The sequence below is a fragment of the Carassius carassius genome, chromosome 43, assembly GCF_963082965.1.
Source record: "Carassius carassius chromosome 43, fCarCar2.1, whole genome shotgun sequence".
Taxonomy (NCBI): Eukaryota; Metazoa; Chordata; class Actinopteri; order Cypriniformes; family Cyprinidae; genus Carassius; species Carassius carassius.
This window is the reverse complement of record NC_081797.1, coordinates 17,719,138-17,863,316: the sequence shown is the minus strand read 5'-3', so window position 1 is coordinate 17,863,316 and position 144,179 is coordinate 17,719,138. Positions and strand designations below refer to the sequence as shown.

The 144,179-nt window shown below is 36.5% G+C and overlaps 7 protein-coding genes across 10 annotated transcripts in view; 2 read left to right on the top strand and 5 right to left on the bottom strand.

Annotated features, from left to right (window-relative positions):
• Window positions 1–62,744: 62,744 nt before the first annotated feature.
• LOC132125176 (myoblast determination protein 1 homolog) lies at window positions 62,745–64,920 on the top strand. The gene is made up of 3 exons (XM_059536446.1): window positions 62,745–63,446; window positions 63,814–63,892; window positions 64,053–64,920. The coding sequence occupies exons 1-3, from the start codon at window positions 62,940–62,942 to the stop codon at window positions 64,289–64,291; spliced, it is 825 nt and encodes a 274-aa protein (XP_059392429.1). The 5' UTR covers window positions 62,745–62,939; the 3' UTR covers window positions 64,292–64,920.
• A 3,658-nt stretch (window positions 64,921–68,578) lies between these two features.
• On the bottom strand, window positions 68,579–73,935 carry tnnt3a (troponin T type 3a (skeletal, fast)). Its single transcript, XM_059536471.1, has 12 exons — window positions 73,880–73,935; window positions 72,732–72,771; window positions 72,581–72,594; window positions 71,155–71,173; window positions 71,032–71,077; window positions 70,819–70,935; window positions 70,660–70,737; window positions 69,757–69,870; window positions 69,556–69,668; window positions 69,389–69,479; window positions 69,214–69,254; window positions 68,579–68,792 (listed from the first exon to the last, which is right to left on the bottom strand). The coding sequence occupies exons 2-12, from the start codon at window positions 72,749–72,751 to the stop codon at window positions 68,756–68,758; spliced, it is 690 nt and encodes a 229-aa protein (XP_059392454.1). The 5' UTR covers window positions 72,752–72,771; window positions 73,880–73,935; the 3' UTR covers window positions 68,579–68,755.
• A 1,275-nt stretch (window positions 73,936–75,210) lies between these two features.
• LOC132125457 (mucin-2-like) lies at window positions 75,211–81,230 on the top strand. Its single transcript, XM_059536896.1, has 3 exons — window positions 75,211–75,419; window positions 75,715–75,765; window positions 77,959–81,230. The coding sequence occupies exon 3, from the start codon at window positions 77,974–77,976 to the stop codon at window positions 80,923–80,925; it is 2,952 nt and encodes a 983-aa protein (XP_059392879.1). The 5' UTR covers window positions 75,211–75,419; window positions 75,715–75,765; window positions 77,959–77,973; the 3' UTR covers window positions 80,926–81,230.
• Window positions 76,976–103,735, bottom strand: LOC132125458 (non-muscle caldesmon-like). 3 transcript variants are annotated; one of them, XM_059536897.1, is made up of 13 exons: window positions 103,533–103,735; window positions 96,923–97,069; window positions 91,113–91,467; window positions 90,886–91,025; window positions 89,534–89,795; window positions 88,881–89,009; window positions 86,226–86,269; window positions 85,280–85,361; window positions 84,861–85,001; window positions 84,132–84,230; window positions 83,106–83,198; window positions 82,871–82,979; window positions 76,976–77,777 (listed from the first exon to the last, which is right to left on the bottom strand). In XM_059536897.1, exons 1-13 carry the CDS (start codon window positions 103,589–103,591, stop codon window positions 77,752–77,754), a joined length of 1,686 nt encoding a protein of 561 aa, XP_059392880.1. In that variant the 5' UTR covers window positions 103,592–103,735; the 3' UTR covers window positions 76,976–77,751. The 3 variants fall into 3 exon arrangements, with proteins under 3 accessions (XP_059392880.1, XP_059392881.1, XP_059392882.1); XM_059536898.1 differs by having other exon boundaries at window positions 89,534–89,792; XM_059536899.1 differs by lacking the exon at window positions 84,132–84,230 and having other exon boundaries at window positions 103,533–103,734.
• A 21,570-nt stretch (window positions 103,736–125,305) lies between these two features.
• Window positions 125,306–127,763, bottom strand: LOC132125180 (troponin I, fast skeletal muscle-like). Of its 2 annotated transcripts, XM_059536449.1 has the most exons (7): window positions 127,641–127,763; window positions 127,138–127,170; window positions 127,020–127,056; window positions 126,742–126,870; window positions 125,942–126,031; window positions 125,670–125,846; window positions 125,306–125,558 (listed from the first exon to the last, which is right to left on the bottom strand). In XM_059536449.1, the coding sequence occupies exons 2-7, from the start codon at window positions 127,143–127,145 to the stop codon at window positions 125,469–125,471; spliced, it is 531 nt and encodes a 176-aa protein (XP_059392432.1). In that variant the 5' UTR covers window positions 127,146–127,170; window positions 127,641–127,763; the 3' UTR covers window positions 125,306–125,468. The 2 variants fall into 2 exon arrangements, with proteins under 2 accessions (XP_059392432.1, XP_059392433.1); XM_059536450.1 differs by lacking the exons at window positions 127,138–127,170; window positions 127,641–127,763 and having other exon boundaries at window positions 127,020–127,064.
• Window positions 127,764–128,930: 1,167 nt separating this feature from the next.
• LOC132125233 (troponin I, fast skeletal muscle-like) lies at window positions 128,931–134,697 on the bottom strand. Its single transcript, XM_059536529.1, has 7 exons — window positions 134,588–134,697; window positions 133,878–133,909; window positions 133,741–133,777; window positions 130,721–130,849; window positions 130,314–130,403; window positions 130,026–130,202; window positions 128,931–129,218 (listed from the first exon to the last, which is right to left on the bottom strand). Exons 2-7 carry the CDS (start codon window positions 133,883–133,885, stop codon window positions 129,132–129,134), a joined length of 528 nt encoding a protein of 175 aa, XP_059392512.1. The 5' UTR covers window positions 133,886–133,909; window positions 134,588–134,697; the 3' UTR covers window positions 128,931–129,131.
• Window positions 134,698–141,638: 6,941 nt separating this feature from the next.
• Window positions 141,639–144,179, bottom strand: part of LOC132124885 (troponin I, fast skeletal muscle-like) — a 5,507-nt gene continuing 2,966 nt past the window's right edge. The window contains exons 2-7 of the mRNA XM_059536032.1: window positions 143,059–143,086; window positions 142,661–142,697; window positions 142,437–142,565; window positions 142,265–142,354; window positions 142,011–142,187; window positions 141,639–141,918 (exon numbers count right to left, since the gene is read on the bottom strand). Coding sequence (XP_059392015.1) covers window positions 141,823–141,918; window positions 142,011–142,187; window positions 142,265–142,354; window positions 142,437–142,565; window positions 142,661–142,697; window positions 143,059–143,066 — 537 coding nt within the window. The 5' untranslated portion in view covers window positions 143,067–143,086 and the 3' untranslated portion in view covers window positions 141,639–141,822. The remainder of the gene's footprint in view (window positions 141,919–142,010; window positions 142,188–142,264; window positions 142,355–142,436; window positions 142,566–142,660; window positions 142,698–143,058; window positions 143,087–144,179) is intronic.

The window sequence follows — 144,179 nt, the reverse complement described above, 5'->3', positions numbered from 1 at the left end:
ATTTTCATTTTGGGGTGGAGTAACCCATAAAGTGAACAGTCTTTCACCTTTGTCTTTTTGCCTAACACTTTTCTTTGTTGCTTTAAATCAAAGTTTGTAATGTTGTGATGCATCTTGTAGCTGGTTGATTTTGTTCTTGGCCTTATCACTCAATCTGAATGAAAACAATACTTCAAAAGCCATCTTCACTGAAAAAGTAGGAAGGCACTAATATGCTCTTCTGCAATTCACTTCCTGTCATTCAAGTTTAACTTCCTGTGGGATGCAGCCAGTTTAAATTCCAACCCATGAACTGAAAACTGTAACATTTCCTATGATGTTTGAAGATAAAAAATCCTTTGGATAAAAAGATAATAATGTGACAAAAGACAAAATGATGCAATTTCCTGTATCACAGGCGTTCAATATACACAAGCTAAATTCTTTGCTATTATGAATGTGTTTTCAAACGACAAGCCAATTAGCCTGTCGAAAACTCTGCTTCTCTGCTTAATGGTCAGTCCGTGACTCATGGCCGACTTCTAAGTTCACCTCAAAAGAAAGTACCGGGGATGCGTGAGGACTTTTGGTTGTGCAGGGTTAATATGACCCATGGGGGAACTTGAACCCCCTGCATCCACTCCACACACACTGTACCAGCCTAATCCTCCCAAAGCAAATGGATTAAGTATAATTTGCACCACAGCTGTCCGGCCTGGAAGAAACAAGAAATTGTACTGCACATGTTCAGCTGCAAGAACAAATGTCACGGAGCGAATGAAAAAACAAGATGGCCCCCATGAAAAAAGCGAGATGAACAGAAAATCCCCTGCAGCCTGCTCGGCCCGTCCATCTGAACACGTGGGTGTCATGGTCATATAGTTGGGGGTTTTGCTGGCACATCGTCCCACTTGATGCATTTACTGTGAAGGATTATTGAGGGGCTATGCGGGTTCGCGATTTCGCGCATAGAAGCTGCGTCGATCTCCCGTGAGACATATGATTAACTACTTTCATAATTACGCCCTTAGTCAAAGACAGCTCATTGCTGGAGCTGCCAGAGGTCGAGGTCGTCTAATCTAATGCATGGCTGCTGGCACACACACGGCCCACTCAGGCATCATGGGAAATCTGATGCTTGTTTATAAGCAAGAAAATGATTCTTAGACTATGTCCAATTTTATCACAATCTCACATATGTGAAGAAAAAAAGGTCTCACTTTATATTAGGTGGCTATAACTACTGTGTTCTTTAATAATAATAAAAAGGAATAATAAGTACAGTGTACTTATTGTGTTCATATCATATTGCAAAACACTTTTACTGTTATCGGGGTGAGATACGGGTAAGGTTGGGTTAAGTGTGGTTTAAGGTTTAAGGGATGGGTCAACAGTATAATTATAAATGTAATTAGGATTTAAATACAGATGCAATTACATGCAGGTATTAAAAAAAAGTACAATGTAAAAACATGTATGTATAAGTGCATTGTAGCAGATTATTTATTTACATGTAAGTACATAATAGTTAAAGCCACCTTATGTAAAGTGGGACCATGCAGTTCATATATAAAATGACATTAAATCAAAATGCCAGGGCAATATATGTATATATCTCTAAGTAGTTTGGCATAATCTTTTATAATTTTTTCTTAGAAATGTGTATAGATTGTATATATAGATATTGTGTATATTGGAGAAACCTCTTAATTATTAAATTCATGTGTTGCAGTCATCAGACCCATTGACATAGGTGTGTAAAATCAATCATCTAGCCATACAGTTTGCGTTTACAAACATTTGTGAAAAAAAATTATCATTCTGTACTATAACTCAATAGTCGGTTTCTGAAATTTCATTCCTTCTAGATATTCCATGGTCAACTGTAAGTGGTTTTATTGGAAAGTGGAAGCATTTAGGAAAAGCAGCAACTCATCCATGAATGTTGCCAGTGCTCTGCTGAAGAGTTACAAACTACAACTGGCATTAAAATGAACAAAAACACTGTGTGGTGGGAGCTTCATGGAATGGGTTTCCACGCTGAGCAGCTGCATGCAATCCTTAAATCAACAAGTACAAAGCGAAGCATCGAATGAAGTGGTGTAAAGCATGATGCCACTGGACTCTGGAGCAGTGGAAACCTGTTCTGTGGAGTGAATCACACTTTTCTGTTTGGCAGTCTGATGGGCGAGTCTGGATTTGGAGGATGCTGAGAAAATGTTACCTACCTGACTGAGTTTGGTTGATGAGGGGTAATGGTATGGGGCTGTTTTTTGGGGAGGTAGAGAAGCTAGATCTTAATGCATACCAAGATATTTTACCAATATATATTTTTAACACTATGCTTCCAGCTTTGTAGGAACATAATTATAGTTTTTGTTCTATTCTGTGTCCCAGTGCACTAAGTAAGCTCAATAAAGTTAAAGGTCATTAAAGCTCAATAAAGACATGGTTGGATGCGTTTGGTGTGAAAAAACACACTGGGCCCTGAGACTGCAAGCCAGGCCTTCTTTATGTGTGTTCCCTGGGAATTGACCCTTCAACCTTATGCACTGCTAACACAATACCACTGAGCCACAGGAGCTATGCGACATCAGTGCCTGACTTCACAAATACTCAAAAGTAAAGCAAAAATTCCCACAGAAACACTTTGAATTTTTTTTTTGGAAAGCCTTCCAGAAGAGTAGAAGCTGTTATAACTGCAAAGGGAGATGAACTCCATAATAATGTATTAGAATGTGTAGTCATTAAAGTACAGTGTTGCTGTAATGGTCTATATCTGACAGACAGACAGTTGCAAAGGCTTAAGCCTCAAATCCAAAGAGATATTCCTTATAAAAGTTGAGACTCGTCCACGCCCCCCTTAATCGGCTCATTCAAACACGAAGAAGAACACAAGAAGGCATACCTTTTATTCTCGTTGTAGTATTGTTGTTGCCGCCGCTGCCATGTCGTATAGACGCAGTGTGTTTCACTGTGAAAGTGAAATTACTTTGTTTGGCCTTCCAAAAGAGGACACGAGTAGAAATCATGTTTATATAACGTTTATAATGGGTTTTATGTTAATGTCTTGTCGCTCCGGCCAGACAGGGCATCACAACATGGTAAGGGGAGTAACATTTCTGTCACTCGCTTGAGGTATTCGGCCACTCACAATGCACTAGATAGCTGGCCAATCACAGCACACCTCACTTTTCAGATCGATGAGCTTTGTAAAAATCTATGCGTTTCAGAAGGCAGGGTATAGAGGAGAAATAATAATGTACAGTATGTGGAAGATAATGTGTTTTTTGAACCGTAGACCACATAAACACATTTCACTACACCAAATAATGTTCTTTTAAGCAGCATCATATGACCTCTTTAAAAAAAATGCCAAAGTGTAGTACTGCAGGACAATTTCCTTGAGAGTTCCAGACCTCTATGCATTTCTTTTGTTCTTCAGCATCGGGCAGCTGCAGCAGGAGTGTGCTCATTGCCCAGATCTGCTGCTGCGTGGGTTCATCCCCCCTCAGTGAGGCTCTAATGCTGAATTTAGCTGCCTGGCATGGGCACAGAGAACTAAAAAGCACGCAGCTAGCACACCGTGAACATCCAGACCCTCTGAAATCTTACGGCAGACAAAAAGCATGAAGCCGTAGGTATTGCGATCAGCGTGGGGCCAAATCCTGGAGCACTGACAGACAGCGCTACTCTACCACTGCCCATGTGAGAGGGACTGATCATTTGGGTATAAACTGAGCATGTGAAAAAGCTTACATTGACTGTATACTCCATATTGCAGCTTATCATAGCTATACTAGACTTGCATCAGACAGGAAGACTGCAGAGTCTGCCAGTGGCATTTACCCATGAATGCCAGGAATGGCTTTGGTCTCAGCGAGCATTATCAGCTTCTGAGACAGACATGCCAGCCGACAACAGGACACAATATCATGCAATCCATAGGCATGTGTCTGGGAGTTAATGACCTTTGACCTTTGCTTGATTTAGCACAGGCTTTTAAAATATATAAACATTTGGGTGGATGTAGGTGTGTGAATCATTACACCAATTGTTTTCAATGGATTAAATGTCATTAAAGCTCATATAAAAACTACAGCTAGATTTTCTTGTAGTAGTTCATATGTAAAATGTGGTTGCAGCATCAAGAGCTTTTCACATTTCTGATCATGCACTTACATGTATATTATTAGAATTAACAATATCTATGATTTCCACAAAATATTAAGCAGCACAAGTGTTTTCAACATTGATAATAATCAGAAATGTTTCTAAAGAATCAATTCAGCATATTACTCTAGAATGATTTCTATGAGATCATGTGAAACTGAAGACTGGAGTGAGGAGGCTAAAAATTCAGCTTTGATCACAGGAATAAATTTCATTTTACAGTATATTGACATAGTAAACTGTTATTTGAAATTGTAATAATATGTCACGATAACAATATTTTTGAATGTACTTTTGATGAAATAAATGCAGGCTTCTGAGACTTATTTTTAAAACATAATAATACTAATACTAATACTAATAATAATAATAATAATAATGAACCGATCCCAACAGTGCCCGTTTTTAAAAGGGACTGTATATTACTTGGCTGTAGCCTTTAATACAATCTAAAACATTATACAGTGAAATTAATCTTAATTTAATTTTATTTATTTTTTTACTTTTTATTTTCAATAAAGCAAATCATATAAATTTTAGATGGCTAAAATGATTCAGACCCTATAATATGTAATGAGTCATTCATAACAAAACGCCCCCTTGTGGGCAATTCTTTAACTGTGACTCTGTAGCTTTAATAGGTGTTTCTACAAAATTAATGAGAGATTTAAGATTTTCCTGTTAATAATAATAATAGAATAGGGCCTAAGATCCAAACTGGTGAAAACCATAGAGAGAAGCCAATATTAACATCAGGACTTGATTTCTGAACTTCTGATCAGCTTCTTATGTAGCCCTACTTACATGAGGAATAAGATGTAAGTGACAGACAGAGAGAGGAACTGATAAAGCAGAGAGAGAGAGAGAGAGAGAGAGAGAGAGAGGGGGGGGGGGAGGGGGGGGTCACGTGCTCAGCTCTGATTGGCTAGTGTCCCACTGACGCTGAGGACAAGAATAAAGTCATAAAGACATCCAAACACAAATTTAATATAGCCCACTCTATAAGTCCTTATTACATAAATGATACATTCAAAGAGGCTAGAATATTCAGTGAGAGCCAACTTTTATGTTCATTTGATAGGATTAGGAAATGAATGAGAGGAACGGCTGTGCGGTGTGAGAAAGCTACTCAAATTTAATTTGTTTAATCCTGCCTAAATCTTAGACACAGAGTGCATGGCTGTTGCTTTTCTTTCAGCTTAAAGAGTCTGGTCTCAGAGACACCTCGACATTTCCTCCCAGCCGTCCCACACATGAATGAAAGCAAAACAGATCAGCGCTCACGTTCATATTCCATTCATAAAGAATAACAAACCAATTAAGATTGTTGATCAACTATAAATATCAAACAATCGCTGGCCCCAGATGCAAGGGATTATCTGCTTTAAAGTCATTACGTTCACATCCTTCGCCTAATCTCTCAATTCCCTTTGTAATTCCAGCCCAGGATCACTTTTCCATGTTAGACGGCCTGCTTGCCAACAGGATTTATTGATGCTTTTGTTTCAGAGGCTGGAAACGAAGGACCTCACCGTGAGATAAAAACAAAGCGTGATTTAATCGATTAAATGCTAAGGACAATAATATCAAGAGAATAGGTGGAACGGAGAACTACGGAGGACGATCTTCTGACGCGCTTTGAAGTAGAACTGCTTCAGACATGCAGAAAATCCCTAGACTTTTTGGAACTAGAGAAACCCGAGTGCTAGCGCTGGGATTAGCACCTTATCGTATTTTTTATAGCGTTTTGATATTGATTAGATTAACGTCCATCTAATACTGGTTGAATAACAACTGCATTGTTGTGATGTGCTGGTCTAGTCTATCTGTCCTGCAGCGTGTTAAAGACTGCAAGCCGTCAATCTTTTCCCCACATGCTAACAAGCTAAAAATGAAATGTGATGGCAATGGGTTAAATAATGTGATATACTAGAAGATTAGAAGGCTTCTGAGGCTTTTGACAAACTTGTCAAGGTAGTTAGATCAATATACATCTTAAAAGACTCTTTTAGCTCTGCTACTTAGCAAACTTGTTTAAATATGCTAATCTGAGTTAGCAAGCTATAATAAAAAATAAAGAGGTAGAACCCACTAATATTTTTTACTTCAAACTGCAGCGAAATCAGATAAGACAAAATAAATTAACATTTGAATGACTAATTTTGGAAATATACCTGCATTGGTGTCAAAAAAAATTAAAAATTGTGAATCCAGGTCTGAATCCTAAACTGTATGTCTATGGATGACAACTCAATATTAAAGGGTTAGTTCATCCAAAAATGAAAATTCTGTCTTTACTCACTCTCATGTCATTCCAAACCCTGTAAGACCATCATTCATCTTCGGAACACAAATCAAGATATTTTTGATGAATTCCGAGAGCTCTGGGACCCTCCATAGACAGCAAGGTTACTAACACGATCAAGGTCCAGAAACATAGTAAGGACATGGATAAAATAGTCCACGTGACATCAAGGGTTCAACCTGTAACGACTGGGTGAAGGAGTGGCAGGAAGCAAGTGCGAGATTAATGATATTTAATGAAGACAATGATACAGACAGTACTGACACAAACAACTCTGGGAGGAATGCACAGTCCAAAATGGTGGTGATGAGTGATGAATCCGGAAGGCGGAGGTGAGTTGGCAGCAGGAGAGGGTGACACAGGAACTGCAGGGAAGTGAGCCGAAGGTAAGTGGTGTTGCTTGGTGGTGGGTTGCGTAGAGTGGACGGGGTTCCGGGGAGACACGGACATCCAACGCAAAAACACACAAGAAAGCAAAGCATAGGTCATAAACATGAAACAACGCTCTCATGAACAAAAGATGCTAGACAAGCCAATATATAGGGATGAGTAATGAGTGACAGCTGTTGCTGATGAAAATTAACGGAGACGCCCACAAACTAATCAGTGCTGACGCGTAACACACAGACTTCACCCACAAAGTGCAAAACCCAGAGATCACGGTATACCAACCGTGAAACAACCATACATTTACGAAGTTTCAAGAAAACCTTTTGTGCGCAAATAAAAATATAGTCAGCCGCAACATGTGGATACATTGTATTCATTCAGATCAAAGCATAAACAATGTAGAAAACATATCTACATGGCGCGGCTGACACAGAACAGCATGCGCTGTTTACGTTCAGTGGATAACCCTCCAAAATGGCGCAAGGGTGACGCAGAGGAGACAAATTGTTGAATAAAGTCATTGTTTTTGTTTTCTTTGCACACAAAAAAGTATTCTTGTGGCTTTGTAAACTTACGTTTGAACCCTTGATGTCACATGGATTATTTTATCGATCTACTTGCTGCGTTCCTGGACCTTGATCGTGTTATTTACATTGCTCTCTATGGAGGCTCAGAGAGCTGTCAGAATGCATCAAAAATATCTTAATTTGGTCTTACAGGTTTGGAACGGCATGAGGGTGAGTAATAAATGACAGAACTTTCATTTTGGGGGGAACTCTCTTTAAGTATGTTGTATGATCTAAATTTTATATTTTGAATCTAAAAAAAATAAATAAATAAATTAAATACTCAAACATTTCTGATTTTTTACTAAGATTTATTAAATATTACCACAGTTGTAAGGAAAACTCCAACATCTTAGCAGTGAGTTTTGCACAGATGAGCATTAGCATCACCCCCTTTTTTTCTCTTTCCAAATTTATACATTAAGATAAATACTAGATATGCTTTACTTAAAAATGTGTTAATCTATTTATTCATTCTTTAAACTGCTGATCAGTTCATTGTTCCCGTCCTGGACTTAGGTTCTTCTAAACCGTGAGATGGGCTGAATCGGGAGGTCTGTTGATAAACCAGCGCAATCCTGTCTGTTAATTAACGTGGTCTCTTGAACCCACTCACTGCTTACAAGCGGTATGCAAACATCTCCACGGCCGGCTCTGATTTCAAAGTCAAGTCCAGAGGACCAGCTGTAGACCATGGGACAATTTCATCAGCTTTTTGAAACACAAGCTGGGTAGGCCTGTTTGAGCGGTATTGGGCAAGAGAGACAGAGAGAGAAAGAGAGAGTGAAATGGGAACAAAAACAACAACAGCGATGTCTGAGACATTGCAGATGTCGAGTTGAATCCGCTAGTGGCTGTTGACAGTATTTTGAGGAAAGACAGCTTGAAGGGTTCAGTGTGTGTAGTGTGCTTGTACGCACACGTGTGTTTGTTCGTATATATACTCACATGCACATGCGTGCACTCAACACTTGCTTGCTGCTAATGCTTTGATTTGCGGCTCGTCGTGCAGCATGCAATTCTAAATGCTGTGATGCAATGAAAGATGTTTGCTTGAATTGAGACGTTCCCTCGCTTTTCTCTTCACTTTAACACCTTCATTCCACGTCAAGAGCTAATCAGAGGAAACATTCCTTTGCAATCCTTTAATCCCATTTCCTGATCAAAACAGTGTTGTTGATAGTTTCACTAAGGCCAAATACAACCGCAATTAGCCCTGGCTTTACACCACAAAAACTGAGGGGTGACAATTTCACAAATTTCAGGCTAATTGTGACACAAAGTCTGGCAATAATGTTTCTCTGTGATTTAGGCACTATTCAGGATGGTATTTTTCTAATTGAAACATCCGAAAAGGTGCTAGTTGCAAGTGAAACTACTCGCAGTTGCAAGTTTTTATACCACAATTGGGACTTTTTCTCCCTTAAAGTTTTATCTTTATATCTTGAGATTCTGACTTTTCTCTCAATTTCTCACAACTCAGAATTATGAGATAGTAACTCAGAACTGCAATAAAAAGTTTAGAATTGAACTTTTATTTTTTTTATTCCAGCAAAAACAAAAAGTCAATATTGTAAACATGTAAATTCAGAATTACAATTTTATATATATATATATATATATATATATATATATATATATAGAGAGAGAGAGAGAGAGAGAGAGAGAGAGAGAGAGAGAGAGTCATGGGTGGAAGGAACAAACGACAAGGAAAGCTCAAAATAAATACCCTGGAGGGTTGATTTATTTATAACAGTGGTGCCCAAGGTGAGTAAACTGTTCCTGAGGTGAGTATGTGCTCTTCGACGTCGTGTCCAGTGTCTTTGTGTGGTTCCGAGATGGCGCTCATGGCGGGGCTGATCGGCTATCCAATTGTCTCTGGAAAAGGAGAGGAGAAGGCACATTAGTCTCTAGCGTGAAGGAGTCTCACCCTGGATGCAATGCCTTGAGCGGCTTATGTGGTCATTGGCCGATAAGCTGCAGCTGGGGCCAATCAGCCCATGATGAGCACATGCAGGTATTCCTCGTCCGTTTCCAGGGCAATACTGATAGTCGGTCGGGGCGCTCGTTACTTTCGGCCTAGCAGGTAGTATCGCAGCTCCACGACAGCCCACTTCACGACCAGCGCTTCCTTCTCCACCGCGGCATAATTTTTCTCGGCCCTGTTCAACTTCCTGCTAATGAACAATACGGGATGTTCCTCACCCACCTGGACTTGGGACAGGATGGCTCCCAATCCCGTATCCGAGGCGTCCGTTTGTAGCAGGAAGAGGCAGCTGAAATCCGGGGCACATAGTATCAGCTCCGCGGTGAGTGCCTGCTTGATCCGCCAGAATGCTTCTTCTGCCACAGGGCTCCAAACCACGCTCTCAGGCTGCCCCTTACTGGTCAGGTCTGTCAAGGGGGCGACTAAAGCAGAGAAGCTAGGGATGAAGCAGCGATAATACCCCGCCAACACTAGGAATGCTCGTACCTGTGTTTTCGTGCCAGGTCTTGTGGCGGCACGTACGACATCCACCTTTTTTTCCTGGGGCTTGATAAGGCCCCGCCCTACCTGAAACCCCAGGTACTTTGCCTCAGAGAGTGTCAGATGACATTTGCGAGGGTTGGCGGTGAGCCCAGCCCGTCGAAGCTCCATCAGAACCCTGCGCAGTTGATCCAGGTGGTCTTCCCAATGCTCCGAGTGGATGACCCCATCATCGATATAGGCCACGGCGTACTGCTGGTGCGGCCGTAGTAGCACATCCATCAAGCGTTGAAACTTGGCCGGGGCCCTGTGTACCCTGAAGGGGAGGGTCCGATACTGCCAGTGGCCACTTGGGGTCGAGAAAGCCGTCTTGGGTTTGGCATCCTCTGACAGGGGTACTTGCCAATATCCCTTCGTAAGGTCAAGCGTGGAGATGTACCGGGCCCTTCCTAGCCGATCTAATAACTCGTCCACTCTGGGCATTGGGTACCCATCAAACTCTGAAACCTCGTTAAGCCGGCGGAAGTCATTGCAGAAAAGGAGGGTGCCATCTGGTTTGGATTTGTTGCTGGTTTGGATTTGCATTTGTTGGACTTCTGCTTCAATAGCCTGCTGACAAGCCTCTGGGACCCGGTAAGGCCGTTGCTTAACGATGACCCCTGGTGGCATCTTGATCTCATGCTGTAGGACCTGGGTTTTCCTTGGGACTTTGGAGAACACATCTGAGAACTGACCGATCAGGTGTTGTAGCTCAGCTTTTTGCCCCTGGGATAGTTCAGCATTCATATTGACCAGTACGGGCTCGAGGGCAGCGAGTGTGGTGGCCTGGTGCCTGGTCCCCCACCCATCTCTTCAGTAAGTTTACGAGGTATAGTTGCTCTGGGTTCTGCCGCCCAGGCTGGTGTTCTCGATAAGTCACTGACCTGCTCTTCTCCACCACCGTGTAGGGCCCCTGCCAGGTAGCCAGATACTTCGATGCCACGGTAGGGACCAGTATCATCACTCGATCCCCCGTCTGGAATTCCCGGGGCTGGGTCCCCCGTCATACTGCTGTCGCTTGGTCTGCTGAGCTTTTGTCAGGTGTTCCCGGACAAATGGCACTAATACGTTGGGTGGTGTTAGCTGCGCTGAGATGTCATGCCAAGGGATGGGTATGTGCCAGCTGCAGTACAGTTTCCGTCTTGTCAGGTCATTCTCTACTATAAAGTGGGGCACTGGATGGGGTTTTGGCCGCATATCCTTGCCATCCACAGTACAAACCAATGCCCAGCGGTGCTTGAGTCAATCATCCTCCCGCTGGGCTTGGACAAACGAGCCCCCTCCTGTGACCTGTTGGTAGACATCATAAAAGACGCATGGCGGCGGCCAAGAGACTCTCAAACCCCGGCCAGTCTCTCCCTAGCAGAACCGGCACGGGTAGCTCCTTTACCACCCCGACTTCTGTGGGCCAGGTTCCAGGGGACGCTGAGATAGTTACACACAGGGCCGGCACCTGTCGTGTATCCCCATGGATTCAAGTTATCGGCAGTAGAGTCTTGGCTTCTCTACAGGGAGGTAAGATGTGCGCTTGGACAAGGCTGACGTCACTACCTGAGTCCAGCAGTGTCCTGAATGTCCGGCCGTTGACTTTTATCTTCGCCCTGGCAGCTTTAGGGGGGAGATCTTTGTGAAGCACGCAGCCTACCAGCCATGTCTGTGTGGGATTGGATGAAAGTGCTGTGTGCATCGGCTCATCCTGCGGGCTGGGGACCGCTGGCTTGTCTACTGGCCGCTTGATGCCCTCTGGTGCTCGTTGCTCCTGGACCACCCTCCGGGACCACGCGGTGGGCTCTCCATCCATGAGCCAATGTTGGGCGAGCCGTGAGAGCTCAGCGGCCTGGGCGCGCGCTGGCACCCCTGGCCGATAGGTCCAGTCGTGGAAGCACTGGGCCGCACACACTGGTGACAGCCACACCCGAGCCAGGATTTCCCTCTTGATGTCATCATAGTGCTCGGCGGTTGCTGTGGGTAGGCTGAAAAAGTCTGCTGGGCTCGCGCTCGCGCCCAGTTGTCACGGCCCCATCCCTCCATCGTGGCCGTGTTCTGACATTTGGAGATACATTCCGATGTTGTCGTGGGTGGGTCATTTTGGGCAGCAGCTGGGTAGCCTGCACCCTTGGGCTAGGTAACGGAATGCGCTAGCGGGCGGCCGTACGGAGGGCGGCGTGCTCCTGCTCTGTCTCACCCTAATGGGTGGTGAGGTGTTTCACAATTTGATGTTGGCGGATGCTGACCTCGGCCAGACGCTGCAAGAGTTCGTCCATTGTGAGGGGAGGAGCAGCCGCCGATCTAGAAAGGAAAAAATACAGGGGTAGGTGAGTGAACGGAGATCACTTGCCGGTGTAACTTCCACTAATGTCCCCGCATTCTCCAACAGTCTGTCTCGGGTGGTAGGAACACACGACAAGGAGAGCTCAAAATAAATACCCCGGAGGGTTGATTTATTTATAACAGTGGTGCCCAAGGTGAGTAAACTGGTGCTGTGGTTCCGAGTTGCGCTCTTGGCGGGGCACATTAGTCTCTAGCGTGGAGGAGTCGCATCCCAGATGCCATGCCTCGAGTGGCTTATGTGGCCATCGGCCGATTAGCCGCAGCTGGGGCCGATCAGCCTGTGACGAGCACGTGCAGGTGCTCCTCATCCGTTTCCAGGGCAACCCTGATAGTCAGTCGGGACGCTCATCACAATATATATAAATATATATATATTGCATAATTATTTTTTTTCTATAGCAGAAATAAGTTTACATAGATATCACTTTCTCACAACATTCTTCACATTAGAAATAGATATGAAATGGAGCGCACTGCATTATGTACAATTTTGTATACTGCACATTTTGGTAAAAGTAATAGGTTGTGCTGGTATTCCAAGCATACAGAATATTACTTTAATATTATTTTAGCTAGATGCTAATGTTTAAATGCACAGTAAACCGTTTCAGGATTTTATGACATGAAAAATATCCCAATACTGCCGTTGTCTTTTGCTACTTTCACATCAACAACAAAGTATGTACTCTAGTGTGTAGTAGCCTATTTATAGACACATTACTTAGTCTTCTTTGTCAACAGGCCAGTTAGAAAAGTTAGGTAATCACTTCAAATCAAAGGCTGGACATGCTTAACTATCTTTGTTCTTTCAAGAACTGATTGACTTAAACAATTCCAAATATGCACAAATATAACAATAGGCTATAAAGGAGTTGCAAATATAAAAGAGTCGGTAACACTTTAAAATAGGTACAAAATCTCACTATTAGCTAGTTGTTTATTAGCATGCCTATTATTAACATATTGGCTGTTTATTAGCACTTATAAAACACACATTCTGCATGACCATATTCTACATCCCTAATCTCACCCAATACCCAAACTTTAACAACTACCTTACTAACTCTTGATAAGCAGTAAATTAGTAGTTTATTAAGGCAAAAGTCATAGTTAATTGTTTGTTAATAGTGAGAATTGAACCTTAAAATAAAGTGTGACCAAAGAGTCAATCAAACAATGTTCATTTTATTCATCATTTATTTTGGATCTCGCTTCATCCATTTAGAACAAAATGTTTCTGAATCATAGCAACACAAGCCGTCAGAATACTGCTGTAAACACATCTATGACACTGGCCTTCACGCAACAAGAACAAGTATCCATTTACAAGGTACTTCTATATTAAGAACACACACATACACACAGGTTATTTTCATGTATGCCATGACTTCACACAATGTTTTGTGAAAGGATGGTTAATCCTAGAGTGTTTGTCGCTGGAAGAACAGAATGTTTGTATGGCTGACTCAGAGACCAAACACAGGCTGACGACCAACACACTGTTGAATGATTTCTATATAGTCTATTTCGTTCCATTCTCAATTATTATGGCCATTTTTCTATCCTTAGTGAGAATTAAATGAATTAAAAGTACAAAGAAACACCACTACCCGAGTTTAGTAACGGCTACTTTGTGTAAGCCACCAAAATCCTGTTTTCCTCTCATGTAGTAGTCATGACTATCCTCATACTTCAGGCATAGAGTCATATCTAATGAAATTGTGGATTACCTCACTTGATTTTGCATGGTGAGCAGAGTAGCGCTTGATGGAGACATTCTTTCCAGTTTAGTCTTCAAAAGATATTGAGCCCACCATCAAATGGAACATCTATGCCTCAACCTGCTATTATTCGCTTCATGTTGGCTTATGTCATTTATGATTGTCTATCCCTTATTAGGGACACAACATACATTTGCTCGGTGTAATGATAGCACGCTAGAAATAATGTGAAATCTGCTACAAACATATTAGAATTGGTGCTAGTCTCAAAACTGCTAATACTAATTTTAAACACAAAATGATTGACTATTAGTCCATATTTTTTATGTATCTCTAATGGGTAACAAAATCTCAAAATAAAACATTGCTGTGCGCAAAAAAAGCATCAGTCTGTGACAAGGTGTGCCTTATTTTGGAGAGTTTAATAAGCTTTGTTTATTTTTTACTTAAATTAGGATGATTTGGTTATCTTTTAATGTTTTTATCAAGGTTAGTTGTTTGAGAAAATGGGCTGATTAGTGACAAAGTAATTGCTTCCCACGAGTGATGCAATCCGTGAGAGATAAAACTGCACCCAATGGATTTAGACTGTTATTACTATACTATTACATATTAATTACTGTATCTCATAATTCAAACTATTGAGAAAAACAATGAAATGAGCTAAACGAGTGAGAAACGAGCTAAGCGGTCAGAAGTGGATAGATAATTGTGCTGGTGGGCTCACGCAGAGAACTGTCTGTTTAGATCGGCGATTATTTATGAAAGCCATCCGGCTCCTGGGCCACAGTTGCCACTGGGCTGAAGGGGGATAAAAAGTTGGTCATCAGGTCAAGGGCCATGGGGAGCATGCAGTGAACAGGTGGGGCATACAGAGGCTTCTGGGACGGACTCAGGATGGTCCACACCTGCCCTGACTGTCAATCAATTGCAGCTGAAAGAAAAGAGACAATGAAGTATACTGTACTCGTACATGGTGTCCTCTAGAGTTTAGAAAGACCTTCTCTGGATTTAACCTTTCTGCTGGTAAGGCTGCCAGACTGAGAAAATGGATCCTTCTTAGACATCCAGAGACTTAAAATGAAGGTAATACTTGGGTAATATTGAAATACTGTGTTAAAAATGGCTTCCAAAACTTGGAAGCTGCCAACATTGCAGGCTGCAGTTAGTTTCCAAAACTTGGCAATATTAAAACAAAGATTTTTGGAGATTGCCTTTGAGGAAAAAACTAGTGGTCAGAGAATATAACCTTGTGTTTTGACCAGCAATGATATATGTACTAACAAATCTACTAAAAACAATAAACTCTAAAAAAAAATATTTTAAAAATACTTGACAAAAATGCTCCAGTAGGCAAATGTGTCCTAAAAAGGCTATTTAGAAATTATTATTGTGACAAAATAAGACATTAGACTGAAGAAATGAATCAAGAAAAAAACACCAAAAAATAAATCCTAAAATTATGTTCAAGTGCCATTTTCATACAAGCATATTTTTAAAAACACTTTCAGATCAAATCCCTCATGGCTCCCTTGGGATACAAAGATGTTATCACTTCATTAGTTGATTTTCCTCTCATCTGCCTTCATTCTGCATCCTGTAAATCATTTAAACATCCATGTATCATCCATCCATCAATGTGGGACATCCAGTCCGGACTACAGTAGCAGTTCCCATTGGTTTCGGACAGCTAATGGCCCTTGTGAAATGGCACCAGCTCTTATAGAGTTGCGCTAGCAGCCGGCCGGACCCGTGTGTGCTGGGTGGGCAGCAGGTGTGAGCATGAAGGACAGCTCAACTGCTCCACTGTACAACACATATACATAGTGTACACACAACACACATACTGACTCTCAGACAAACCAGAATTTCTAAGAATCTTACAATAACTGGTCAATTCTATTGTCTGTGAGACACACAATTTAGAAGGAAATCAGACTGGAATCAAGAAAACACTAATATGTTGGTATTCATATCATCACTGGCTAATATATATTGTTGTTGCACATTTTAAGATAACTGAATTTATTCGCATCAGCAGTAAACTTAGAGTTCATTCATTCATTCATTCATTCATTCATACATACTGTGGTGAGTGGGGTGGGGCCGAGGGACGTGGGAACAAGGAGTGAGGCCGGCAATGATTGGGCAAATCAGTGGCACCTGCGGCCCACCGCCGGTCTCGAGTCCCACGTAGGAGATGGAAGAATATAAAACTGGAGCGACGACAGTGAAGGACGAGAGAGGACCAGGCCTGGGCTTTTAGTTGTGTTTTGGTTTTTATTTTGTGCGCATCAGTCATCCGTGAGGGGCTGGTGTGCTGTTTTGTGTTTATTTTGTGATTATTAAAGTTTCAATTGATTGTCCGCCGGTTTTTAATGCATTACAGTGGTGCCGAAACCCGGGAGAAGGAGGGACGCGCTGCTGAAGATCCCTCGCCACTGTGGGGAATCCGCGGTGCCACAGAGCAGGCGAGGAGGATGCCGCCATGGACGCTCGAGGCGGTGGACTGGAGCGAGTTGTCGGGGACGGGCGAGCTCGCTGCCGACCGCCCGCTATCTGGAGGGGCGGCTGCTGTCCGTGAGGGAGCGGAGGAGTCGGCGCCGTTCGCCAGAGAGCCGGAGCCTGCTGCCGTCCGCCTGAATGGGGAGGAGCAGGGAACGGGGGACTCCTGCCGGCTGCCCAAAACCGGAAGAGGCGTCGCCGTCCACCGGGCGGCGGATGAGTGTCGTGTCATCCGCCAATGGCCCTTCCAGTGCCACCGCCAGGCACCGCGGAGGAGATCGCCCAGCCGGTGGAGGGCCGAGCAGCAGTGCGTCTGGGAACCGGAATTTTGATGATTCGATTTGATTTGATGGCAATGATTGGGCAAATCAGTGGCACCTGCAGCCCACCCGCCACACATACATACATACATACATACAGTACATACCAGATCTTGGTTTGCAAGTGGAAAATCACAAGTGGAAAAGCTCATATTTGTATACTTATTGTACATATACTTTATATTTTATTAATATTACATTGATATTGATGTTTTAATTAGTATATACAAATTATGTACAGTTATATATATCATTGTATTAACTGAACATAATTAGCATACATACATGTTAATATTAATAAAAATATTAAATCTAAATGCAGTTTTAAACGTAAATACAGTAAGATTGTTATTCATGCCGGCGCTAATGATGTTCGACTTCGCCAGTCGGAGATCACTAAAAATAACATTAAAGAGGTGTGTGAACTTGCAAGCACGATGTCAGACACTGTAATATGCTCTGGTCCCCTCCCTGCTTACCGTGGTGATGAGATGCATAGCAGATTGTCATCACTCAATGGCTGGATGTCTAAGTGGTGCCCACAGAATAACATAGGTTTCATAGACAATTGGACGAGCTTTTGGGGCAGACCTGACCTGTTTAAAAGAGATGGTCTTCATCCCTCCTGGGGTGGCGCCACTCTTCTCTCTAGAAATATGGCAAATAGTCTTAGTGTTTATACTTGACTAACTGGGGCCCAGGTCAGGAAGCAGACAGACTGGCTAAACCGACCGTCTGCTAGCTGCCTCCTGTCACAGAGGTCAGTTAATTCTCAGCACATAGAGACTTTTTCACCTAGATATCACACTATAGAGACTGTGTCTGTTCCCCGAACTAGAAAAAACAAAAAACGTCCAAACCAGGTTAAGATTAACAATTTAATTGAGGTTCAACAAATAAAAAACAGAAGCAATATGGATAAACAAATGATAAAGCTTGGCTTATTGAATATCAGATCCCTTTCTACGAAAACACTTTTTGTAAATAATATGATCACTGGTCATAATATAGATGTACTCTGTTTGACAGAAACCTGGCTAAAACCTGATGATTACATTATTTTAAATGAGTCCACCCCCCAAGATTACTGTTATAAACATGAGCCACGTCTAAAAGGCAAAGGTGGAGGTGTTGCTTCAATTTATAACAACGTTTTCAGGATTTCTCAGAGGGCAGGCTACAAGTTTAACTCGTTTGAAGTAATGGTACTTCATATAACATTATCCAAAGAAACAAATGTTAATGATAAATCCCCTGTTATGTTTGTAGTGGCTACTGTATACAGGCCACCAGGGCACCATACAGACTTTATTAAAGAGTTTGGTGATTTTACATCTGAGTTAGTTCTGGCTGCAGATAAAGTTTTAATAGTTGGTGATTTTAATATCCATGTTGATAATGAAAACGATGCATTGGGATCAGCATTTATAGACATTCTGAACTCTATTGGTGTTAGACAACACGTTTTAGGACCTACTCATTGTCGAAATCATACTCTAGATTTAATACTGTCACATGGAATTGATGTTGATGGTGTTGAAATTGTTCAGCCAAGTGATGATATCTCAGATCATTATTTAGTTCTTTGCAAAATTCATATAGCCAAAATTGTAAATTCTACTTCTTATTACAAGTATGGAAGAACCATCACTTCTAACACAAAAGACTGCTTTTTAAGTTATCTTCCTGATGTATCCAAATTCCTTAGCATATCCAAAACCTCAGAACGACTTGATGATGTAACAGAAACTATGGACTCTCTCTTTTCTAGCACTTTAAATAAAGTTGCTCCTTTACGCTTAAGGAAGGTTAAGGAAAACAGTTTGACACCATGGTATAATGAGCATACTCGCACCCTAAAGAGAGCAGCCCGAAAAATGGAGCGCAGCTGGAGGAAACCAAAACTAGAGGTATTTCGTATTGCTTGGCGGGAAAGTAACATATCCTACAGAAAAGCATTAAAAACTGCTAGATCCGATTACTTTTCTTCTCTTTTAGAAGAAAACAAACATAACCCCAGGTATTTATTCAATACAGTGGCTAAATTAACGAAAAATAAAGCCTCAACAAGTGTTGACATTTCCCAACACCACAGCAGTAATGAGTTTATGAACTACTTTACTTCTAAAATCGATACTATTAGAGATAAAATTGCAACCATTCAGCCGTCAGCTACAGTATCACATCAGACAGTGCACTATAGACCCCCTGAGGAACAGTTCCACTCATTCTCTACCATAGGAGAGGAAGAATTGTATAAACTTCTTAAATCATCTAAACCAACAACATGTATGTTAGACCCTATACCATCTAAGCTCCTGAAAGAGGTGCTTCCAGAAGTCATAGATCCTCTTCTGACTATTATTAATTCCTCATTGTCATTAGGACATGTCCCCAAAACCTTCAAACTGGCTGTTATTAAGCCTCTCATCAAAAAACCACAACTTGACCCCAAAGAACTAGTTAATTATAGACCAATCTCGAATCTCCCTTTTCTGTCCAAGATACTAGAAAAGGTGGTATCCACACAATTATATTCCTTCTTAGAGAAAAATGGTATATGTGAGGATTTCCAGTCAGGATTTAGACCGTATCATAGTACTGAGACTGCTCTTCTTAGAGTTACAAATGATCTGCTCTTATCATCTGATCGTGGGTGTATCTCTCTATTAGTTTTATTGGATCTTAGTGCTGCGTTTGACACAATTGACCACAACATTCTTTTGCATAGACTTGAATACTTTGTTGGCATCAGTGGAAGTGCATTAGCATGGTTTAAATCGTACTTATATGACCGCCATCAGTTCGTAGCAGTGAATGAAGATGTATCCTATCGATCACAAGTGCAGTATGGAGTACCTCAAGGCTCAGTACTAGGGCCGCTACTCTTCACGCTTTATATGTTACCCTTGGGAGATATCATCAGGAAACATGCTAAATTCTGAAAAAACAGAGGTGTTAATTATAGGACCTAAAAACTCTGCTTGTAATAACCTAGAACACTGTCTAAGACTTGATGGTTGCTCTGTCAATTCTTCGTCATCAGTTAGGAACCTAGGTGTGCTACTTGATCGCAATCTTTCCTTAGAAAGCCACGTTTCTAGCATTTGTAAAACTGCATTTTTCCATCTCAAAAATATATCTAAATTACGGCCTATGCTCTCAATGTCAAATGCAGAAATGTTAATCCATGCATTTATGACCTCAAGGTTAGATTATTGTAATGCTTTATTGGGTGGTTGTTCTGCACGCTTAGTAAACAAACTACAGCTAGTCCAAAATGCAGCAGCAAGAGTTCTTACTAGAACCAGGAAGTATGACCATATTAGCCCGGTCCTGTCAACACTGCACTGGCTCCCTATCAAGCATCGCATAGATTTTAAAATATTGCTTATTACTTATAAAGCCCTGAATGGTTTAGCACCTCAGTATTTGAATGAGCTCCTTTTACATTATAATCCTCTACGTCCGCTACGTTCTCAAAACTCAGGCAATTTGATAATACCTAGAATATCAAAATCAACTGCAGGCAGCAGATCCTTTTCCTATTTGGCGCCCAAACTCTGGAATAACCTACCTAACATTGTTCGGGAGGCAGACACACTCTTGCAGTTTAAATCTAGATTAAAGACCCATCTCTTTAACCTGGCATACACATAACATACTAATATGCTTTTATTATCCAAATCCGTTAAAGGATTTTTAGGCTGCATTAATTAGGTAAACCGGAACCGGAAACACTTCCCATAACAACCTATGTACTTGCTACATCATTAGAAGAATGGCATCTACGCTAATATTTGTCTGTTTCTCTCTTGTTCCGAGGTCACCGTGGCCACCAGATCCAGTCTGTGTCCAGATCAGAGGGTCACTGCAGTCACCCGGATCCAGTACGTATCCAGACCAGATGCTGGATCAGCACCTAGAAAGGACATCTACATCCCTGAAAGACAGCGGAGACCAGGACAACTAGAGCCCCAGATACAGATCCCCTGTAAAGACCTTGTCTCAGAGGAGCACCAGGATAAGACCACAGGAAACAGATGATTCTTCTGCACAATCTGACTTTGCTGCAGCCTGGAATTGAACTACTGGTTTCGTCTGGTCAGAGGAGAACTGGCCCCCCAACTGAGCCTGGTTTCTCCCAAGGTTTTTTTTCTCCATTCTGTCACCGATGGAGTTTCGGTTCCTTGCCGCTGTCGCCTCTGGCTTGCTTAGTTGGGGACACTTCATCTACAGCGATATCGTTGACTTGATTGCAAATAAATGCACAGACACTAGTTAACTGAACAGAGATGACATAACTGAATCCAATGATGAACTGCCTTTAACTATCATTTTTGCATTATTGACACTGTTTTCCTAATGAATGTTGTTCAGTTGCTTTGACGCAATGTATTTTGTTTAAAGCGCTATATAAATAAAGGTGACATTTTAAAAGTGAAATATTAGCATGTATACACAGTATATTGTTGTAATAATTATTATTATTTTAAAGTTATTGTTCTAAAGATTTGTAGATTATTAAATTGTACAGAATAACTAATTATTGATGTTAAAATATGAAAAAGATAATTCTAGATAGATATAGGTATCTAGATAGATAGAAAGTCACATGTGTCATGTGACTTTCATATTTTAAAATATGAAATAGTTAATTCTAGATAGAAATTATAATTATAGATAATTCATATTTTGAAATATGAATTATTTTTAACCTGTTAACCAGACCCCCCCATTATGAGACTCACAGCTAAAAGTGCCCTCCCTTATTTAAAATTGCAACAGTTTTTTCACTTATATGAACTCAGTCCTGGAGCAGTCTACAAAAGTAATGGGTTGAAAGTCACATGTGTCATGAGTTTCTATTTCAAATCTGAAGAAGATCCCATTAAAAATTAGACTCCTGCAACCATTTTTCTGAGAGTATGTTTAGCACCCCCCGCCCCCTAAATATAACAAATATTTACCAACTGTATTGAAGGGTTCTACAAACTATTTTAGTCATTAAACTTACCACTGCATAGTTTTTCAGTCACAAAAGAATAGACATAATCTTAGACCTCATATAAGTGATTTATTTGAGCACTAGAAAAATACTATACTAATACTAATAATTTGAGTAATAAAAATGAATAAGAAAAATAACAAATATTTAACTATGTATGCCACTTACAGTACATCCTGAGATTGCTAGAAATGCAGCATTTACGATGAATTCTGGTTATATAGTGAATTATCACGTGCTGACATGCTGATGGCCAGTTATAGAGATGGTTATCATAGAGATGCGCCATAAAGTCAATATAAATACTCTATTCATATAGACAGCGTTCACATTGATAGCTGTGATTACAAAGTAATAGCGTGCTGATTTGCGCTCAAACAAGCCATCACGAGAGAGCACCAGAATTCAAATAAACAATCTTGAATGGAACAAAGGAGCTGTGGATGAACGAAACTGTCATTTATTAAATCCAACAAGTAGGGTAAATCCACACTTGGTAGGGAAGGAAGACACATATACACAACCATTAGACCCGAGAAGTGGAATAGAGTTCTGAGGCGATGGATGGTCGACGACAGACCAAGGTGGAGCCTGATGGATGAGGGAACCCAGTGGAGCCAGTGCACTGATGAACCACGGCAGAGAAGAGGGAGCTAAGAGCCATGGTGGAGCCGCTGGGTCAATGGGCAGAAGTGGAGTCTGGGTTTCAGAGGTTGGAGGCGGAGACCAGGGATCCTGCAGCCACTGTGACGATGGAAGATGGCAGATCTACGGAGCTCGCACTCACTGTATTGATAGTGGGCTGAGGGCAAGCAGAGGGGCTGCCAGGCAGGAGAGGGTGAGTGGGTGGGCATTTATGAGCCTCCAGGCTTAACTTGGGACCAGGAGCCCTCTCAGGGCTGGATCTGGGAACAGGAGCCTTCTCTGGGCTATACATGGTAACAGGAGCCTTCACTGGTCTAGACTTGGGAACAGGAACTTTCTCAGGACTAGACATGGGAACTGGAAATTTCTCTGAGCTAGACTTGGGAACAGGAACTTTCTTTGGGTTAAACTAAGAAACGGGAGAGACATAGTTCACAGACGGAGGAGGAAGGAAAGGGGGCAGGTTGGTAAGATTTCCTCTGCTTTGCATTCTCCCAAATCCCTTTATAGCTCACCTTCAGACAGCGCAGGGGCTGGGGCTCCTCTCCGCACTCTCTCTGTCCATGGCTTTCTTCTTAGTGGTGGGCATTGTAGCCGTCTCTCGCACCTGGTCTCGCACCAGGGTCTGGCTCCGTGGCGATCCTCAGCTCTGTCTCACTCCTATGTGATAGCTCATCGGTTGCGACGGGCTCTGGCTCTCCGTCAGTAGTGGGCTCTGGCTTGAGTGCTCCACACTGAATGGAAAACAGAAAACAAACAGAGGAGAAAAACGCAGAATTAACTGTTTGTTTCAGCTCTTCTGTTATGATACGCTGCCGGAAGGAACAAAGGAGCCATGGATAAGTGAAACTGTCATTTATTAAATCCAACACACAGGGTAAAACCACACTTGGAAGGGAAGGAAGACACACGTACAAAACTGGCAGACCCAACAAACACAGACTGAACAGACTTAAATACACAGAATAACGAGGGAATTGGGAGGAACACAGGTGAACAGAATGACTAATTAGATGGGAGAAACTGGGTCATGGAGAACATTGGGAGGGAAAAAACAACAAAGACAGTTCAGGGCGTGACAAAAACATTACAAATAAAAATATATTAACATTAAAATATTTGTGTACATACACACACACCAGTTACCATTATCTGCCTATTATCAACATAATATTTGTTATTATTATTATTAAAAGTTAAACTAAAAATGATCAGATTACTGCAGAACTATTTTTTTAGTGTTAAATTATTTATGTACATTTTATTAATTTTCTGTTAAATTTTTTTTAGATTAATAGGTCAATTTAGGTTACTAATACTTTATATTTCTTATTTATGTCTTTTTTTTTATCTCCGGAAACAGAAGTTTTGAGGCCTCTGTGAGTGTATATAATACACACACCCTTAGAGGGCGCTGTTCCTTATTTGTGTTGGCTGGTTTGAAGTCAGTGTGTGGTGTGGAGGCCATGAGGGACTTTGGGATTCTCCAATTGCAGGCAGGCAGACTGGCTGGCACCCCAAATGTAGCTTCTTCATCCTGGAGACAGCTGTTGTCTCTGTGACGAAACTAGCGGCCAATGAGGTTTGGGTCTGATCTGGGGGTGGTGGGCTGGAGAGGAGGCTTATGGGTCTGAACACGATCAACTGCTGCAGAATCGGAGGGGGCAGTTGGCCGTGGACAGTAAACACCATTCCAAACCTTGCCGCACACTGGAGCGCAGCTTCACCCGACGCAAATATACATCTTGACACTTCCTCCTATGAGAATACACTCTATATTTTATCTGTTCTCATCTTGTCAACGGGTGGTCCGGGAAGTTCCTGTCAACTCCTTACACTCTAAAGGCATACTTTGCTATATTTGTGAGTTACTTAGATGGGACTTCACATCGACTGACTAATAATACCATTGAGGGATGAAATTAATACAGATGGATATTTTCAATGTGAAAATGTATACGTCTTCATAAATGAATAGTATTTTTAATAAATGTGTTTAAAATGATGCATACATAAGATCATATTTGCATCCCAAAAAAGCTAGTTTATTTCTACATAAAGTGGGTAGCATACTCATGGCAGCGGCCATTTTGAGATCACATGACCAGGCATGTCTTGAATGATTCCTGGCGTCTTAAGTTTAGGTTTTATTACTGTATAATGCTGTCATGTTATGCTCAATAACCGATAAATGCAGCACTAAAACTTGCAATCTATCAACCTTACATTTCAAATGCTATGAAGTGAATTCAGGCATGTATGAACAATCGATTTTAATTAACATCCAATTAAATATCCAACATCAGCACACACTGATTAACTTACTGTATTTGTGCACACTTTAAATGCACACAGATACAACTCTTACACTACGACGGTTGGAAAAGCTTTAAATTTATATTTATCATGATGTCAACATTTTGACCCAAAGGTGCTTAAATGCATGAAATCACAATATAAATTGCCCATGCATCTTAATTTAATTACAAAAGTAAACGTTTTTTGAAACAGGATCCATTTTAAAAATTTAAAGTAGTTGGAGTGGAAAAAGGTCTTAATCTGATTTAATATGCACTATGTAATGCATTAAATTCATTCACTACATAACATCTACAGCTAGCGTGCCCTCTAGAAGCTTGCGTTCTGCAAGTGAATGTCGCTTGATTGTGCCATCCCAAAGAATCACAAAGTTACTTTTACGGACTTTTAAATTAAATGTTCCCTCCTGGTGGAATGACCTCCCCAACTCAATCCGGACAGCTGAGTCCTTAGCCATCTTCAAGAATCGGCTTAAAACACATCTCTTCCATCTTTATTTGACCCTCTAACTTTAACACTCAGTATTCTAATTCTATTCTTTAAAAAAATCTAACTACCTTTCTAATCTTTTTATATTCTATTTTCTTTTCATTAATTATGCAATTGTATGTGTGTGTCTGTATGTGTAAAGACCTCTAACACTAGCTTGCTCTATTCTTTTTTTATTCTATATGTTTTCTTTATATGATATTATTTAAAATCCCATGCTACGTGTACTGTGTTAACCTAACTGAGACTTGTTATAGCACTTATATATCATTGCTCTTTTTGTTGCTTTTGATTGCTTCCACTGTCCTCATCTGTAAGTCGCTTTGGATAAAAGCGTCTGCTAAATGAATAATGTAAATGTAACATCTAATTGTTGAAAAAAAAATTTTTGTGACTAGCATTATTTTAAAATATAATGCTGGGTGTGTTCAACTCTTTGACTGGTAAAGTGTCAAAAATCCTGCATCAGTGTGCAAAACTAAATAAAAATATGAGTGCATGTTTATGTGATTATTTGGACACAAATATGTACAGTATAATGACATGTTTACTTCACTGGTATATCAACATTACCGTGTTTTATGAAGATAGAGTTCTCATAATTAAAATAGCTTTATAAACATACTAAATAAAGTTTTATTAACAATGTAAAAATGCAGGAAGTTTTATTTGAGGGGTAAGTTTAGGGGGGATAAAAGATACAGTCTTTGAGGAAAAGTGTGATCACCCAAGCAGCAGGTCCTGAGCTGCACCTGCCTAAACGACGAGGGCCGCGCTCTCCCGCACTCACTCACGACTGATGCAGTCCACAGACGCTCACTGCTCTCACTGGGACTAGAACAGCAGCTGCCTTGAAAACATCAGAAATCTCATCACTGCTGGCTTCACTGCACACTAAAACAGCTATATTTGTGATGGTCATCATCTGAGGTGTTCAGTAACAACCCAGCATTCAACAGTTTACTCTCAAACCATCTTTACATAAATAGCTAAACATTATTATTACATGTAAATCTGTACTATAGAAAATGATTTATTGTACATCTGTCATTATTAAAGGTATTTGTGTTATATCTCACAAATATTAAGCACATAAAGTTGAACAAGGATGCTCTCCAACTCAAGCCTATAAGAAATTATTCAGTTAATGAGAGAAAGCATTATAGTTCTGTATGTGACCAGTTTATTGCCCTTTAGGTAACTTCCTGTAATTTAATAAAACACATGCCACAATATATATTTTTGTTTATATATTTCTGCATGTACTTTTGTATCATTTTGTTTTATGTATATTGTTATTATTGTTGTTATTATTATTCCACCAGCATTAACAAACAGAATTAAATGAATAATAAAATAATATATAAAAATAATAAGGAATACAATTCATTATAATTTAATCATAATTATGTTATTCACATTTAAATAAGTATTATTAAAATAATTTAATAAAAAATATATTTTATTTATTTCTGAAGACGAACAAAGCTTTTACGGGTTTGAACGACATGGGGGTGATTAATGACAAGTCATTAATGACAACATTTTCATTTTGGGGTGGAGTATCCCTTTAAGCCAGCATGTCTTTTTAGTCAATTTTTTTTTATGATTAAATAAAAACTGGACATAAAAGGACACAGATATGATAATAAGTTAAGGGTTTTGATCTCTCAAAAGAGAGAACACATCCTGTTTATTATATTATAAGGCATATTTTATATTACATTTAAACTTTGACTAGCCGAGACATGTTGTATATTAATTGTACTGTTTATTAACCTCAAAACATATGTTTGTGTATTTTGTGTTACTCCATAATGATGTTCTATTTGAGACTTTTTGTAGTGTAGGTATAGGGCCCAAACAAAACCTCAAGTCCTGCCCTGGCTGTTATATATTTTTGTGAAAACAGTCATACATTTTTCCTTGATACAATGAATAGAACAGCATTTATTGGAAACAGAAAAGTTTAATAACATTTTAAATGTCTTTTCTCTGGTTTATTGGACTAACCAAAATGAATATTCAAACTGCATAATTACTGTAAATACCACAGCACATGCATGAACGTTTGTGAATTTTAGTTCACTGTTGTAAAGCCAACAAGTGAAAAATCCCCTCAATGACAAGTCACTTATCAGAGACTGCTTTCACAGACCCTAAAAGTGCGTGATTGGGGTCGTTTCCAGACGGGGGAGGAGGGCTCAAGCGTGGGAACACATGCTAATGTTAGAATCAGGTGTAGCAGCTACTTTAATGAGCTGAGCACGGACAGGCCTGCTCCTGTCAGCCCAGAGAAATGAAGTGACCATGTGACAGGAAGGAGAGAGCACGACATCTGTCCCCCGTACACCTCTGAGGAAGTGACCTGCCACCTCTCACACACCCACAGGACAAGCTCCTTTTTGTGGAGGTCGTCTTTAACGCACTATTTTGACAGCAGGAGAGGCAATGATGATCTGTGAGGACGGCCGTGGGCTTTTGATCTCCACGAGCTTTGTTTGAAGGCAAGTGGAAATCTGAAGGCCGCTGGAATGCTAGCCGCTATGCTAAAGTGGATATGACATAAAAAAAAAAGCTTGCAGATATGAGACAAGCTGCAGGACTGCTAACAACTTAATTTGCATAGTGACGATTAAATGTAACAATTGAAGATTAGCATCTTTTATCCTATTGTAGTTTTTACTCTTATGAAAACAAGTCTATTGAAGCTCACTTTAACCACTGTAACACACAACCTTTTAGCAAATTGCTTCAGCAAAGAAAACTGGCAAGTCTCAACTTTTAGCTTAGCATGAAACATTGTACATTCTCACTGAGGTAAAAATGTTGCTTCTGATAAAGTTCGATTTGGCATTTGAGAAGGCCACACGGACTAAAATGCTACAAATGTATCCTTTCATCTGGCAGAAACATATTTGTTGATATTCCAGAGGGCAAATCCCAGATCCATTTGCAGGAGGTCAGGGCGTCCTGCTGTATGTGTTTCTGATGATTTGTGCAGTTAGCTGACTGTCAGTGTTGACAGGCCTGTGACAGACTCTGTCACTATACGCCCCGTACAGAGCTTTTCAAGAGCAGAGTGGGACAGGAGCACTTTAGCCGCCCCATCTGGTCCATATCCAACATCACAAGGGGTGTTTGCTTAAATTGTTAGTCCATTAAGGGAACAGAAGAGAGAAATTTGAAACTAATGATGGCACTATGAAACGCTGGAGGCCACCGGGCAATATTTACAAATAATAAACAGAAAATCATGGATTTGATTAGCTGTATTAGGCATATTGAGCACTGAATTTGCTCTTAGGCAATGAATGTCCTCTATAAAGAAAAAAGTTTAAATATATATATATTTAAATATCATTCTTAGAAATGTATAATTTGTATTTAGCTTTAGAATTATTTTAAGCAATGCATAAAAAATAAAATTAATCATTCAATCAATTTACTGACTCTAAAAACAAGTCAGAAATGTCAAAATAAGATGGATTATTAATTTATAATTTTTTTGAAAGTCACACCACATGACATCTGAAATATTACAACACAAATTATAATAAGCCTTGAAGCCTTTTTCCTAAGAAAAACTACATAATCACAATAATTAAAATCTTGTTATGAGTATTGTTTATAATAAAAAAAAAAGGATGAAAAATAAGGGTGAAAAATATCAACGTGATAATTTTAGAATATTATATAGGCCTACTATAATAGTATGTATTAATATTTTGAATTAGCTTTTATTAAAAAATATATTTTTTGTATGTTTTGTGTTTTATGTTTTGAATAAGTTTTCTATTTCTATTTTATTTTATTTTTATTTCATCTGATATTTTTATTTCATTACATTTCAGTTTAATTTCAATTTTAGCAGTGGTTAAAAATTGCATTTTTCATGTATTTATAAAAAAATATACAGAAAGAAAGAAAGAAAGAAAGAACGAAAGAAAGAAAGAAGGAAGGAAGGATGAAGCAAGGAAAGAAAGAAAGAAACAAGGAAAGAAGGAAGGATGAAGCAATGAAAGAAAGAAAGAAAGAAAGAAAGAAAGAAAGAAGGATGAAACATAGAAAGAAAGAAAGAAAGAAAGATGAAGCAAGGAAAGAAAGAAAGAAGGATGAAGCAATGAAAGAAAGAAAGAAAGAAAGAAGGATGAAACATAGAAAGAAAGAAAGAAAGAAAGAAAGAAAGAAAGAAAGAAAGAAAGAAAGAAAGAAAGAAAGATGAAGCAAGGAAAGAAAAATGAAGAAAGGAAAGAAGGAAGGAAAGAAAGAAAGATGAAGAAAGGAAAGAAGGAAGGAAAGACGTACGATAGGAATGAAGGAAGGAAGCCAGGAAGGATGAAGGAAGGAAAGAAAGAAGGACAAGGAAGAAAGAAAAGAAAGAAAGAAAGAAAGAAAGAAAGAAAGAAAGAAAGAAAGAAAGAAAGAAAGAAAGAAAGAAAGAAGGAAAAAAGAACGAAAGGAATGAAGAAAGGAAGGAAGGCAGGAAGGAAAGAAAGAAAGAAAGAAAGAAAGAAATAAGGACAAAGGAAGGAAGAAAAGAAAGAAAGAAAGAAGTATGAAAGGAAGGAAGAAAAGAAGGATGAAAGAAAGAAAGAAAGAAAGAAAGAAAGAAAGAAAGAAAGAAAGTCAAGTCAAGTCAAGTCAAGTCTGCTTTATTGTCAATTCTTCCACATGTACAGTAAATACATACATGTATGTATTTACTGTACATGTGGAAGAATTGACAATAAATTCAAATTCAATTTGTATACAATTCCTTCCTGTATGTATAATTCCTGTATACATACAGGAAGGACGAAAGAAAGAAAGAAAGAAAGAAAGAAAGAAAGAAAGAAAGAAAGAAAGAAAGAAAGAAAGAGAAACATGAAATAAGTATGGACGAAGTATGATTTTTTTTAAATGTAAAACTTAACATTGACTATTAAAAGTACTGAACTTGTACAGTGAATAATGTAAGTTAAACAGTGAGTAATCTATGGGAGGCCGTTTGAGACAAAACCCATTGAAACACTTGCAATACACATTGAAAACTTGGGATACACATTGAAACACTTGCGCATACATGTGAAACATGTGCACGTACATGTGAATCACTTGCGCACACATGGGAAACATTATATATCTGTGCATATATTTGAAAGTACAGAGCCCCGCACATGACATGCAAGAAAAAATAAATAAATTCTGCACACGATTTACTAATTCGTTCCCTCAATTTACTAAAACGTGCACAAGATTACTATTGCATTCCCTCGATTTACTATTGCGTTCTGTAGGGGAATTTACAGTTAAAACCCAAGGACCAGATATGTCGCAATGAAGACCAGGAGTCAGAGATGAGTTCAATTAATAATAATAATTTTACTTGAAGAAAATAATTTGCAATTTCATCAGCAGAGGATACTAATTGCGTCAATACATAAGTCAACAAAATTCTGATTGGTTCCAAAACCTAGATAAACTCTCCAAAGACGTATATCTGATACGCTGGACACAGGCAGTTGATCGTTTGTCCTGGGACTGTCTGAGCTTCTCCCTGTACAGACAGATACTAACACATACACAGAGAACTTATCTAAAATTCAAGGCTTTCTAGCACTGGCAAGTGTCTTATCATTATGGTTGGATACACACACATAATATGAGGACATTAATCTTGAGGAAAAGAAATACAGGCTAGAACAGGATTCTTTAATATCTCATAAGAGCACATAAGGTTACACATTTCACTCTTGCCATAACTTGATTAATAGTCAAACAAAAAATCATGTAATAATATAATTAATATCAGTATGAAGGATATGGCAACTCTGCATCCACTCCTTCAGTTCGCTTGATTTGCTAAATCGTGTACACGCTTTAGCAAATCGATGGATGGAATTAGTAAATCATGCACATGATTTAGCCTTATATTTTTTCCTGCGTGTCATGTGCGGGGCTCCGTATGAAAGACATGTGGTTACATAGAAACTCTTTGCATATACCCTGTAATCTTGACTGCACTTTCAAACATTCTCGCCTGTGAGAGAGCATAAACATTTTCAGTGTGTCCAGTAGTCGTTTGGTTGCAAACAGAAGTTTAGTTCATTTGGAAACAGAAGCATGGTTTATGCAAAGAGTTTCTATGTAACCGCATCTCTTTCATATATATGCACAGATATATAGTGTTTCACATGTATGCGCAAGTGATTCACATATATATGCAAGTGTATCGCAAGTTTTCATGCGTATTGCAAGTGTTTCAATGGGTTTCGTCTCACCTCAGCCTCCCATAGTAATAAGTGTAAAGTTCTTTTTTTTTAATCCAGCTTTCTCCCTCATGGCCCTCTGCACCCACAGCCACACTGATCTCAGGTCAGTATAATGGTTTAATTCCCAGAGCAAGTAAGTGTTTGATGCTCCGCACTTTTAAGCATGTAATGCATGCATCATGCAGAGATGCTAAACAGACTGTAGTGTTGGCTTTGGACCATCTACACCACACTGGATGTGATCTTACCTTAATCAGCATGACAAGATCTGAGGCCCTAAACCAGAACAAACTCTAGCTTTAATGTATTTCACAGCAGTTTTCAATCAGGCTTTACAGTTACACACCTCACAGTGCTATTCCTAAACATCAAAGAATATATCAGAGGGTGCAAAGAGAGCATTAAATCATATGGGGTTTTATTAACAAAGTTCGGGAGGAGCACGATCAGATAATCATCCAATTTGGCACAGGTACATCTCGTTTAGCTAACCATCTTAACTAGCAAAACAAGTATATATATATATATCCAGCCTTCCTACCTCCTGTCCTACGAAAGTTTTTCGGCATCCCTCCTCCACCCCAACTCCTCACTTCTAATCTATTTTATCCAAAATTAGGGATAGGGAGAGTTCTTTGAGTTCGGGCTAAGCTCGGGGCCCGGACCACTCCCCCAGGACAGCACGCCAAAATATGCTTACTATTCACTTTCAGATTAGATGTAAGGGTGAACTCGTGAACTGTATAAAATCTGTGATGAATGTACTTGCTATTAAAGACTTTAATTGGAGTTTTAATTTTAGGCAGAGAAAAGTCTTAATGAAATCCACGACAGCTGAAATAATACCGTGACTGACCCAGATCAGATTCAGATCTAATAGGTTCATTAACAGTTTCCCCATTACTAATAAACAGGATAAAACCATAATGAATTTCAGCTTGTTTCTAAACAAAATAACTGTTATGGAAAGTGTGGCCTAAGTGATGGCTTAAAGGGACAGTTCACTCGAAAATTACAGTTGAGGTCAAAAGTTTTCATCCCCCCATAGAATATATATTAGTATATATATTATTGTGCCTTTAGATGTCAGAATCAGAACTTATTTTCATGTGTTTAGGAGACATTTGTAGAATTTAGAACTACCAACGTACAATTATTTCTTGCGAAAAAAAAAAAAAAAAAAAAGTTAATTTACAATTTACGCAAGGAATCGCAGTCTTCTGAATTTTGGTCAAAAGGCAACATTTTAAAATATTTCATATTTCCTGCCCAGTGGGTCCTGCAGGGCTGAAATTGTGTATGTACATTCAGAACACGCTTGTGACTACCAATTCTGATCTGAATACGCTAAAGTGGAACATTTCTCTTAAACAGTGTGTATTTTGGTGTGTTCTTGGTTAAATTTGTTTGTGCATTATTCAAAAATGGTTTGACTAATAACTTTTAATTTCTTAAATTTTTGTCATTATGATCTGTGCCAATTTTGGTGAAAATCGGACAAACAGCTTAGAAGGAGTTGGAAAAGGAATAATGTAAAGATGCAAAAATGCAATGTAAAGATGCTTTTTCATATTTTTTTGCAAGTTTAATATGTGCAGAAATCCCACACGTCAGCGTTTCTCCGTCTTTCTGGTCCAAGGGTCATTTGTCAGCATTAACATGGATCATGTCAAGAATCAGACATTAGGGTTAGGACACAGCAGTTGAGTAAACAGTGGCTGGAATCATCACGACGTATCCATTTCCACACCTAAATCATGGAACGACTAGGTCTACCTAAAGATAAACAGAAAAGTCAAAAAGAAAAGAAAATATATGTGGTCAGAATTTAATATACAAAATTACAATTTTAAAGTTGTGTAACATTGACAATTAAAAGCTCTACCAATAGCAATAGTTTGGGGTGGGACTACCTGTTTAATTGACCAATGGAAGACAAAGGGAGTGTACATTAAATAAAAAAAAACTTTCTATTTCTTAGAACTTAAAAGTTCTATTTAGTTTTTTTTTGCCATTAAAACAATAATTGCCATGACTCGAATTAACATAAAATAAGACATTAGTATAATCAAGTTTCCCTAAACTCAAATCATTAATACAAATACACAATTTTTCTTGATGAAGGCGTTTTCTGTCCTTGGACTTGTTGAGCTTGTTGATTCCAGTGTATTTACTAGAAGATTAGACTGATTATAAAGCTTCATCCGTGTCTGGTTCTTCCCAGACGTCTGACCAAGCTTTCTCAGCTGCTGATATGCGTGTTATGTGAGTATGACTTGGCTGTTCTTATTTTGGTACATCACTATCAATCAAACTTCTGGATGGGATGGCCAACTTGACCCCGACGCCCTGAGAAACCTGAGGCGAGTAGAACAAGAAACTCCGCATTTTTTTAAAAGCCAACTGGACCAATGAGAGTCTTGAAATAAACCAGAATTGACTGGTTATGAAAGGTTCTGCTGGAAATGAACATTTCAGTAAACATGTACTGGGGTGTTTCTACATCTTTGGGCATTTTTGTCCCTGAGGACTAAAGGAACTAAATAAACTCCTTAAAATAAAGGTTCTTTATTGGAATTGATGGTTCCATGAAGAACCTTTCACATTCATGGAACCTTTCTTGAGATTTTAAAAATGTTCTTCACACTAAATCTTTTATGTTGAGAACTGTTCACTAATGAGTTCTTTGTGAAAGCAAAATATGGTTATTCTATAGTATTGTTATTTCTTACCATTTTTCCATTGGAAGTAATGAAAATTCCCGCTACAGTGACATTTCCACGACATCAAAAATTATATTTTGTGGTGGAAATGACAAAAATGGAAATAAGATTTTAAAAGCTTTTTGAATAAAATGGCAGACTACTTTGTCTAGTTAAGGCTATTTTCATAAATACATTTTATTCTATTTTCTTTTTTCATAATCTCAGTTGCACAATAAACAATTTGCACATATGGATTGTGATATCAATTTACAGTACCTATTTTCAAACATCAAATGTCTAAATTTTATCTAAAACATCTTTATTAACAATCTCATCTCCTTGGTAAACAATTACACTAATTTTCTGATACCAGAATTGTAAAACAGCCTTAAAAAAAAAAACTACATAATATTTTACACAATAAATAAAACAAATGTTTATGATTGTTTTTGATGATCATAGTTCTAAACATTTTATAATTTACATTTATATTATAGAATGTATGCATACTGATTTTATGGTTTATATGGATTATATTTGTGGTGAATGATGGTGAAAGCATTTTAAAAAGTTTCCAAGTCCAAGTTTTAATGTGATTATTTAAAAATAAAATACAAGCTTTTATTAAATTAATTCAACTAAATTATTATTATTTAAAAAGTATTTTAATTTAAATTATTTTAATAACCTCAGGGACATGAAAGTTCCCCCTTTTTTGTGGATTCACCACTTGCATATTCAATTTCATAGACAAATGTACAGAGTTTGTCGAAATATTCACAGTTGCTTGGGTTTCTGTCTTGCTCTAAGCAAAAGCTGAATCATGTTGCTCACACACTGGCCTAGATTATCACCATACCAGAATCTCAAGCACAAGCAATAAGGGTTTGGGCTACATCACACAATAACACACTCATGGGACTATTTATAATGTGTCTTGTGCCACAGAAGGTAAAATTTTTTTCACACTTTCCTTGCAAGTGTTGAAAATGTCCTGCTTCAAATGGAGTAGCCAGATGGAGCATTTAAATGCTGTTTTCATCAGGTTCCACTGCGTTTTCACCTCTCGGGTCCTCGCTGTTGATAGCTAAGAGGATCTTTAGCTTTTTGTTTGGAGCTAGACTGACTCGGATTGATGTCTTGGAAAAAGTCACTGGTTAATTAGAGAGAAAGCTGTGTAATGTCACAGTTCACTTTATCCCGAGGGATTTAAAGTTGAAGGAGAGACAGCAGAAAAAGAAATACCATGGATATGACCATGACTTTGTCGCGTTCATGCTTTAAAATCCATTTAGACACCAATTGCTCAAAAAAGTTTCAATGAAAGTTTGCAATTAGAATGTGTTGTGCCTATTGAAATTTGATTATGTTTACATGTGTTAGTCAGATTCATTGCTCAATTGGACTGAATATCCTTTGTGGAAACACCTCAATTGATCCAACTGAGCTTCAACCAAGTACAATTTAGTTCAGAATGAAAAAGGTGGTGTAGATCTGAAATCATTCAAATGTAACTGAATTATCTGCCGGATATGATGTCAAGGCTTTGCATAACATTATATCTCATGAACAGAAGAATGTTTCTTATCATATGCTTCTATACATGCCATCCATCTCCATCTAATCATTCTTTTGTTTTCGCTCTTCTGATAGTTTTCAGGTTTCTCTTTCAGCAAAATGTATAGTTGTATGGTGTAGAGGTCTTCACGGGTCCAAAAATTCGTGCCCGAACCCGAAAGAGACCCGTAATGTACCCGTAATGACCCGGACCCGTCTATTATTTCAAAAGCTGGACCCAGACCCGTGTAGATCCGAGAAATGCCTACCCGGACCCGACCCAGACCCGTCTATTATTTGAAAGCTTAATCCAATCATTATTTCAGCTTCAAAAGTCCAGTTGATTTCACGGTGACGGATGACAAATGCAACTGTGCACATGTACATTCTGACTCGAGTTAACTCGCATATGACGTTTTTTATTTGCTTTCATCTGATCTCTGTGCTCTCTGCTCTGCGTCGAGTCTGAATCTGACCACAAAAACTTTAATATTAAACGGTTCATTTATATTATTATAAAAATGAGAGAAAATGTAAAGTGCGGTTTTGCGGTCGAAGTGTCCCTCACTGGTTGCCATAGAAACATGAAATGTGCTCGAGACTGCACATGCGTGCTAGCTGGATCAACCTAAAATATGCTTTTTAATGCAATTTGATCATCATAGAAAACATTCATGTGACAGTTCACCTCAGATTTTGATTTGAAATATATTAAATATGAGTGTGTCAAGTCTGCAAGCATTATTACCGTGCTTAACTTGAATTAACTCTGAGTCTGCGCGCTCTGCTTCTGACAGCGGAGAGAGAGATAGAGATCGTTTTTCTTTTTTTTTTTTTGCTCACACTTTTCTTTTCCTAATTTTACAAGTTGCAAGTTACAAAAACCACAAGCAGTGTTTGATCACGGCCGGGTGTTCTCAGATTCCGATGACTCTGATCGCACGGGTATTACACACAATGTTAAACAGACCCGGGACCTCAGGTAATAGATTCGGACCCGGCTGATCATTTAAAATATAGACCCGAACCCGTACGGGTCCTGGGTCGGGTCCCGGGTCGACGGGTCTCGGGTGCACTGTGAAGACCTCTAGTATGGTGTATAGCGATATGACCCAGCACCCAAAATACAAACAAAACACTCCAACACAGCCTCCATTCTTCACGAAAGATAAATAAAAAGACGCAGAGGTAACAAAAATCATACGGAGATCTGGATTAAATAATAACAATAATAATAAATAACTGTTCAATTAAAAATTATAAAATGGATAGTTCTGGTCCTTGATTCTGAATTGGTTGAGCCATGTTCGAAGCTGTTGTAAATTAAGGCCTGTTCACACCACGAAAGATTACTATAAAGATCACTATAAAGATAATGGTATTATCGTCCACACCAGCGAACGATATTGTCTGTTTACCCTTAGCACAGGCGCGTCTGCCGCTTTAAATTCTCAAGCTTGTGATAGCGGTATGGATTCTGATTGGCTGTCAATATTTTTATCGTTCATCAGCAGGGAAACAAAAAGTACTGAAAGTGATTCCGACGATATTGTTTCTCTGTGCATTTATCGTTAAAGTTGTGGTGTGGACTCTGCTATTCTTTAATATTGAAATTAATTTTTATAACTATATCTTTATCGTTATCTTTATAGTTATAGTTATGGCTTGAACGGGCCCTTTGTTTACATTTGTGTCTTGCTTTGCAACCGCTTTATTTCAACCATAACTTTTTCTCAGGAACTACATTGTTTGGTGGAATACTCTTTTTATTAACATCATTACACTTTATTTGCTCTGTTTTATTTTGTGAAACCTTACTACGTATATGAAATAACCATTTTGTAAAAGCAATAAGCCCCGTGAAGCCGTGGTTTACAGTGAATTTATAACAGCTAAAGAGGTTTTAGGCACTCCGCTTCGTCTAAGCCACAACTTCTTGGGGCTTATTGCTTCAAAACAAAATGAAATGAAATGAATAAAATAAAATGAAAATGAAAATAAAATAAAATAAAATAAAATAAAATAAAATAAAATAAAATAAAATAAAATAAAATAAAATAAAATAAAATAAAATAAAATAAAATAAAATAAAATAATAATAAATAAAATAAAATAAATGTAGTGTTCTCATTTTCAAAACTCATTAATTCAATGCTCATTCTTGAAAATAAACATTCCAAAAGGAATCGCTCCAAAGCCATATAGAAAAAAAAAAATGTTGGCTCCCCAAAGACATTTTTAATGAACAAAAGCCCAGTGCAGAAGCCCACCTTAAACCTCTCATCCCCAGTCAGGGGCCACAGACTCCTGGTAACTGAAACTACAGCACAGTTGGACAACACAGCATGATAATTGGAGAATTACAGCTGTTAGTCACACGAAATACACGGCAGTTGTAGGTCGGAGACCTGGAGGTCGAGGCACAGGAAGCTGAAGTGTAATTTAGAGGCAGCCAGTGCCAATTTCATGCCCACAACCCCCTCCACGAAGTCCACCTGTTAACTAGAGCCTTGTCAGGCAAAGACTAAACATAATCAATGAATAATTCATAACAATTCATTTTCGCTATGCTGGCATGTCTCTCGTCATTTCTATTGAGATTAATGAGTAAGGCTTGTCTGATGTGTGCTATGAAAGAAACGTTTAATGTGCCGATATAGCTGCTCTCTGAGCACTTTAGCCACAAAGAATCTGATCTAAGTCGATGTCTGTTTAGATGATGTGTAGTTACTGTTGACCAGACACACTCTAAAAGCCAAAATATATAAGAATGTTATGTATAATATTTGATCTATTTTATGAAATGAGGATTTCCCTCCATGAATGCTCAGAGAATTTGAGATCGACAGACTAAAACAGAACGCATTGCTATCAAGGGGTCTTTTTTAGGGGTAGACTTGCTTATGCACCTTTTAATAAAAGTGTAGTAAGTAAAGTGTTACCAATATTTGTACGTTTTTTCTATACATTTGTGTAATTCGTTTATTTTATTATTTTACGATGATTTGATTTTTATTAGTAGTTTAATAGATAGATAGATAGATAGATAGATAGATAGATAGATAGATAGATAGATAGATAGATAGATAGATAGATAGATAGATAGATAGATAGGTAGGTTGTGATAAAGCATGCCTATTTTTCAACACTTTTTAAATGATAAATCGTACTAAATGAACACGTTAAACTGACAGGCCTCTCTGTGCAGTGTTTCTTTTGAATATTTCTGGTTTATGTGTTTTGCAGATGTTCAGTCAGAGTTCAGACCACCTGTTTGGATTTCCTGTTTCAGAGTAACCTGTCCAGGAAGGTCATTGTGCTTTCCAGTGAACAACAAAGCACAATAGTGCTCAGGTCAAGGGTGAGGACAGGATCTGTAGACACAGAGCACGATAACATCAATACAATTCCATTTAAGAAGATCATCAATACATAAATCATAGAGTCATCTGTGCATTAAAACAGTGGTAATAACAGAGAAGACAAAAACAAAACAAAACAAAGCAGTACTTGGGAAAAAATCCCAGTGCTCATATGGAAAGTTCATCTGAAGTCACCTCAGTAAAGACCCCTCATTCAGACGCCCCTCTAAAGACCCCCTGCAGGGGCAGGGCAGGTTGGGGACAGTCCAGCGTGATTAACACCCAGGCGGGAACAGCATGTTGGAACATGTCCCTTCCAGGGATCCCTCCCTTTGAGGGAAACGCTGATCTGGGATCAGCTTCTAGTCTGTTTGCTAAAGCGTGTGACAGAAGACGCTGAGCTCAGGTCAGAGAGGAAGGGAGCGTTGTGACAAGCACTTCTCAAGTCAGTGCTCCAGCGATTGGGAAGAAGCTGGAAGTGTTGGTCCCACAGAACCCAACCTGTCAAAGCTACCGAGGACGCCCTAATTAGGGTCAAAGATTTGTTTGCAGAGGAACGCAATGTGGTGGACTAATTCAGAGCAAACTCATGAGAAAGCACCGAATCAGAAGCTCTGAGAGTTGAGAAGTGGGACAACTCATCTGACAGTTAAATCCTCAGATCTGGAGATTTTCAAAGCTGATACAACGCCAAAATATATCATGGATCATCAGATTTTGCTCTAATGCGTGTAGATCATGTTAGCTTGCGTGCTGCTGCCAAGACAGTGTAGTTTTTAAATTCAACCTTTTACTCAAATTGTTCATAATACGATTGTGCTATTAACATGATTTGTAAGATTTGTCCAAAGTAGATTCATTTTTCTAGGGGTCTCAAACTTTTTTCAAATCCTTCAATGCCAAAACGTCTTTGACACTTTTAACTTAAAATGCATAAAACCAAGTTTAATTTAAATCTTTAGAGAGTGTAAATAGTTCTTAAGTTTAATTTTTAATTTTTTTTTTCGTCAGGTAGTTCTTAAAATTACAAAATGTGGTGGGGAAAAAAGTGCTATGAAAGTACGGCAAAGTGATGTACACAACTAATGCACTGCAATCTCAATAATCCACAAGTAATCCACAATACTCCAACAAATACATTAAGGAGGTTTTTTTTTCTTTTTTTTTCTTCTTTTTTTTCCCTTCAAATCATTGCTTTTGACTGAAATACAATTTCCCTATCCATAATATTGTTTTCTCCAGTAAAAAAAGAAAAGAAAAAAAAAGAAAAATGAATCATCCTGTCTGAATCAGGAGAGAAATATGCACAGATCAAACACTGTTTACCAGAAAAAAACAGTCCAAAACAGCTCTTAACAAATATGTCTGGTGGGTTTTGATGTGAGAGGACAAGAGATGGACTTTCTCACAAGAAGAAGTGTTTTAATGGATTATAGATGTTTTGTCCAGAAGTGATGATTTAAATTTATAAAATACTTAAAAATATTTGAGTGATGGATTTGTTTCTCACAAACATGCAGCTTTTGGCTTCACAAGATGTTAACTGATGCTCTGAAGTGGTGTGGGTTACTTGAGGATTATTGTGATGTTTTTATCGGCTGTTTGGACTCTTTTTCTTACGGCACCCATTCACTGCAGAGGATCCATTGGTGAGCAAATGATGAAATGCTAAACTTCTCCAAATCTGTTCTGATGAAGAAACAAACATCCTAGATGGCCTGAGTGTGGTTAATTTTCACCAGTTTTTTAATTTTTATTTTTGGGGTGAACTGTTCTTTTACAAACATCACTAGTGCTAATTTAGTATATTTTGTGTGTATTCAAAGATGTAATATTGAGCCTAGAACATTTCTAAAGCCTTGAAAGAATCCTCTCAAATGATAAACCTGCCAGAAAGACCCAAACTGAAGAGATGAGCGAATCAGAATTTGTATACAGTCAAAAGAGAGAAAACTCTCTACTAACGACAATGTTTCCCACAGGCCTTGAGTGTCAAAACATGTCACATCTGGATTTTTAAATGGATTACAGCAACACAACTATATCCAAAAGTCCAGACCAACCAATTTACAACCCTGTCTGCCACCCAGACTAAATACACCTGGATGTGGCGTGATTATTCACACTCGCTCACATTCCAGCATACATGGGGCACAAGCACTTTACCATGCTCTTTAGGAGCCCAGAGCATACAGACATACAGGTTGATATTAAATCTGATACCCAATGGTGTTTATCCTGCCAGACAGGGCAATCCAAAGCGGTAAAACACATTGGGGTTTAACTACACACAGTACGAGACTGTGAGAAAGGCAAGGTTCAGCCTGTTTAGTCCTGAGCTTGAGAACGGGTTGTGTTTCAACTTAATTAACTCTGTAATGGCACCGATCACAATAAATCTGTGAAGTAATGAAGCTGACATGAAACTCACTTAGGATTCTGAAATGAATTTTCCCTTTTAATTACATGTATTAATAGTATATTATATAGCATTATATATTTTAATTTATTCATATATTTTAATATTTTAACATATCTTTTATTTTATTTTTAATTTAAGTCTATTTAAACATTTTAAAATTCATATATTTATTTATTTATTTTAATATATATTTTAAGTGTTACCAAAAAAATAAAAATAAATAAATCCTACTAAACAAAACTGGACCACAAGACATTCTACACTAGGATCCGACCATGAGAATTTTCCCAAGACATACATGCATGAAAATTTATTGCTGTGAGAGATTAAGTAAATCAGAATGTATGGCAGTGGGATTTCTGTGTCTCTTCCTTCAAGTCTGCAGGAGCGGACGTTCAGGAGGTGATCGCATGTTAATGGGCCGTGTGAATGCAGCGTGGACGATGGGATTGGGCATGGAAAGGACCCTAGCAGAACGTCCACTGTCAACACCTCGCAGAGCCTTTCCATGCCACCCCACAAGAGCAGTTAAAGAGTTAAGCCATTGAGACGCATTGTGCCCAGAATTGCGGACTAGATCAACTATCAGAGCTGTTTTCCTTTTGCTGAAAACAAAAAAAATCACATGTTGGATTTTACACTTTTAAATTAAGTTAAAATAAAAGCGTTTTAATGGAACAGAAAATTAATAAAGAATTTAAATTCAGTTGATATACTCACCCTCATTTAGTTCCATATGCACAATTTAATATAAAAATCATTTCATTTAAAATTTTTCAAATTGAATTTCAATTTAAACGTATCAATTAACTAAAACAACCATAAAAAAAATGACAATCACATTTTAACTTGTGTTCCACAGAAACAGCATTGAGAAAATAATTCTCATTTATGGGTGAACTATTTCATTAAAGTGGATCAAGCTTTTGGTCTCTGTGTAAACAAATATGAACACAGCCGTATCTCTTCCGTGGCATCAAAGCTTTTTTCTTTGTGTCAGGCCCTACTGGGACAGGGGTTGGTGGAGGGCCATGACCACAGCCCCTCGACATCTCTCATCGTTTGGACCCGATTGCCACTTCGTTGACATTCCTCTCTCTCCCGGCAAAACACGTTCCCATTTTCCAAGCTCAGTGCCAGCAGCACAGACCCCCCACCCTGAGGCTGGCATGGTGCCCGCATTAAGTGCAGAACAGGCTGGACGGCGCCACTGGCGCTTAAAGAAACATTTAATGTTTCACAAGGCTGTAGGAGTCAGGATTACACTCCGCATACTTTAAAGCCTACAGTCCGGGAAACAATCAGCATGCTGCTTTTTTGCCTCAGTACACAAGGGCACGGTTGGGGAAAGGATCCAGATCTGGAGGGCTACACCTGCACCTGGCATGGGCATGAAATGACCAATAAAAGCCTTTCCCAGTGCCGCCTGACATTTGATCTATGCGAATGCGGCCCATTGCATTTACATTTTCAAAACCACTTCAGAAATGGTAATAAAACCTTGTTTGGAAAGGAAGGGGGATTTGAGAGTCTGGAGTGCCCCTTTGAGACAACTGGTTTGGCATTCAATGAGAAATGATAGGAGCACTATAGAATCTTTGGTTAATCTTTAAAACACACATTTCAATCTGTTCATCATATGAGGCAATCATATCTCTGCACAAGACTTGGATTAAATAGTTCATTTCATATGGTTCAGTTTTATGATGCCTTAATGAGGCATTCAGTCCTGCTCCTGGAGAGACATTGTCCTTCAGAAACAAGGAATCAAGGTCTTCAGACTCACTAGAACTTCCAAGGAAGTGTGTTGGAGATGCTATAATCTGCAGGATACTGGCCCTCCAGGAGCAGGATTTTGGATCTCTCGTAAACACAAGTATGACAGTTAGTGGAAGCTAGAGATTACTTACTTACTTTAGAAAGTTTAAGGATAAGGATATTTTTCTTACACAAATGCATTGATTTGCTTCAGAAGGCCTTTATTTACCCCACAGAGCTGTGCGGAGTACTTTTTTATGATGGATGGATGCTCTTTTATTGGGCCTCAAAATGTCAAGACCCATTCACAGTAATGATAAAGCTTGGAAGAGCCACAACATTATTTAATACAGCGGTCCCCAACCACCGTGTCGCTACCCACTACCGGGTCATGGAAGAATTGCTACCGGGTCGCAAGAGCATTCTGGGAAAAATGTGTATAGATATGACACTCTGTTATTTATTATGTTTTAATGATTGCTGTTATTGTTCAGTATTTTCGTTGTATGCGATTGATATGGAGTAGCAATTTGATGATTTCATGTTAAATAAGTAAATGAAAGATTGCTCTGATGTGTCAGATATTAGGGGTCAAACAGATTGCAGTTGATCCTTAATAAGTAAAAAAGGTTGGAGCCACCTGCTTTAATATAACTCCAATCATATTTGTCTGAATAAAATGTCATATACAACTAGGATGGCTTGAGGGTGAGTAAATCATAGGGGAATTTCCCCTTTATAAAATGCTCCTGGTTCTACCAGACCTTCATCTAACCGAATGTGGCCCATTGGCCACAATGGCCGTGCATGAAATGATAATAAAACTTCTCTGGGAAGGAACGGGGGATTCGAAAGTCTGGATTGGGTCGGGAAGCTCCTTAGATGAGACACTCGGCATGGCATTTAATGAGAAACTTGGTATGGCAATCTTTCGGTCCAATTAAAATCACAGCTTGCTCGTCTTGTAAAAATTGCAATGAAAGTTATGGGTGTAAGAGAGTACTCATCACTTCAATCAAATTACGAATCGTTGATTTTTAAAAATGCACAGACAATAGTGAGTGATTCAAGCCATGTTTTATTCTCAATGTATCAGCTTCTGCCATCAGGGAGACGGTATAGAGTCCCATTGTGTAAGAGCAACCGTTACAAAAAGTCATTTATTGCTGTATCAATTAATATGTTAAATGGCAAGATGTAGTAATGTAGTCATGTTGAATCGGATCCATTTTTTATTTTTTATTGCCTATATGGTGGAAAGAGGTGACTGTTGCTGCTGTTAATATTTTAGCTTTTTATTGGTTGTGTGTGTATATGTGTATGTATGTATATGTTGTGAATCAATGCAGCTTGAGTCCAAGACAAATTTCCTTAAAAAGGACAATAAAGTATATAAACAAACAAACAAACAAACAAACAATGGAAGCGTTACAGAATCCAAATGGCACTGTCAGAAATGCAGTAGTTTTGCCAAAGCACTCAAAATCCCCTAAAGTGATGTCCACCCATTGCATGTTCTACTCAGGACATTAATCACATCATTTCCATTCCCATTTTGTCTGTACGCTTTTGTTTTGAAAAAGCGAAAAGCTCCTGTTTCACTTCTTGGAACCTTAGTAGGGCCTCCAGAGTTCAGCTCTGTGCTTTAATGTGCAACTTGGTTTCAGACACTTTTGCTCCGTTTGACCGAGGCCAGTTGGGGAGATTTGGCAGAGGGCGCAAGTGCTGATAGGACAAAGTCCATAATGTTGCACACGCACGCCAAAGTTTTCAGTAATGGCAGCACTGACAAAAAAGAGAATTATGAGGGGATGGCGTAGCTGAGAGTTTGCCAGAGGGGAACTAGCATTTTGGACATGGGGGATATTAGATCTCAGCATACCAAAGGTACTGAATTCAAGCTGTAGTGTAATATATGACCTATACATTTAAAGGGACAGTTCATACAAAAATGAAAATTCTGTCATTGTTTACTCACATTCACATTGTTCCAAACCCATAAAGCTTTGGTTAATTTTTTAAACACAAATTATGATATTTTTAATTCAACTTGAGAGGGCACGACCTATGTCATCTGCTGGAACACCAGTCTCTCATGAACGTGCATACGGTAATTAACGAAAGGTAAAGATTATAGTTTATAAAGTTTTTAATATGGATGTTTGTCTTACAAAAATGCATCGATTTGCATCAGGAGGCCTTTACTAACTCTCTGGAGCTGTGTGGAGTACTTTTTACGATGGATGGATGCACTTCATTCTGCAAAATCTCAACACCCATTCACTGCCATTATAAAGCTTGGAAGAAGAAAAAATTTGCATTTTCAAGACCCCAAAACACAGTTGTCATGTAAATGAACAGCCAAAACACACACAAAGTTTGACATTTTTAGTTGAAAAGGGTGCAAAGTAAATGCCCCCTTAATTTTGGTCGCTTTGACTTTAAATGGGGAGACAGAAACTCAATTTGGGTTTCGAAGGTTAACCAATTTTACAGATCTGTACAGATGAAGGTGAGTAAATGATGAAAGAAGTTTAATTTTTGGTTGAACTGGCCCTTTACGGTGAACTGCATTTCAGAGATGGTGTTGATCTTGAATTCAGGTCTCATTTAAGAGTTTTTCTTCCACTATCTGCACTTTTGTTCCTGTATAAAACTTAAAATTTAGACTAGACTTAAAACTTTGTCTTCCAATATTGTCCAGCAGTCAATAGTCATAGGTCACAGATGGATTATGCCATTTTCTGAATCAACAAATCTCATTTCCACAACAGTGTCATGTATTGTGTTTAATAGCATTTTATGATACAACATGTTTTTAGCAAAATGATATAGCTTATTTCATAGTTAGCATTTGATGTCTGCGAAATACAAACAATTACAAATTTCATACCGACTAAGAATTAGACTTCAGTCAAAATATAACTGTAATAATGAGCAATGTCAAACACTTTAGATTTTTAGGCTTTAGGCCCCAAAACCTGGACGCGCCCACTGGCTATTGTGAAGTTCACCCTCATGCTCGTGTAACCTAAGATAGCAGTATTACAGGGGTCCCGACACCTCGCATTAGGAGGGGAACTGCATCTCTCTGGCTGTAAACACCAAGGTGGACTCATAACTGTCCACACCAAGCACATTCCAGAGCTTTTGTCACAGCCACGCTTCAGATTAGCATTAAATTATTTTTGCAGTAACTAAGTCCCTTGAATGCTGAGAGAGTAATAACAGGAACTTGGGGAATTAAGACGTAAAAAGTTCATTATTTATGTGATTGTGAATTGAGAGAAAATTAGATTTGCAATCTTTATGCATTGCCTATTAAAAATGCCAGCCAGATGCAATGCATTTATCATTGATAATGATAATTATTATTGTCAGTTATCATTAAGAAATTTGTAAATTTTATTTTATTTTAAAATATTTAAACAAAAATTATTTTTGTATATAATATTATTTACTGACACAAAATCTGCTAAATTGTACATTTTTATTGTCATATTTGCAATAAAATGTCAAGAAGATGTATCGGTAAAATTAAACTAAAGAAAAACAAATCTGATGCAACTAAACAAAAGAACAGAAAAGTTGACTAAAAATTTTCAACAAATGCAAATCATTTTACAATAGCTGAATTTATTTCATTACTTGAAAAAAAGTTTGAGTATCTGAAAGTCTGAGATTTATTTCTTCACATCAAAATGAAAATATAATTAACGATTTTTTAGAATGTGACATTTTGTGTGAATTGTTAACACACCACCAAATAAGAAATTATTATTTTAAAAACAATAATAATAAATTAGTTTAGAACTTATTTAGATTCAACTAACAATGTTAAACATTTAAGTCTGATTTCCTTTCAGAAAAAAAAGCCACCAAAATAATTTATGTAAAGTTCAAACTCTATGGTGCTTGTCTCTTTAAGGACACACCCAGAGTTATCAGGTTGAACCAAATGTTAACAAAGACCAGGTCTTTCAAACAGTAGGTGACATATTTAAGATATTCTCTTCCATCCATGCGATTAGTGACACTCAGTAAATAAGCCAGGGGGAAGAGAGATATGCCCACCTCACTAATTACTGTAAATTAGAGTAATTAGCAAGAAGCACCTTCTGTTTCACACAATCTCTTCCCAGTATGCATGTGGCATCCATTTAGCATCAGACTGTTAATACTTAAATTAGCCTTTTAAAGCTTAAGGTGCAAACCATTTTTGAGAAGGATACTGTACATTTTCAGTTTTTGTCTAATTGACTTGACAAGCATTCCTTGGCATTCTATTTTTTAAAAAGACCAAGCAAAAGTTTTCATTTAAAAATACAGTAAATTACTCATTCGACACCATTCGTTGCATTCCATTCCATCTACAAACAATTAAGACACTCAAAGGTGTGAATCTCGCTATGTGAAATTGCCACTGGTAGCAGTACACATTCCTCATATCACCTAAAGCCTACATTTGGGCCACCATGCATCTCAAACCCTTCCACCATTTGCATGTGACAAAAAATGTTGCAAAATGGACCACCAAGACAAAAGCAACAAAGCCATGGAGGTGACAGCAGCTAACTACAACAGAGACATCACTCTGGGCCATCACCTCCTTATTCTTGGCCTCCAGTAGCTAAATTTGGCAAAAGTCGGTGTGTCTTCAGACTGGTTTTCACACCTGTCACCCCGTCACCATCCATGTCCCAAACCCTGAGCTTACGTTTTAATGTCCTGTTGTCGCAGGGCAAAGTCACTGTGTGTGTTCCCCAGGACCCTCACCATGGGATGCAAGCTAACACAGGGAGATCAAAGAGAGGACACTATGAAAATATTGAATTTCTCTGATCTTGGTCAGACTGTTGAAGGATACACAGTGGCCCCAGCAGAGGACCATTACTTCTAGAAACATCTTACGAGAGAATCGAAAGATGGAAATTTCGAGCAGTTCTTTTCCTGCTTTTCTTTTGTATTCTTGTTCATGCAGATATCTCAAACTTAAACCACATTTTTCAATATGTTAGCAAGGATATATGAAGGTGAACATGAAAACAAGAATACACCATCCTGCTTTGTGATTTGTATCTCCATAATGTACTGATATTAAAGGTAAAATTAAGAAGATGTGCCTCATCACTGTTCTTAAAATATTTCTAAGAGCACTTTGGAACCACTGAGAGGTGAAAGACCTCACAGAAAGCCCCCTGTCTCTTTCACACATAGCACACTTTGGAATGACTTCATGCCTAACCTATAATGTAACATAACTCTCATTAAAATATTCTGGATTATTTGGAGTGACATGAGGGTGTATATAGAACAAAGTCCCTCTAGCCTTGTCCACTCCACTGGTCAAGATTGGCATGACTGACATAGCTCATTACAGAGGACATCATGAAGTTATTCTCTCTGGCCAGATAAGTGAACCCGAGACTAGACCACTGATGTAATAGATGTACATTAACAATCATCTGATGCACATGATGTTTGTGTCAACAACTTGGACTCATTTATCTAAACTCGATGAACAGGAACACAGCAACAAAAATAACCCATGAAAGTTCCCAGCAGAACTTGTCTTTGGGTGGGCCATACTGAAGGTTTACCTTGATGACCACTAGTGTTGTTTTTATAGGACTCCTCTTCAAAGCACATGTTTACAGGGGTGCCAAAAATTGGGCACAGAACACCAGGGATTCTGACACCAGGGACACACACACAGAGAGAGAGTTAAGTAGGGCTGCTATGGACCCCATTCCAAATCCACGTTTCTAGCTATTCAAGTATTCAATCCCCAAGTATTCAGTTTCATCCCTGTATCTCATAGAGTTGAGTTTAGATTTAAAGCCCTACTGAGTTCCCCTTCCCCCACCTAGTTCAAGTCCTCGGCCATCTGAAAAACAAACATCCACACCATGACACTTTATACACCTTTAATCCATTAATTATCATGTGTCATCCCCATTGCCCAACTACTTTAGTGGCTAATAGACATAAGAAACAAGTTTTGGGCACTGACAAATTATTGATGCCAGAGGGAAAACATTTATTGAAGTATGTTGTACTCTTGTTCAGCTGTATGACTGGATGTTGGTTACAAAATCAATGAGTAACTGAAAGCGCAATCACTAAGAAATTTCCTTAAAATTTAGAGGGGTCTCAATTTTGAAAAGGCATATCTCATTTTAAGCTAGTGCCTATATGGTCACTAATAGGCAAGGTATAATTAAACTTTTGAGTAGGAAGTAGCCAGCCCCACAATACGATGTCGATGGAACAGTTATGAGGCCAAGATGACTTTCATATGGTACAGGCATCATCATCACTATTCACAGAATCTCCTGAAACATGAGATCAGAGAATCAGAGAAAACAACGTGATCAGAGCAGCAGTGCCAGAGCTCTACCTTCCCAAATATTTCCCCCGGACCAACTCTTGCCATCACAACCTTCGACATTACTCACTTTCTACTCAACGCCAGAGAGCTGGAGCCTCCAACCAACTTTACAGCCAAGAGAACATCCAAGTCTAATATGCAAACTTGGATGTCTAACATCAGTGATTCTTGATTATCAAATTTAACTCTTCATTTGCATAATCAGCATACACTTACGCCACTGGTGGTTCCTATAGAACTGTTTAAGTCCCTACTCTGAATTAAAAGCTAATTTAGTTTCCCCATGCATCAAAACAGGTTGGAAGGTTAGGATGATTTCAAGGGCCCTGATCAGAGAGGGAGCCCGACGCAGACACCCACCAAGCGGGCCCGAGTCAATACGCTGTTCAGGGGGCCCAGAAATTAGAACAGCACCACTGCCCTAAACTGCCAGAAAAAGTAGTGTAATATTGTACATTCAGAGGTACAACAGCTTGTCACAAGGTAAGCACCATCAGAAGTACATCTTTGTACTTTATCTACCACTAAAGGGTGGATGCTGTTACATTGGGGAAAGTTGTGGCCTAATGGTTAGAGAGTCGAACTTATAACTCAAAGGTTGCGGGTTCGAGCCTCGTACTGACAGGGATTGAATTTGGGGGAGTGAATGTACAGCGCTTTCTCCCACCTTCAGTACCACAATTGCCACAATTGAGGTGCCCTTGAGAAAGGCACTGATCCCCTAACTGCTCCCTGAGCGCCTCCAAAAAAGATGGCTGCCCACTGCTCCAGGTGTGTGTTCACTGTGTGTGTGTGTTCACTACTGTGTGTGTGTGCACTTTGGACGGGATAAATGCAGAGCACTAATTCCGGGTATGGGTCACCATACTGGGCCACATGTCACATCAAAACATTAAGGATAGATAAGAGGAAAGATAACAAGCAAAAGGTACACGTCTTGCACATATTAAAGGCATTGTATCATGTGACAGAGAGTTTTATATAAAGTGTTTACTTAGTTGTAACAGATAATGCTGAAAACAACCAGGCATCTGATGACCGGAGCTCTCCTGCAGATCTACCGTCAGCATTTATCATTTCTTCATTCATGGCACATAACGTGGAGGATTTCATTACATGCAGCAAAATGCACTACTCTATATTTATCTCTTTAATGAGGGCCCAGCATTCCGCAGAGCTTTCATCCTAATCATTGTGTCTAGGGCAACTATGCCTGGACACCCCCTCACTTGAACCCATATCATATCCGCATAACACACGCTGATCATCAACAATACGGCATGCATCTGACTCACAGTGCTTTTAACTACACCTTTACCAGCGCTACAAACGACAGCCACGAGTTGGTTACACACACTCTGAAACCCCCTTACACAACCGTAAAGGATCCCATAACAAGAGTCTTTCCAACAGGGATGACTTTAGGGACGGTGTCAAATGCCAGCTATGAAAGCACATGCCGCCCGAAGGATTAGCTTTCGAGTGTTATGATCCACCATTGTACTTTTCTTTGCCCTTCTTTCCACCCTGTTTAGATGGCAATTAGTGAGCTGCCAGCTTGGTTAGAGTTGTGCTGGTGACGTTACTGAGTATTGTTTATAGACAGCTGCTGGCCCCGATAAAAGCTAAGGTCCATTGATGTATTTACCAGCTGTGCTAGTAAGCTACAGGCTGCCTCCAATACTCTGTCAAGAGCTGTCCAATCTGAAGAGTGACCCCTCGTATAGCTCGCACTGACAGTTCGTCTGTTCGTTTTGAGTACAAAATGGACACAGTATGTATCATGGTGTGCGTAGGCTGATTAAAAACAGTCACAGGGCAGTACGCGGTACATTTTCAAATGATACACCTTTGTACTTTATTTATCACAATAGGGTGCATATAAGAAGCTTAAAGGTATAAATTAGTACCTAAATGATACATATTAGTACAATTTGAAAGGGTACCGCTCCAGTTACAGTTCTTGTACGTGTTTTCCGAGAGTGTATTAGTTGTGCGCTGCTATGCAAAGCTAGCAGACAAGATATTGAAATGTTATGGGTGGTTTCCAGGGAATGCTAGCTGCTTGCTAGCAGTGCAAATTTAGTAGACAAGATTTTAATTGACAAAATATTGACCAAATTTAAGTTACAAATAAAAACTTGAATGAATGAATGAATGAATGAATAGTCCACAAAATTGGAATACTTAATACAAAATTGGAATGTACATAATCAGTAGGCAATTTTAAAAGGAAAATTTAAAAGGTGAAAATAAATAATTGTAGAGATTAAGTAAATAAGGATTAATTTATTGCTAATGTGTGAATAATATGTTATCATATAATCCATAAAAAAGTAGTTGGATTACGAGTATATTAAAATGTGCTCGATTTTTGGAATCTGATGACATAATCCAGATTACGTGTAATCAGTTGCCACAGTTTTATTGATATTTTGGTTACTGGATATAGGTGGACCTTCCTTTAATGTTAATCTATGATTATATATATATATATATATATATATATATATATATATATATATATATGCATATGCAGATGAAGTGTTTTGCAATTTAACATGAACACAATACCTAATATAAACTGGGACCAGAAAGGTTTAAATAAAGCCAATAATGTAACAACAAATCTGCATTTCCACACTTCCACATTATGAATGCAGCCCGTAACAAAATATACCTATAAATAGGTCGCTTTCAAAGTGTTAATGCGTCTTCTCTGTTAAAAACAAGTGCCAAGGCACTGTGATAAATTCCTAAATCTCAGATGAGTGCGAGTTACTTCTTATATTTTGAGTTGTGTGATGAGAGACGGGCATTAAAAGCAAAAGGCCAAATTCCAGTGCTGATGGTATGAATTTACGCACACACTCCCTGATGTCCAGGATCAACAACCACAAAAATAGCTCCACAAATGAGATGGTAAACTATAAAGGAGAAGACACCCTCATTAATCTGAAAGAAAACACTTGGGTGACTTTTTAAGAATGTATTAGAAATATGAGACAATATCCTTTAACAATTTAGACTGTAATTGATAAATGGGGTCGGATTTACATAGCTGGTGTAATGACCCAACTTGGCAGTCCTTCCAGACATCTAAAGAGGAATACTTCGGAAAGGACATCCCTTTATTACTGTGGGATGGTAGAACAAAACTAGTTGTATTTTTCAAGCTAAGTAAGGCTTGGTGCATAATAATATACACTAGTATGTTTATGCATAATATATATATATATATATATATATATATATATATATATATATATATATATATATATATATATATAAGTTTGGAATAAAATCAGATTTTTAAAAGTATTAATGTTTTAAAAAGAAGACTCTTATGCTCACCAAGGCTTATTTTATTTGATGAAAAATACAGGAAAATTGTGAAATATTATTATAATATAAATTAACTGTTTACTATGTAAATATATGTTAAAGTGTCGTTTATACCTGTGATAAAAAGCAGAATTTTCAGCATTATTACTCCAGACTTCAGTGTTGCATGATCTTTCAAAAATCATTCTAAAATGCTGATTAGCTGCTCAGTTATTAATTAAGGTTCTTCTTATTATCATCAATGATTAAAACAGTTTTTGCTGTCTAATATTTAGGAAAGTGTGACTTGTTTGGCTTCTTTGATGAATAGAAAGTTCATAAACTATTTACTATTGTAACTTTTGTAACATTATAAATATCTTTACTGTTACTTTTGACTAATTTAATGCATCCTCATTGAATGGAAGAATTTTTTTTATTTTTTTATGATAGTGTATTACTGTTTTCACATTGACATTGATAGTAAATATGCTTTGTGAGCACCAAATCAGCACACACACACACACACACACACACACATAATACAATAAAAACACAACACATATTTCCTTGGTTATAAATAAAACTAAATGCTCACAACTGGAAGATAACTGACATCACAAGCCCCACAAAAGAAGCTTTAAAATAATTTAGCTCTACAAACGTTCATTTAAGGGTGTGTGTATCTTTTGCTCAGGCAGAAAATGATATCTCTTTGGGTTAAACAGCTAAGCCTCTCCTGCGTTTGGGTAATATGAAGGGGGAGACGTCTAGCCAGCATGAGCCACCCAAGACTATCAATAAGTAAAGACAATACTACTGGTCTTTAATAAAGAACCTCGTCCCTTTAAGCCTATACAGAGCTGAAGACAAACAGCGACTATGACTGGCTCCTAAATGTCATATTCATAAATCTGTTTTTGGGGCTATTACCCCCTTAATCCTGCAACACTGTCGAGCCCACATGTCCAGCAGAAGCCTCTGTCCACTCATTGTCCATTGTGTAATCCATTGGAAATGTAATCTAGCACTGGGCCTGTCCAAACACAGAGTGAGGGTTGTTGTAAAAATGTCTCGTCAGGGCAGTTCACCATCTTTACAGCTCAGAGCAGGTGTGAGAAACGCTCGTCCCTTCACCAACATGCATCAGAGCAGATTTTGTATGCCTATACATGGAAATATGTGAAATAAGCACTGAGAAAACACAGTATAGAGCAAACATAAACCATAACTTAATATGTCACAAAAAATATCAAGAACCGTTCACATTTCACCTAAAAAAAGCAAAAGAAAAAAATGTAAATCACTTTAAAAATAAATATATGCAAATAGCATAAAGTACGTGAACTACTGTACCAATTCTTCAATAAAAAGAAAAGTATTTACAAATGAAGGTAGTATTTATTAAAGGTACTTCTTGAAATAAATAAATAATGAAACACCTAATGGGAATCGAATAATCTAATTAAGAATAATAAAACTTTTTTTTTTTTTTTACAAAATTGCTACTTTTATATAGCAATAAAGCTTTAAATTGATCAAAGGTGGTACTAAAGACGTTTACCATCTTGTACGAGATTCAATATCTGTTCCAATTCTATTCTAACATTCTAATTCTATTTGATTTCTGTTCTATTTCAAATAAAGTGTCATTTTGAACTTTGTATACATGAAACCAAAAAAGTGTACAAATTCCCAAAAGTTGCTATCACAGGAATAAATTACATTTTAAAATAGAAAACAAAATTGGTAATCATATTTCACAATATTACTGTTTTTATAGAAATATTTCAGTTTTAATAATATTTCACAATATTACTGTTTTTCTTTTTAATGTAGAAAAGAGAAAGCCATATACTCAAAGTGCCTATTATATATATCACTATACCCCCCCCTCTCTCTCTCTCTCTCTCTTTCTCTCTCTCTCTCTCTATATATATATATATATATATATATATATATATATATATATATATATATATATCAAGTCAGACATTGTTGCCACTGGATTTAGAAGTGTATTAAGAGTAGTCAACACAAACAACATTTGAAGAATGTTTGGAGAACATTTCAGGTGAGACGAGAAACAAAACCAGGAACAAGACTGAAAGTCTTGAATGTTTTTGAACAGCTGCACTAAGAAACTCATAGACAAAGACAAAACATGGACAAAAGGCAGGTGGTATTCTTGAAGGAGGTCTACAGCAAGCTGCCCAAATGTATGACATCTCTGTTGCATCGTTATCTCAGGGCACATACCCACCACGATGTACAAGAGCCTCAGGCTGTGACCTGAAATGTGGGTCACGCTCGCAACCTCAAATCCGAATTCAAACTGAAATTTAACCAGATCGGGGTCTGTTTCTCCAGAGTGTGTGTGTGTAATTTGTTACACTTTAGTTCGGCTCAGGTCATCGTATATGTGTCTGAGAGGTGCAGAGGTCAAGTCAAGAGTGCAGGTCCTGTTGACCCGATGCTGGACGTACACTGAGTGTTCCCCTTTCTTCCATCCAGACCCAACAGGCCCCTGGGGATCTCCCAGTCCCTCGTGTCAGTCATCCGCACTGAGGAGGGCACACTGATGAAACAAGAGACGGGTCCACCAGGGAAGAGGACGGGGGGGCACAGTGAAGACCAAAAGACAACCGAAAAGGAGCATGTTATCACATATACATGACTCTTTATGCCGACTTCTATGTGCCAGTGTTTGCACAAGTATTAAAGAGTGACCTGCAGGCCTGTCTATAAAAATATGTCTTTCATGCAAATCACTTCACATACAAGTCCATTTTTTTATTTATTTTTTTCACAAATGGCCAAAGAGAGACAATTTCTTTAAATGCATTTAAATCTGTTGTTATCAGAGAAGACTGATGTTTGCTTGCTTTTAGACAGTTTAGAAGAAGAAAAAAATACATCTGACATTGCCAACTAATAAGAAGAAAGTTAAAGTGGCAAAATAAAAATAATACTATTAAAAAAAACTTAATGATTGGATGCATGGCCAACGATTTGAATGGATGAATGAGTAAAGGATGATAACTATAACAGTAACTAAGTTGTAATTCTTCATAATGAGCAGATCATAGTCCAATCATAGTCCACCCTTGAGCATTTAAAGCAGCTTGTCTACTTAATAGTAATCAAGTATGCAAGCCAGTCAAACCTAATGAAGTGAACATCTGCAGAAAGCATGAGATGAAACGTCACTGGAATATATTCTTTTTAGAATACATTTAGTCATTTAGCACTTCTTTTCTTTTCTGTTCTTTTTTTATTTAGATAATACCAAAACACACAGTGTAGAGCTAGTCTTTTGGCAGGTTTTCCAAGAGTGTGGGCACTTTTGAGCAGCTGAGCATCAGCTTGGCCGGGCAATGGAGACGATCTTAAACCAGCCTTAGAAAATTATTTTTATACAGTTTTAAAAAGAGGACTTGTTATGGAAATACTGAATGTGTATTGGGACACTTTATTGCATATTATTCACACTTAAATTCGTAAATTTAAAGGTTTTTTTTGATCCACTTAAACTGAACTTTTAATGTACACCCCACTTGTGCATCCACCTACATAATACCGGATGAACTTGACCGAATGAACGGGAAACGTTTGCAGGTCTCGTCCTCTTGCTGCAGCAGTTGACTTTGAGTTTTAGTTCATCGCTGTTTCATCATTAGTTCGTTGATTTCTTCACAATACGGAAATACGACGTACGGAGTCATGTGAGGACATCTCCTACGAAACGCGTGAAATCACAAGAGGACAGACTATTGATGTCCGTTACAGCAAACATGTCGGAACCGAGAGTAAAGCGAATAAAAACTTGCCTTCCCCTCTGTAAAACTCATATATCTCCTGATGGGAGTCTAGCGAGGCAAAGCTTCCCGACTGTCGTGGAGGAAAGTCTGTGTGGGGTTTGCACTTTGCTTCTGGAGGTCTCTTACAGACTGGAAGCGCTGGTAAGACCTTTACTGTAAATTATCACACACCCCAAATCATCAGTCAGCTGCTTTTATTTGCCACACTGTTTTATAAAGATCTATATTTATAGAGATGTATGCCAAACTGCGTTGTATTGGAAGGTTTATCAGATTTCTGTCAGCTTTCTGTATTAACCCCCACCCAACCCGAACCATCCAAAGACGCCCTCTAGCCCATAAAAACACTGGATTTGATCACTGTATCGCTGTTTTATTAAAACTTCACAGGGTAAAAGAAAAACAAAGTACGTCTGAGATGATAAACATAGCTACTGTAAGGAATCTTTTAAAAATGTACTTTTAGGAAAAAGTCCTTAGAAATGTCACATTTTTATTCAAGTTGAATTGAGTTTAAAATAATAATAATATAATATGTTTTTACCATTTTCAACAAAATGTTGATACAATGACACAATTATAAAATGGAATATCCAAAGTTGGCCAACTAAAACACTTTGCTTGCATCATAACGGAATGTACTCAGATGATTATATATATATATATATATATATATATATATATATATATTTTAATATATATTAAATGTAAATATATTAAGTATCAACATTTACGTTTTGTTGTTGTTGTTACAAAGATAACAAATCATGAATATCGAAAACTTCCTGATCTCAACACAGTCGAGGGGGTCTAAAGTGGTCCTCACTGTTAGTTCTTGTCACATGGCATCCAAATGTCTTCTTATCACATGACCTGACACTTTTAAAAAAAAGATTATTATCAATGATAAAGTATTTTGCCACTTCTTTTGCCAAATTTCAGTGTGACCGTAACATATTTATTGTTTATTTATAAAGCACATTTAAACATTTAAAAAGCACAGAGTGCTGTACAATATAACATTATAAGATTATAATAATTATTAGAATAAGTAGTGAAAACAGTAAAAATGGAAACTTAAGCTGAAATTAAAATAATAATAATAATAAAATGATATGCATTTAGAGAAGGCTGAAATAGAAGGGGCTAATATTATTATTATTATTATTATTATTATTATTATGTTTAATATAAATAATAAATAGTAAAAACAATCTTATAAACAAAACAAAAATAAAAAACATCCAGGAAACTGTGGTTAGCGAAGTCATTTTTGACTTGGTTTCTTTCCGCTCTGTTTCAGGCCAGAGTCTTTGAGCAGAGTGATCTGGCTCTTCCCAGAGTGTCTGTGTACTTTCATCAGGAGTCAGTGAAGGAGCTAGAGTGGGCCGAGGCAATGCTGCAGTATCTGTCCCAGCGCGGAGGAAAATACTGCAGGAAGAACATCCAGGGAACTCACCCGTCTAACCAGTTAACCAGAGCTCCAGCACAAGACTTGTCCCAAGTGCCCTCTATTTCTTCTTAAAAGAAATAGCGCCTAGATATGGAACAAAGAAGGTATATCTCATTCGTTTAAACTCACGTTTACTCAAAGTGCCTATTTTTTCTTCATACTCTTGTCTGTATGGGGCAGCATCAGCTCTAAAGGGAGGGAACGAGAGCAATGGGGTAAACCAGCGGGAGGTTTAGCAGAGATCTCCCCTTTAATGCCTGTTAGGGTAAACGTTTCCCCCGAGTTCCGGGAAATTGCTGAGATTAATGTGAAGGCGGAAGGACAGTGCATTAATTGTAGGTCCAGATGATTCTGTGGCACTCGCACTGCTGTCACTTTACACTGCGTCCTCTCTTCTCCTTTCTCTTCTTTCTATTTTTTTTTTTACTTTCCAGCCTTCTCTGATTTTATGACTCGTGTAAAATTGATCCGGACTGGGACTGGTGAGCGTCCATCAGCAGCGATTTTGAACACCTTGTTATCCGCTCATCCGTGCTGGGTGATGGCTGACCAGACTCGGAAACTTAGTTCAGAATTTGACCTATACATGGACTGGTCCATGTAGATGGTTTTTGAGTTGTTTAATTTGCAGCATTTTTACAGCATAGAAGAGTTATTTATATTATTTCAACGATTATTTATTCAAAAATACAGATTTGTTATTTATGTTCACTAAGACTGCATATACAGTAAATATTTGTGAAATATTATTGCAATTTACAATAACGGTTTCCTATGTGAATATATTGTTAGTTATTCCTGTGATCAAAGCTGAAGCTTTCCAGCATCCTTCCTCCAGTCTTCAGTGTCACATGATCCTTCAGAAATCATTCTAATATGCCGATTATGCTGAAATTCCTTATTAATATCAGTTTTGAAAACTGCTTAATGTTTTTGTGAAAAATTCGGACATGAACTGAAAGTTCAAAAGAACCGCTTTTATTTTGTCTTCTGTAACATTATAAATGTTTTTACTGTCACTTTTGATCGGTTTAATACATCCTTACAGAATAAAAAGTTTTTACATTTCTGAATTAAAGTTTGATATCTTTTGGAACATAGTGCTACAGCTGTCCTGTTATATTATGAAATAAAGACGCGATTAAAAGACTTAAATTCTTAAAAAAATAAAAATAAACTTTTTAAGTAGTTTGGCATAATATTTTATTAGGAAAAAATGTTTAACAAAATATTTATTATTATTATTATTATTAGAAGTAGTAGTAGTAATAGTAGTAGTAGTATTGAAAAAAAATCTTTATATTATATATTTTTTCCAATTTGTGGAATGTCATGTGGTGCGACTCCCCAAAAACTCAGTGATATTTTGAATAAATAATCTGTGATATTTGTAAAACCTTTTAACCTTAAAAAAATCTATATTTAAAAATGTTCTAAACATAATGATTAAGCACACTCACATGTTTCCAAAGTGTCAGGAAAATGTTACTATTTACTTGATGGTAACACCGCATGACATTCTTATAGTGATTCAAGTGACATTTTTCTTTAAAACGTTACGTTTTTTTAAAACCATATGAAACCAACATAAAAACAAAAGGTACATTTCAAATTACTTTGTGTAAAAGTTTTAATTTATGATTTATTTTTATTTTTTAATCATGGACACTTTTATTTGCCTGCAGTGATTCTACCATGATGAATACCTAACCATTTATTTTAGAAAAGCATGTGTAACTTCAATAGCACTCAAGGCCAAGCTACATCAGCCCCGGCCCAAATGGCACACTTGACACAGACTTCCTCACAAGCGTTTGTGAAGTCCAAGCGACTGTAAGGGACTATTAGGTTTCGGAAGGGTGCTGGAACGCTGCATTCACCAATCAGCACCCAGAACCGATTCCTTTTATCTCTAACCTACAATATGTAACACCTACAGAGGCCAGGCACTGAAGAGGTGTGTGCCGTCCTCCCAGCTCTGGAGATCATGCTTGCCCAGTGGAAGGAGGAGATGAGCGTCATGCTGGAGCTGAATCAGCTGGCGCATGAGTACGGAGACCCACACACCGCCAGCGTAGTCAAGAGTCAGTTCATTCAGCCCCTCGTCCCAAAGGTCAAACTCATCGGTGACCTCTTGACCAGCGCTCACAGAGTGGGCTGCACCGGTGACCGCACGGGTGGCTTTGGCGAGTACCTCATCGACCGGCTGCAAGAGACCGCTTAGACTTCCTCTTTGTTAATCATTTAGGAACCATGGTTGCACTGTAAAAAGTGATTATTCAAAGTAGTAAAGTAAAAAAAACGAAGTGCCTTTTACAAGAATAGCCTATTTCATCTTAATATTTCACCTTATTTCATTTCAACTTAATAATTTAGTGTATAATTCAATGTTACTTGCCATTTCTTTGTGATTATTTGTGAAATTAACTAGCCTAATAATGTAAATCCAACACCTGATTTTTTTTAGTGTGTGTCTTTGGCTCTTAATAAGATTACATATTACATATGTCTGAGACAGATTACATATCTGTCCAAAAACTAAAGTGCATAAATGCACTCACAATAATGCCAGTTTTGTATGTAACAAGTCTCTCCAGTTGTAGGTATTTTAACGTCATTCCAGTAAAATCAGTGTATTCTCTCTCTCTTTCTCATTTTATTTGATCATTTGTATTATTTTGTAGTGCAAAATAAGTTTTTTTAAGTTAAATATATATTTAACATTTGCATGTCTTTGTTTGGTAAGCATTATTTCAAGTGAAAATGTAATTTGTATTTTTTGAAAAATTAAATATTTTAGTTTATTTTAGAATATTTTACCTTGTGAATGTTGTCCTGCACTGTTTTTAATAAACACAACATATATATGCATATGTGTGTGGTTTTTTGTTGTTGTTGTTGTTGTTTTTTATTTATAGTGTAAAAAGTGCTGGTAAAAGAAATACAGTAAAATATGATTGTGTCACACAGTTGTCAGGTTTTATGACAAATGAGTTTAACATAAAACATTTTTTACATAAAATCTAAGGATATATGTACAAAGTGTTTACAATAGACTTTTAACTCCAGCGGACTGTATTCAGGTGAAACCTACTAATAGGAGAGACAGATGAACTCTCTCTCTCTCTCTCTCTCACACACACACACACATGCAGGTTTGTTTTTGTGAAAAGTGGGGACATCCCATAGGCGTAATGGTTTTTATACTGTACAAACTGTATAAAATATTGCCCTACACATAACCCTAGCCCTAACAGGAAACTTTGTGCTATTGCAGATTTTGAGTACACTCCATTCTGTGTGATTTATATGCATTTTGAAAGTGGGGACATGGGGTAATGTCCTGAAAAGTCACCTTCTCCTTGTAATACCTATGTCATACCCTTGTCATTATACAAATCTGTGTCCTGATATGTCACAAAAACGCTCTCTCTCTCTCTCTCTGTGTCACACACACACAGACACGGGGCTTTTCAAACAAAAGTATTTTTTAACTCTCATCTGGCTCTTTAACGCCCTCTATTGTTGGACTGTTGTACGTCTGGCAGCTATTGTAAGAAAGTAAACTTGGCAACATCATAAACAGATCATGAAATTAATTAGCGTTACCTTGTAGATTAAAAAAATAATACAAATAAAAATAAAGTGCACCTTGGAGAAAAGCATCTGTAATCTATTGTACTGGTGTGTGTGTGTGTTATTTTATTTTTTAAAGCATGTTTACTATATAAGTGTATTAATACAGGAGTGTAGTTGTGCTACAGTGTTTCATTAAACAATTGATCCAAACCAAAAACGATTCAGAGTAGGTCTAGTTTATTATTATTATTATTATTATTATTATTATTATTATTATTATTAGTTATTAAACACTGGTAAGGATCCATAACATTCTTAACTGACATGTGCATGTATTTCGATGTATTTTAATATTTTGAGTTATTCATCACTCGTTTTTTGAATAAGCATACTATGGAAATACATCTTTATACATGGAGCACTGGAAACCCAAAACAAAATGTTAACAGCTTCTTTTTTGTTCTGTCCTGTTCTGTTATAACTGAATTGTTTGTATTCTTATCTAATGCAATAGTAGCCTAGGCTACAAACATATATTTACTAAGCAACAAATGATGGCTGAACGATTCCCTTAGAAAAGATAAAAGGGAAGTTCTGCCTCGAATGTTTCCTGGGAAAATTCGGGAAATTGTAAGCTTAGATCTGTGACTTGAGGACAAATAAACAAATCAAGAACTTTTAGGATTATTTATAAATGAATTCATCATTTTAACAATTTTATGGCCCCGTCGTTAGCTGAAGTGCCAGGCCTTCAAAACCACGCCCTCTTTCTAAACGCACGTTCATTGGTCCATCTGTCTTCTGCAGGACACGCCCCTGACCGGCTGGGCTGTATATAAACAGGCCCTGCTCTCTCACCAGCAACAAGTACCTGAGGGGTACAAGCAAAGAAACCTTTGTAGGATCTGCGATTTTTAAAGGTTGTCTTGAGCAACACGTTATTTCAGGATCGGAAGGAATTTGTCTTAATATTCCTAAATCTTCAAAAACTTCACCACTTGGGAAGCATTCAAGTATATGCCTATACATTTATTATTTTTACCTTAACAACTAAAGATGGAGTTGTCGGATATTCCTTTCCCCATCCCGTCAGCTGATGATTTCTACGACGACCCTTGTTTCAACACCAACGACATGCACTTCTTTGAAGACCTGGACCCGAGGCTCGTCCACGTGAGCCTGCTGAAGCCCGACGAGCATCACCTCGAGGACGAGCACGTTAGGGCGCCCAGCGGGCATCACCAGGCCGGCAGGTGCCTGCTGTGGGCATGCAAAGCCTGCAAGAGAAAAACCACCAACGCGGACCGCCGCAAAGCCGCCACCATGAGGGAGAGGAGAAGACTGAGCAAAGTCAACGACGCCTTCGAGACCCTCAAGAGATGCACGTCCACCAACCCCAACCAGAGGCTGCCCAAAGTAGAGATCCTGAGAAATGCCATCAGTTACATCGAGTCTCTGCAGGCGCTGCTCAGAGGTCAAGAGGAAAACTACTACCCCGTCCTGGAACATTACAGCGGAGACTCCGACGCCTCCAGCCCGAGATCCAACTGCTCGGATGGCATGGTGAGAGAGAGGCTCATTTTATAGACCTATAGCAGACAGAGATTAATATCGTAATTATATTCCTTGATTTAGTTTGGGCTATATTTATTTGCTCGTTCATTCATTCGTTCGTTCATTCAATAACGCTTTACTTGTTTTTAAAAGGTTTCATTAAAACTTGGTTTATTTGGGTAAATAAGAATTATTATTATTATAGACTACCGGGTTATAACTTTGAAGTAGGCCTATTCTATCTTTCTAGAATGATAATGTCACATAAAAAAAAATTAAGCTGAACAATATTAAGCATTAATAGCATTTTTAATAGTTATTTGTAAAATAGGCTAAATGCGCGTCCTTTAACTAATTTTCTTCTTGTATTTTCCAGATGGATTTCATGGGTCCTACATGTCAGTCGAGAAGACGCAGCAGATATGACAGCTCATACTTCAGCGATGCTTCAAACGGTATGGTCACGCGTCATCGCTCTAAATAAACAAACAAACATCGAGTCACAGTTCAAATGATCTTACACAGTTCTACAGACATGTGCGTTAAAGTTCAAATCGCAAGTGAGTTCAAATGAAATCTTTCTAAAATTGCATCCCTTTTTTTATTATTTTCCAGCTGACGCACGGAATACTAAAAGCTCGGTGGTGTCGAGTTTGGATTGTCTGTCCAGCATCGTGGAGCGCATCTCCACAGAGACCCCCGCGTGCCCCGTGCTGTCGGTACCGGAGGGGCACGAGGGGAGCCCGTGTTCTCCGCAGGAGGGGTCTGTCCTGAGTGAGACCGGGGCCCCCGCACCGTCCCCGACCAACTGCCCTCAACAGCAGGCTCAGGACCCCATCTATCAAGTGCTTTAAAGACCCGCAACACAGCAAAACGAATTGAAAAAGACTATTGGGAAACATTCAGCAGAAGAAGAAAAAACCCGGCAAATCCGATCTTAACGACAAAAGAAAGACTATTTCGATCCACTGCTGGAAACTATAGGAACGAATGTTCTTTCTTTCTTTCTTTCTTTTTTTTCTTTTTTCTTTTCTTTCTTTCTTTCTTTCTTTCTTTCTTTCTTTCTTTCTTTCTTTCTTTCTTTCTTTCATTCATTCATGCTGTGGGAAATGAATTCCATTCTGAAAATGGCTCAGCAGATCAGCAGAAGTGAGTTTCTTAACTACGCTTATTTATATTATTGCATCCACGTGAAAATGTGACCATATTTTTCCCCCCTTTGTGAATATATTTTCTGTCACCGTCAGCTTTTATTGCCTAATTATTTACGAGAGAGTCGTAATCCAGATAGGAAAAGTAGGACCACTTTTGTACATGTGTAAATAAGATGTGTTTTGTTAAAGCGATGGAAACGAACAAACATATTATTGTATTTAATGATGCCTGTTTGAAACACTTGCTTGTTGTGTCTTGTGTTAAACTTTATATTTATACTTCTTAAACGAGTGAATGTCGGATTAATAAAAAAAGATATGACTATTTATACTCGAATGTTTTGATTTAGCTGTTCCATGAATTGGCCTAAATAATGACACAATGGAATATTAATCGAAGACAAGACGGTTTTAGCGGGACTGAAAACAATGATTAAAGTCAAGGTTGCTGTTCTTAAAATGTAATCATGGTAAAACTCGTTCAACACAAAGTTCTCAAAACAAATTACCAATTTAGTCTATGAAATAATATTTTAGGTGTTTACATTTTGTCCATTGCCAACGAACTCTGGCAGCTTACGAAAACAATGAACGATGAAACAATGTTTTTCTCGAAGCTTCCCCAAATTATTTGGTTCTAGTCTAGTGGACCATCTCAATCAAAATAGCTAAACGCAAATAGCGGTTTATGAAATGGAGTAAAACGCTACACATTATCGCGATTCGATGACACTTTGGTCCATAATCTATAAACTTTCATTCATGTAGGCTACATTATGAATGCATCCAAATATCGAATGATTTAGTCTGCATGGCTTTAATGAAAATTTTCCAATTTAATCTACAGGAAAATGTTCGGTGATGTTAATGAAAACACGAGTGATACTATCTTTTTTTATTTTTTTTTTATAATAGATAGGCTATTATTTAGCATCGAATATTCCAGGGATGATCATTTTATTTGTATTTATTATTAATAAATTAATTTATTTTATTATTTTATTTTTGCTTTTAAAAAAGGAGCTCTATTAGAAGACAGACATGATATAGGCTAGCAACAGTAGCTGGGCAATTCTTAGACTACGGGCACTTTCATGTCCTTTGATCATATTTTATAAAAAACATTTAATTTTGAAAAATTCACACTTTCATAGTTAAATTTACAATGAAAGTACTTTAGGAACTTTTTACCAGTAGTCTATAATTATTTTTTTCACCTTTTTAAACATCAGTATACATGCAAATGTTGCTGTTTTGTGCTTGCCCTACGCCCAGACTTCTGATCTTCAATAATGAAAAAGAAGTGTAAAAAAATGATTCATCCATTTTTTTTATATGATTGAATAAAGTATCAGTAAAAGAATCAAACCATAATTGAGGATTTTAAGGTCAGACAACTATTAATGTGATTTTATATACAAAGTGTAGTTGTCCCACAGTATTGCCGTCATTTCCACCACAACGCTGTAATGTCCTTTTAAAAAGTTTTTTTGAAAGATTGTTTGGGTAGTTTCTATGGATATTAACAATGACATCACAGCACATGTCTGACATGGAGGAGATTTTAAATTTCTTCAGCAACTTGGAGAAGAAAACTCAAGGTAAATATTGCTTGAAATGAAAATATTTTTATTGTATGTCATTTCCAAACATGGCGTAACATCAAATGAGTCTCTGCAGGACATTCTACCCTGGCTAAGGGGTAGAATTGGGATTGGGCCTAAGACGGAAGTTTGGAAAGAAATATGCAAGATTTGGCCTTGAATCACATCTCTCTCTCTCTCTCTCTCTCTCTCTCTCTCACACACACACACACACACACACACACTCCCTCTCTCTCTCATAAACTCTTTAACACACACTACCTCACTTTCAAGCACATTATCTCTCACACATATACCGTCTGGTCACCATAATGGCCCTCTGGACAAGCCTCCATGTTACTCTCTCTCTCTCTCTCTCTCTCTCTCTCTCATACACGCACAGCCCTCGTGATCTAGGTGCTTTAGAGTTCATGTTATATGATAATTTATATGTTATAGTTTAAGGTGTCTTTTAAATGTTCTCTTCAGAACAGTGTTCATAAGAGAACGGTTAGAATTGTACAATACCAAACTAACTCACATACAATGTGTGCATGCTCAAGATGCTTATTAGTTCATGTTACAATGCATTGACATGACTAACTTTTTAGGTGTTTTCAAAGTCAAATACTTGTTTTCAAGTATTCCAAAATTCAAAACAGTGTTCATCTAACCAATTATAATGTTATAATTTTACAATTACAATTTATGCATAACTTACATTTTTCATGTGATTATTTCAGGTTAGTTGTTTACAGTAAGGCTGTAACTGTTATTCTGGTTATGGAACCAAACAGACTAATGACTAAGACTAATGATTTGTTAAATGTGTTTCAAATAAATGTTTTCTGTTTTTCTACATGGACGTCCATTCATTGTCATTTCCACAACACCCAGTCATTTCCACCACCTCATAACTTTTTTAAAAAATATGTACAAAATTCTAATCACTCATTAAAAATTTCTACATAGTTTATGGGATAATGTTCCACTTAATGTAATAACACAAGTAGTAATTTTCAGAAATGTATCTAACCAATGCAATATTATATTTCAGGTTGTGGTGAATGTAAGCTTTGCGTTTGGGCCTCATGACAATTAATTTACTTAATCGACAAATCTATGGTAATTGTAATATAGGTATAAATTGGTAAAACTATGTGTGACAGTGGTCTTACACTGTTAAAAATGATGTATATCATATTAATTTTAAATAATAATCAAATATTTACATGTAATGGAAATGACATTGTTTAGTGTGGATCGGAAAATATGTCAAAAAACACCAATTTGTCTTATAATGTAAGTGTGTTCTCTTATGGCTTATTAAACTAGACTAGTTGTATTTAACTGTTAGATTGTGACAATTTTGATTTGAACACTTTTTTTTCCCTCAAGTTCACAAGGCCAAAAGTGCCTGTAGTTGAAGAACCACCCAGCTACCATCTTGTGTACTGTCCTTCACACATCTTTAATAAACCGTCACCTACGGCAAACATATATTTGCACAATGTTAACGTTTTATATTTTAGCTAACTGATCATCAAATTGTGCATTATCATGCCTATCATGTGCTGCTGTAGGCACGCAAGATGCATGTTTAATGTGAAGTTTGTAAAGATATTTCATAAATGCATTCAGAAGAAATTAATATGGCAGATCTAGGAACTTTCTGCCACATTTATTAAACAAAAAAATAAGCTTATAGACAGTAGCCTATCTGTGACTATCGGTTACCACAAAATATTTTCGATAGTTAATAGTTTCCTCAGGCTGTAAAAACGCTAAAACACAGTCTACGGATCAATGGTTTAAATAATTTATGTGGAGTTCACACATTTGTTAAAATGCTTATATAAATTCTTACTTACAAAAAAAAAAAAAAAAAAAAAAAAAAACAATGGTTATTTAAGGTAGAAAATTGGAATTGTTGGGACTATCATCGAAGGCGGATGAACTTTAAACTGGTTGTTCGTGACACGGTAGGTTGAGATTTCACTAAAGTGGCAAATCTGTATCCTTCCGCCTGTCACTCGAAAGTTACAATTTACCGGCTTTACAGAATTTTAAAATTAAATACAATTCGCAAAATATAGGCTATGGTAAGAATGTGTTTTTGTCTCAGGAGTTACATCACTTACGATGATTAAATCTTGTGATTACGGGTGTTAATATATCGTGGAACAGTGTATCCTGATAAAGTAAAAACCGCGATTACGGTTTACGGTTATCAGTGGTAATCTAGGCCTACTAAAACATTTATTTCAGATGTAGTATCAATAGAGCTTAATTTATCTTGAACTTGGAACATGTTTATCCACTAGTGAACTTAAACAAAAACGGTCTTGCAATATCTAAAAACAACTATTTTATTGATGTTTCAATGACAAGTAGCTACTGACAGAGGCTTTAAGTCACACTTTATTTACATGACATAAAAAGGGAACTAATTAGCCAAACAGTCCAAGACGAGAAAGAGTTGGTTGATCAACAACTACAGAGCCCTGTGTGGTCCGCACAGATCGAGGGGTGTATCTTGTCCTTCATCATTGTGGTGGTCTTGGCCTGCAGGACGACGCACTTACTTTCTGCGACGAGCGGCGGCGCCCTTCTTGCTGCTGCAATGCAGGAATTTGAAGATAACAGGTGAGCAAATTAGACTTTTATTGAAGTCAACTAAAACACATTATTTTCTGTCACATTCACTGGTTTTGAACTGCATGTTGATAAGTTAATAACAAATGTATTAAATCCTTAACATTTTTCCCAGACAGCAAGCAGTTTCGGCCCAGATCTGGCCCACATTTGGCCCGCATGGATTGAATGCGAGCCAGATGTGGGCCGGTTCTGGGCCGAAATTGCTTGCTGTCTGGGTATTCTCCATGGAACTTCCAAATCTGTGTCTATTACTGTTCTCAGAAAGTTAGTGCAGTGTTCTTGCTTATTAAGTTTTCACCAACACAACACACTTGTCAAGCAGCCTCATGAAGGTCATGCACAGCAAGGGGCGCCGTAACATTCATGAAACCTGCGACTTACAATTTGCTGAGCTCCTCCACTCTCCTGCGCAGTGTAGTAACCTGGAGAACATCAGAGATTTATCAGTGATCTCTAAACGAACCTCAAGGAATCAGATACTGGTTGTGACAGTGGCATGCAAAGGTGCGTAAATGTGCCTTGTCCTCTTGTCACTATTCACTATTCGTTCTCTCACCTCATACTTCTGTCTCTTCAGCCTCTCCATGTGCTCAAACTTCTCAGCCTCCAGGCTCTTAATCCATTCAAACAGCTCCAGTGCTTTGTCCCTGAAGTCCACGAGAGAGAAGTAAGCAAGACTAGACTGTTTGCATGGCCACTTCAACTGTTTGGAGTGTAACTCACCTCAGTTTGTCCTCATTGAGATGGTCGACATTGAGTGGTTTGCGTCTCTCAGCCAGGATCTTTTTCTTCTTCTCTCTCTCTGTTTGTTTCTTGCCACCTTTCTTGGCGTCGGCCTGAAGGACAACAGAATGTGGGGTTTCAGTCACAGTTGTTTCAAGCCGTGCTCTTTAACTGATTTTAAGTGTTTGAAGTAGAGCTGACCTTCTGCAGATGGCTGCTGTAGTTGGAGCCCATACCAGACAGAGCTGACTTCTTCTTGGCGTCTTCCTCTGCCTTCTTCTTGGCATCCTCCTCCTCTTTCCTTCGCCTCTCCTCCTGAAGGACTAGTCAGAGTCAGGGTTTTCATAGAAGATGGACACTTTCTAGTTTTTGCCAGCTGTTGTTTAGTTTCATCATAGTGCTCAACTTATCCAGTTTTTTTCCCCCTTCATATTTTGGTTGCCAAATCATTTCAGAATTTTACTTATCTAGTTTACTGATTTATTAAAGTATCATATAAGTTAACACACTGTACATTATGACAACTGGTAAAGCTCAAAAGCTTCTCCCAGATGCTAAAATGGTGAAATTCCTAATATTAATTCAGTTAATTCCAATTTATATCTTTTTTTGTCTATTAAAACAACAACATTGACTTATTGTTAATAATAATAATAATAATAATAATATTTTTCTGTCTTCTCATGGTTGCCAGGTTGTTATATATATATATATATATATATGTGTGTGTGTGTGTGTGTGTGTGTACTCATGGTTGCCAGGTTGCTAAGATAAAGTAAAACACAGGGAAGAAATGTGTCCTTTTAAGAAACAAGCTCTAATTGTTGACATCTGGCAACCCCAAGTATGAAAACATGTGGAGGCCTTTTAAAAATGACTTTTCTTCTCTTTTTATTTGTATTTTTTTTTTTTTTGTTTAAGGGAATTTTTTTTAGATTTTGTAAATTTTTTATTTTTATTTTATTTAATTTTTAAAAAAGGCAAAGTTTGTGTTGAAGATCATCGTGAGTACTGTACATAGGGGAAAGAGTCGTCAATGAACATTTGTTTTCTATTTCTCGGAAATGAATGAACTCCTAGATCCGCAGGGTCGGTGATACGCACCTCACGTCTGGCCTGGCGCTCCTTATCCTTTTCAGTTCGGATCCTCTGCTGCTCTGCCCTCTCAGCTCTGCGCTTCTCCTGTTTGGAGACAGAAAACACATTTTTATTTACGACTTATTTTGAAGAAGATTAGGTTAGGCTAGCATTTTATTTCCTTACCATTCTCTCCTTGAGGGCGATCAGTTCCTGCTCTTCCTTCTTCCTCTGCTCGAAGTGAGTATCGATGAGGCCCTGCAACTCAAGAGTATCCTTGTTGTGACGTTTCTTCTGAATGTCCTGCGTTGAGACACGCGAGAAACAAAGTTGTCAGCACATTGACAAATACATACATGGCTATTTGTATTTTAAAGATAAAGATACAGGAGCTCTTACATCAAAGTCCACTTTCTCACCATCTGGGATCTTAGGTGCCGATGGCCTGTAGTTAAAGAATTAAAATGAGTCTGGAAATCTTTTCAAATAGTTTGCTGTAATGCACAAATTCCGGCTACTTACTTGAACTTTGGCTTCTCTTCTGTATTAGGAGTAAGAGGAGACAAGTACATGTTAATTGTGTTACTGGGAGATCCACACAGTCAAACACTGGCATAGCACTGCCACATAATTAGTATTTTAATTATTAATTAGTTTTTAGAAGGAATGAAAAAATGTCATTATTTGGTAGATATATTAAGATAGATTGTGAAAAAAATATATATTCCTCTTTCATTTTGAAATGGAAATTAAATAGTTGAAATTTACTGGATTTTTATATATAACGAAATAAATTAAAAATATAGAATTATAATCTAGATCATTTATTAAAAATAATAAATAATATTTTAAATAAAATATAATGAATATGCATTCTAGAAATGTAAAACTAATTAAATAAGACATAAAATTATTATAATTTTTTAAAAGATTTAATTTGTGTTAAAACATTAAAATATTGAAAGTTGACCATGAAAAGCTTAACGTATACTTAATTTCTCCCCCTCCCTGTCCCTGTCATTTAGCTTTCAATACGAGCCATGCAAAGCAAACTCAAACAACAGATCACAGCATGGTTGTTATTATTTGAAACGCATTACTTAGCCTAGTCTGATTATTGCCCAGATTTAGACTATGGTTAGCTTGTGTATATTTTTGGATTATAGGCAATCTTGCTCCAATTAGCCAACCCTTGACTAGAAGGGACAGCGTTATATATGTTGTCCACTAGGAGGAGACACAGCTGTCCCTTCAACAAAATAAAGTGGAATACATCTGTAGTCAACATACCTTCCCCTTCAATGACAGCAAGCATTAAACAAGAACAGAATAGATGCTATTAGCAACTGTAATAATAAGGGACAGAGTCTGCCAAAAACGGCATTTTTCGCCAACAGAAATATTTTTAAAAAGAAATACCTGCCTTATTTATGTTTTATTGTATTTATTTATACATTTATTTCACATAAATCTATTTGCACATTTATTTTTCTATACTTTATGTTTGTAAGATAATATTCATCACATTGTCTGATGTATCCGACACAGATTCAGTATAAATAAGTCAAAAAAAAAAAAAACATTTTATATACCTTACTGTGTAATAAAATTGATCAAATAGAATGTACAAATAAAATTTCAGAGGGAGAATGGAGAACAGGATGTTGTATTGTTTGTAGGCATATACAGCAGTAGAAGTTTTTACTAACAGATGCATTCATACAATAATACTATTAGAAATTACTTTATCACCAGTGCAGCAATATCATGGATTGCACGATTATTACATTAAAGTCTACACAATATCTCTTTGTGATTGTCTACTTTCATCATTTTCTTCAAAGAACAATGAACATACAGTAGGGGGAAATGATGAACTTATACAGCACAAATATTTATATTGTTTAGAATTAAAAAAAAAAAGAAAACATTACAAATCTGTACTTACCCTCAAAATGCTCGCTGTAAAAAACAAATAATAAACAGAAGCCTGATTATGCTCGGTCAGTGTACGTCATACAAATTCAGTTCAATATACAGAGAAAAGCATGTTTTAAAGTTCAGTTGGACTACAAAATGACAAACTTTATGATACTTACACGTCCTCTGTGTCTGACATGGTGATAGTGGACTTTGAGACTAAAAGAAAATGAAAGAATGACGCACAAATCAGAATTTCAAAGGCAAGACTGCAAAGACTCTAATGAACACATATATAGTGATTCATAAAACTGTCTTGAAACTATCTCTTCCCTTTCCCCTGTTGACCCCTTCATGCTGAACTAATGGGCTTTTTGCCAAATTAAATTATCAAGATTGTTAGTGATGACTAAGAATGTAGGGTTCAAATACTTACGTTGACATATACCAGAATAGGTATTACTTTTTAATGCAACAATTCAGTTTTGGTTTATAGTAGTCTGCTATGTTTTTTCACTTTTGAGTTTCTCACAAGATGTTTTGAAGTAATTTTGGCCAAGCATTGACTGAACTGTATTATTAGCTGACCTATGAACTGGTTGACACATGAAAACTTAGAAGTGGCCTTGCTCATACATGGAAGTTTGTTTTCCAATTTGGGAAATGGTCTTGTCAGGAACACTGAATTAATCAAAAGACAGACACTTTCCTTTAGAACATCTTTAGTGGATAAAATGTTGTTTCACAATTTTATATGTAATATTTCTTTATATATTGCAAGACTCTGATACAAAATACTACACAATCTTAAATCATTAAAGGGTTGATTGAAATAATTAAAATACAAAAACAATTAAATGTTAACTTCTGAATAACAGGCAGGAAATATATGTAAGCAATCCCTAGACATCTCAAGTCAAAAAGAATTTGACTTTGACAAGACAGCTGCACTTAATAGGCCCACACATTGTTCAGGATCCAGTTTCCAAGTTCCAGCTCAAGTTTTTTTTTTTTTTTCCTATTTTTGGACATAGTAAATTTAGATAATATAGGCTGAATAGATTATGTCATTTACACAACATAAATTTGAATGTAACTGTATTATATATGTTACATTTGAGGAGTCAATAATTGACCAAGCTTTTGATGCAACTAAATGCATTAGGCTATATGAACTCCACAAGTTTGTGTAAAAACCTGATGAGTTCATACATCCATGGTCACAAATGGTCTTAAACTCAAATAAAACTACACACAAAACTACACTCCAGCAATTCATTCTCATTATTTCCTCACCCGCTGCACTTGTGCACTTGTGCCCTCTTACCTCAGAAAAGATGAAAGAAGTGAATTCCCTGCTGGCAGAGACTGGTTGTAAAGTTCAGCAAACGTGCAGGCATGAAAAAGTCTTTCTGTTATAGTGACACTTGATCTGTGAAAACATCCCATTGGTGGAGATTCTATAGTGGGAAGGTCCAGATCTTGGCCCAGGCACTGAATAAGGAGATGGACGAGGGTTTGAGGAAATGTAACAGAGGCATAAGTTTGGAGGAGTGGGCCGAGACACTGTTGCTATATTTACTGTGGTACTACATAAGCACAATAAGCACAATAAGCACATTTTCTGAATGGGATGAATGTGAGCGTGATCCGCTTGCCTTTTGGTGTTATTTTCAAAATTATGGATAGATTCTTCAGACAGAGTTTTGGGGTGTTCCCCAGGGCTCGCTCCCAAGTCTGCATATGTTGTGTTAAGAACTCCTCAGTGATATGAAACTGTGAAATGATATGAGTTCTACTCCAACTTACTCCAACTGGTGTAGGTGTTTCCTACAGATACTTTTTCATTTTTTCAGTGTAAATGTCTAGAGGTCACTAATATGGCAATATATTTCTACAACTGAATTTGAATGTCATTCAATATTTAGATGTGAGTTAGTAACTCTAAACTTTATTTTACATTGTTAATGCACATTCATTGAAGTACAAATTTGAGTGACTCCAGCCTGTCAGTAACAATGCATATATAATCATTAATTACATCAAATAGTATATTTGAAATAATACATTTACATAAATCAGGGAGTGGTGAAACCTTGTATATAAATTTACACACAACGGATTAATGAATTCACCAGTTACATTACGCTCATGTACCATTAATTTGAGTTTCATGCTCTTCTCTTTTATAATGTGAAAAGTATAAATGTCAGCTTCATCATATATGCCTGGAAGATTGATGATTGTAACATAACACTTTGAGCTCTTTAGTGTAATCAAATCAGATGGCTTTTTTATTCCAATCGTTACTCCTTATCAGAGGCTTCCATAAATATTAAGTTAGTTCACAGAATTAAATTTAAAACTAAGTTTATTCACAATTAGTGCTCCTTTACACAACAAATATACTCAAAGTTCAGCTGCAACATTGGCAATCAAGATGAAAAAAGAAAATTTCACTTTAATTTCTTGTTTAATGTTGTGTTTGGCATTTCTGAATAAAAGTCTTGCAATACAATAGAGCTCCAAAAGAAACAACTGCTGCTTCTTAACTGTAGGGGGCACTGTGCTTATAGATTGTGTAAATGAGGGTGTGCATCTGGTGTCATGGGGGAGGGGGGACACTTGATGATATCTAAGGTGACCTGGATCCCCCCTGCTTCGCCGACGGTTCCCTCTACACCGTCACCACTCGCCATGCATTCTGAGTAACGGACTCAGGGTTTTATTTTTGGACTGCTATGGAGCCTGTGCTTTCCATTTGAAGGAAGGGGAGATAGTTGAACTCAACATGAGTCTCCCGTTCTGACAGTCCAAGCTGGGACAAGCAGGCAGCCGCCGGACACCCCTGAACAGCAGACGAACAGGTATAAAACCAGAAAAATCTGCTTGAAATTTTATATTTTTGTCTTCTGGCTATTATTAAATGAATGCCTAGTGTGGAAGTGCATGCCATGGCTGTCCATTGGGAGAAGGCTTCAGCAGTTTGTTGCAGGCTAACTTGATAGGTTTGTGCAATAGGCACTGTAATATAGCACTATAAATCTGAAATTAATAATACTGATATTGGTTTCCTTGTCACCATATATTACATCTTTATTAAAATGCAGTTGCTTATTGTAAAGGACATGTAAAACAAATCATACATGTTTATATTTACAGGGGACCTCGTCTGAAGTGTCTTCAACTGTCTTCTGTTACAGTCATCTCTTGGTAAGTTATATTTTTTAAGCATGCTTATAAATGCTTATATGCTTATAAATGTACATATTATCACAGAGCATATATTTTTACATGTACAACGATTACTTTTTTCACCAGGTGGTTGCTAAGAAGCAATTATGCTGTGCATGATTTTACTGCTTTGCTATTCTTGCCCTTTCCTCTTTTGAACTTGGATCTTGGAAATTTTCCAAACTGCCCAGCCTACCAGGGCCTTAAAAGGACGACCTCCTCTCATATGGTTCTTCGTGTCACTCTAGCTAATACAGGTGGCCTACATTTGCACTATTGCAAAAAGATTATGTGTTATGCCTGCACAAATTTTGCTCAGTATTTTATCTTTAAAAATGTTCCTAAGTCCACTGGATTTCATTTGTAGTCAAATATCTACACATCCCTAAAATAAGATGAAGCAATTGCTTATACTAAAACCTGTTTTGGGAGAATATATACTGAATTCAGTTGTTCTTCCCCAATGGTTTGTTTTTAAACTTATTTTAAGCTCAAATATAGCAAAATGTAGTGTAATTTATTCTTATATCAATATATACCTGTATTCTTCTTTTGTACCGTTAAGCAGTGCCATGGATTCCTTTTTTTAATAATAGATTTATTCTTACATTTATGCTTTCTAAAAAATGCTTATGAACCCACAGATTCATAACCTTTATATATAATTAAGTATTATCTAAATTATTGCATAAATGAGCCCGGAAAGGTCCATGAGTGTTTCATGAGTATCATTTATGAATAGCTCAGTCTAAAAGCTAATTATTGTCTTAATGTTTTATAGTAAGGTAGTTTAGAAAACATATCAATACATTATAAAAAAAACTTAAAAGCAGCTCTGTGATATGTGATCTTAGGTTGTGCATCAAAAGAAACCACTGAATCTTTTAGGGGGTGCATTTTCAGTGATTTATTATGTAATTTAATGTAGCTGCTCCACCTATGGCTGAAGCAGCGACTGCTTGGCATTGGTTTACGGTGAGAGTGGAAAGTGGCACCACACTCTGTGACATGGAGCAGATGACTTGCTCATTTGCTTTCACCCTAAAATTAGGCCAAGGAGCTATCCTAGATGTGTTGTGGAAGTTTAATGCATGTGAACATGCCATTAACCGAGACATTGTATCAAGTTAAAACTATTTTGATATTTTCATCTTACATTGAGAATAAGCGGACAAAATCCAAATTAAGTATCATACAAAATATCAAATTTATTGAAAATAAAAGCTGTAATTGCCTTTAAATGAAATTCTTATTTTCTCAATACCATTGGGTAGCAAAACGCTCATACCTAAACAAAAATGTTTATTTTAATATTATAAATATGATAAATGGAGTTATTCCAGTGTTTTCATGAAAACCAAAAAGAAAATCAATGTCATATTTGAAATAAAGTATAATAGTAAAAGATTGGTTGTGGTTTAAAATGCATAAGAATCAGCTGCAGGAATTTTGCAATATGTTTTTGGATTATTCTACTGTTCAACTATTCAAGTATATATAAATGAAACAATGTGCCATAGTATATAAAAGCATAGATAATCAATATAAAAACAGTTGACAAAAGTCATGACTTTGATCTATTTGACATTAACATTCACTTCACACGTTACTTATACGTAATACGTTTTTAGAAGTGGGCATAATATCAGCACAAATACTGCAGATGATACTAAGGAAAAAAGAAAAGATTCTGTTGCAGTCAGAATAAGTCAACAGGTCTGAGAATAATTGTACATTATATATATTTATGTGACAAATTGATTGTAGAAAAAATTTCAAAGCCATGCCATTAGAACAGTCATAAATGGAACAATCATAAAAATAAAAAAAAACCACAAAAGCACATATAATGTAGTGTGATTGTTTCTTCCATTTTGAAAAGTTGATTGAAATATTGTACTACATATACGCCAATTAATGTGTTCTTGGTGAATCAGGAAAGATGTTATTGCTGAATTAAATTCCTCACAAGCGATCGCTGGAAAATTCACCTGAAAGAGAGAGAGAGAGAGAGAGAGAGAGAGAGAAAAAACTGTATTAGAGAGCAATACTTTTTGCAAATTTATTTTACGATGCCTATTTTTGGAATGGTTTGCACCTTTTTACCATTATTAGCAAAAACATTCATTGTTATGTTCAGAGTACAAAATAACTGTTATTTATTTGTTTCAGGGGGCTGAAGATTTAATGGCTGTCAATATTGGCAATGCTGCCCAGGCAGGCCTGCTTTCCCAGCAGTACCCCCCACCTTTGTTTCCCAAACCTGGGAAAGAAAATGTCCGGCTCCAGAAACTACTCAAGAAGACAGCAAAGAAAAAAGCTGCAGCCCAGGCCTCCCAACCGTCGGTCCCCTTCCGCTCAAGCCTCTCTCCAGTAAATGAAGCAAGCCCTGACTTGGAGCACAGTGATCACTCAACTCCTCCTAAGACTCCAGAAACACCTTACTACATTGGCACGGTACACCCACGCTTCAACGTCCGACCACTGTATCAGCACGTGTCGTCTCCTTATCCTCATCACAGAGAATTCACTTATGGCAAGACGGCAGGGTTTTCACCACAACCATATGCAGCTCCCCAACGCTTGTCTCCAGCATTTACATACACAGCCTCACCAGTACCAGGACTTGATACACATGAACCTGTTCCAGTCACTATTCTACAAACTTCAAAAAGAGTGGAAGTCAGCTCAAATCTTATCACTCATGTAACCTCTAAATCTCCAAGCCCTCAGCCTGCCACTTTAACTGTTTCTAGAACAGCAAAACCATTGTTTGAAGTTCCTCAAATCACCAATTACACAGCAAAGTCAGTAGGTGTGAGAACACCTCATGCATCGCCAACAAGGAGTAAAACACCTACTGCAGAGTTACTGAGAGGCCCAACGCCAACATTTGAGGTTAGAAGGATAGTGACACCAACATCTGAAATAAGAAGAGACAGAACACCAACCAGAGAGATCAAAAGGGTTACAACACCAACATTTGAAGTCAAGAGGATTACAACCCCAACTTCAGAAATTAAGAAACGACAAACTCCAATTTCTGAAGTCAAGAAAGAGACAATTCCATCTTCTCAAATGAATAGGGTCAGTACTCCTGCTTCAGAGACTAAACAAAATGCAACACTGACTCCTGAGACAAAATGTGGCACAACTCCAACGCTAACGGCAAAGGGGGCTACAACACCAACAAGAGTAAAGACGCCAACATTTGACTTTATTTCAACAAAAATACCTTCAGGGCATCCCAAGACACCTTCAAATCATGTGTCACGTGTTAGAGTACCTGTGATTGAGATTTCAAGACCAAATCCTCTTTTATTTGCTGTGTCTCCTGTGCACATGGAGGGCAGAAGATCCAAAACCCCAACCTCAAGTTTGACTGGTCCACATGATGAAATGCATAAAATAGCAAATCAAGTGAATGACACCAATCATTCAGAAATATTACAAAATGGGGACACAGATGTCAAAACAACTGAACCCTTACGAGAAAAGCTTGATAAGGCCACAGAAAACCTGTCAGAACTTGAGTCATTAAAGGCACAAATTCAGGAAAGCCAAAATGAGGAGCCAAAGCCTAAAACCCCAACAACACCCAAGATTGAACCTGCACAGCCTGCTTTATCAGCTGGGTATCAAAAAACGTTATCTACAGTCCCTTCATTTGCAGGTCAAAGACCCAAAACACCAACAGCACCTAAATCCAAACCAACATATTATGGATTGACTCCTTCTGAATATGTTGCCCATGGAGGAATAAAGAGTTACACGCCCAGTTTTAGCATTTCTACACCAGCTGCACTAGAGGAGACAACTCATCTTCCAAAACAGGAACCAGTAGTACCTCAACCTGGTGCAAATGTGACCTTGATGAATGACAAATCTGAGGTAGAGCCTAAAGGAAAAGTTGAAGTCCAGCCACCTCAGGCTTGTGTTGTTGTGGTGGCTCCACCTCCAGAGGTTTCAAAGTTAGTATCTGAGCCAGAAGAAAACTCTATAAGGGACATTCCCAAGTCAACTGTGCCAGAATTAAAAGCAAAAAATTCTGATGTTAAAATTCCAACTATTGTGGTATCTGTAGCTGACACACTACCATCAGAAGCAAAAGCAGAACCAATAAGTACAGTGAAGCCAAGAGTCAGAACTCCAACCTATGGATCTCCCAGACTTTCCCAAATGACACCGACCCCTCCAATTGTGAAGGTAACTCCGAAATCTGATAGTAAGGCTGTGCTGTTATCTGATAAAGATGTGGGAAAGCCAGCTCTTCCAAAGGTGTCAGAAGGTAAAGTTAATGCTGAAACAACCAAAGTAACAGAGAAGCCAACAGAGGCAAAAATGTCTTTGTTAGAGAAAATTAAGAAGCAGAAGCTTGAGGCTGCTTCCTCTGAAAAAGGAGAGGTTACAGATGTGGTTAAACCACTGGCTAAACCAAAAGAAGACCAAAAGAACCTTGAAACAAAGGACAATGAACCTGAAAAGGTTGACAGAGTGGAGACAAAAGCTAGCCCACAACAGGAGATCAGGTCTGCAGTGGAAAAGGAGGAGGGTGAGGAAGGTCCCTCCCTAACTGCAGAGCCTCTCCTAAAGGTGATGCAGAAACCAAAAGGCATGAAGTCAAAACTCAGTGGCTGGTCTCGCCTTAAGAAACACATGGTGGTTGAAGCAGAGGAGCCCAAGTTTCCAGAGGCAGAGCCTGCGTCAAAGAAAGATGTCCCTGCCAGCACTGATCAAAATGTAAGTGAAATGCAAAATAAGTCTGAAGGCGAAGCTACGCCTACAGACAGCCAGGACAGCAGAGACTCCCCAAGGGCAGCAAAAATGTGGGATGCTGTCCTCTTCCAAATGTTCTCCACTAAAGAGAATATAATGCAACAAATTGAAGCCAACAAAACCGAGGAGCAAAAGAAGATGGAGTCAGAACAGAAAATGTCAAAAGAGATTCCCACATTTGCGCATCGTTTGCCAGTTCTCCTATATAGCCCGCGGTTTGATGCCAGACGACTAAGAGAGGCAACTTCGCGTCCAGCAACAAAGATTGCAACAGTTTTTGAAATGGGACTCATAGGCCGCAAAAATAAAGAGGAAGAACCAAAAGACTTTAATAGAACAGCCAAAGGCTTCAGTACTTCTTAAACCACTGACGTCTAACTGGATAATATATAAATAGTGGGCAAGGTTGTTGTTGGCTTTCATTGCGATGGTAGAGTTCTGTTTATTATCCAGTCTAATTCTTTACATATGCTTTTATAACTTTAAACCAGGTCAACTGGCAAGTAAACTAAAAAAAAATACTATCTCTCAAATGCACAATAACTTATTTGTAGTAGATATTTGCCCACTTGTGAACTGGCATTAGCCATTTAAGCTAATTAGAATATTGAAGAAAGAAAAATCATATTGTTTTGAATCTTTTAAATTAAAGAGTTTATTGCTTAAGACTTTCAAAGCTCATCATTTTTTTGAGCATGTTAAATATGGTAATAATTCTGATAATACTTACATCCCTGAACACCTTTATCAAAAATAATAATAGTAATAATAATTAAAATTATTTAATAATACAGAAATATCACTCCAGCCTGCCACAAGAGACAAAATCTAAGTTTTTTGGGGGTACGAACATGTAAAATATAATGCAGGATTTAGGTATCGAAAATCTTTAGTTACCCGACAGTATTCTTTTTTTAACATTAAAATAAAATACATCACACCTTTTCTCAGCAATATTATATGGTGCTTAATGGGGCATAAAAAGTCTTTGTGAGGATAAGATAAGATATATATATATATATATATATATATATATATATATATATATATATATATATATATATATATGAGATAACATAGTGTTAAGGGACAAATTGCTTTTGTATGTTTTTTAAGGTGTAGGGACAATTGAGAGTGAGTTTTAGGTGGGTGGGCAAGTGCAAACAGTTAACTGCGGAAGAAAGAATTTTCGTAATTTTCGTAAAGAAGAGATCGTATAAGAAAGAGATGTATACAGTAAGTATGCTAAGTTTTGGAAGTTTGTTCTAAGCCTTATTTGTACAGAAAGCAAGGTATGGCGCACTCTGCTTGGTGCTTAATGTTGACAAAGAGCTTTTACTGATGGAGCCTCAAAAGGGGCTTTCCACACTTTTAATATAAACTCTCCCGTTGCTTCAGTATGATTAAGTGAATAACAGGGAATGCTGATTGTCAACTCAAACTCATGCATGTTCTTATTTCAGCCTTAGGTAATGTTAAGTTTGTAGGCTTGGCCTTTTTTGCATGTTTGTCTTTTGTTGCAGAAACCATCAGAATGAGAGTACTTTCTCTTTACTGATGCTGATGTGTATAATGCTTTGCATTCTGAGGTGCACTGTACTAGATTTAATGTTATTTTATATATATTTTTTAATAAAATACCTGTTTTGAGAGAGGATATTACTACTTTTATGACACTGGCCATTGTGTGAAAAAATTTGCATTGTGTTAGAAGCTTGCTGTGATTTGTTTGGGATATATGATAAATGTCTTATCAAACAGGTGTATGAAAAATCTTTAGACAGCGAGATTTCAAAATCGAAACATTTTCAGGTGTTTTCAGTCTATTTTAAAATGAATTATATTAGCTCTCCAAAGTTTACTTGTGCTGGCATCTTAACTTTTTATGTGATATTCTTATTTCAAGAATGTTTTGAATTAGAACAAAGACATGATTAATATGACTTTTTATGTAGTAGGGGTAAATGGATATCATACCATAAGGCACTGGAAATCGGATCGCTCTGGGTTTTTGTGTCTTTTCAAAGTATTCTAAAAGCATATTTTATGCTCTAATGCTACAACAGTCAGTATTTTTAAACTAATCTTGGCTAGCTTGCTATGTAGCTAGTTAATATTATATAACATTACCTAACATGCCTTTCTTGGCCTGCAAAAAGGCATCAAGACCATGCGTCCATATTGTATTGTTTTGCCATTTTTATTTAAAGAAACATATTTTAAGCTCTTTTACTTGTTAAACAAACTAATGTACATGTGAACTGTTGTATTAGCTTCAAATTATGTAAATTAGAAGAAAGTGCCTCACTTGTTTTTCCATTCGGGTAGACACTGTAATGATCACCATCAGTGGAAATCTTCTCGTATTTTCCGTGGCCTGTCACAACAAACTTGTACCGTTTACCCGAAGAGGAGCCCTAAAGTATAAAAAGGTGAGTAGAAGAAATAGTGAAAGTGGCATTAAGCAAGAGATTCATTCAACTTAAAAAAAAATAATAATAATTGTAAAATTTATCAGTACAAGACTTTATCTGAATATTTACCTTTCCTCCCAGTCCTGACCTCTCTCCTGCAGAACCTTCTCCAATAATTTCCCACATGTTCTTTTTCTCCAAAACATCTCCGGGTTTAACGTCCTAGAAATGAGCATTAGAAAGCATTTGTTAAGAATGACTGTATTTTCCTAAATCAGCTGTTATACCCCAATGTCCTTTTATGCTGACCTGAAATCCAAATCATTTTTCACTGATTAACTGACTAGACCATTGAGTTGAACTCATTGTTGAACTCATTATTGAATTCATTGAAATTTCTAAGTTTCTCACAAAAAAAGTTATTGAATCACTTCAGAAGACTTGGAATATGGTGTAGAAGTGGTGCTTTTTTTGTCCTTTTAGACACTCGAAAGCTTCAGACCCCATTTGTTGCGAGAAACCATCACAGTCTTATGAATTACTCCTTTTGTTTTCCAAAATAAGTAAATCAAAAAGATTTGGAGCAACATGAGGGTGAGTAAATGACTTTGGGTTTGACTATTTATTTGATATAAACCAGATGTCATAATCTACTATCACTCAGTTATTCAAAGATAAAATTCAATCATACAGCCTTCTTTCTTGTCTTCAAAAGCTTACGTTTCTTCAAAACAATGTTCATTACATCTGGATGTAATGATCTTAAGATTTTTTCTTCAGACTTTAACTGCTAGAATTATAAACCACATGCCCACATCAAAGAACATTGGGGTTTACTGGACATGATGATTGATTAACTGGATTTTGGGAAAATAAGTGAAATTGCAGTAGCTCATTCTACCACAAGGGGGGAACATAAATGTACCTTTGTTATTTTACTTTATATATATATATAGAAGAAGAAGAAGGGGGATTTTGATTACATCTAATTTAACATGTCTTTTCTACACAGAAACAGCAGTTTCAGTCATTCAAAAAATATGCCAGTGAAATTATTAGTTAATTTTTCCATTCCACCATGGGACAAATATACGTATCTCTCCCCAGCACATTGGTTACCATCTAAAGATTTTCAAGGTTCATTAATAAACTTACAGATGGTGTGGAAGGGGATTGTCTGTTCCCGCCTTCTGGACTTCCTTTCACCCAATGGTTGATCAGGTTTGCTACACCCACTTTCACACATTCTGTATCCTAAAAATATAAAACCGTTCCAGAACTGCATGTATAACAAAACTGCATTCCAAATAATCTAAATGAGTTTCTTTTTGTATGCTTTAGTTTTGGCTTCACATGTTGATGGTGAAGTGCAATTCATGAGGTTATGATTGATCTGGCAAACATTTCCCAAGAATTCCTACACAAGAGCTTCCCATTGATGGCTGTTCATGTGCGTCAGACTCTGGCAAACCAATAGTGTGGGTGTGAATGTGAAAGTGTAAAGAGCAGATGTTGTTCCACACTGCATGACGACATGACCTATCTCACGCTGCAAAGCTGAAGCCACCTCTTGACCTCCAAACTTGCACAATCTGAGACTCATTCAAAGCACTAATAGAAGTGCCCTGACATCACTGTTTTAACTCATAAGATTTAAAGGGATGATATGAAACAGCTGGTTTCTTATTAGTTTGACATTTTCCTTAATGCTTCTTCCACTATTACTCCCATAAAGACTTGAAGTACATAACACAGAGCATTTTTATGATTCTTTCTTTTTCATGCTTGAAAGGTTTAGCACCTTTGTAAGAACGACCAGTACGATATTCGAGGTGTTAGCTTCTTGGTGTGAGTCAATGAATGAAATGAAATCTGATTTCTGACCTTCAAAGGCGTTCCTTTCGGGTTGCTTTGACTCCTGACCTCTCCTGCTTCGAACAAGTTTTTTTTGGAGGCCACCGGAGCAGAGACACTAGGCATGTCAACGGTTGCTGACTTAGTCAATTTTGCATCTTTAGAGGAGATCTGCAACACATTAAGACAGTTAGGCTCAGTGAAAATATTGCAAATGTAATGATCCAAATTAATCACTCTAAATATAAACCATCTGATCCATTTGTTGCGAATGCTGCCAGAGACAAGCCTGATTTCTTTAAATAATGGTTTGACTAAGAGATCATTCTTTAAATAGGCATAAGATATAAAATAAGAATTTACTGTCCACACTTTGACTACAGATTAACATAAAGATAATCAATACATAAAAGGCATAGCATAACAAGATATAAGACTGTAAATTGAACCTCAATTGCATTAGTGTATTGTTCCAGTTTGTCATCAATCTTGGGTAGAAGTACAGGTCTCTGGGTCTTCTTGAAACTGTTACTGTTTTCAAAACAAAGATTCATATGAGCCAGTGTCGTTTTGTTTTAAAAGGTTTTATAAATATGTAAAGTTTTAAAGTTCAGCATATTAGCAGAAAAACAAAGAAAATAATAAGATAAGTAAAAATTAGAAGAACTAACAATGCAAAATCTGAAATAAAATTAAAGCATATTGTATTTGGGAATATATAGTATACAGAAATATAAAAAAATAAGAAAAATGACAAAAGCATGTTACAAAAATGAATCAAACTTTAACATGAAAATTGAAAATCTAAAACTAAAAACTAATTCAAAATATAAATAAAAACTATAATAGTAATAATACTAAAATGAACAGGCAAAATGCATTAAAATGTGCTCAATCTTATAACTTTTTGTAAGGCTACCATATATCGTAACAAAACACATATTTACGTTTAAAAAAGCCTTGAAAATTGCAACCATCTGACATGACATTTACCAAAAAAGTAACAAATAAAAAGTGCTATTAGTAGTAGTAGTAGTATTTCACATAGTTGTCCTGAATGTTTTGCATGTATAGATAAGTCTAATTTGTGTTTTTATCCTACACAATATTTTAGCAGAAATCAGGTTAAAGAGTACACTCCACATCTGGTTAAAGTTAGCCGACCCATAAATCATTGCTGACAAGGCAATGGACTAACAAAGTATTACAACGACCTATACCATTAATGTCAATATTTACTTTTACACAACAGCCATTTTGACAACACACTTGTAAGTTTTTGTCAAGAATCTGCCATTTATTGCAAACTCACTGAGGCCAAGAATGTCAAGTAGATTGCGCACTTTCTGATTTGCTGAGTCGTATTACTAATTTTGTGTTGATGAATGAACTCACCTCTTCTTTAATGATCGATTCAAGGATTCTGTTCTCTCTGTGATCTGGAATTAAAAGAAAGTCACGTTTAAAAAAGATACAAGCAGAGTTTGAAAAAACTCTGACTGAGAGGATTCCATGTCATATTTAATTAAAGATTATGTTATTAGCAACAAAAGATAATAGTTTTCCCCTCCAGTGAGCTGTTACCTCGAGTCAGTGAGCTGAACTAATGAATCAGACTAGTGAATGAATAGGAAATCCATGTTGTGGTTCCGTTCAGTCTTTTCTCACTTCCTCAGACGAACAGTGTACATGTTAACAAGCTCCTGTTTCAGGCTCACAGAAGGATCCCTTGTGTTGCTGTTGGGCCCACTAGCTTTTTAACCTCTACTCACTGAGAATGTACTTTCAGCTGTCAATCACTTCTGTCTCTTACGTAAATACACAGCCAAGCATTGGAAAACCAATGGTCCCCAAACCACAGACTGCAGATCCCCACATTATAAAGTCAAATTGGGTTTTAAAGGAAAAACTACCAAAACTCCAAAACTACCGGTCTATAGATGAGGTCACACTTTTGTTGTTTTGTTGTCAACATACAATAATTTAAACAATAATCTGAGTGATTGAAAGTTTGTTTGTTTGAGGGCAAAAAAACTCCCAATGTTGTTAACCTTAGTTTTGTGTGGTACCAGCCATTTCAGATTAAGCTATTACAGGGTCTATTTCAGATTTTGGGTAGATAAAATGCTATATCAGTGGATAAACACAAGGAATAGAGTCAATAACAGAAACACCTAACCTTATAGTATAATAAACTTAATAGCTGGGGGACTGGGGCTTCATTTGTAGTCTTTGCACTCTTGAGAGGAATTGCACAATGTAAGAAAGAAACAGCTCCTGTTGTTTGCAATTTTAGGATGTGAACATATGCTTTGTCCTCAAGACCTTTCCATAAAGGTTCAAGATGATCAGAGATGGTCACTTCAGATCTTGTAGGAAGATGATTGTTTTTTCTTTGCCCAGGTGTCCAGGTTTTATGCTCCTCATACTATGTTTTGCATATTTGTGGATTGACGTTGGGTACCAGTGGATAAAAGCCAGATTAGCTATGAATTCAACATTTTCTTACCTCGAGACCTACAGGTTGTGTTTAGACTGAGTCACTGAGGGCCTGTGTAATTTGTTTTATTTATGTTGGTTATATTTGAATAGAGACGAATCCCTTTTGACATTAAAGAGTGTGCAGAACCATGCAAACCTCAGCACCATAATGCTGTGTAGTTAGTTGCTAGTGCATCGATTAAGCTGTTGTTAAGATGTTTTGGTCAGTTACTAGGTGATTACACAACTCTCCAATATTTTGGTCTCTATGATTAGGGGTTTATTTGTTGTTGTGCCTTAAGCACCACTGGTTATGAATCGACCATTATGGTGTTTCCATTTATGCATGTTATGTTTTTCGGAAATGTTGGCAGTTCGTTAATGAATGTGTCTATGCGACTTCTTAAAAATCACAGAATGTCATGTAAAATTGATTCAAAGGCCTCTGAACATGTATTTTTCCATTAAATGAAGACATGTAACTTGCCAGCTGTCTGTAATCACTCAAACGAGTGGTCAAACGTCTTCAAGAAATGGAAAAATTAGTCAGAACTAATATTTTCAAGATGTACAATAATGAAAGTCCTATAAGTGCATATATAAAACCACAGATCTTTTCACACAATGGAAAGCAAGTGCAGCAGATAAACAAATTGTACTTGTGAAGCGGTTTTGGTCGTTAAAATAAATAAACAAAAACATGCCCTAAAATAAATAAAATCAATGTAAAGGAATATTCCAAGTTCTAATGGCATTGCATTTATTTACCAATTTATTATTATTAATATTATTATTTATCTTATATTGTTTGTTTTTACTAAAATACAGGTCATAATAACTTTATGTAATATTCAAAAACATGTTAATTTGTTCTGAACCTGGAATATTCCTGAAATCCTTATCTGAAGACCAATAGATGAATATACATGCTTGTTACTTGACCTAAGATGTGGTCAACCATTTATACACTGCAAACATGTGGGTTTGTTCACAGCATAGCCAGCACAAGCAACTTACAAAGTAAAATGGAGCTTGCATTCTGTAAAAAAAAAAAAAAAAAAAAACAGAGCAGGATTATTTGTCATAATTCTTCAATGTCCTAGAAAAGTTAATGTGTTGTGATTGATTTCTAGGTTGTACAAAAAAAGGTCCTGTGTATAAAAATAAAAAGTTACTAGATGTTTCATAGTGATCCAACAGAAGAACCATTTAACTTTCAAATATTTTTTTTCCCCTTGCACTCTTAAACATAAAGGTACCTTGTTGGCATGGATAGTTCCATAAAGAAGGTTAAACATGCATCTATGCAACCTTTCCTCTGCACAAATATTGATTATAGCGAAAATAGTTCTTTAGATTTTTTAAATGTTCTTTTAAGAACTGTTCGCTGAAAAAACCAAAAATTATTCTTCTATGACATCATTGTTAAAACCGACTTTTGGAACCTTATTTTTTAAGAATGTAGTGTGAAGAACATTTAATTAATCAAAAGAACCTTTTGTGAATGGTAAGTTTCCATGGATGTTAAAGTGAAAGGTTGAGAATGTTTATGCAGATTTGTATAGTTACCTTGAAAGTTGGACTTATTGGGTTTAGGGGGTTAAATGGATCATCACCATCTGTAGGATTCTTCATTCTCTTCTCCGCTGCTTCCAATCTTCTCCTCTCAATTTCCTCCTTCATCTGTCTCTTTTCCTCCTGTAATTAATACAAATGAAACTATGTTTTATACAAACTCTAATAAATACTGTTCTACAAGAAACATAGTTTAATATTCCCACCAAAATAGAAAGTTCTATCATGACATCTCTCAGAGGGATTGGCATGGTTCTTTAAACGACAATGTTAATGTGTTTGGTTTTGGTGGAATAGATCTGCTACGCTGCTGCTGCCGAGCAAGTACTAAGACTTGCTACTGCCCATACATCTACAGACATGCTGCTGTGAGCATGTAAGAAAAAACTGCTGATGGATATATAACATAAATCACCCCGAAGCAGATCTAGGTGGAGCTGGGGGAGGTGGAGGGTTTCTAAAGCACGCTGCAACTGCTACAGCAAACACTTGCCAATTATTTGAATGTTAAGCAACAAGCTCATTCGCTGCTGAAACAAAAAGGACCAATCAGCTGCATCATGTGATAATGATGTCATTATGTCAAATTGAGTTAGAATTTCATGCCATGACTTTGGATTTAGACGGATAGAAATCAGCTCAGCCACCTCTTTCTTGGTTAGTTTCTGCTGTTCCTCTTCCTCTTTCTTCCGCTCCTCCTCTTCACGAGCCTTGCGTCGTTCCTCTCTCTTCTTCTTCAGTTCCTCCAGCTCCAGCTCAGCCTCGGCTTGATGCTGCCGTAGCTGCTCCATTTCCTGGCTCTCCTTCTCTTGGTGACTACGTCTGATCTTCTCCAGCTTCAGCTCGGTCTCCAGACCAGCGTGCACGTCCTTCTTAGTCTCAAAGATCTGATCTACATCAACAGTCCTGCTGGAGAAAAGTGGAGAACAGGAAAGCGGGGTTAGTCTAGGACAGCATGTTGGTCATTTCTATGAAACAATCAGTAATTATTACTATTGGACCATCAGATTTTCTGATCTGCCAAAAATGGCTAATAATTTAACATTTGGCAATAATACATTATTATTTTTTCACACTGTCTATTAAGAATCTATCTCAGATTAACTTAAATGGCAAATAAAAATAAAACAAATTGTGATTGGTAAATTTCCTTTTAGTCAGACTCTGTTGATAGTTCTTGGCCAGAATAAGCAGTAAAATGGACCAGAAATGACGGTATTAGTTAGTATTAACTCTGGCTATATGAGACCTTTAGATAGATATTAACTAACTCCCTTAACAGCCATTTTTGGCAGCAACAATATTAAGTCACGTCTATAACACATATGACATACGCCTCTAATTTTAACAAGTCCAAATCCTATGCTTACTGTTCCCCCTAAAGTCAACTTAAAATGTTTTCCTCAAATCATTATTATCAATAAAAAATCGCCGTCAAAACAATTATTTTGTCAATGCATAATTTCCACTTTCTTTGACTCTTACGGTTAAACAGGCTGTATTTTAAAACTAGTGACTAATAATATTATTTATTTATATTTATTTGTTTGCTTTCTCATTAGTGTAATGCACTATAACATGTGACAGGCATTTATAATGTACAAAAAAATGCCGTTCTTTTCAACTTTATAGTCTTTAAAGTATCCTGAAAAAAAAATGCATCATGGTTTCCACAAAAATATGAACCAACACAACTGTTTTCAACACTGATTTTTAAGAAGAATTGTTTCTTGAGCAGCAAATCAGCATATTAGATTGATTTCTGAAGGATCATGTGACACTGAACATTGGAGTAATGATGCTGAAAATCTGCTTTATAATCACAAGAATGAATTGCATTTTTTTAAAAATGGTTTAATGGTACACATGCACATTCATATATATATATATATAGAGAGAGAGAGAGAGAGAGAGAGAGAGACCCAAGCATAAGCATGTGACCTCTTCACAAGATTTCCCCAAAAACCTACAGATGAGAAAGTGCATGGAAACAGGTTACCTGGGTGATCTTTTGGTTTTGACCAGATGTGATGTCATTTCCTCTGCAGCTGCCTCTCCATTGCCATTAGGCACTCTGTCTTTCTGTAGGAATACTTGTGATGTGTATGACACCTTCACCTCCTTCCTCTCCTCTTTCATCTGTGAGGGTATTAATTTAGACATAGTAACGTATATGATATAATGTTCTGTACTTCTAATACCGTATTGTACTAATTCTCGTGGCACCTTGTTCTCCATCAGTGGTTTTATTTCCTGTTGTCTTCTTTTGCTGTCGTCATGCCATTCCTCTGATCTCTGACTGATCTCCATTTGTCTCTCAGCGCTCCTCCTCCTCTCTGGTCTTTTCTCCTCGTCCTCTCTGTCCTGTATTTGCTGACGCTGTATAGAAGTGGTGAAGCTGCTTTTGTCACTTTGTCTAGATCTCTCATTCCCGTCTTTCTCCGCCTGTTGTAACTGTTCTCCACTGCCGTTCTCAGCCATTCTGGACCTTGTTCTCCGTTCCAGCTTTTGGGTCCAGTCACTGAAACCTTCATCCTCATCCACAGCAGTCGGGATGCTAGGTTTGAATTCACTTTCAGAGCTGAAAAACAACAACACATTATAAGTACTGTAAAAATAATTGTATATGAGCCAAGGCTTAGCAGTTGAGCTCAGTGCATTGAGCTGTGGTGCTCATGTAGGAAATGAAGATTTGAATCTTGCTTTTACAATTAAACTAAAAAGGAAGAAGTTTATTCTTAATCCCTAAAAAATGTTCTAAAGCTTGCCAGAACTTTACTGTAGCAACATTGCAAGTTTTACAGATTTAAACTTAAGTTTACAGTATAAAATGTATTTCATTAACTGAAATAATGTTCATGTACCACATTACTAAAATTGAGGCAGCTTTTTATCTTGAGGTAAATTCTATTCTGAGGGTATAAACAGTGTCATACGTGTCAAAAAGACCATCGTAATAACATACATGACACAAAAACAATGCAATAAATATTAATTTTACAGCAAAATATGTAACATAAAACCTAATGTATGTACACAACTAATAGTAATGACTAAAAAGATTCAGTTGTTTCGATGAAAATCCATCAAATTTGAGCTGTTCGCAGAGAATTCAAGGAATGTCAATTTATGTTTTTTCATTAAATTATAAGATTACTTTTTTCTTTTATGCATCCAAAAATGTAACATTTCACAGTGTTTACATGAAATATCCCATTAGATCCATTACAGTTTTTTCCCTGTATAGAGTAAGGGAACTTACTAATATGTTTTATAAAAAACTTTACAGTCTTTATCATTACAATTACATTTATTTTAAAATGTAATTAAACATATAATTAACTTGAACTCATTTTGCAAAATAGGTAAAATGTACTTAATGATGCCCTTCCAAAATGAACTGCCTTCATAAATACTTGCATAGATTGTTTTTAATAAATGTGACAGTATAAGAATTCCAGAAATATGAAATATATAAATGAATACGAAAATGTCCATACACCTACACACAAAAAAATCCTGCATGCATTCTACTCTTTACATCTTTTTTACATAATGTGAACAATCACATCAACTCCATCTAGAGAATGCCCACAATACAGTTAGAAAACCATAATGTATATTGTTAATAAATGCATTTTAGTGACATAAATATCACAAAGCAGTTGCTCATTTGCACATTCATTAATGTATCTTTGCATTTTTTAAAAACAATGTTTAATCATTTTAATTACTGGTATATACAAGCACAAACGCACAAAAAAAGTTTAGTTGCTGAATGCATAACATTCACATATTAGTTTTTTATTAGTAGTGTTCCTGTAGCTCAATTGGTAGAGCATTGAGCTATCAAGCGCAAGGTTGTGGGTTCGATTCCCTGGGAACACATGATAGGTAAAAACTGATAGCCTGAATGTACTGTAAGTCGCTTGGATAAAAGAGTCTGCTAAATGCATACATTTTTTATTTTAGTTTTTGCCTTTATTAATTTTGCCTAATTTGTTCCTCACTTTCAACATAGACTTATCTATCTAATCTAATCACTTTCAACATAGACTAATCTATCTAATCTAGGCCCCAGATATATATATATATATATATATATATATATATATATATATATATATATATATATATATACACACACACACATATATATATATATATGATGTAGACTCCATTACACACTGGACATTCTTAGAGCAATGAGACAATGAAAGGCAGACCTATATAATTACATTCACAGAGAATCTGTGCAAGCTAACAGCCAGTCAGTCAGTGAAAGCAGCACATGGACCCACACACCTGTGATGTTTTTACTTTGATGAGAGAAACTATGTGCTGAAGTCACTGTGCCAGCCTGTTAACACCAGAGTCAGACTTCAAACACTCCTCGCAAAACAGATGTGAACAGAGGTGTGTGTGACGATCTAACAGGTGCTGGTTTGTTGTTGTTTTCTTTCGTTTGCCAGGGGCGACCAGAGGATTTTGATGAAGTGCCATGAAATGTTTGTTGCATAATGCTAACTATTTCACACACACACACACACACACACACATATAGCCTATATATATTAAATAGGCAGTATGCTGGGCTAAAGTTTTATCATGTGAATTAACCAGGTTGTCTAAGAGAAAGCTGATTGGTTTAAAAGTCTTTATTGTACACATATTTAGAGTGCCCACAACTTAAGAATTTGTGTCCTTGTTTTTGTAAATTTTGGCCACAATTTACTAGTTGTTCGCTCAGTGTAATTAAACCGTGGGCAAAAATGAGAAATTAATTTATTTTCTCTCATTTTAGGAAATCGTGGCCAGATTATACAAATTTGTTCCAGAATGAGGGAAAAAATTAGTTGTTACAATATGGCAACAATTGACTAAAACAAGGGAACAAACTCTAAATTTGAGGCCACAATTTAACTAAAATGAGAAAAATAATTAATTAATTAATTGTTAGAATGAACAACATTTTATATGTCATGTGCAAGGCTTCATATTATTGACAGTAAACCCTTTTTGCCTGTGAAAATGTGCAAAATTTGTTGCTAATTCGCAGAAATGTAAAATAAATGTAAAAAAAAAAACAGTTCCATTATTATTTTAAAAAATTTAAATAAAAAATAGTGTATTGTTCAAGATAAAACAATTATCTTGGTTTAAGTGTTGGAGGTCTGCATAACAAAATCAGCCCAATTGCATTCTAGTATGGGATGGGGGATGACTAAAAAAAAACAACCCACAGCAACAGTGTAAAGCAGCCCAATGCCTGGATTATTAATCTCATTCATATCAAAAGTTGCACCACGTGGCATTTTACATCCTGAACAATCCTTGACTTGTCATGAAAGATCAAATGATATAATCAAATTATCTGATTTTAATAAGCAAACTGACCTTTGCATTCAATCGTAAAACTCTTTATGACATCATTTCCTTTTTTTATGCATTTTGGTAGGTTCCACTTCACTGATTGGTCGGCTGATCGTATCTGATTTGGCAAACAAAAATGTTTTAATAATAAAATTAGGGCTGCCAATCGATTCAAAATATTTACTTGTGATTAATTGCATGATTGTCTGGAGTTGACTCGTGATTAATTGCACATTTTTATCTGTTCTAAATGTACCTCAAGTACTTTTTAACACTTTTCAAGTTTTTAATAGGACCTAATCAACATGGGCGTGGACAAATATAAATGCTTTATGCAAATATATGTTTTATTATTAGTGAAACCACAGTCAACATAGAGCAGGAAAAGTAGACATCTTTCAAATTTCATAGACGTTTTTCAAATAACTTAAACAGAGAAATACCAGGTTCCCATTACTTTGCACTGAACAATTTACTTACACAAGCCTGTTTACATTTTTCGCAGGACAGGGAAGCTCACTTCTCCGAAACATGCAAAATGTACATTTAGCCTAAGTGTGTGTGCAGCGGGAAAGAGAGACCTCTCGCTCATGCAGCAGTACCAGCCAGTCTCAGATACTAAATAAGGTTTGGGCAAACTCTAAAGATTTGTCGCTAGACGCTAGACTCTCGGAAAAGTCGCTAAATCTAAGGCAGAAAAAGTCACTAAGTTGGCAACACTGTGCATCTCCATTTCTCCAACTATGGGCAAGGCCATGGGTCAAACCGAAAAGGCCCGCTGCATTAATCATGCCTAAATATAAGGCTGTTACGTGTTAATTTTGACAGCCCTAATTACATTTTTTTGACATAATGTAATTGTATGTATGAATTGCAATTTAAATGTATTTTTATTTGGATTAAATGAACATCACTTCATCATCACTGACCCATACACGCTACTAACTATTGTTACAAGGGTAAATTTGTATAAGAGTTCACAAAAGGTTTAAACACACACACCATGCAACAGAGCTCATAATAGTGATAACAGAGGCCGTTTTTACTGACAAAACACTGCACCTCTCACCCTGTTCATTGCAAAGTCTTGAATTAAAAATGGTTTCATCTGCCCAGGAGCGGCCAGAAAGTAATGCAAAGCACATTCCACAAGATTATTAAGCAGATTTTCAGCAAAGCATAACGACTGAACATCAACAGTCAGTCAATACAATTCAGTTGCACAGTTATAAATCTCAGTGCTTATTTACTTCACCCAATCTTATTGTAAGAGCCCAGTTTGAAAACCTCTAAACGGGCTTTACTAAAAACTTCTTTCCACGTTGAACCGATCTAAAAATTCTTGAAAATGATTCATGTGTCTCTAAGCCAAGAGCGCGCCTTTAAATCTTCTCTGATCAAGGATAATTAAAAAGTGGCCCTAGATGACCTATTTCTGCTTTAAACAGGTCGACTCGGAGAGCTGTGTTTATCTTCACACGTATAAAATATGTGGGATGTGAGGACCGTAATGTTTCTTTGATTAAAAGCAAGGCGCTGTGGTGTGGGATATGACATAAACCCTGCTCCAAAGGAATGCTTGCTGAAAATTCTTCAGGGATTCGGTAATGATGAAAGAAAAGCTGTGCCATTGTATATACTGTATGCATGTGTAGGTTTATTTGAGAGGAAAGGAGAGAGAGAGAGAGAGAGAGAGAGAGAGAGAGAGAGAGAGAGAGAGAGAGAGAGAGAGAGAGAGAGAGAGAGAGAGAGAGAGAGAGGTCTGACACTAAAGACGTGGTAGGGATAATAATCGCATAATATGAATTCTTTTTTCGTCCATATCTGTGAAAAATCCATAAAAATTGCAATTCTTACATACAGTTGCTTGTGTATTTATATATTTTAGCATGATTTTAATTTTTGATTTAGTTGTTAATGTTAAAAAGTCAAAATTGTCAAACAGTTCTTGAAAATAAACCTTATTAAGTATCCTGGGACAACACCTTAATATTTTTTTCTCAAAAATAATAATAATAAAGCAGTGAAATATTAGTATTTGCAAAACATTTGCGTGCCGAACAATGTCAAGTGGCGTGACCAACATGCAGAAAACAAATCAAAACGAAAAAAACTGAAATCGTGTAATGAAGAGAACTACTGATTTAATGTCAAGATTTATAAGCCTCTAAAAATATCAGATAATTCACATTTTTATGTCAAGCAAAGGTTAGTTAAGATTGTAAAATGTGATGTGGTGTAACTCCTAAAATGTTACTTTACATTTTTATATTTATCCATTTCATTTCCATCTTTTTCTCATTCGTAAGTCGCTTTGGAAGCATCTGCTAAATGACTAAATGTACTTGTCTTGAAAATGAAACCAACATGTTTCGTAGAACTTGGCACATGTATTTTTTAAACGAGATTTTTCCTTTACTTTATCATGGGCACTCGTATATTTGACCTTAAAACTAAGCAAACAGTGGTTAGTTGCTTTGCATGTCAGTCAGACGGTCTCCTTCTCTCGAAGTGGACAGACTTTGGTCAGAAAAAGCAGCAATGAGAACAAGACATGTTGTAAGACTGTATTTCCATATTTCATGAGGAAATCAGCCAGGCAACAAAACAAGCCTAACAAAAACCAGGTGAAGTGCGAAGAATAGAACGGCGTTCACACTTACAGGCCGGTCTCAGGTGGGTTCACACTGTCCTGAAGGGAACCGGCAGATCCAGAGACGCTTTGTTGATTGCGGAAAGCCTCCCGGGCACGACGCCTCCTTTCTCTCTCGATCTCCTCAGCATCTTCGATACTCCGCTGAGCCGTCACTCTGCAAGAAGAGAAACGAAAACTTTGTTTAGTCCCTTGATTGAGATTCAGAGCCAGTGGAACATCTGCTCTGGCATTCAACACCAACAATACTTGAGTGACCGAGACCCTGCAAACTCACCCTTAAGATGCTGAAGCATCTCTGTGTTTGTCTAGCTTACAAAAACACAGATATGCTCTTCATGTCTTCTATGCTGGAAAAAGTAGGCCAAACAACTAATTTCTGTTAATACTTGAAGCTATATTTATTAATGCTATCTTGCTAAATTATTATGATAGCAAGCATTAACTTTGGGTGTATGCTCAACCAAAAATAATTTATTAATGTTGCAAACTTGTATGACTTTCTTTCTTCTGTGGGGCATAAAAGAAGATATTTTGTCCATATTATGTGGGTGGAAGTCAATGGGCTCCAATGTTATTTGGACCCCAAGATTTTCCAAGATAGTTTGTGCTCTGTAGAAGCAAGTCCTTCACACAGGTTTGGAAGGACAGGAGTTTGAGGAATGATTTTTAGGACTTTAGGGATCCTTGGTCAATTAAAGGTGAACACAGGTCACCAATGACCCTCAGAAGAATTTCAGGCCAGGTTAAAGCTGAGGTCACAGGTTGATATGATGACTTTACAGCTAGCCATGAAAGCATGCTGACAGGTCAATACTCATTCATTAACATTGAAAAAAGTTCCAGTGAGAAACAAAAAGGTTTTTCAGACTGATGACATCATAGGTAACACTTTTTAGCTTCTACAACTTTTTTTGAGTTCTTTATTAATGATAGTGGTGAAACCGACATGAAGAACCTATAATGTAACACCAAAAACCTATTTTAAGTTACTAAACAAGCAGATCGCAACTGAAGAGCCAACAAACCCCACAAAACTCCTTCAGTTAACTTCTTGGGCAAAGAACTGTTTTAAAGGTGATTCTTGATTCAATATGTATATGAGTTTGTTTCTTCATCAGAACAGATTTTGGAGAAATTTAGTCCACTATTCATGATATTCATAATATTGCTTTCTCCGTAGTATTGTCTGAATCAGGAGAGAAATATGCACAGTTCTACCACTGTTTACAAGCAAAAACAGTTGTAAACAAATGTGTTTTGTGTTTTGATGTGAGAGGACAAAAGCAGAAAGACTTTGTCACTGAAAGCACTGTTATTTATGCCAAATTGATGCATTTGTTTCTTGCAAGTGTTTCTTGTATTTATTGATGGACTGGAGTGGTGTGGGTTACTTGTGGATTATTGTGATGTTTTTATCACAGCCAGACGGTTGAGATCGCCGGGGGCCCTCGCCCTCAGCTGTGGGCCCCTATAATCATCACCACCTTTCACCCCACTGGCGACGGCCCTGGCTCTCAGATTCCATTAAAAATTATCTAAATTTGTGTTCAGAAGATGAAGGATGGTCTTACGCGTTCGGAACAACATGTGGGTGAGTAATTAATGACAGAATTGTCTTTTTTGGGTGAACTATCCCTTTGACTTTGGTATCTAACTGGCTAAATTTGTTCTGAAGCAATAATATATTGAACCACTGTCGAAAAGTGCTATCATCATTGTAATCTAGCTGCAGTTACCTATAGTGCTCGTCCTGCAGCAATAGTGGGGGTTTTTAAGTACAAACCATTCTCTACTTATAACCCAGCTACAAAAAATAAACACACACACACACACACACACACACACACATCTGAAACCAACCATACAGTTTCATTGAAAGGCTTATGGCAAGATCTCATGTGTCACACTCAGTTCCCGTGCCTCTGATTATTATAGGCTGTTAATCACCCAGACAGGATTACTTCATTTTTTTGGCAGAAGCCACATGAATGATGTCAATCCTGGCAGTGATGTCATGCAATATCTGATTAATTTGCCACTATCAGTCCGATTATGTAGCCTGGCTTTCTTCTTCCTTCATGTCTGGAAATACCGTTTTCCAAGAGTTCAGTCATGGTGACAATATTGTCAAACGCAGACTGACAAAATGTTCCTCAGACCCATTTCTGAATTAAATGGAAACAATAAAGTGAGAGTGAGGGAATGGGAAAAGAAAACAAGAGCCTGGCTTATATTCAGCATGTAACACCTCCCTTGACAGTGTGTTGACTAAACTTCCACAGCCTTGTGCCCTGAGGCTGAAAGGATTTGGAGGGCTTGACAGATTGGGAAATGTTTTTCGCCATTGTTGCCTGCCCTAATTTTCCACAACCAAGTCTGGTCTTGAAGAGCACCGGCTGATCTAGATTGGTCAGTCTCAAATGGGTCACATAGAAGTTGACCTCCGAACTGAGTTTCCCTTTCCAGCTCTTAACCCTAATTATTAAAGTGAAACTGCTCAGTAAATGTCAATTGTCTGCTACATGATCTCCAGACAGGGTGTTGTTATTGCTGGTGGAAGGCCAAAAGTGATGGCTCACCCAAAAATGAAAATTATTTAATTATTTACACTGTCTTTATTTATCCTTGTTCCAAACCTATGACTTAAATCTTTTGCTGAACACAAAATAAGATATTTTGAATACATATTTGTAATATAAGTAAACATTTTTATGTTCCACAGAAGAAAGAAATGCATACAGGTTTGAAACGGCATGAGGGTGAGTAAATGACCACAATCAATTTTTTGGATTGTTTGTTTGTTGATTGAACTCCTTTTAAGCCCAGCAACATTCATCAAGTTGTCATTGTAATGTGACCTATACCAACTTCAGATGTGTTGCACACTACCAACACCTCTACCTCTCCTCATAGTAAACTGTCCAGTGGTTTTACACTAAAGAAACCACAATACTCTTTTCACATACTTGTTTTTCGCCTACTATAGTGCATATGATATTTGGATGCAGTAAGAGATTAATTTGTTTTTGGTAAAATATTCCTTTAAGCCCTAGTTTACACTGACACCGACAAAGCAACAGAAGACACAGAAGAATGGGCGCATTCGAAACACTGCTTCATGAAGCTTTGAAACGTTTGTGAATCTTTTGTTTCGAATCAGTGTTTCGGAGCGAGTATCAAACTCAAATGCGACAGTCGTGTCCAAATGTTGTGTGCAGTGGAAAGGCGGCTTAAAACTTGTGTGAAATACGAAAGTGTCCAGCGAACAGGTAAAGTTTACTGTGAGGAATTTATATATTTCTTTCTAGTGCTCTTAAACTTAAAGTATCAGTTCTAAAAAAAAAAACGCATATCCTGCGCTTTGAGATCTAACTGATGGATGCTGTTATTTGCTGCTCTCTCATTTTGTATCTGCATTGAAGGGCAGCTGTGAGGTTTATTGACTCTGCTAGTCAGATGATGTCATCTTAACGACAGATTTAAAGAGCAAAGGAGGGTTATTTTCCCAGGCATGTTAGTATCTTCCTGCTGTCAGTGTGTGGTCGCATCACTGCAAACCTCACAGAGATTTCCCAGCGTTCCCTGAGCGGCTGACGACATGTCAAAGCACCGAGCTAAGCTGTGGAGAATGTGGCAATATGAATCATGAGAACTGAAATCAATAATTATGTCATTTCATGGGAGAGCTCTAAAAATGGTTCATTTATCCAAGCACACTTCAAAGAGAGAGGATAGGTTCATAAATGGCATAAAATTCAAATAAATGATCACTTTATTAAAAAGGAATTTGAATATGAAATGATTGATTCCCTGTATTTTTATGGCCCAGGAATAGACGCTTGTTCTCATTTCAGGTAACTGATTGATATATACATGTACTAGCCCTAATTTCACCTCTGTCTCTTTGCCTATAGAGACTATCCTCGGTGGCTCATCTTACCCCCTCCCCCAATATGCCTCTCTAAATACTCTTGTAATGCTTAACTAAACATAACACTGTTTATTCTACTCTGCTGCCTAAAACCTTCAGAAAAGCACACTGCCACAGGGATGGTAAAGTTTATTCACCCTTTCAGTCAAACGGCTAAACCCCCTGCATTCCAGCAGCTCTTATCAGAGTATCGTAAATAGAAGAGCGGCTCACGTGAAGTCATGGCTTAGTCCACAATGAGAGAGAGACTTTTGGAGCAACTTAAAAACAATGGTGTGAGATTCTTACCTTACAGAATCAACATCACAAAACTAAAAACCGAGAGCCTGCCAAATCTACAATGAGAGAAAAATGACAGAAATTGCTATTATGAAAGCCTGTTTCCACCAAAGGATAGGTGTTTTTTTTTTTTTTTTTTTTTTTTTCAAAATTGCAGGTTTATATCTTACAATTCTTACTTTTTTCTCAGAATTGTGTGAATTATTTTTTTTTTCAAAGTTTACATCTCACAATTCTCTCTCTCTCTTTGGCTTCAGAATAAATAGTGAATTTCTTTCTCACAATTCTCTTTTTTATTTATTTATTTTTTAGAAATTGCAAGTTTATATCTCACAATTCAGACTTTTCTTCTCAGAACTGCAGTTTTTTTTAATTTGCAGTTGTGAGATATAAACTCGCATTAACATTTTTTGTTTAATATTCATATTTTTTGCAGATTTTTTAACAGCTCACAATTTTTTTACGTTTTCTTTTCCTCTTTTTTTCTCAGAATTGTCTTTACATAATAGTGATTTTTTTTTTTACTATCTTTGTTATATTTATTTTTTAGAAAGATTTTCATCAGCTGGTTTTGCGGTCAGTGTCAGTTTAACATGCTATGTGTACTGTACAATCTGCAGGCATTGGGATGGTTTTCAAAACACTGTGACAAGTGTATACAAAATATAGCATATGCAGCATCGTAATTGATGTATCCGGTATGTGTCTAAGCAAAACACACAATAGTTCTGATGAATGTAGGCTGTTAATAGAGAAAGCAGCTTGCTGAGTGTGAGAAAAGGCTATTTTTGGCAGCTCTGAAAAGCCTTGGGGAAATAAATCCTGTCTGCCATTAATGCAACTTGTTTGTGTTTGACAAAGCACACCTGATCCGTCTCAAATCCTCTCTGTCCAGAAGTGAACACAACATACACATCCACAGAGGTAATGCTTAGTTAGTCTTTCGCTATATATGCTAGTAAAACTGAAATCTCTGTCATCATTTACTCATTAAACCACTCCCTTTGTGTTCCACGGGAGAAAGAAAGTTATAGGGGTTTCACATGATGGGTAAACGATGACTGAAGTTTCATTTTTAGTTGAACTAAGCGGTTTCTGGATCGTTTTAGTCAAATTCTGAACAGACACGCTTGTGTTTGTGGAAAAACACAGTCGGCTAGATTTTGGTATTTGAATGGGTATATTGCTTCATTGTTTACAGTAAACAAACTGCAGTTTTCTACCTAAATTATAGTTGGTTTGCGGCACCTTTACAGATAACCGGTCAGATTACTGTGTGTCACAATGAATGTCAACAGGTCACATGTTTAATTAGGGTGCCCTCAACCCTTCCTTCCTCCCTTTCCTGTCCCATCATCCATCCACAATCCCGCAGCACCTCTGGAAGAAACAATAAACTCTCATCTGGAACCCTGACAACTTTCCAGCTTATAAAAGTCCCAGTAAACTATTTCTCTATAAAGACAACAGTGCATGAAGGTGCAACAAATTGCTAAGATGTAGTAAAATGTGCTTAAATTAGTTAATTATTGTATTTTTTCAAATTGTAAATTGATCTTACTACTTTTTTTCAGGGGTTTTTCAGTCTTCTTCTTTAGGTCGTTTTGCTAGGTAATTGATAAGCAATTAAAACAAACACGATGCTAACAATTTCAAGTTTTCTTGTTCAAAAATGTCTATGAAGAATGTAAACATGAATATGAATGAGGTATTGCAAAAACAAATAAAAACACACTTTTTTTTTTTGCTTCAAAATCCAGATTTGTCCTCCCAGATTTTTTTTCTGGTTTATAGTAATTGCGACTAGTTACTTTTTTTGTTTGTTTGTTTGTTTTTTTCATCCTTTGGCAGAAATAAGCTTCCATATTCACAAATCCCAATACTTGCCATTTCTTTTTTGTTAATTTATGGTAAAGTTTATTAGTTTACTAGTGAATTGTTGGAATATTTATACTGTTTAGTTTATATATTCATATTGATGCTCCACAAACCCATTTGAAACTAATACAAAGAAAAATGTGGTTGAATTCTTTTAAACAATTTAATGAGTAAGTATATAAAATAATTATAATAAAACTTCACAAAAACAGAATTAACAAAAGAAATGATTACTAGTTTCTTTCATGTATGTGCAAAGTTTAAACTACAGTCTAAATGTTTAATGTCAACTACCGCAAAACAGTTTTGGTCTTCCATAACAAAGGATGAGAGGTTCTTAAAAACACAAAGGGAATCACTTTCATTTCAAACAAGAATAAACATTGTTTCATCTTTATCCATAAAACGGACATCAGCAATTGTGAAAAGAAAAAAAAAAAAACATTCGTCCCTCATCACACCTGAGATCCCATCTGCAAGCCTTACATTTTATTTTTTTATGTTAAAGTCTGGCACACAAAGTCCTCACCTCAGGAGATTCTGCAAGCCTTGCTTGCTGGAGCTTCGTCTCATGATTGCACTTGACATTGTTCTTCCTTCTCCAAGCTTGGAATTCTTGGAAGTTTTGTAGTCCGTGGAATCTGATTCACAAACGCTGACGTTCTCTTTCCTCGGACACTCAAGCTTTTGAGGAGAGATCCACGCGGCACTCGGTCTGGTTTCACAGACTGGCTTTAGTCACACTCTGTCCCCTCCTCCTCTCCTCCCTCTGTTTTTTTTTTCACTCCTGCATGTGGTTCTCATTGAGAGAGCTCAGACCATAACCTTACATCTTTTCCCCCTCCTTTACCCTCTTCTCCTGGGTCATGCGGCTATCCCTAGGGGAAAATGTAAGTTGATACCCCATGCTATGAATCCAGCCCCCCACAAGACCCCCGTCCCAAACCCAGAACTCAGTCTTTCTTTAACTGTGTTTACATTGGTAACAAAGCTCTTAGACATGCTTATAAACAAGCATTTTGATACTTCCCATTGTTTGTCTCCTCTACCTGCATTATTAGTCATACCTGATCACAATTACACTACCATTTTGAGGTCAGGGGGATTTGATTTTTAAAGAAAAGTTTTAATGTTTCATCATCAAGGATGCATTTAATTTATCAAAAGTGACAGAAAAGAGGTTTATAATGTTACAAAAAAAGTATATTTCAAATAAATGCTGTTCTTTTGAACTTTGCTTGCATCAAAAACATGGTTTCCATAAAAATGAAACGTTTTGTTTTCAGCATTGACAATAATCAGAAATGTTTCTTGAGCAGCAAATCAGCAGAATAATTAATAAAACTAAAGCTTAGACAAGAGATAACTAGAATAGTAGAACTAAGACTAGGAACTAAGAACTAAGTCAGGATCTAGAATGATAGAACTAAAGCTAGGAAACAGAATGAAACTCAGAAAGGTAAATGGCTCTGCAAAGTAGCTAATGCTCTCAAGCGCTAAACGCTAACAACACTCGGCCCAGATGAGCAAGAGAGAGAGCCTTTTGTAGAGCATGTGTATTGGCCTAAGATGTGCATGTAATCAGTGAGATGCATTGTGGGAACTGTAGTCCAGTGTGATCTGTGACAGTCTGTGTGGTGCAATAGTCAATGCAAAGCAAAGGCAAACTCTGGTGGCGATAAAACAGAAGACTACAAACCAGGGTTGTTACATAATGATGCTGAAAATTCAGATCTGCATCACAGGAATAAATTCTATTTTTCAATATATTGACAGTATTACATATTTTCAGTTACAATATTTCACAATATTACTGTTTTATTGTATAATAATTGTATAATACAGCCTTGGTGTTATTTAAAAGTATTACCCAACCCCAAAATTTTGAATGGTAGTTTATGTATTTCTTTAAATTTGGCCACTTTATGCATTTACATTACATTTACATTTATGATTTATGTTTTCTATTAAAATTTTTCAAGTCACATCATGCCTTTAATGACTCTGACATTAATTTATCTATCTATTTAATTGTTTTACTTTTGTTCCAAACCCAGACTTTCAGATGAAAATAAATACTTATTTGTGACCCTGGAGCACAAAACCAGTCATAAGTAGCACAGGTATATTTATAGCAATAGCCAAAATATTGTATGGGTCAAAATTATACATTTTTCTCTGTTAAAAATCTGTAAATATATCGAAACATATTTCAAATAAAATTATTTTAATAGTGTTATGCATTGCTAAGAACTTCTCTTGGACAACTTTAAAGGTGATATCCTCAATATTTAGATTTCCCCCCCCACCCTCAGATTCCAGATTTTCAAATAGTTATATCTTGGCCAAATATTGGTCCAGGATCACTTATAAAATGTGGGATGCAATAATACCTTTTACCAAGACAAAGCATGAGAAGTTTTCCATTTTTATGAGCGACTATATATTTATATATATATATATATATATATATATATATATATATATATATATATATTATTTTTTTATTTTTATTTTTATTTTTTTTTATGAACTAAAAATGGTGAAAACACAATAAATTTTGACCAATCCAAGAGCATAAAGATTAGATTTCCCTAATTCATTCATCTTATTAAACTTTACAGTCCTTAAACTAAATATTTCTTGATACTTAAATACAATTAAAGGGGAAGTGTGTAATTTTTCCAGATTGGTCAAGCAGACTGTCTTCATCCAGTGTTATGCTGGGTCTCTCAAACGAACAGAGCCATGTTTGAGGCGCAGTGTTTACACTTTTCAGGAAATCAACCTACAAATTGCTTATTTATAGTTTTCTCTGCATATTAAACTGACATTTTAACCAGAAAAATAATAACAGAATTTGCTTTTAATTCTCAACCTCAGCAACTGAAGCTAATCAGCTTGTTTCTCATTTGCTCAAAGCAGATTTCCATGTTTACCCCGTCTCTCATTGCTCTCATTTTTCACCACACACAGGCACATTCACATTCATGAACACATGGGTGTCTCAGTCCACTAAATAACCGCCTCGTTAACCCGGTTACTATGGTAAACTACACAGCATTCAGGCCTGTAGACTGAGTCTCTCTCCAGACAATAGCAGCACTCAGCATTGCACTCCTCAGCTCTTTACTGAGCCTTGTTTAACAAGTCCGTCCCTCGCTTGAACACAGAGAGAGACATCAGGAAGAACTCAAGTCCTTCAGCTGAGTTACAGCTTTCTGTTTGAGTTTCAGTTACAGATTTAGTTGATATTTGTAAAGGAATAGTTAAACATTTCCCCCAAAAAGATGAGTCTGTCTGTCTGTCTGTCTGTCTGTGTCTGTCTGTCTGTCTGTGTCTGTTCGTCCGTCCGTCCGTCTGTCTGTCTGTGTCCGTCCGTCCGTCTGTCTGTCTGTCTGTCTGTCTGTCTGTCTGTCTGTCTGTCAGTGTGTGTCTGTCTGTCAGTGTGTGTGTGTGTGTGTGTGTGTCATACTTGCCAACCTTGAGACCTCAGAATTAGGGAGATATTAAAAAGGACCGGGGGGGGGTGTCGTCATATATATCACATACACAAACGATGTGTCGTCATATATAATATCACATACACAAACGCAAAGAAAAATGTAATTCATTTATTTGACAAATTCAATTCCTTAAGGCCTCTCCTCAGGAGGTTAGACCCTAATTTGTTAGCTACTGTAAATGAAGAGATATGAAATAGCTAGATCTTATCAATAAACATTTATTAATTCATAGCCTAATGAAACAATTACATAAGTAAACTCTCAAAACATTATAATTATGACATTTCATTTAAATTTTCATGTAACAGTCTAAAGCTAAATAAATAGCTGTTCTTGCCTTTCATTTCAGACGTCTGCTTCTAGGGGCCGTTCACATATCGCATCTTTTTCGCGCTCAAGGTCGTTATTTCAACCGTAGGTGCGCGGCCGCGGTGAGCACGCTCATAATGGAAGCAACGTGGTGTGCTACTTTTTCCAGGTGGGTTTTTCCTTCTCATCTCCAGAAATATATCTAGTAGTAAAACTAATGCGAGCCGAGGTGAGGCTAGAAATCAATTAATCCTTTGCTGATACTTCTTCGTCGTCATCATGGAGAGCGCAGTTTGGTTGCATAGCAACAACAGACGCCATGGGAGCGCAAGCGTTTGGTCTAAAATGGCGCCCAGTGACGGATGGTGTAGCAATATTGTTGTCCGGGTGGAAATCGGGAGAAATTCGGGAGAAAGGTCGGTCCGGGAGATTTTCGGGAGGGGCTTTGAAATTCGGGAGTCTCCCGGAAAATTAGGGAGGGTTGGCATGTATGGTGTGTGTGTGTGTGTGTGTGTCTGTCTGTCTGTCTGTCTACCTGTTTGTCTGTCTGTCTACCTGTCTGTCCGTCTGTCCGTCCGTCCTACCGTCCGTCCGTCCGTCCGTCTGTCTGTCTGTCTGTTTGTCTGTCTTTCTTTCTGTGTGTGTGTCTGTCTGTCTGTCTGTCAGTGTGTGTCTGTCTGTGAGTGTGTGTGTGTGTGTGTGTGTGTGTGTGTGTCTGTCTGTCTGTCTGTCTGTCTACCTGTTTGTCTGTCTGTCTATCTGTCTGTCCGTCCGTCCGCCCGTCCGTCCGTCTGTCTGTCTGTTTGTCTGTCTGTCTGTCTGTCTGTCTGTCTGTCTTTCTTTCTGTCTGTCAGTGTGTGTGTGTGTGTGTGTGTGTGTGTGTGTGTGTGTCTGTCTGTCTGTCTGTCTGTCTACCTGTTTGTCTGTCTGTCTATCTGTCTGTCTGTCGCGGCTGTCTGTCTGTCCGTCCGTCCGTCCGTCCGTGTGTGTGTGTGTGTCTGTCTGTCTGTCTGTCTTTCTGTCTGTGTGTCTGTCTGTCAGTGTGTGTGTGTGTGTGTGTGTGTGTGTGTGTGTCTGTCTGTCTGTCTGTCTACCTGTTTGTCTGTCTGTCTATCTGTCTGTCCGTCCATCCGTCCGTCCTAATTTCATATGACAAAACTGGTTGGGACACTCTGTAGGCTAGACCATGACAGTTTCAGTGGGTGAATCATCTGATAGTAAATGTGATTGCAAGTAAGTCAAAGTATATAAGGAAGAACTCACAGACCTTCATTAGTGCTCAAAAAAGATATGCTTTCCAAAGAATGCCTTTCTTTCTGTATTGAGAGATTGATATATCTTCATTATGGGAAAAAATGATCATAGAAATCATATGATGCAATTAAAATTATTCCTTTATCTTTAGAGTGTTACAGGCTATTGGTACATAAAGAAGATCTGTAAAGTTGCAAAAACTAAAGTTTCAAATCCAAAGAGATATTCTCCATAAAAGTTAAGAGTCAACCACGCCCCCCTAAAACATCTCGTTCTAACACGCCCCTACATCTCTACGTCACTATGTGGGAAGATTTGCATAGGGCCGCCCAAATGTTCACGCAAAGAAAGAAGACGTACTTTTTATTCTCGTTGTAGTATTGTTGTTGCCGCAGCCATTATGTCGTACAGATGCTGTGTGTTTGGCTTTCTACAAGAAGATGATATCCGTCTTGCGTAGAGCTGATCCATGCTGAAGTAATTCACACCATTCCAGTCCATCAGTTCTTATAACATCTTGCCAAGTGGAAAGCTGCATGTTTGTAAGAAACAAATCCATCATCCTTTCATTTAACCATGAAAAAGTCTATCCCCTGTTGTCCTTTCACATCCAAATCCACCCACATATGTACAGTATTTAGTACTGTATTTACTGTTGTCACTTGTAAATGGTGCTGGATCTTTGCAAATTTCTCTCTAATTCAGACTTTTCTTGAGAGAAAGCACTATTACGATAGAGGACATTCTTTAGCTGAAACCAATGGTCTGAATGGTTTGAATTGGAATACTTGTGAGTTATTGTGATATTTGTTATCAGCCGTTTGGACTCTCATTCTGACAGCACCCATTCACTGCAGTTAATACATTGGTGAGCAAGTGATGGAATGTAAAATTTCTCCAAATCCTTTCTGAAACTCATTTGCATCCTGAACAAATTAAGGGTGAGCACACTTTCATCAAATTTTTATTTTTGGGGGGTGAACTATTCCTTTAATTCCACGAAGGCAAGAACTTATACATGTTTTCTTACCACCGCATGCTCAGATTGATGTCTGGTTTTAGTGAAGTTGAAGAACACAGACAGCAGCCTGACAATAATAAATTGCTGCACTGAAACCTTTGCGTCTCATAAACCGCACAGGGTATGTTAGAGACTTCAGCACCTGCAGCCATCTGCCTCCCTCTCCAAGATACACCGAGAGAAAATTCAGAGAACTTAGTCTAGATTCTAGACCATAAACCATCCCTCGGAGAGCATGCACTGTAGTGCACTAAAATATGTTCTCTCTCTCTCTCTCTCTCTCTCTCTCTCTCTCTCTCTCTCTCTATATATATATATATATATATATATATATATATATATATATATATATATATCTTATACCACCTTTGAAAAATTGTAATGGAGGATCATACAAATTTTGAGATAGTGGTGCTATGGGTTTAGTGAAAGAGCTGATATATATATATCTTATACCACCTTTGAAAAATTGTAATGGAGGATCATACAAATTTTGAGATAGTGGTGCTATGGGTTTAGTGAAAGAGCTGACTGGGTATTTCTCACTCAACCTTTTACTTTTTGCTTGTCTCAAACCCACAGATAAAAAGAAAATGCTAATGATCACAGGAAATAGACGCTGTAATTTCACAGGAATATGCGCTGACCTATGACTCACCAAGGGAATGCAGAGTCCTGCACTCCCTCACACACACTCACACACACACATCAAGAGTTTCAAGCCACTACATAACACACATAAACTAGTACCTAGCAACCATTCAGAAAACCCTTAGCAATACACTAACAACCATCCTAAACATTTTAAAAACTCCAAGGCAACATGTTGGCCGTCACCCGGAATATCCTTGAGAATGTGCACAGGCTTCAATAAAAGTGAAAACAAACCATATATAGAATTTTTAAATTCTAAAATTATTTCATTTATCTTTGAGATAATTATGTGCCAATCAGTGTTGTGTAAGTTACTCTTAAAAAGTAATTAAGGTTCCCGTTTTTTGCGCTTTTTTTTAAGCTTTGATTGTGTTTACAGTGTGCAATATAACATGTCTTCATGTTTCGTGTGTAAAAAAACACAGTATTTTTCACACAATTCACCTATCTGTATACCGCTGTTTTCACTGTCATAAAAACGGGCTGATGACTTCCTTGTTCTATAAAGTCACTGCTTCAGAAATACGTAACGAGTTCTGATTGGGTCAGCGGTTCCTGTGTTGTGTTTTTCGACAGCAACTTAGAGCAGGCTGACCTCCTGGAAATGCGATTGGACTAGTTTTGAGATGCAAGTGGGCAGGAGCATGTGCTAGAGATGTACTTATAATCACAGGAGCGTTTTTACTTACGAGATGCGCATGAAAATCGCATTCGTTTTTTTGCACAGCCCTAACATCTAGTTAACAAAGCTAAACAGCGTTGCCATTTGTGTAATAAGTTACAGAAACTGTTAAACGCACCAACTTAAATAATAAAATACACTTACCTTTCGTGTTCCATAAACAACGCCTTCTCCAGACAAAGAGGGAACTGCTCCATCTTTCAGGAATAATCTTTGTGTGAAGCCGGCATTAAACTGATTGAGATTGAGAAGATGTCTTCAGCAAAATGTGCTGCACATAGTTTTACTTGTGGATTATAATTTTCGGGAATCAAGTTAAACATAAATTGTAACCATTAATCTCCAAGTACAGCGTCCCTGGGAAGGCCAAACAAAGATGATTGGACTCCGAGATGAAAATAAAAGCGTTTCAACGACATGGCGACAAACACAAACGCAACTCTTCCTTCTTCTCCGTCGGAGCGCAACAAGTCCACGCCCCCTTTTTGTGAATTAATGTGGGCGGAGGTTAGTCAAAAAACTGTTTTAGTGACGTCATTACTGCAGGAACTAGAGGGATGTAGTCCAAACGGTTCATTCGTTGTAGGCGAATTCTGTTAAATAAAATATCTCGCTTGGCATTGAACTTTGAGCTTTAGAATTTTACAGATATTATTTATACTCTAACAACATTACACACTAACTAAAGTTTAAAACATGGGATCACGAAGAAGGGGACCTTTAATTACTTGTTACTAACTACATCTTTAACAGTGTAATTAGATTTCTGTACAAATAACTCTCTCCAAAAAGTATTTAATTACTTATTACCAATTACTTTTCTTAGTCCTATATCAGCATCAACAAGTTAATGAAACAAGGATGGACATGAATTATTATCATAATTTTTAAAATAAATGAAATACATTATTCTGGTCACTTTTAAGATTAGAGTCCATTTCTCAATATTAGCTAACTGTTAACTATGACTTTTGCCTCAATATACTCTTAATTACTGCTTATTAATACTTAGTAAAGTAGTTGTTAATTTTAAGAATTGGGCAGGATTAAAGTTTGGAATATGGTCTTGCAGGATAAGATATTAATATGTGTTTTTAAGTAATAATAAACAGTCAATACCAGTTAACTATTTAATAGTAAGAATTAGATCCAAAAGTGTTACCAATATTATTTAACTCACCAACGCATTTAAAGTAAAAATTATACATAAAAAGCATGCATTTAAGGTTAGACATTAGATTTTGAAGTTAAATCCACTATTGTGTTGTATTGTCTATAAATGGTCTACAGTACAGTCTATACACATTATAACGTTCAATTACATAAGAAGTAAATGTAATTAAATTATAGAAAAAAATAGGGGTAATCACTCACTTTACTTTTTCAAGGGAAAAGTAATTAAATTACAGTAACTAATTACACCCAACACTGGTGCCAGTATGTTGGTCCATGTACTTTAAATTTGGAGTTGTGGAAAGAATACAATAGGGCCCATAACATAACCCTGGGGGACAGCCATTAATAATGCGCTAATCTGGGCTTTGATTATCCAGACATTATGCTTGCACTTAAATATAGAGAAAGTCAGGTAAAGATCGAACTGAGATGGGAGAACCTTCAGGAAAAACAACCTTCTCAGCAGGACGTTATCAATCAGGTCTTTATGGCGGAGGGGCTGGATGGACATTACTTTTAGAGAGGCTAATGACAAACCCCCTGGAGTTTGACAAATGGCTTTTACAGGACCCAGAGAGCAAGAGTTAAACATTCTCTGCCCCGATGAGACAAGAATTGAGGTCTTCAGGGTAACAGATGACTCAGATTATATTACTCTTTTCATTGCTCCCAGGTCCCAGTCCTGCCATAAATTCTAAGGTCAGAGAGATTTGTGGCACTGCCCTGCTTTTATGTTCAGTCATTACTATGACACAACACTTCAAATACTTTTTAACAAGTATCATTTTGATTCACAGTACCTAGAGTTTTACAATAGAAGGAAAAACAACATGCAATACAGGCCTCAGTTGTTATCTGTTTATTTTAAACCCTTGATAAAGCAAAATAATACCATCCAGTTTTGATGCCAGTCATTTATTAATGAGATACAAACACCAGAAATTTCCTACTCTTATGAGCATGTTTTTAACACCAGGAGATGGAGATTCACTGACATTTGAAGTGACCCTCTGTATATTTTTATAACAGGGACATTAGTCTGGGGTTAGTTGTCTTGCTTAAGGCTGAACTGCTGCTGTAGATGAAGCAGGGATTGAACCAGCACACCGCACTACCACTTCACCATCACTCCTACCTTAAATGCCAAAATCATGTCAATTTTCACAGAGCTTCTCTCGATTTTTACAGAAATTCCAGCTTGATTGGACAAAGCTGCAGGACAAGGTTATAGCCTTTTTAAATGGAGTGAAAACCAGAGGCCATTTCCAGCTCTAAAGCTAAAGTTCAAATTACCAAAATAAATAGGTTAATAAAGAAAAAAATCTCAAAGTGTTAACCAGTTTTGGGAAAATGTACTTTTAAAATGAATGCATAACAATATACAGTTACTTCCTTAAAAAGATACTAGTTGCATTACTTAGTTACTTTTTATGAAAATTAACGCATTACTTAATTTTGCATTACTTTTTCTCATCTTGGCACCAACTCCAAATTTTACATCAGTTCCTGTTTGTTGCTGCCGTGTGTCTTAAGTTTGAGCTCCATCATGTTAATTCTTTATCGATTATTTTTTATTGTAAAAATATATTTTATACACCATAATTTTTGTTTCTATAATATGTGAATATATTCTCTATCGCATTCTACAAAAGAGTAGAGAAAAGAGTAGAGGTGTTACCTCGGTATGCTGGCAAAATTCACCCATTGGGCCCCCGAACATCATGGCCTCCTGACAATCCCCATACACTGATTGGCTTCATCACTCTGTCTCCTCTCCACCAGTAAGCTGGTGTGTGGTGGGCGTTCTGGCGCAATACGGCTGCCTTCACATCATCCAGGTGGATGCTGCACACTGGTGGTAGATGAGGAGATACCCCCTGACTATGTAAAGCGCTTTGAGTGCTTTGAAAAGCGCTATATAAATGTAAGGAATTATTATTATAATTATTATTACAACAAAAATAATCAGAGTGCCTTGTTATCACTAGTATTATTTTGATATCCAGAGTCTGCTATTTAGCTTATAGCCTGTTAGCATTGCCAGCGTGGTTGCCGATAATCCCGCTTGCATTGCTAATACTCTATTCACACACATAACCATTGCTTTAATGGCGGATGTATGTCTACCTTTGAGTGCAGGTGAGGACACATTCGAGCTGCATTCAGTGCCATGGAGAAGCAGATTCATGACCTGGAGGTGAGGCAGTCCAAGCTGAGAGAGCGGAGAGCTGTGCTAAAAACCTCCCGAGCTGATGCTCAAAAGTCCAGGTTAAGTATACAGCACTAACAGTTTCACCACCTCTACTCTGTGTTTTTCTCTGCACAGGCCCAGTGTACCGAGGACGCGATCTTCCCAGATGTCCTTCACTCCGGTGCCCCTTGGTGCATCCAAAGCAGAGGACGTGAGCCAGGCCCCGGGCGACGACTTCTCCCCCTCCGGTCTTCGAGATCTCCAACCGGAAACACTTTGCTCCTCTCCGCGAGATGGAACGTGATGCTGTGATCGTCAGAGACTCCATCGTCTGACATGTCCGTGTTACGTTAGCCGAAGGTAAAGTGCACACAAACTGTTTCCCTGGTGCTCATGTTCTCGATGTTTCTACACATATACCCGCGATCCTGAAGGCCGACGAGAGCACTGGAGCAGTCGTACTTCGTGCCGGGGTTACCAACACCATGCTGCAGGAGGCGGAGACACTGAAGAGGGACTTCAGGAGCCTGATCGAGACAACAATGATCATCATGTCAGGACCACTCCCCACATACAAAAGGATATTCACACTGATGGCCTGCACCCCAACAGAGTCGTAGCGGAACTCCTGTCGGACAACATCTCCAGGACGCTTTACTCAATATGACTAGTAAACCAATTCTCAAATAACTACAATGTGGCTTTAAATTATTAAGACTGTGTCTGTTCCCCAAATAGTGAGGTCAAAATATAAATTTAATGTAGGATCTAGAGAAAATCTTATTGTGATTAAACTACTGTTATAAGCATGAGCCCCGTCAGACTGGTCGTGGCGGAGGTGTTGCAACAATATCAAACGAAAAGAATTAGCAGATTTCCTCTCAGACCTTTTGGTTACAGCTGATGAATCGCTAATTGTTGGAGATTTTAACATTCACGTTGATAATACAAATGATACATTAGGACTTGAGTTTACTGACCAAAACGTCACTCATCGTTTTAATCATACACTAGATTTAATTATATCGCATAGAATTGATCTTACTGATATAGATATCATTCCTCAAAGTGATGATGTTACAGACCATTTCCTTGTATCATGCATGCTGCATATCACTGATATTAACTATATGTCTCAGCATTACCGTCTGGGCAGAACTATTGTTCCAGTCACCAAAGAAAGATTCGCAAATAACCTGCCTGATTAATCTCAACTGCTCTGTGTACCCAAAAATACACACAAACTAGATGAAATGACGGGCAGCATGGGCACTATTTTCTCTAAAACATTAGAAGCTGCCGTCCCCATCAAAAAATTGAAGAAAGTTAGAGAAAAACGTACTGTGCCATGGTATAACAGTAATACTCACTCTCTCAAGAAAGAAACTCATAGTTTTGAGCATAAATGGAGAAAAATCAACTTGGAAGTTTTTAGAATTGCGTGGAAAAACAGTATGTCCAGCTATAGACAGGCTCTAAAAACTGCTAGGGCAGAGCATATCCACAAACTCATAGAAAATAACCAAAACAATCCAAGGTTTTTATTTAGCACAGTGGCTAGATTAAGAAATAACCAGACACCACCTGATTTAAATATTTCATTAAAGTTTAATAGTAATGACTTTATGAATTTCTTTACTGATAAAATTGATAACATCAGAAATACAATAAAAAATTTAGATTCTACAGTGTCCAATACTTCAGTTTCATCCATTGCACTCAAAGATAAACTTCAGTGCTTTACAACCATAGGACAGGAAGAGCTAAATAAACTTATCACTGTATCTAAACCAACAACGAATGTTTAGTGACCAAGTCCCGCCCCCCGAAAGTTCCGGAACTTTGAAAAAGTACTACCTCGCCAGCAGGGACTTTGAGGGGCATTTTTTTTTACCTGTAACTTTATTTAGTTCCTGGTTCCTGCTGTGGAAACACAACGAGTACCAGCCCAAAGTCCCAAGTTCCTGCAGTGGAAACGCGGCTTTAGAAACATTGCCAAGCTACGAAACATGTTACCCGTTTCTGATGCTGAAAAGCTTGTTCATGCATCATGACCTCTAGACTGGACTAATGTAATATATGGCTAGGTGGCTGTCATGCATCTTTTATCAACAAGCTACAGGTTGTCCAAAATGCAGCGGCTAGAGTCCTTACCAGGTCAAGAAAATATGATCATATTACCCCAATTCTACGGTCTCTGCTCTGGCTACCTATTAAAGGGGGGGGTACAATTGTGTTTCGTGTTTTCAGAGTTGTTCACAGTGTTAAAGAGATGGATTCTCATGCTAAGCATGGCCAAAGTTTAAAAAAATAATTTAGAAGAATGACTGAGAATTTCTGTGCAGAAAATATTACTTACAGGTTGGTACACGCTTCGGCTAGTTCTTTTCGATCGTGGATCTAATGACGTAGACGAGAACGGAACTCCTTATATGAGCATTTCTCCTGGAAAAGCTCTCCCGTGCACACATTGACCAGAGGAGAGCGAGAAAGTCACGGCACTTCTCAAGGAGCTCGGCTTTTTCCGGAAAGAATCGGAAAGCTGTATTTTTCTTTTATAAATATGATAAAACTAAAGACTTTTTGGATATATAAGAGATGATGCCAACCCCTCAGATGACCTCAGATGATGCTAACCCTGAAACAACATACAGAACTAACATATTTTTCTACAAGTGTGATTGCATCATATAATAATTGCTGTTAATAGTGTTCATCATCTGTTTATGTCTTAAATTTTTCTGAAAATGTCTGCCATATGCACATAAACTGAGTCACCACTGATAAGCTACTACTAAATATTTTACTCAGTTTTCTGCTTTGCAATGATTTGTATCGTAAAAAGTGTTATACAGTGTGATTAATTTTGGTTAATTTAATTATGGTTAAGTTATTGATAATTAGCCACATTCAGGATATAACACTCACTGTTATCTCAGGGTACCATTCAGTAGTGCAAAAACAATGCTAATTTTTTTATAAGTTTTTGTCTTATCAGTGGTAGTCCATTGCATTTTCTTTGTTTCTAGCATTGCCTCAGCATAAAGCTATACAGCACAAAGGCAAAGCATCATGTCCTGACAGACTAATGCCCCACTAATCTGTCCCCACTATGAGGAATTAAGTTTGCAGAGGTTGTTAACCCCGCTGTGTTTTGGGAATAGAAACAGCATGCAGCACATACCAACCAACTGAGATAACAGCTCAGAGGTGATACTTTTTTCTAATAGGGTAATCACATGCCATGTGGTCCACTTCTTACAAGTGGGCGATTGGGTGCGAATGGGGTTTGACGTCAGTGGATGTTTACAACAATGTTTGATTCCTGATCAAGGCCAAGGCGAAGAAGATTGGCAATTTCAAAAGCCAGAATTTTGGTGGAAGAATAAAAACAACCATATTTAGTGTGATGGAGTCAGTTCTAAGAGAAGAAGAGAGCATGTTAGGTCATGAGGCTGGGTATATTCATTGTCAGATCCACGAGGTTTGATGAGAAACATACATGATTGTACAGTAGTTCCTGGCGTAGCAAGATGGCAAGCAAAGCATAAGTGCTTTTAATTATATTTTGTTCTAATTTACACACATGTATACCTCAAAAATGACTTTTTGTAAGATGTGAAGTCAAATTTTTCACGTTTGCTTGTCTAGTTGGAAATACGCTAACTGAACTCACCCAATTTAGGCAAAGAAATGTTGAATAATGACTTGGATTCCCATCATAGGGCTTAGATGAAATAAGGTTTAAAAATGTCCCATGACATCTCAATCCCATCATTCTTTCTCAGACCCTCTCTGAATGCCCTCAAGTGTTTCTCATTTTCTGATACCTCAGTTTAAACAATGAAATGTATTAATAGTCTAAGACTTAGTCTGAGGAAACAAATGTATTTGTTTTCTTATCTAGAAATACAATTTTGAAGCAAAAAAGATCGTTCAATATGCATGTTCGAGTTTTTTAAATAATAAATGTGAAATTAATAATTAGTCACAATTCGTTTTAGTTTAATTAATATTTCATAACTAGTGTTACCTCACAGCCAAGACAAAAGTCACTACCAATTTTGTTACCTATTAACTATTAAACTTCAGACAGCAGAAGAAAAACAAAAACAAACAAAAAGTAGTAAAGAAAACACACAAATCTATGACTTAATCTGCCCTCTAATGGTCAAATACACAAACACCAGATGAGACCCAGGCACATTCCTGTCGTGCTGATGTAATCACAGTCCCTCTTTCCATGGGAACAGAAGTGCAATATCCATAAGCAAGACACAAGGTGACATTCTCATGGCCTGGATGATGGCACACTCAGGACTGCACAGAAATATTCTGGATTTGGAGTAATCAGGTTTGTATTAACATGGATTTGCCTCTGACACTGGATTTCCAGTGAATGACCAGATGGTGGTAGAGTTGACCAGCAGTCCAGTGGAAGCTGAAACCCACTGCCAAACACCAATCAATTCTGTCTGCCATCCAAAATCTTAAAATCATAAAAAATTCTAAAATAAAAATGAAACATAAAATTCAAATATTTATACACGCATAAATGAAATGAAATTAAGTTTATAAATTACAAGGTATAAAAGTGTTGTGTAAATATTAAATATAAACAAAGCATTTTTAAATTGGACTAATGTAAATGTGAGATAATGTGGTTGCTAATGTTTTGTAAGTGTAAACTGATCATGTAACCAAAAAATAAGTTATGTAAAAATGACAAATGAAATGTACTGTATATATGATGACTGAATCAACCTGAATACTGAAGTCACATTCACGTTAATGGCCAAGCAGAAATAGTTCTTCTCCGATCTTGTGAGAAAACATTACTGTTGTACATTTTAGTGTATTGATTGTGAATTTGTATTAAGTTGTATGACAAAAAAACATATATGATTGTCCCTCATTCAATTTAAGTTCAATAAAATATTTTAATCACCTATTTTATTGTTCTAAAAGTTAAATTAATAGCATAGAGTTCAAGTGTATAAAACCAACAAATAAAAACGATAACTATATTAGCATCCACGTTAATAAATGTTGGTGCCAGAACAATATAATTATGTTTATTATAAGCATGCACAGTCATTTTCATCTGCAGCTTAAAGTGGGGCTATAATGGTGTTTCGTGTAAAAAAAATAATTTGGACGAATGACAGAGAATATCTGTGCTGAAAATCTTACTTCCGGGTTGGTACAAGTTTCGGCTGTTTTTTTTCGACTGTGGATCCAATGACGTAGACGATGGTGGAACTACTTATATGAGCATTTCTCTCGGAAAAGAGCACCCGCGCACACGTTGACCAAAGGAGAGCGAGACCGCGCACATCAACGCACAATGTCTCCAAATAAGTGTGTTTTTGGATGTGAGGGAAAGTTTACCGTGTTCAGCTTCCCCAAGAACCCAGTGTTACATGAACAGTGGATGCAGTTTGTTTTTCCGGGCAGCAACGGAGTGTAGCAAGTGCCTTTGTGTGTTCTCGTCATTTCATTGATGGCATGCCTCCAGGAGCTCAGCTTTTTCTGGAGAGAATTGGAAAGCTGTATTTTTCTTTTATGAATATGATACTTTTTGGATATATGAAGGATGCAGTACTACTCTATAGGTACTCAAGATTAACATGAGATTAGGTGAAACTGTGTATGTTATGTACCCTTTCAGGTTGTTAAATGCATGTGGATTCAAATTCTGTCAATGTTTTTATCATTGCTTAGCTAGAAAAGAAATGATGAATAACAAGGTCAAAATCAGGTCTTTAAAAGCTGAAATTAGTTAAAAAGATAAAAAGTTATATGAAAAAGTAATATTAGATAAAAACGTCATTCATCACATTCAAAAGTGAATTTGGACAAAGACTTAAAAAAATTGAGATACAAAGTAAAAAAAAAATGAGGTAAGTCATAATTATGACAAAAAGTTTAAATTATAACCTGAAACCATATAATTATGACGAACAGTTAAAATTATATAATACTGAGTCATAATAATTTGAATAATAAGTCTACATATTGAGATAAAAGTTGTAGTAAAGTTTTAATTTTGAGATAAAAAGTGGATTATCAAATTCAAAAGGTCAATTCAGACATAAAATTTCATAATGTAAGATATTAAGTTTAAATTATGACAGAAGTCATGTTAATGACAAAAAAGTTTAAATTATGAGATGTACAGTCATAATTATGACAGATTACATTTACACAATTATATTCCTTCTTAGAGAAAAATGGTATCTGTGAGGATTTCCAGTCAGGATTTAGACCGTATCATAGTACTGAGACTGCTCTCCTTAGAGTTACAAATAACCTGCTCTTATCATCTGATCGTTGTTGTATCTCTCTATTAGTGCAATTGGATCTTAGTGCTGCGTTTGACACAATTAACTACAACATTCTTTTGCATAGACTTGAACACTTTGTTGTCATTAATGCAAGTGCATTAGCATGGTTTAAATCGTACTTATATGACCGCCATCAGTTCGTAGCAGTGAATGAAGAGGTATCATATCGATCACAAGTGCATTATGGAGTACCTCAAGGCTCAGTACTAGGGCCGCTACTCTTCACGCTTTATATGTTACCCTTGGGAGATATCATCAGAAAACTTGGTGTTAGCTTTCACTGTTATGCTGATGATACTCAGCTCTATATTCCTTCGCGGCCCGGTGAAACACACCAATTTGAAAAACTAATGGATTGCATAGTCGATATAAAAAACTGGATGACGAGTAATTTCTTACTGCTAAATTCTGAAAAGACAGAGGTGTTAATTATAGGACCTAAAAATTCTGCATGTAATAACCTAGAACACTGTCTAAGACTTGATGGCTGCTCTGTCAATTCTTCATCATCAGTTAGGAACCTAGGTGTGCTACTTGATCGCAATCTTTCCTTAGAAAGCCACGTTTCTAGCATTTGTAAAACTGCATTTTTCCATCTCAAAAATATATCTAAATTATGGCCTATGCTCTCAATGTCAAATGCAGAAATGTTAATCCATGCATTATGACCTCAAGGTTAGATTATTGTAATGCTTTATTGGGTGGTTGTTCTGCACGCTTAGTAAACAAACTACAGTTAGTCCTAAATGCAGCAGCAAGAGTTCTTACTAGAACCAGGAAGTATGACCATATTAGCCCGGTCCTGTCAACACTGCACTGGCTCCCTATCAAGCATCGTATAGATTTTTACATATTGCTTATTACTTATAAAGCCATGAATGGTTTAGCACCTCAGTATTTGAATGAGCTCCTGTTACATTATAATCCTCCACGTCAGCTACATTCTCAAAACTCAGGCAATTTGATAATACCTAGAATATCAAAATCAACTGCGGGTGGCAGATCCTTTTCCTATTTGGCGCCTAAACTCTGGAATAACCTACCTAACATTGTTCGGGAGGTAGACACACTCTTGCAGTTTAAATCTAGATTAAAGACCCATCTCTTTAACCTGGCTTACACATAACATACTAATATGCTTTTAATATCCAAATCCGTTAAAAGATTTTTAGGCTGCATTAATTAGGTAAACCGTAACTGGGAACACTTCCCATAACACAGATGTACTTGCTACATCATTAGAAGATTGGCATCTACGCTAATATTTGTCTGTTTCTCTCTTATTCCGAGGTCACCGTAGCCACCAGATCCAGTCTGTGTCCAGATCAGAGGGTCACTGCAGTCACCCGGATCCAGTACGTATCCAGACCAGATGGTGGATCAGCACCTAGAAAGGACATCTACATCCCTGAAAGACAGCGGAGACCAGGACAACTAGAGCCCCAGATACAGATCCCCTGTAAAGACCTTGTCTCAGAGGAGCACCAGGACAAGACCACAGGAAACAGATGATTCTTCTGCACAATCTGACTTTGCTGCAGCCTGGAATTGAATTACTGGTTTCGTCTGGTCAGAGGAGAACTGGCCCCCCAACTGAGCCTGGTTTCTCCCAAGGTTTTTTTTCTCCATTCTGTCACCGATGGAGTTTCGGTTCCTTGCCGCTGTCGCCTCTGGCTTGCTTAGTTGGGGTCACTTCATCTACAGCGATATTGTTGACTTGATTGCAAATAAATGCACAGACACTATTTAAACTAAACAGAGATGACATCACTGAATTCAATGGTGAACTGCCTTTAACTGTCATTTTGCATTATTGACACTGTTTTCCTAATGAATGTTGTTCAGTTGCTTTGACGCAATGTATTTTGTTTAAAGCGCTATATAATAAAGGTGACTTGACTTGACAGATGTTCAAAATGATACAATTCTGAGTCATAATGATGAAATTATTTTTTTAAGAAGTTTGAGGTAAAAGTAGTAATAGTCCCAGAAAAGTAAAATTATGAGATAAAAAGTCAATTTGGACATAATCTTAAAATTTGCCATACAAAGTTGAATTTATGAGACGAGTCATGTTTATGACAAAAGAGTTTATGAAGAAAAGTCATAATTATGATAAACATTTAAAATGATATAATACTGAGCCATGAATAGATTTAAAAGTCAAATTCATGACATCCTAAATCAATTATGAGATTAGTCGAAATTATGAGATAATAATTAAGTCAATATTAGTTTTTTTTTTTTTAAATGGTGGTTAAAAATTTCCATTTGCATTTGACTTCTCATTTGACAGGAATAGGCTTCCATACCTGTCGCTATCATTATACTGTAGTTGTAGTGTGGACTTTTATTATTGATTATTGAAGCTTTACAACTATATAGCTATACCACTATATAATCCTTGGTGTGAACGGATCTTAACACTCTGCAGCACTGCAAAACTTCAGAGCAGTAGTACTTGTGCATGTTGGCTGTATGTGCCAGTTAAAAGCAGCTGTTTCTCATAAGTTCATGTGACAGAGCAAGGTCAGAGACCACAGATGGGTCATGACATTACTGACATCATAATGTGTCATAGCACTGCATAGAGTGGAATCTCATTAGCTATTAAAAGCTCTTACCATTCATGCCATTTGCATTTGATTCTAATGCAGTATCCAGAGGGTTAAAAAATGATGACAATACTAATAATATGTATGTAAATGGTTGTTTTTAACCTGAAATTCAATCTCCTAAATGGACCCAAAGGACACCGGATCTCATGGTGGCAGTTTTCCAAATGTTATAACCCTTGTTTTAGGTTTCAGGGTATCTTTCTAGGTGCGTGTGGAAATTATGTGCCCTCAACATAGTTTGGCATCTTCTTGCATTTGGTGCAGCCGGGTCAGGAGATATACTTAGCAAGACAGCTCCTCACAGTTCAACACTTGAGCTCCTCGGAGAAATCCAAGAGGGTCCCTGAACATGGCCGGACCACACAAGCTATTAAATCCAAGCCTGACCTTACATGGAGGCGATGAGAGCCCTGGATCCAGAAAGAGGAGCTGATGGGTGGGCTGGGTGTGAAAGTGCAAGCCTGAAATGGTTCAGGGTCCCACAGTGAAAGTGCTGGGGGTTTCTGTGTTGCCTCGGTCAAAAATGAAATGGCCAGGCCCAATATATTTGTTAGTAGGAATGGCTGGGATGATTGAAAGGGATAGTTTACTTTTTAAAACGAAATATTTTGTGGAAGATCTCATTAAAATGTGTCAGGTTTTACAAAGGGCCCTAAAAATATTAATAAGAATTTACTCACTAATAGTACTAAAACACAGAATACTTTGTTATATTATTGCAAATATTTAAAATGTTTATAATCAGTGAAATCATGAGCTAATCATAAATTGAGATAAGGCATAATTGAGGCAAAAAGTTTGAAAAGCCATAATTATGAAAGTCGAAATTATATAATACTTAAGTCATAATGATTTGATTAAAAAGTCTAAATTTTTAGAAAATGTGTAATAGACATACTAAAAGTTTAAATTATTAGATAAAAAGTCTGTTATCAAATTCAAGGTCAATTCAGACAAACTTTCAAAGTTTGAGATACAAAGTTGAAATTATGAGAGAAGCCAAGTATGACGAAAAGTTTAAATTATGAGATGTAAAGGCGTAACTATGAGTCAAAATTTGAATAATAACTAATCATAATGATAAGATTAAAAAGTAGATTTTTTTTAGATAAATGTCATAGTAGTCCCATACTGTAAAGATGAAATTCTGAAATAATAACCTCTATTATCAAATTCAAAGTCAATTTAGACATTAACATGCAGAATTTGAGATACACAATTGAAATTATGAGGGAAGCCATAAATATGACAAAAAATTTAAATTATAAGACGGAAAATTCCTAATTATGACAAACAGCGAAATTCTCGAATACTGAGTCATAATGATGAGATTGAAAAGCTGCAATTTTGAGGTAAAAATCAAAGTAGTCCCAAAAAGTCGAAATGATGAATTATAATTATGAAATTATGACAAAAATTCAAAAGTAAATTTGGACATAAAATCGAAATTATGAGACAAGTCATCTTTATGACAAAAGTTTTAAGTTATGACATGAAAGTTCATTTATAATAAGTTACAGAATCAAACGTTAAATATAAATAAATAAACAAATAAAAAGATTAAATTAAATTTCATGATTTACCATCTGATAACATTACAGTACCATGGAAGCAAAGTACTTTTTTAAAGAATCCTATTTGCCTATTAATAACCCGCTGTCTCAGTCATTAATGTTTTATACCCATAATTAGAGTTCTTTCATTAATATTTACAAAAGTCTAATAAGTTAAGAAAAAATATCTTATGTACCATTTAATTACCATGCTTTATTGGTAATTGTGCATGATACTGTGGTATTACCATGGTATTCTCAGGGGAACACGTCAATAAAATGGGACGTGAATATGGTACTGGAATCATTTAGTGGCATTCCATTAAAAAAGTGCCATGCTTTTTATCATATGATACTATTACTGTATAGTGGTACTACTTCAGTATAAGTTATTATAATAATAATTATAATAATATAAATAATTTGTTAATACAGTCATTTAAAATAAATCAATTTATGCCTTTTAAGATCTTTCATCAAAATTAACCACATATTGCAGACAAAAATGCTATATTAAATGTTTTATGTATCATTCACCCAAAAATAAATTAAAACTTTTTTTCCAGCAAGAATGTTTTTTTATGATCAAAAGTTAAAGTCATTTACGTTTCCATTTATAATGTTGTTGTTGTTTTTTTCATCAAAGAATCCTGAAAAAATGTACCAGTTTCCAAAAACTGTTTTCAAGAAATGTTTCTTGAGCAGCGAATCAGTATATTAGACTGGTTTCTGAAGGATCATGTGACACTGAAGACTGGAGGAATGATGCTGAAAATTCAGCTTTGATCACAGGAATAAATTATATTTGAAAATATATTAAAACAGAAAAATAATATTTCACAGATTACTGTATATTTAATCAAATAAATCCAGCCTTTATAAGCAAAAGAGACTTCTTTCCAAAAATCCCAAGTGTTAGTGTACATGGTAATATAGTTATCAGCTGTTCAATACTGCTGTAACTCTGAGCAAAGACACAAAGGCATATACATATGTATACACTAATCTTTAATGCCATGCCATTCAACACTGGAGCAATGTACAATGTGCAAAACAGTCCAGGAAAAATATTTTTATTGGAACGGGAGGTTCACAGGATAGAAAGATGTTTACCGGAGAATTTTTAAGACATATTGGAGAATAAACAATACATCTTAAGCCTCGGACTCAAACATCTTCTTTCTGCCGTCCATACCAGCCTTATCCTCAATGTTCTTACGCCAGTCGCCGACTTGTTCTGCAGACTGTGGAAACATAAAAACATCAGACTTGAGCACAGGAGGATCCAGACCAAACACATCCCACTGGGAGAGGGTTTCCTATTAAACACGGCCAATCAAAGACAAGAAACCCACCTCCTCTTTGACCTCCTTCTTGACTTGTTTGAGGTTGGCTCTCAGGTCCATGGAGACCTTGTGTTTGGAGCCCAGCAGAGCCTGGAGCATAGCGTCAGCAGACATGCGCACTTTCTTCAGCGCAGGTTTCTTGAACTTGCCCTGCAGGTCGACCACCTTGATCTTCAGATCCTCGATCTATACACACATTAAACACAAGTCCAAATGAAGCTCGTATGAGAAACATATAAATGGATGAATCACTGGACAAACTGAAGTTGGACGATTTTTACCTCCTTGTTTGACTTGGCAACCTTTGCCTCCAAGTCATATCTCTCCTCATCAATGTTGTCGATCTGTTGGTGAAGCTTCTTGCACAGCTCCTGGAAGGCCCACACAACATTATATATATCAGATATCCATCCATCTATTACATTAGTATACAAATGTGTAGTTATATTCAGGGTTATTATATTTAACTTAAACTAAATCTAAAATTGAATCCAACGTTAACTTATTACAGCTATTTTAACATTTAATATTTCTAGTTAAACTTCATTTAATAAATTGAATAAACTAAAACTGAAATAAATATTGAGAAAACTACAAATGGCAAAAGCACAACACAAAAGTTCACAATATTAAAATAATTTAAGGGATTCAAAATATTAATTCAAATCTATAATAGTATCTCAATCATTCTAAAATCCAAAGAGTAAAGCTATATAAAACATTTATATAAGTACATAGTTGTTACACACACACACACACACACACACACACACACACACATATATATAATGCATTTATATTTATTAAATGTATATTGATATGTGGTAATTTAACTATATATGAGTATATGTACGCTTGTGTGTGTGTGTGTGTGTGTGGGTGGGTGGGTGTGTGTGTGTGTGTGTGTGTGTGTGTGTGTGTGTGTGTGCGTGAATGTGTGTGTGCTTAAACATACTCATATAATACATACCACAATATATACAAAACTACTACAAAAAAAGTTCAAATTAAAACAATAGTCTTGATATGATAATCAATACCATAATTATTATTAATAATAATACTAATACTGCATTGGCACCTGCAGCTCTTGCGTGGATCCAGGCAGATCGAGAGCAGGGCAGTGTTCACTCATGTGAGCCTCCTTACTAACAACAAGCTGCTTGGCTTCAGCGTCCATTAGACCGAAGGCAATGGAGAGCAGCAGGCTCTGAAGACACAGACCGACAAACAATTGAATCATTTCAGTAATCTCAGTAAACAATACAGACTTCTGTTTCTTTTTAAACATAGTCATTTTAGCCAGATTTTACCTTTAAAATCTGCGATTTATGAAATTCCGGTAAAAACATGTCTTACCTTCAGATGATGCCTACGGCTGGAGGTCATCTTTTTTCTGTTCATGAAACAAGTTCACCATGAGACACACTGTGCATGTGCTGGATTACTCAATAAAGAACAAATCAAGAATACTTACTCTGACATCTTGGCGGTTTAGTGTGTTCTCACGCTGGATCGGATAGAAATCAGTTATTAGATGGCAGCTGAGCTAATCAGCTAATCCAGGACAAGCACTTTAAGAAATACATTCAATCAGGGACACACGAGTCTAAGTTTAGTCCAACACCCTTGAGACGACCTCATGGTAAGTTCATTTGACACACCACACCAGAGATCAGCTGCTGTGTTCGATTCAAATTCAATTAAAGATTATTATTTATAACAGTTACACTATAAAAGACAAGTATTTGCATATTTAAGTTCAAATTTAATACTGAAATTGAAAACATAGCAATTAAATTGTATACTTTATCTGCTAATTCATAACTCGGTTTAAAATCACACTTATTAAAATATTCTAATTGCTCATGAATATAAAAAAACAAAAAAAAAAACAATGTGTCTAGACACATATTAGACGCTGATGATATTAAACAACTGTTTGTACAGATCTAGAGAGAGTTCTGGATGCACGCTCACCTATGAGAGAAGAAGAGGGCAGTACACTTGGAAGAAGAACTGGAAAGACTGGTGAGCCCCAGAGAGAAAAAAGTTCAATAGGATATATATGTTGTGGTCTGATGGCTCAGCAGATCCTGGGAGTCCTGTTTATGGAAGTGGATTCCTCCTCAGACCAATAGGCCTCCGAGCTCCTGAAATATCCCCAGCCCATGCTCGGAAAGCCTCGTAAATATCCCTTCCTTCAAGACGCATGTGTGTGGGTGTGTGCTGTAAATGGAAGCAATGCTTAACACACCAAGATACAAAAATCATTAACCGCTTAAACAAAACAGAGGGATTTAAGCCAAAATAATAAGAGATATTTCAGCAAAACAATGTTAAGTTACTTACCATACAGCAAAAGAGGATATATCCATAAATATGATCTGAAATGCCATCCACATTTCTTCTGGATGTCGTGCACAAAAAAAAAAGAAAAAGAAAAAAAGAAAACAACAAAAAAACACAGACAAAAACAAACAAACCACAAAACAAAACACCAAAAGAAATCAAAACCAAAAAAAAACACACAAAACAAAATACAAAACCAAAAAAAAAACACAAAACTAAATACAAAACCAAAAAAAAACACACAAAACAAAATACAAAACCAAAACAAAAAAAACACAAAACTAAATACAAAACCCCAAAAAAACACACAAAACAAAATACAAAACCAAAAAAAAACCACAAAACTAAATACAAAACCAAAAAAAAACACACAAAACAAAATACAAAACCAAAAAAAACAAACACAAAACTAAATACAAAACCCCAAAAAAACACACAAAACAAAATACAAAACCAAAAAAAACCCACAAAACTAAATACAAAACAAAAACAAAAAACACAAAACTAAATACAAAACCAAAAAAAAACACACAAAACAAAATACAAAACCAAAAAAAACAAACACAAAACTAAATACAAAACCCCAAAAAAACACACAAAACAAAATACAAAACCAAAAAAAACCCACAAAACTAAATACAAAACAAAAACAAAAAACACAAAACTAAATACAAAACCAAAAAAAAAAAACACAAAACAAAATACAAAACCAAAAAAAAAAACACAAAACAAAATAAAAATGAAGTAAAATGTAATAATTAAAAATCTAATTAAATTAAAGGAAGACAGATGCCATGAAGTTGAGAAAGACAGAAGACACGACTGCTGTAATAGCAGCACTACAGTATTTATAGTCATAACAAGCCACTAGTCATAGACTGGAAAAGAATGAAAGGACCAAACAAACGTGAAAAAGCATTTAACTCAGAAGCATTCGTTTAATAGTAGTGGCACTGCGATGATACACATGAGTTAATTCCCTTTCAGGATGACCATACTGCGTGAAACAAATGCTCATTTGAGGCGCTGAGAACAGAAAAGATGAAATGACAAAAAGATAAATGACCGCACAGCTCTGACAAGTTCCTATGATAATTAAAGAAAGAAACGTCCGGGAATTTAGGCCTCGCCCTCGAACATCTTCTTCCTGCCGTCCATACCGGCCTTGTCTTCAACGTTCTTACGCCAGTCGCCGACATCTGAAACCTGGATTATGAGAGAGGGATGGAGTGTGAAGGAATGATATACATGTTCACATATGCATATACAGCATATTATTTTCTATCAGGGTTTCATGAAGGTAAATTTAAGAGACTGTAAAGCAAAGAAAATTTAAGTAAGAAATTAAATGGAACGGAGTACATCAATAGGGTCTGAAAATAAAAATACAACTTTCGACAGATCTTCATTTTATTTCAATTACACACAGAGAGAGAGAGAGAAATAAAATAAAAATAGCTCATGTCTTGAATAGCTCTGCTTCTAAACTCTACAATATGGAGATAACTTTAACGAATCTTCTCTTCAGACAGTAAAACAAGTGCTTCTTTCACAGTATTTTTGCCTTGTTTTCCAACGCAAATGTATAATGATTCTTAAATCAAGATATCTTTACTAGAGAAGCAAAATCACAGTAGATAATTAGCCTTGTTTTGTGAGAAACTCATGATTAAAACAAGAACAATTTATCTGCCAGCAAATTCTCAAAAATCAACTTGATTCAAAGGCAAAATAAGATCTCATTCCCCATTTCAGACGCTTGTTCTTGTTTTAAGCATCAATTCAATGTTCAATCTTATGTTCATGTATCTTGATTAACGGATGTAAAGCATCACTCGCACGAAAACACATTATAAACCACTAATTATCCATATCTTTAAAATACGTTTATTGAAGGAGTAAACCATGAGATGGTTTTCATTTTGTATCCATTCAGACTTCACAAGCCATAACTATTCATATCTGTTCTGTTCTCTTCACAGGAATAAAGGCCCAATATCATATTTCACCCACCTCCTCTTTGACCTCCTTCTTGACTTGTTTGAGGTTGGATCTCAGATCCAGAGACACCTTGTGTTTGGAGCCCAGCAGAGCTTGAAGCATCTGATCGGCAGACAGACGCACTTTCTTCAGCGCAGGTTTCTTGAACTTGCCCTGCAGGTCGACCACCTTGATCTTCAGATCCTCGATCTATACACACATTAAACACAAGTCAAACTGGAGCTCAGAGAACCCAGTATACACACCCATCAGAAACACTGTCACCATCATAAGAAGATATATTTGAGTCTCAGACGTTACCTCTTTGTTGGCCTTCCCCACTTTAGACTCCAAGTCATACCTCTCCTCATCAACCTTGTCAATTTGCTGGTGAAGTTTCTTGCACAGCTCCTAAATGGAGGTGTTTAAATATTCAGATTCAGTTTTTGAACCATCTTTTGCAACATATTGTTTCAAAGAAGTGCAATACAACTTCGATCAGCCCTAGGTGTACATACGTCATTGCAAAACATCTGGTTATGCACCAATAATATATATATGATGTGTTATTATGCATATATAATATGATTATTACTGTTTTTGTAAGGAAAATATTTAAAATAATAGAAAAAACATCCATCTTCCTGGTGAAATTGTATACAAATAAATATCTAGGTGATGTAGATGTGCTAAGGACTTCTGAACTGATGGTGGATGAGGAAACAGACCTGCAGTTCCTGTGTAGATCCGGGCATAGACAGAGGAGGGCAGTTCTCTGACATGTAGTTCTCCTTGTCCACTTTAATCTGAGCGGCTTCTTTCTCCAGAAGACCCTTCGCAATGCTGAGCACCAAACTCTGGGGACAAATACATTTGGACTGTGAATCTCATAAAACACCATTACATTGTTGCTTACAGCAATAAACGTATACTGTCAAATACAGAGGCAGTCAGCGAAAAAAGCACTTATAAAGACCCCATGTAGCCACTAAGCTTATGTCACAGTCAGTAAGCTAGATGCAGATGGTATTAAACACAGGGAATTTGATTGGACAAAGTCATATATTTTTTTGCTCTGTATTTGTAGAAGAGTTAACAGTATTATACAGTATTATAATCAGTATTATACAGTCCACAAAATCAAATACTGATTACAGCGGGTCCTTAATACATATTATATTATATTATATTATATTATATTATATTATATTATATTATATTATATTATATTATATTATATTATATTATATTATATTATATTATATCACTTATAATCAGTATTATAGTCAAAATTGGATTACATCAGGTCCTTTATATTATATTATATTATATTATATTATATTATATTATATTATATTATATTATATTATATTATATTATATCACTTATCATCAGTATTATAGTCAAAATCGGATTACATCAGGTCCTATATATTATATTATATTATATTATATTATATTATATTATATTATATTATATTATATTATATTATATTATATTATATTATATTATATTATATTATATTATATTATATTATATTATATTATATTATATTAAAGTCCACAAAGTCAAATCCTGATTACATCGGGTCCTTAATACATTATATTATATGATATTATATGATATTATATTATATTATATTATATTACTAATAATCAGTATTATAGTCAAAATTGGATTACATCAGGTCCTTTATATTATATTATATTATATTATATTATATTATATTATATTATATTATATTATATTATATTATATTATAAAGTTATATTATAATAATCAGTATTATTAAGTCCACAAAGTCAAATACTGATTACATCGGTTCCTTAATACATTATTATATTATATTATATTATATTATATTATATTATATTATATTATATTATATTATATTATATTATATTATATTATATTATATTATATTATATTATATTACTAATAATCAGTATTATAGTCAAATACTGATTACAGCGGGTCCTTAATACATATTATATTATATTATATTATATTATATTATATTATATTATATTATATTATATTATATCACTTATAATCAGTATTATAGTCAAAATTGGATTACATCAGGTCCTTTATATTATATTATATTATATTATATTATATTATATTATATTATATTATATTATATTATATTATATTATATCACTTATCATCAGTATTATAGTCAAAATCGGATTACATCAGGTCCTTTATATTATATTATATTATATTATATTATATTATATTATATTATATTATATTATATTATATTATATTATATTATATTATATTATATTATATTATATTATATTATATTATATTATAAAGTTATATTATAATAATCAGTATTATAAAGTCCACAAAGTCAAATACTGATTACATCGGTTCCTTAATACATTATTATATTATATTATATTATATTATATTATATTATATTATATTATATTATATCACTTATAATCAGTATTATAGTCAAAATTGGATTACATCAGGTCCTTTATATTATATTATATTATATTATATTATATTATATGATATGATATTATATTATATTATATTATATTATATTATATTATATTATATTATATCACTTATCATCAGTATTATAGTCAAAATTGGATTACATCAGGTCCTTTATATTATATTATATTATATTATATTATATTATATCACTTATAATCAGTATTATAGTCAAAATTGGATTACATCAGGTCCTTTATATTATATTATATTATATTATATTATATTATATTATATTATATTATATTATATTATATTATATTATAAAGTTATATTATAATAATCAGTATTATAAAGTCCACAAAGTCAAATACTGATTACATCGGTTCCTTAATACATTATTATATTATATTATATTATATTATATTATATTATATTATATTATATTATATTATATTATATTATATTATATTATATTATATTATATTATATTATATTATAAAGTTATATTATAATAATCAGTATTATAAAGTCCACAAAGTCAAATACTGATTACATCGGTTCCTTAATACATTATTATATTATATTATATTATATTATATTATATTATATTATATTATATTATATTATATTATATTATATTATATTATATTATATTATATTATATTATATTATATTATATTATAAAGTTATATTATAATAATCAGTATTATAAAGTCCACAAAGTCAAATACTGATTACATCGGTTCCTTAATACATTATTATATTATATTATATTATATTATATTATATTATATTATATTATATCACTTATAATCAGTATTATAGTCAAAATTGGATTACATCAGGTCCTTTATATTATATTATATTATATTATATGATATTATATTATATTATATTATATTATATTATATTATATTATATTATATCACTTATCATCAGTATTATAGTCAAAATTGGATTACATCAGGTCCTTTATATTATATTATATTATATTATATTATATCACTTATAATCAGTATTATAGTCAAAATTGGATTACATCAGGTCCTTTATATTATATTATATTATATTATATTATATTATATTATATTATATTATAAAGTTATATTATAATAATCAGTATTATAAAGTCCACAAAGTCAAATACTGATTACATCGGTTCCTTAATACATTATTATATTATATTATATTATATTATATTATATTATATTATATTATATTATATTATATTATATTATATTATATTATATTATATTATATTATATTATATGTGCATTATTTCCTCTACCTTGAGATTGAGCCGGCGGCTCGATGTCATCTTTTTTCTGTCATGAGGAAATGAAGGAATTACAATTTAGCAAGGCAAGAACAGAATCCCATTTGTTTGATATCAAATGTAATTAACTGATATGTTCATATACTCACTCAGACATCTTGTCCACCTGTTTTCTTCACCCCTGTAGAGAGCAAAACACAGCAGATATCTCAAGTCAAGAAACCACTTTGATACATTGACTTGTCGATGGTATATCATCTGGAATCATCTGGGATCATATAGAGGTGGCTATATTTTCTGCATTCATAATTTGAAACCCTGTCTGCAGACAGCGGCATGAATCACACAGATCAGATTTTGCTGTATCCAGAATTCTTAAATAAATATAACAGCTTCTTCCAAGGCAGTTTAAGACATATCTAGCTTTTTTATGAATACTGGGTGTTTTCACATATGCATTAATGCTAGAATCAGAATGCATTAGAAATACAATTCTGTCACCACCTGATTGGCATTTTAACAAAGATATCATGCATTTAAAATGTCACTTTTGTGCCAAGCTCATTTCTGCAGCTCAACATGCACTGCAAGTTATTCACCTGCCATATATCAGAATTCAGCAGCAAGAAAATAAAATAAAGGTTTTAATAATTAGAGCATAAAATCACTCTTTTAGTTTAAAAACTAATGTTAAAATCTTTTTTATCATAAAATGTGTAGTTATTGTATAGTTTTGTATAGCCTTAAACTCCATAAGAATCCATAAACATTCCATAGTGTATAATACCCCAAAAAGTCGAGCAACAAAAAACGAGGGACAAAATGTAATCAACTCTAAAAAGGCAGACGTTCTCCTCACCTATATGAGAAAGTTAGGCAGCCGTGCAGACCTGAAACAGGAACGTCAGGAGGAAGCAGAGAACTAGCAGAAGAGCTGCGCTCAAGAACCGTATATAAGGCTGGCATCATCATCCGACTTCCCTCTTTATGGTAAGGCACTAAACGCAGTTTGTTTGCCAGGCTCTTGAAATATCCACTTCTTATGTCTGCCAATCAGGCAGCTTAAAATAGACGATTGAGAAAGACCAAATTTCCAGATGTCGGTAAGATTAAACTACGATGAAGAAATGGGTCGAGGCGGATGTTGGATGTGATCTGATATGGGCCGCCAGGAATCCTTCCTCTGCCAGATGAATTGATTAACATCAATTGCACACTTGCGTTTGTGTTTCTTACATTTGCCGTTTTTTTTTTTTTTTTTTTCTTTTTTTTGTGATTATAACTAAGATAGACCTTTAGAGATTTTTTTGGAACAAAAAAATTGTGATTGAGCTGAACTTTTGCTTCGTAATGATCAAGTTTTTTTATATGTTTAATTCATAGAAACCACTTATTTATTGTGTTTCAAAGAGGTGCCCCCCCCCTGCTTCACATTAATTTGATCCTGCATAGTCAGCAGTGCTGACTAATAAGCATAAGATCATTTACAAATACTTACACAGTTGTTAAGCTGGTAGTGAACTATTTTCAGACACTCCTCAGAGTGCATCCTTGTGCTGCCAACAGGATATTACATATATTATGCAATGTGTTATGTTCTTATTTTGGTCAAATTGCAAGTGTGGATGACAATAGCATCTTCGGCGGACTCTACAGCCTATATATCGGTCTAGCTTTATGTACACTGCTGGTTAAATATTTGTAATACGTTAAGTAAAAACCGTAATATTGTGAATTTTTTTCTATTTGAAATTATTGTAGAATGTAATTTATTCCTGTGATCAAACCCGGATTTTCATCCTCATTACTCCAGTCTTCAGTGTCACATGATCCTTCAGAAATCATTCATATGTGATGCTCAATAAACAATTGTTATTATTTTAGTAGGATCTGCAGTTGTTTTAGCTCAACATAAGCAACCCGTTTGACTTCTATAATGTGACGTATTTCCCTTTGAAATTGAATATTTAATGAGAAAACAAAAAACAGAATGGGGCTTTATTTATTTCCTTCCAAACCTGAATTTATCAAGAAAAGTAGGTGATACATTAATAAATCAAACAAAGAAAAATGTTACATTCCAAGACTGATGCGAACCTGAATCCAAGTTTGCTAAAACAATGGCTGAATTGTAAGCTATTTGTTGACATTACCAAATTATGTCACAGATTTAGAGAAACTAATTTGAGGTTGAATTTTCTTGACCAATTAACATTGGCTCTAAATACATTTCAAATCAGATGCAAATGGCAGTAGACTCAATAAACTTACCATCAGCTTCAAGGCATCTTACAGAACCTCGGATTTAAGAGAAGAGGAAACATGGTTTCTTCAGACTATTTCCACTGATGAAATCATCTTCCTCTCCTCATTTGGTGTCCATCATCAGTTCTGTAAAAGTAATGAAGATGGATTTAAGACAGCACTCAACTATTTCAACGGAACAGTGCATTCGGAAAGTATTCACAGCGCTTCACTTTTTCCCAATTTTTTTGTTACAGCCTTAAAATTCACATTTTAGGGGATAAATATTACGTTATTGGGGTTGCCTAAACCCGCAAACATGATTCTTTCATATTGTCATTATGGGGCATTATTTGTAGAATTTTTAGGGAAATAATTAATTCAATCTATTTTGAAATAAGGCTGTAACAACAAAATATGGAAAAAGTCCGGCAATACTTTCCGGATGCACTATATATAAGAAACTGTGTTCTCTGAGAAAAAAAAAAAAAGATTCTATTTCCAGTTCTGAAGAAACTGTAGTTTTGTGTTTATTCACAGGAGATGAAGACTCCAGTCACACGAGTAGCTGTTTATTGCACTAGTGGCAGCTCGCCCCCTCATGGTGGCTGCCATGTTGAGATCACATGACCACACTAATACTACTTCATTCCCATTTACAGACACTTTTGGTTGCAGTATAAATTAATAAAAAATAACCAAAAAACTTGACTGTGACTATAGGATTAACTCAATGCAGGCATCAGTGACTGCAAACTTATGCTCAAGCCTGCATCCACATCAACATATAGCAATATAAAATGCAATACCACTGTCCAATCAATAAGTGAAAAGAAAAAGAAATACATACCAAAGAATTTCATACCAAATTAATATTAATATATACTTTTTAAATAATCCTTTACAAATGAATTAGACTGAGGATACTCTATTTCTCTAAAACAGTTTTTTTTTTAGCTGTGTAAAACATATTTAGACTTAAAGTGATATTCTTTTCCACGTCAAAAGTTAAGAATATGCCATGCCCCCCCAAAACACCTCGTTTAAACACTCCCCCTCATGTTTATGTCACTGTTTGGGAAGATTTGCATAACACCGCCCAAATATTCACACAAAGAAATAAGGGGTAACTTTATTGTTGCTGCCACCGCAGCCGCCATGTTGTGAAGACGCTGTGTGTTTCGTTGTGAAAGCGAAAATACTTTGTTTGGCCTTCCAAAAGAGGACATGACTAGAAATCAGTGGTTAAGTTGTATTTACAACTCAGTTCCAGAACAGTTCAACCCAAATATTCAGATGTGTGCAGGCAGCACAATTTATGGAGGACTGTTTTTTGATCCTGGGAGAGAAGACTACAATGCCGTTGTTCTTACTCACAGTCTGTGATTACGTTTTCATATCTAAAGAATTTGCCACTGATGATTCAAACGTGCGTTTTGAGCGGTGTAGAGTAGCGTTTATTGTTTGTCGTTTCTCCGGTCAAAAATGCAGACAAGGTTTTATGTTTACGCTGCGCGATACGCAAAGCAATGCGTAAAAACACAGTATAAGTCATTATAATCAGTAATTATGTCCCCAATGGATGCAACAAATGCCTCTTTTGTAATGGGTTTTATTGGTCTTGTCTCATCGCGCCGGTGTTCTGAAGATTTGTGCTACCTGTCTAATTTTGCTGCCTCCCATTAAAAATGATGTTAGCATAATTCGTAAGCAAAATCTTTTATTAACATGTACACCTACTCCAACCCTAAGCCTACACTTACGGTAGAATAAATACAGTGTTGGTAGCATAATCTGATAGGTAGCATTATTTGTTAGAACAGCGGGACACACAGCAACAAAGTATGACAAGGGACTAATATTTACATTACATGCTTGAGGTATTCGGCCAATCACAAAGCACTGAATAACTGGCCAATCAGAGCACACCTCGCTTTTCAGACGATGGGCCTTGTAAAAATCAACGTGTTTCAGAAAGGCAAGGCACAGAGGAGAAACAACAATGTACAGTATGTGGGAAATAAGGTTTGTGTTTTTTTCTTTTTTTTACCTTAAACCGCATAAACACATTTTCATTACACCAAATACACAAAATAATGTTCTTTTTAGCAGCATCATATGACCCCTTTAACAACGACCAACTACTGTCATGCATGTTTCACTCACAGTTCATCACACAGTGGCTATGATTGGAACAGCACACTTAACAACTATGTGTACCTGTCTTTGATTAAAACCATACGTTTCACTCAGGTAATAGGCTCCATTGACATACTGTACGTAAACTGTGGTATGTGACAACAAAAATACTCAAATTAAACAATCAGTATCATTGCCTACTGCATACTGTATGGAGTTGAAAAAGAAAAAGCGACCAGTATTCTGCTTCCATCAATTTCAGCAATGTATTATGCATTAAATATATATATATATATATATATATATAAGGTTGGAGGAAGCGGATGCAGTTTTACCTGCAGCTTTTACTATGACCAATAGATATCGCTAGAGACTTACCCAACTCTCCATCCATCTCTTCTTCATCTCTAGTCCCTGAGGAGAAGCATCAAACCGGAGGTTAAAAACACAGACCATGCTCCAAGCGCAAGGTGAGTGATTAAGTCATATTTCAACCGACAGATGCTTCCAAGGCAGGTTACCAAACACTTCTCCAGTTATTCGACACACACGAGCCCCGCCTTCAACCGACGCAGACTGCCAAGCGATCTGATTGGTTATTACACGCGGTCAGACTCAATACACATCTCTAATGATATTAAACTTGTTTAACCAATAGTTCTGATAATACATAAACCAGTAAAGAGTTCTGATAATACACACACACACACACACACAGACACACACGCACACACACATATATATATATATATATAATTTTGAATACACATTTTTCCATTGCATAAATACATTTGAAAAATTAATTTGCAAAAGCCTCTAAGAGAAGTTTGAAATTTTCTTCTAACATTTGTATTTTTATCAGGCTCCTATGTGCAGGCTCAGTAATTTCACATTAATGGAAATGAGTAGGTTCATTTCATTGCAATAAAAGTGAAATAACTGAATTGAACATAAAAATAGGAGCCTGAGAAAAATGTTCATTTTAGTAAAAAATGTCAGACGGCACTTAAAGTCTTATTTTGCATCTGAACTCTTCATTTATAAATTTTTAGGGCATAATAAATTTATTTTCATGACAGATTTGATTCACACATAATGACAGTAAAATTACCACATTTACTATTTCTTTCTTTCTTTTAGAAACAGTTTTGGTGAAATTTGGCATGGGACGTTAAACAATGTATACTTTTCATACTATGATGTAGCCTATAAATCAGTGCTACCTGTATATCTACTTCAGACTCTTGAATTGTTTGTCTTGGATTTGTTTCGACCCCATGACTTGTTAGCAATGCTGCCATTTGAAACTGATAGTGACATAATCATGGCAAGTACAGCTTTGACTACAGCTTTTTGTTTCTTATGTATTTTTGATATTAACATTAAGTAAAATACTATGGAAACTAAACTACATAAACCTTAAAAATGACAAAACTAGAGCATTTGTATATATGCAATATGTATATATGATTAAAAAAAAAAGAAAATGGCATTATGCAGTCTAGTCATCATATCAGTGTCAGTTTCATAATTAAGATGTTAACAGAGATACAGTATACAGGCTACGTAAATGCCCAGTTTAGTCATACATGCCTTAGGATCCTGGACAAATGCATCTTTTTTACTTTGCAAGTAATAGTGCATCCAAACAATCAGTTGTCACAGCACATATGTTATCCCTCTTTATTTTGTTAGAAAATTTATGCTTGCATACATAAATTTTGAGCAAATGCAAACCAAGTGAAATCATATCCCAAATAAGCTCCTCACAGTGGGTTTCAGTTTCTAAGTGTCAAATCGTCACTTCATAAGTCATCGAGAAGCATGCGAGCCGTACTGAAGAGGACCACGTTTATTCTATAAAGTGTAAAGATTCATAATTCATAACTATTAAAAACCATATTATATATCAGACTTAAAGTAACTGTCACAATGACATGTTAAGTAATTCCATTAAGCTTCACAATTTAAGATCACTTCAAATCAAAACACACATTTCCATGACATTTACAGTTGCAATAATAAAGGACTTTTTATTATTGCAAAATTAGTACATCGTCACAGGCCCAACTACTACTACTGCAAACAGTTCGACAGTTTATAAATAAAGTTGCTTAGATTACATGTAAATGTTGCTATTCTCAACAGTGTTAAATAGATTAATAGTGGAATTACAGGTTTAATCCGGAAAGCAGGTGTTCGCAGTTAGATCCAGTAAAGAAAGAGTGCGTTAAATCCTTCAGATCCGAGGTAAGATTGAGGGGAGTCAACCGAGGGGTGCTCACCACCCATAGAAGAGGCGGCCAGCAGGATTCACATGCTGTTGACAGGCAATGAGTGTTTTTAATGTGCATTCTTTGATGGCTCAGCAAAACTTCAGATATCTCTTTAAGGAACACTGCTGTGTTGCTAAGACCAGTGGATCAGAGCACACATCTGAAATTCACACCACAGATACTTTCCATGTTCCCTTCTTAAAAATAACTCAACCTTTAAAGATGTCTTTCTTATTTTTTGCTTATTTATTTAATTGGTGTTTTTAAGAGACATCTGCTAGTTGCGGTGCCTACCAAAAGTTATCAAACCAAAAAGAGAGACATATACAGGTTAAGATGAAGAAATACACCAGCAAATATAGGGAGATGTTGTGAGTCATGACTTTACTCACCCAATGATCCATCAAGACATATACAGGACGTCCTTCTGCAAGAATTATAAGATATTCTAATCATATTTTAACCTCATGCTAAATATTAAACTTATAAAGACAAAAAATTTGGAATCTTACCTTGAAGATAAAATGAGCAGTACTTAATTTAGATTTGAAGTTACAAAGAATTATAAAAATTGTGTGTAATGTCAAAATGAAAAAAAAGCCCTGCACCTGGCATGCAGAAAAAAAAATAGTAGGCTAAATCCTGTGCACTATTTATTATGTTTTTCCCTCGATTTATAAACTGTGCGCATGATTTACAAATTAATTCCATTGATTTGCTATATCGTGCACACGATTTATAAATTGAGAGAACGAATTAGAAAATTATGCATGCGATTTAGCAAATCGAGGAAACATAATAGAAATCGTATGCATGGTTTTGAACATCGAGGGAACAAATTAGTAAATTGTGCGCACAATTTATTTATCATTGCATGTCATGCATGTGGCTCCGTAAAAATGGGATATTCAATGTGAAAAAATGTAGGGTGGGTCTGTGAAATATAAAAAGTTGTGGGTTGAGGGACTAAAAAATAAAACGTCAACCAAAAAGAAAAGTCATTTCAACATCGACAAATTGATCGCAATAAGACCAAGAATGTCTATTAACAATCTATTGATTTTAATCCCTTGTTCACTTTAAGCAATTTAAATAAATAAATAAATAAAAATACAACAAGGAAAAGGTTACAATTATAGTTAAAAAGATTCTAAAATAAAGAAAATGTTTAAAATAGCAGAAAGCAACAGTTATTACAGTTGGGTTATTTATTTAGAAAAAAAACATAATTTTGACATTATGACAAAACAGTCAGTCTGTATCGAATTACAAACTGAACACTTAATTGTCCAAGAGAACAGTTAAAGTTTTGACTGGCATTTTATTGGATTATATATTGAACGGTCCTCTGAACAGTTCCTGCAAAACCTTTAAGTATTTTATTCAGATACAAGCCAATAAAAAGATCATGGTGGAATACTCATCAGAAACATCTTCAAGCTTCAGTTTCAAACATCTTCTTCCTGCCACCCATACCAGCCTTATCCTCGATGTTCTTACGCCAGTCACCAACATCACGCAGTTCTTTATCCTGTGAATGAGATTTGGTGAGATTTTCAGCTTTTGCAAACTGGAATTTCTCGATCTTATCATGTAAAAAATTTGGTCATCTGTTGTACTCACCTCCTCTTTGACCTCCTTCTTGACTTGTTTGAGGTTGGCTCTCAGGTCCATGGAGACCTTGTGCTTGGATCCCAACAAAGCTTGAAGCATAGCATCAGCAGACATGCGCACTTTCTTCAAAGGTGGCTTCTTGAACTTACCCTTCAGGTCAACGATCTTAATGTTTAAGTCTTTAACCTAAAACACACAAAAAAGAATCTAATGAGTACCTTGCTCAAGACCACATAGAATCAGATCCATGTGAAACATCTTACCTCATTGACAACCATGATGGCTTTGTGCTCTAGATTATATCTCTCCTCATCAACAGCTTCAATTTTTGCATGTAACTCTTTGCAGAGCTCCTGTTGGAAGTATTTCATGCTTTAGCTTTGAATTTCTAAAAAAAAATTACAACTTCAATTTGTAGTAATAATTGAATTGGACCTCTAGTTCTTGTTTGGAGCTTGGGTATGACAACATAGGGCAATGTTCTTCCATGTATCTCTTCCTCTCCTCTTTCTTCTCAATCCCCTCTGCATCCAGTAACTCTTTTGCAACCTGGAGCATTATGCTCTACAAGCAAATGTGACTCATTGAGACTCATTATTCTTTTATTTTTATATGTAACTGTAATATTGGATTGGTTCAAATAAGGCATGAGCTCTTACCTTCAGGCTGTGTTTTTTACTGCTAGACATGCGTTTTCTAATCAAGAGGAGAAATAAGGACATACTTTACATTAGGATATTGATTTCTCTTTTGTGCTACCATAGATACTGTAGATTGTACTTTGTCAGGACTGATCTACAGTATTTACAGTGTTTGTAAGGCAGCACAGCACTAATATTCCTAAGGCATTTCTGGTTAGTGTTTGTTTTCTACCATGAAACCAAACTTTTAAACTTCTGCAGCAAATTCTGCAAAATACTGCTTAAAATACTGAATTTTGATGGTGTTTTCTTGCATACATTTTATTATATAGTCATCCAGTGGTATTATGCTGTGTGATGATTATTATAGATAGTGTCAAGTCTAATCACACTGAGTGATGGAATGGCATACTTACTCCGACATTTTCAAGAGTTTATTTGCACCTTTTTGATAGAAAGAAAAAAGAGAAATGCATCAGAGCTATGGCACAGTGGGTTATGCATCAGAGCCCTCTCTCTACACTGCTTTCTGAACTCTACTGTATAAAGTAAGGCAGCGAAGCTCAAAAAATAAAATAACCAATAGATGATCTAGAGCAGTGGTTCCCAACCCTGGTCCTGGAGGCACCCTAACACTGCACATTTAGCATGTCTCTATTCTCTGACACATCAGTTTTAAATCTTGGAGTCTCTACTAATGAGCTGATGGCCTGAATTGCATGCAAATTGCATACTTCAGTGTGTGTTTTTCTAGGTTATGTTTTCTGGTCTGTCAACAAGTTCTACACCACAATTTTCACTGTACAACAACTTTAAATAAAGAACTCAGTAGTAGTAGGCCAAGGTTTGTTTATTACAGAGATTGGATCTACAATCCAATCTCTCTAGTGTATTCACACTTCTCTCTTTGTTTTTTTTTTCTCCCCAAAATACACCCTTATGTATTTTAGGTATTACCTTAATGGCATATTAACACCTAAAGTGTGCTAAATATTACATAATTATTTTGCACCAGGGAGTTTAAAGAACTCTGTAATAGGAACTAGCCACCAGGGAGGTCCACTGAGAACTAGATTTTCCCATAGGGCCAATTATGGCATTTGCACCACCAGCAGGAAGTGACGTAAGCAAGCCGGCAGTGATGTCAATCAAGCGCGGTATTCAACAACGTCAACAGTTAAAGGATGGGCAGTGTTGGGGAGTAACTAGTTACATTTAACAGTGTTACATAATTTAATTACAAAATAAATAAATAAAAACAAAATAAATTTTGATATGCAGAATGCCTCTTGCCATTTAAAGGCTGTTTAGTAAAACAATGCCATTCTGATGCTTTTCTTTGAATTTGCAGATAAAAGCTTCAGGCTACAACCTGTCTGAGAGTTGCAACAATGGCGAGTGATAAAAATGCATTCCAGTGCTGAAATTCAGCAATAATCAGAACAATCTTAAATAAAAAAGAGGTGCTAAAGTCTGATTGGTTGATGGTGGTGCTTTGACTTATTATAGTATTATAATCTTAATTCATGTGATGAGG

Bases quoted from the DNA above. Each gene is read 5' to 3' on its own strand.
- LOC132125458 (XM_059536897.1), bottom strand. From the start codon at position 103,591: ATGTCAAGTGCAATCATGAGACGAAGCTCCAGCAAGCAAGGCTTGCAG. The intron at 91,468-96,922 runs GTAAGTGTGAAC...GTTGTTTTTCAG, and splicing joins AACCCACCTGAGACCGGCCT to CTCTGAAAGTGAATTCAAAC. The intron at 82,980-83,105 runs GTAAATATTCAG...TTTATACTTTAG, and splicing joins GGTCAGGACTGGGAGGAAAG to GGCTCCTCTTCGGGTAAACG.
- LOC132125180 (XM_059536449.1), bottom strand. The intron at 126,871-127,019 runs GTAAGACATGTT...CTGTGTCTTCAG, and splicing joins GCCGTAGGCATCATCTGAAG to AGCCTGCTGCTCTCCATTGC. The intron at 126,032-126,741 runs GTGCCAATGCAG...TGGGCCTTCCAG, and splicing joins GATCCACGCAAGAGCTGCAG to GAGCTGTGCAAGAAGCTTCA.
- LOC132125176 (XM_059536446.1), top strand. From the start codon at position 62,940: ATGGAGTTGTCGGATATTCCTTTCCCCATCCCGTCAGCTGATGATTTC. The intron at 63,447-63,813 runs GTGAGAGAGAGG...TGTATTTTCCAG, and splicing joins CCAACTGCTCGGATGGCATG to ATGGATTTCATGGGTCCTAC. The intron at 63,893-64,052 runs GTATGGTCACGC...ATTATTTTCCAG, and splicing joins CTTCAGCGATGCTTCAAACG to CTGACGCACGGAATACTAAA.
- tnnt3a (XM_059536471.1), bottom strand. From the start codon at position 72,751: ATGTCAGACACAGAGGACGT. The intron at 69,871-70,659 runs GTGCGTATCACC...CTAGTCCTTCAG, and splicing joins AGCGCCAGGCCAGACGTGAG to GAGGAGAGGCGAAGGAAAGA. The intron at 69,480-69,555 runs GTGAGTTACACT...CGTGGACTTCAG, and splicing joins CTCAATGAGGACAAACTGAG to GGACAAAGCACTGGAGCTGT.
- LOC132125233 (XM_059536529.1), bottom strand. The intron at 130,404-130,720 runs GTCTGTTTCCTC...ACCTCCATTTAG, and splicing joins GATCTACACAGGAACTGCAG to GAGCTGTGCAAGAAACTTCA. The intron at 129,219-130,025 runs GTGGGTGAAATA...CTCATAATCCAG, and splicing joins AGAAGGAGGTCAAAGAGGAG to GTTTCAGATGTCGGCGACTG.
- LOC132125457 (XM_059536896.1), top strand. From the start codon at position 77,974: ATGGCTGTCAATATTGGCAATGCTGCCCAGGCAGGCCTGCTTTCCCAG.